Raw genomic sequence first — 133865 nt, forward strand, 5'->3', positions numbered from 1 at the left:
ACTTGCTCCATTGTTTGGCAGGTCTTGATGGAAAGGATTTTTGTTACCCTTGAATGGTATTTTTTAATGTCTGTTTGTAAGTGTGACAGAACTTTATTGTTCCTAATCCAGGGGCACAGCAAACAGTTGTCCTCACGCTGACTTGAGGTAAGGCAGAACCAGGGGGTTTTTACTGGGGTTTGAGAAATGTGATTTGAGAGCAATTTCTCATTTGCTTGTGGATGTTTTAGCTCAGCCCATTGTTTGATCATAACAGTTTTCAATGCAACTAAATTAAAGACAAACATTTCCTGTACTTTAAGCATCTTATTGATATTCATGATACAACTTTAATAGTATTTTTTTAAATTGTCTGCAGTTTAATGTATCTCTCTCTGTGTGGGTACCTGGTTTTCTTTTTGAGCATCTCTTCATTACTGTGTGATGATGTGAACGTGAAAGTGATATCATTTGAGGAATATTGTCTTTTAGTCACAGAAAATACAAATATCACTTGTCAGATTGAATGGTCAGAACCACATTTCTTTTCAGCTGTTGGGTCTAGAAAAGAGTTGGAAAAGCCAGTCATACAGCACCCATGGAAAGGAGCTGTACGCACCGTGAAAGTGTTAGTGCAAAGAACACCCCACAGAGGGCACGATGTTTGCAGGGTTGCTGTGACGCTGGCAGAGCCGAGACTGTCAGCGGCCACTCGAGCCCAGGGACTCGCTTCCAGGCTGATCGCAAAGACTTCAGGGAAGCTGCTCTAGTATTTGTGATCTAAGTTTTACTGCTAGAAAACACAAAAATCAAGACTTGGGATTTCATGTTCTTCATTTTCACTCATTGCATCTCCTCAGTAGGTTGAGTCCCCAGCCAATGTGGTCTCAGATACGTGTTACATTAGGGTTATTGTCCTGAAATGATTTATAGAAGCCAGGGATCTGGTCATCTGTGTCGGGCGATGAAACAACAAACTAAAGAAATCTGCAGGTGGTAGGAGCTCACCAGCCTCCTGGTGGTGCAGTTCAGCTTTTCAGAGTTCATCACAATATTTGCTCTCTACTCAGCACTACCTTGTAATGAATTTAAAAAAAAAACAAAAAAAACCAAAACAAAACCCTCACAACTGGTAAATCAAATAAAAACCAAACAAACTGACCCACAGATGAAGATCTCTGTTCTCATGCGTCTGTTTCATGCAAGCTGTCTGAAGTTACCTGTGACTGTGACTATCCAGTGGTGCTGTTTAGAATTCATTTTACATCTTCCAATTAATAAGGCAATACTTATTTCCTGTAGCCCCGAAATGTGCATGTGAACTGGTCCTGGGCTGCAGAAATCACTTGTGCAGTAGATAAGAACGATAATTGAGCCTTGCTGTATTCAGAATAAAATGGAAAACTTATTTCCACAGCTCAGCTTTCTCTCAGTAGTATCTTCTCCATAGTGAGTCCATAGGGTAAAACAACAATTCTCGATATCCAAACATGCTAATTTTCACATTAAGGACACATTTTGATACCTCATGCTTGGAACAACACAGAACAATGAATTTTACTCTGAATTTTCAGCTGATGGCATTTAAATACAAAATCCTGTAGGAGATCGGATGCAGATTCTTATAAAATAATAAGGTTCTAGATAAAGAACAGTGAGGCAGCTTTTATTAATTCAGATGGTGAAAAAATGCCATACCAATTATTTTATAGATCGAATTTATTTCAGCATCACCTTTCTGGAATGTTGGAGTCATATAATGCCTGCCACCTGTTTTCAAGGTGGGACCATATTTTCCTCTCACTGAACTCCACATGACTCAATTGGAATTAATGAGCAAAGGCTGCAGGTCTTGTTCATGGTTTTTCTCTGAAACAATGCTAACAGGCTTGACCTCTGTTGCAGAGTTTCTAGGTTCTTTGATCATTTTTTTTTATTTAAGGCTTTTTCTTTTACCTGGGCTTTTATTTTTTTCGTATTGCAGTTCAAGTTATCAGGACTTTCATTATTTTGTGCAAGATTGCATTCTTTTGTCATGAAAGTAAGACTATTGAAGTACTGTTCTGAAATGCTGCTTCAGAATATGTCCTGGATTATCCTCTTTGTCTGGTTTTGCTGTTGGAAGTGATAGTGGACAAGGACTGTTTTCCCTGAAGCAACGTCTAAAGTTGTGATGAAGGTCACTGTAGTGGTCTGGATAGGTCCCATCATGTGTTGTGGGTGATGCACCCTGAAGATCTCAACCACTGTCAAGTTTAGTGCAGGGGGGTATATTTTAGCCTGATGCTATAATACCAGTGGAATATCTAGCGAGTGCTGTTGCTGAGAGTAAGACACTGCTGTTCCTCTTGGGAAGCAAGTGCACCTTGTCAAGGCTTTGGAACTATTTTGGTGTTATTAAATATGTGTTGTCTTTGTGGGTTTTTTCTTTTTATGTTCTTTTGAACTCTTGCCATGCAAACCAGTCCTTAAGTAAGTGAAAATTACATAAGTGTCAAGCTGATTCAAGAGAGCATGGAGTTAAAACTTGCAGCTTATTCTGTTCTGTTCCTCTTCCTTCTCGTCTTCAGTGGTGAGTATGCCAACTCTGGCTATGTGCTGCTGTCTCTCAGTGAATTCCTCATTCCTCAGCATCAAACCTCACATCTGTCTTGGGATTTCACAGAATCAGAGTGCTAGGGGTAGGAAGGGACCTCTGGAGGTCATCTAGTCCAACCCTCTGCTAAAGCAGGCTCACCTACAGCAGGTTGCACAGGAGCACATCGAGGCAGGTTTTGAATATCTCCAGAGAAGGAGGCTCTACAGCCTCCCTGGGCAGCTGTTCCAGTGCTCCATCATCCTCACAGGAAAGATTTTCCTCATATTCAGGTGGAATTTCCTGTGTTCCATTTTGTGCCTGTTGCCTCTTATCCTGTTGCTGGGCACCGCTGAGAAGAGTCTGGCCCCATCCGCTTGACCCTTGCCCCTTAGATTAATCAGCATTGATGAAGTCCCCTCTCAGTCTTCTCATCTCCAAGCTAAACAGACCCAGGTCTCTCAGCCTCTCCTCACAAGAGAGATGCTCCAGTTGCCTGGTCATCTTCGTGGCTCTCTGCTGGGTTCTCTCCAGGACTGGACCGAATACCAAGCCCTGGGGAACACCGCTGGCCTCAGGCTTCCAACTAGATTCTCCGTCCACTCTTCCTTCCAGCTGCACAGTGTAGCCTTGGGAGGTACTTGCAAGTAGGAGCTAAGGATAAAATGACAGAGGTTTTCTTGAAGAAAGTACAGGTTTCTGGGCTGGTTCCAGATTTTGTACTCTGTGGAACAGCATTAAGGACTGCATCCTTGCTGCAAATGTTTCAAGTGCTGCTGCACTTCCTCTGGTTGCGTTAGCAGCCCTTGGAGTGCAACCATTCTGTAATATCTCATTTAAACAGCTCTGTCTAATCAGCGTTTTATTGCCGTGATCTTGGGTCACTGTAAATATTCCCTGCTCTAGGCAGGGTTGCCAGGTCCAGGTTCTGTTGGTCAGAAGCATAGGCTGTTAATGAAAGAAGCTTCTAAATCATGCTCCTGGGAGCATCCTCTCAAGAGGACTTTAGTGGCTTCTGCCATAAGAATAGGGATGGGTTTGGGCTGTATTAGAGGAGCTTAGGGGTAAAAGAAGATGAGCATTGTGCTTGTTGGTCCCGTGGTGGATGGCTTTGTGTTGTTCGAAGAAGTGCATCGTTCTTTTGTGCCAAGGGTCTTGCTTTGCAGGCTTGCCCCTCTGTTCTGTGTAACCTGAGCTTGAGCTCAGTGGGGGCGAGCCAGCCAGGTTTGTGGTTGTGGAAGATAAGTGGGTGTGTGTACAGCTTTTCTACGGAAAGCAGTAGGTATTAATTTTAGCCACTTAAGTACGAGTTTCTTGGCATTCAGGCAGCTGAATCAGAAATGCAAAACAAAGAGAATCCTTTGGGTGTGTAATGAAAAAATCATCTGTCTGGAAACCTCTCTCTGGTTTTACTTAGTCAGGATGGAGTTCCTTCTTTGTCACCTGACTTCTTACTGTATTAAACGTGTCTTTTCTGCCATTTAAACTGATATTCTTGAAGCTAGTGTGACAAGGATCGGACATCTCAACACTGAATAACATTCTTTGAGCTCTTCTAAAGGTACTTTTAGGTTGTAGTTTGGTCTCTGTGCATTCTTTAAGTTCTTTTCTGCTATGTGCCCCGAGAAACTGGGGTTACGTTATTTTTATCTCACGCCGATGAAGGAGCCTGTATGCCTGGGCGAAAGGCAAGTCTCCTGTCCCAGAGCTATATGCAAGTCTTTGTGTAGCTGCAGGTAGGGTTCAAGTCTGAATGTAAGCTGAAGCAGAGCAGACAGGGTTAACATTCTGTTATCTGAAAGCAGAACATGAAGAGAGTAGAATATACCAAGAAAGCTGACGTATTGGGTGAGATGCACATTTAAAGGGAATCTTAATTATGAATGAGACAGCTTACATACTATTATTCCTAAGTGCTTAATTTTGCTGTTTTGATAAACAAGATGCCACGTAGTTTCTTTCTTCCCACTTACCTCATTTTCCTGCTCATCTATTTTTATTTTGTGCTCATCATGGCACTGGGACGATCAGGCATTGGGATTTAATTAAAGTTGTGGAAGTTGCATAGGTGCTGTGGAGTACAGCCTATTTTCTAACACTTTTGAAAACCTGGAGTTGAAAGGCTGCCTCCTTTACAACATAGGATGAGGAGCTTTTCATAGGTGGTTAAGCAGCCCAACTACGAGACATTTTGTTTGGGTTTGTGTTTTTGTTGGGTTTCTTTACAACTCCTCCTCATTTCTCCCTTTCTTAATACGTAACTGATCTTCATTTTCTTTTGGATCAGAAGCTGACCATATTTCTTCTAATATCATCTGTTCCCTGTTCAGTAGTGAAGGTTGTCTGCCATCCTAGGAACAAAAATTTCTAACAAAAAGCCAATAAACCTTTGAAAGTACAAAACATGGAATAGAGCTTGTATAGATGTTATTTGTTATTATGATATCTCAAGAAAATGTTATTGTGTCTGTCAATGTGTACAGAAGAGTTCGAGTTTGATTTTGGTTTTACTTCTGGAGCTTCTTGGTATTCCCTTTTTAAGCCCTACTTTGTTTTTAAAGAACTGAGCAAGGAGGGATTAAACACCCCCTTCAGGAATCACCGTGTTATCGTTACACACCCAGCTTCTCCTAGTCCCATTTACAAATGGGAATAGATGTGTACTATCTTGTGAAGTTGCAATAGCGTGTTCTAGATCTGCATACCCATAGTAGTTTTCAAAGCCTGCTTTTAACCTTCCTTTATGACTTATGGTACTTAATTATTTTATGCTTGTCACATCATTCAGTAGTTTTACTAGGAAGTTTTGACAGTAATTGTACTGTTCACTTGAAAAATGACTGCTTTCCTTAGGCACAAGTTAAAGCATAAGTATGTCCTTAGGTGATCTGCCTCTTAAGTTAGCTTTTGATTTATTACTCTCGCTTCTCAAAATTAAGGACTGGATTATTTTGTGCTTTTCTTTAATACAAAGAAATACAAAGTCCTCCAACAATTTGCAAAACAGTACACAGTCTGGTGAAATGCTATTTATTTTTACTTCTAATGTTGCAGGAAAAACTGCGTCTTTGTTTTATAAAATATATCGGTATGTATGTGTGAAACAGAGTTAAGATGTGCATGTTTTTTTAAGAATGTCTTGGTTCTTCAAAAGAAGAAAATATAAGGTGGAATTCGTTTAATCATGTAGACTGGTGTTCCCCAGCTTCTTGGGGGTGGAAGGAGGAAGGTTATAAATGTTCTTCAATGTTTAGGTTGTCAGCAATTGTCTACTTGGAGTTAATTTTTGTCTTCGGGTTAAAAAGTTTCAGGAAAACACTAAGTTGTTTGCTGCCTTATATTGTTTTTCAGTGCCTCCTGTGGGTGCCCTCTAACATGATCCCCTGGGATAAGGAGCCTGTGGGATGCAAAGACATTCAAGTGCATGTGGCACCTAGTGGGAGCAGGAGGAAATGACGTTACTAAAACAACATGTCAAAAAGAAACTACCTAAGTTTTCAGCTATGTGTTCCCAAACCTCTGCTTGGCAATGATTTCTTTGCTTATCGTTAATTTACGTGTGATGATACTTCACAAGTGCAATGCCTTAATTAAATCTCTGCTTTGCTTTTCTTCTAGGCTATACCTTCTGTAAAGCTTTGTGGAAGACAGATGTGTGTGCTGCAATGGTGACATAAATATTTCAGAGGACTGGAACAAATTGTTGAGAATCTGTGTTTATTTTTAATGCTGCTGTCGAGAACAATCTAAGGCAAGTAAACAACATGAGTTTTATCATGAAACTACACAGACATTTTCAAAGAACAGTTATTTTGCTGGCCACTTTTTGTATGGTGAGCATAGTTATTTCTGCATACTACTTGTATAATGGCTACAAACAGGAAAATGAACTCTCCGAAATCTCTTCGGAAGTGGAATGTGGTGATCTTCAACTGTTGCCATACAAGCTGATGGAGATGAAGACAATGAAACCTCTTGATCCGCTGAGGACAGAACTTGTAGTGCTGGTGTTTGTGGAAAGTCAGTATTCAACATTAGGCCAAGATATAATAACCATTCTAGAATCTAGCAGATTCCAGTTTCACATTGAGATCGCACCTGGGAAAGGCGACCTCCCAGTGCTTATAGACAAAAACAAAGGCAAATACGCTCTTATAGTGTATGAAAATATCCTAAAATACGTGAATATGGACTCTTGGAACAGAGGCCTTCTAGATAAGTACTGTATAGAATATGGAGTAGGTGTTATTGGATTTCACAAAGGCAATGAGAACAGCTTGCAGAGCTTTCAGTTGAAGGGCTTTCCTTTCCACGTCCACAGCAATCTGGGTATTAAGGACTGTTGCATTAACCCTCATTCCCCACTGCTCCATGTGACTAAATCTTCTAAGCTTGAGAAAGATCCCTTGCTTGGAAATGACTGGGCGGTTTTCCAGATTAATCACACAGCTTATCAACCAGTGATATTTGCAAAAGTAAAGACACCAGAAAACCTTTCACCACCTGCCGCTAAAAGCGCTCTCTATGCCACGGTAATTCATGACCTGGGGCTCCACGATGGGATTCAACGAGTCCTTTTCGGCAATAACTTGAATTTTTGGCTGCACAAGCTGATTTTTATAGATGCCATCTCTTTCCTGTCTGGAAAGAAGCTCAGATTGTCCTTGGATAGGTACATTCTGGTTGACATAGATGACATCTTCGTTGGGAAGGAGGGAACAAGAATGAACACCAACGATGTACAGGTAAAATACGTGCACAAACTAATGGTCATTACAGCAAAGTGCCTTTTTCTTATCTTGAAATGAATAGTTAGTGATAGTTGGAACTGATGGATGATGCAGATCAGTAAGTACCAGTGCAAACTGTGTGTGCCTTGAGAGAAAAGCCAACCTGTCTGGCTTTGAGGAGTCTCTGATTCCAGGTATAGCAGTTCCTTCAGCCTCCAGGCTGTCACTTGCTTTCTCTCAAGTGGCATGCAAGTCACAAGTCCCTGCTGAGATAAGTTTTGTAAATGGGTTGGTGGGCACCTCTGAATTCCATTCCCCTTACTAAATACAGAAAATAGTCTCCTAAGAGGAAGTAAAAGATAACTAACTACTTAGTAAGTGACACAAAACAAGGAGGTAACAGTCATACTGTTTTCACACACACCACAACCCACCCAACACACACAATTCTACACATAATTGTTGAGTGTTTAACTCTTCAGGCTGATGATAGCATCTGCCTTAGCACATACTTCAGGGCTGGACCCAGGAGCTATTCATATGGAATGTGCATGCTGCTAGTCTAGCAAGCAGGAGGTAAAAGTAAAGGTCAACATAAATTTGGAAGACTAGACTGGAATATTAGCTGCTTGAAATAGGTATCAGATGTCGGGAGCTGGTTGCTGCATTTCACCTTTCTTACCTCTATTTTATGGCTCTTGCTTGAAAGCAAGGTTTATGTTAATATTGATCTTAAAAGCTGTTCTGCTGCCTAATGACTTGACAATGTTCATTTTAACATTTGAAGTTGTACGTTCCTGAAGGGTTTTTTTTCACTCTTTTGTGCTGTTAGGGTGAGGTGGTAGTCCTGGGGCAATAGGAGTAACATCGTATCATTATTCCTTACTTCATCTCTCTTTTGTGCAGAGTGTTGTTACAAAGTGGGTGGTTGGAGGTCCCTTGCACAGCCGCATTGGGTCTAGAGGCTAAAAATCTGTAGGAAGCTGATTGTTGCCCTGTTTGTGGTAAAAACAGAAAGGGAGAATTCTTTGTTAGAACTTCCATAATGGAAAGAGGAACAGAGAAAAGGAAAGGCAATGACAGCGCTCCCTGCAGGCCATGGTCATTTTTGTTTCATTTTTAACTATCTTTTTATTTTTGTGTGAATGTATTTGTCAAGCTCCGGTAACCCTGCGTATATTGCTTTCTTAAACAAAAGGTTTGAACTTGTAATTACGTTTTAGCTTGCTTTAAAATTGCAACATTCACACTTTTCCAAAGCATTCTCTCCACATGCAGTTCTGAATAAGCTATACCTCCTAGATAAGTAGGTGTTTTCCTTATGCAAACAAATTGCTTGGGAGAGAGCTGGAATAAAGGTGAAACTCGATAAATGGAGTTTCTGTGTAGAACATGATGGCAGCATTTGAGTTAGGCAGGTGAGTGTGCTTTGAGGATCTCCTAAGTGCAAACTCAAATTGCAGGACAGAAATCAAGTCTGGCCCACAGCACTGACACAACTCCTGTGGTTCTGCAGAAACAGCAGCTCCTGGTAACGAAAGAAAAATCCTGAATAAGTTTCACTGCGTTGTGCAGTAGCGGTTAGAGACAGTGTGTTTTGTATTGTTTCTCTTTGTAAGTGACACCTCAGGATTGTCATTTCAGAATAAGTTAGGAGGATTAATTGCCAGGATTACTTATCAGAAACAGGTGGATACTGAAACAAATTTGATTAAAGTGGATACAAAAGGATAAACTGTATTGTTTTGGGAGAATAATTTGCAGTGTGTCAGAATGTTATCTTCTTAAAATAAAACTGTCAAATTAAATAGAAGTAATATCAAAGTGGAAGTAACTTTTAAGTATGATAATTTTATTTATATAAAACCGTGTTCTGAAACAGTGGAAGCTGAAAAAGTGTTCCCTTCTGATTCTTCATCTACTTAAAGTTAAAATGCTCTATTAAATGTATTGTTAGGGCTGTCAGTTGCAATGCATCTTCATTACTATTAATATCAAAGAAGTTATCCTCTGTGGCACAATGACATGTGGAAGGAGTGAAATAAAATCAATTTGCAGTAGTTGAAAATCTGTTATTATAAAGGATATTTGCGGATAAATGGCATCCCATTAAACAGGAGTGGTTTACTGAGTTTTGCAGCATTGTCTGTGACAGAATTGTGTGCTGCCAGTGTGAAAATCTGTTGCTAAATGTAGGCTTTGTATAATTTCAGTACTCAAGATTAACTCACTTCTGCTAAACTTAGATTTAAACTACTAGCAAGATAGAATTTGGTGTAATCCTTTTTTGTGTTTTAATTTTTGTTTGTCCCCTATTTAATATTTTCTGGATATACTCATATTTGGTAGGACTGTGGGCTTGCTGAGTGTAAGCTGAATGTTCCTGCATGTGCTCCATTAACGCCAAGTAACCTGAAACGCTTCAGAAAGATCCAGAGAACCTGTAGCATTGGTTCTGCCCATTCCTCTGGTTAGAACTGGAGTTCAGGAACTGGAGAGTTAATGCCGAACTGATAGCGAAAATAATCACTCACTAATGGTTATGGTTGGACTTGATGATCCAGTGGGTCTTTTCCAACCTGGTGATTCTGTGATTGACTACCAAACTCAAGAAGGCAGCATCTGTCTTGGGTCTTCTGAGACAAAGGCTTCATGTGTGTGGAGAACCTGGATTTGCTGTAGAAGCACCAATTTGTTAAATTCCTAGAGTTCAGGCACAATTTAGGTGAGCAAGTTGAAAGAAAGATGCGACCTGTTCTTTCTTTGTAAGAGTTGACATAGAGGGGCATCATAACAGAAGGTATCTAGTGGGGCTGCAGAAGCACGAGGTAGTTGTCACGTTATAATTCACAGAGTCACTGAATGGCTGAGGTTGGAAGGCTCCTCCGGATGCCATCAGGTCCAACCCCCTTCCCAAGCAGCGCCATGTCCAGGTGCCTTTTGGCTGTCTCCAAGGACGGACATTTGATTGCGTGCAAAATCAGGTTTTTTTCAAGGGAATATCTTCTTCAGATACAAAAATGAGATTTGCACAGTGGTCTGAATAGTTAATATTTGGGTGTGAGGCTAGACTGCGCTCATCTTTAAAGTTTGTGAATTGGAATTGAGCACTTCGGAAAATTGCTATCATAAGGTTAAGTGGTATTTTTTTTAGCATTATTATATATTGACCTCAAAAGAGGTGATACTTCAGCTTGAGTGTCTATAGTGTCGAGGGCACAAGTGTTAAGAAGTCTTCTAAAAATTTTCTGACATAATTTATTAACCAAGATCTTATAAAACTAATAAATGGTTTGTTTTATTAAACAATAGATGAAGTTTATTTGAGTTTCACCACAACTTCTTAGTAGGCACGGTGGTGCTGGGCTGATGGTTGCACTTCATTATCTTAGAGATCTTTTCCAACCTTAATGATTCTATGATTCTTCAATTAAAAAAAAGAAACAAAGAGCCCAAACTTGAAACTGTGCTTGCGATTTTGAGACGACCCGATTGTTACAGATTTGCCTGTCACTGTAGAAAATCTGGACTGGTAGAATGTAATTCTTCAGTGTAGCATACTGAGTGGCTGTCACTGTGCATCAACAATAACCACCCATCTTCATATTTATTTACTTTATCTTCTTGTGGTATAATGGAAATAACAGAAGAAAACATTTTCATAGGCTAATTGCCTCCCACTTTGAAAATAAGCTTGGTAATGTCATCTCAACGTTCGTTTTTCAGTAACTTTTTCTCCCTTCTAATGTCTGTCAGGCAGGAGGGACCATTACGCTGTGACAATGTTATATTTTATTTTCCTTCTGTCTTTTATAAGACTAAGAGCCTGTGCGGTGCAAATAAATTCATTTAAATGGACATGCAGAAAAAAATCTATATAGAGATCTACAGAGTAAGTTTATCTTAATAGACCATGATTGTCTTGACTGTTGGTCTACTAATTTAATATCTTTTTTTGTTACAGCTACTCTTTGTGAAATTTTTATGACTATAAAGCATTGGTATTTTGCCAAGGGAAAACCAGCTGTTAATAGGGGGAAAACTAAATATGTTTACTGTTGAGAGTTTGTGCAGTGCTGGTGATCTAGGCAGTAAGGCTTTTTTTGGAATGGTTTGGGTTGGCAGGAACCTTAAAAATCATCCAGTCTCAACCCCCTGCCATGGGCAGGGATGCTTTTTGCTGGATCAGGTTGCTCAAAGCCTCATCCAACCCGACCTTGAACACTTCCAGGGATGGGGCAGCCACCACTGCTCTAGGCAACTTGTGGTCTACCCTTTCCTTCATTTCCCCAGTACGTGCCCTTTCTGTATCTCCTTGAGAGCTGATCACATTTTCAGAATGAAAAATAAGAACACTGTGAAATTATTTTTTTGCGAATAATTAGCGGTGTGATCTCTTGACTGCCTTGTCCTTTGTGAGCTTTATAAGAGACATTTCGAATTGAGGTCAGGATGGGGAGCTCTCTACTATCTTCATGTAAGCATGGTCTTTTCCTGCAACTTGTAATTATTCTTTTGTAATTGCCAATCAAAAAGCCTCATGATAACCATATCCATCTTTGGGAGTGGGATGGTATGATATAGCCTGGGGAGTGAGAGGCTGGAGAGCAGCCCTGTGATAAGGATCTTGGGGTTCTGGTGGACAGCAAGTTTAAGATGAGCCAGCCGTGCCCTGGCAGCCAAGAGGGCAACCTTGTCCTGGGGTGCATCAAGCACAGCTTTGCTAGCCAGGCAAGGGAGGTGATTCTCCTGCTCTACTCCATACTGGTGTGGCCCCACATGGAGTACTGTGTGCAGTTTGGGGCACCACAGTGTAAAAAGGATCTAAAGCTACTGGAGAGTGTCCAGAGGAGCCCACAAAGTTGATTAAGAGTTTAGAGGGGAAGCCGTGTGAAGAACAGCTGAAGTCACTTGGTCTGTTTGCCTGGAGAAGAGGAGACTGAGGAGACATCTCATCGCAGTTTACTGCTTCCTCGTAAGGGGTGGAGGAGGCGCTGAGCTCTTCTGTCTTGTGACCAATGATAGGACCTGATGGAATGGCAGGAAGATGTGCCAGGGGAGGTTTAGTTTGGTTATTAGGAAAAGGTTCTTCCCCCAGAGGGTGTTTGAGCACTGGAACAGCTCCCAGGGAAGCAGGCACGGCGCCAAGCCTGATGATATTCCAGAAGCATTTGAACAACTCCCTCAGGCATGGTGTGAATGTTGGGGTTGCCCTATGCAGAGAAAGGAGTTGGACTTGATGGCCCTTGTGGGTCCCTTCCAACTCAGGACGTTCTATGATGTATCTTTTTTTCTCGCTCTGTTTTGTGAGCATTTAGACAAATGCATCTTAGTATTAGGATATGTGCATCAAAACAGGCAATGCAAGCTTGAATCTGCAGTCTGTTGGCATTAGAGTCGTTGAAGAACTGGACAACAAGAGGTGTTCTCTTTGTGTATTGTCTGTGCCAAACAGAATTCTGATAATGGAGAGGATTTAGCCAGAAAGAATAAATTTCTAGCATTTTAGTCTCCATCACTCGTGCAGTCTCTCATCTTGCCCGCATTTTGAGGTTTATAATGTAGACATCTTAGCGGAGGTAGTCCTCTAACTTTCAGTAGTGGACAACATAGAAAAAAAAGCTTGTATTTAGGCGCTGGTTAAGTGAATTTCACCTTAGAAGTATGTACTCATTTCTGTTTAAAAATGCTCCTAGAGTGACTGGGATCAAATATAACCATTTGGCCAGATCACTCTTTTACGGTGTTCCAAAGCCTGTGCTGTCACTTTTTTTGTTATTTCCTCGGTGCATTGGTGGCCTAAGTTTCTGTTTAATACAATATAGTTTTGTTTAAAAGCGGATTTCTCCCCTAAGACCTAATTGTTTGTTCACCACATTACTAATTCATCCACATTAGGCAGCACAGCTTAAATTACTACAGTTGTTTAAAACCCATTGTCTTTTTGTCCTGTGTAGCATATGTGGAAAGAAATGGAGCTTCCCATTGTACGGCAGACTGCTTGGATATACATTTAAAAGACAGTGACTCATCTTTTCAGTTACTCTTGCATAGGAATGACCTAAATATTTGCTTCAGAAGAGAGGTTTAGATATATTTTGTGTTAAGGAAGAAAGGGTAAAAGGTGCAGAAAGCCTGAACTGTCAAGACACAGGATGGTTCCCATCACAGGAGGAAGTGTGATGCTGTAAGTTAATTGCTTCCTTATCTATAGGATCACCTAGAAGGTTATCAGTAAAAAAATGATAGGTATGTCACCAAACATGTCAACTATAGAACCACCAGAGATACTCATGTTTATGTGGTTACACTGAGCCATAAGTTTTTGCCCTGGGGAGATTCAAGGAATCTTTTTAGTCACTTCTTTAAATGACATAAGGAATTAACCATTAAGAACTTTTGTTCTGCTAAGTCATTTCACATTCCCAATCCATTAGCTGTCATACCTTTATGCCATTGTTCAATGTCCTTACTCTGTGTGTACATATTTTCTTTTTTAATTTGACCTGAAGCTCCTAAAGTATTTTATGTTGACTTGGCTGAAATAATAATTAAATATGCATTCTGTCCTTAAAAAGAGTCAAAGATGATGAACATTATTACCTGTGGTGTTTCTGTAGCTGTCAAGTGCCCTAGGAAGACTGGTTTAACTTCTTGAGCGTATTGTTTTGAATATAGTAGTATGCAGTATTGTGTGCTGTGAGGCAGTAGACAATTAGAATTAGAACTCGAAATTAAAATGTAACTTTAAAGCTTACAAAAATTTGTTTATATATTTTATGAGTGGCTGCCAGCATATATGACATTTTGCCAGTCGGTCGTTTGATAGGAATAGTTGGACTCAATGATCCAAGAGGTCTTTTCCAACCTGGTGATTCTATGATTTTAATAGTTAACTTCTAAAAGCAGTGTGGTTTATGCACCAACTTATGTGAATTTTAATTTAGTGAGGTTGCTACAACTGCTGCTCACTAAAGCCCAGCATTCATTCTTTAAAGGAGCGTGCTGGCATTTGAAACAGAAAGCTGGATAAGTCTTTGACCAGAAGAGGGTGGCTGTGGAGGGGTTATGGGGATGCAGGAGAGCTGGCTCTGCTGGCTCTGCCTCGGACACAACACTTCTGAAGCTGCCACAGTAATGCTGGGAATTCCATGTGTGCTTTCTCCTCCTGTTCTGCACCTGTATAGAGCTGGATAAAATCAAACTCCATGGAATAAGCTTGGCGTCAAGATTTCACTGCTTTTCCATGGTGTACGAAGACAAAATCTTTGCTAGTGACTGTGTGTCTAATAATAAATAGCCACGTACCACTTTGTATTTCTGTGGGCTGCAGGGTAAACAGAGAGGAAGCCACCTTTTTTTGTGTTCAAATGCCCCTGGTCTGTTTTATGTGGGAAGGACTGAGATTTGGAAATGTTTGCACACACAATGCTGCCTGCTTCCCTGTGGCTGTGGGATGTGCACAGCCGTGCACAAGGAATCTGTAGACAGGGACACATGTGTCTGCCAAATAGCGTTGCTGACGCACTCCTCTGTAGCTACACGAGAAGCTGTGCTTGTGCCAAAACTGTGACTACACTTACCCATTCTTACTAGTTGGTTTGACTATCCACATCATTCATCTCTTCAGTACTTGTCAGGCACAGCTACTGTAAAAACATGCTGTATGCTTGTTCTACAGTGAAAATGTGGAAGCAAGTGATTGGCCAGTGGACGTTCTGTCTAGCACAGCATCGTAAGTGTGAGGAGGCTTAATGTGGAATTCATGGCTTGTCTTGTTTGGTTTGTTGGGTGGGTGTTGTAGGGATTTTTCTGAAAAATCAATTTTTGGAAAAATAAGTGGTTGGATATGATAGTCCTCAGCTCCATTGAACCTCAGAGAGTCTTGAGGTCCTAGACATAGAGTTTTACGACTCCAGACTGATGTGCCTTTGAGGCCTTTAGGAAAGCAGTTCAAGTTTTATTCGTAAGGAGGACAATATTCTATGTATCTATTTTCCTACCTGTTTATGCACCGGGCCTAAAACATGCCAAGTATCTACTGTTCCAAAGGAATCCTGTGGAAGTTCTGCACGTTCAGAAGGGTGCACAGTTGGCACTTCAGTGTTGTCGCATGGGAGAGCTGGGTCAGGAGAGCAGTCATGCCCGTGCTCCCTCATTTGTATTTATCAACTGCAGAGAAACTAACTGCTGAGCACAGAGTCCTCTGGAGCATTAAGACAAAAGATATCTCAGAAGGACAAGGCAGATCACTAATCATAAAGTTATTTATAGCGGTGTTTTTTTTCTTCTGCTGCTTACTTTTCCAATGCTGGAGTAACCAAGAATTTTTTTTTAGTTTAAAAGCTGTGACGCTGTACACTTTCATGCAAACCTAAATCTTGAAACAAAAATTTTGAGGGCATATAAAAAGTCAGTGGCTGTGCAGAGTAAGACTTCATGGATTTATCCCAACCCAAGTCAGTAAATGAATGTGTCAAAGGCCCTGCCGTGCTGCAAGGAGGTAACAGGTTAGGTCTGGGAATGCCAGTTGCGTTTTTGTGGAGCCGATAAAGCCACACAGCTCTGTATCGACTCCTGTTCACTTGCCCTCTCAGCACTGGCACTCCTGGGAACAACCCAAATGTGTCTGCTCCCATTTTAAAGCAAACTCAGAGTTGCCTTTGGTAGAACTCTAATGGAACTGAAAAGGAGGCTGAAAAATAATTTTGCATTTATATAAAAAGAGGGGGTTTATGGTGCAAAATGTTCCTCTTATCTCTTGTCCTTTCTTGCTGCCTCCATTTAAGGTGATGGAAATGCTGAAAATGGTAATCCTGAAAATACTCTAAAAACAAGATGAACACTAAAATATACCCAAGTTTGTGACATAACCTGGCTGAAATTTAAGCTGACTATGAAAAACATCATTTTACATCAGGAAAGTGCTTCATCTTACTAGCTGAGGAGGCTTCTAGAATATTGTGCTTGGTTCTGCACCACTTGCTCAGAAATATTTAGAGACACCAGGATAGCCAGGAAACAACTGAGTAACAAATGAAAAAAGAAAGGCTGAAGAATTTGGTAAGTAATGACGACCAAAGAGGAAAGCAATAGGCTGCAGATGACTGCAGGGTACAAAGAGTGAGGTTGGATACAGATATTTAATGTAAAGCACAGAGATATTGAAGCATAGGCTGAATAGCCAATAAGAGAGGCAGAATAGAGGTTAATATCTAAGAGGAAGTGAAAGGATTATGTAAGTCTTTAAAAATTAGATTTGGCGAAAGGGTATGAAATATGCTACTGGAAGAAATAGAATGTTGGCAGTGAATTTCTACTAAGACGTATTCTCAGTCTCTTGTAATGTAATCCAATGCAGAGCTCAGTTTGGATTCTTGTGTGTCAGTTTGAGTCTGGAAGTGTAGAATTTGGCCAGCTGGGATGTTTATCACATAGATCTAGTTTCTGTAATCTTGTCTTTTAGAAATGCAAACACTTGTACAAAACCAGGAAAGAAGTGCATTAACATGTCAAGCAAAATCCTCCCCCCCCCCGGTTTCTCTTAGTAATGCCCCAAGTTTCACTAAAGTCTTGAGATTTTTTTCCTGCTGAATTGTATCCCATAGACTAGGTACCATGGAGGAGTCAATGAAACTGCCCGCATATTTATTAACTTGAAGTTTTTATCATGTCTTCTTTGTATTGACTACATATAATCCTGAAGGTATGGCTTGAGAAAGAGAGTTATATCTGCTATTTTATTGAAGCTTGTCTTGCTTGCCTTCTCTTTTTCTGTCATTTCTTTGATACCAATGCTGATGTAGCAGGGGAATTTTCATGCAGCAACTTCAGAACTACTCATAAAAAGAAGGAAAGAGTATAAATGTTTGTGACCCTTAGCTGGTGAGCCTGAATTCCCAGCTGTTTCTGACATGGAGCTTTCAGGCAGAAAGAGAAAATTAAAATGGTTTTGGTCAAACGTTTCTTTTTTCTGTCAATAAAGGTGCAACACAGAGAAAGTGAGGGTTTGGTGTGCCTCAGGTCACCACAAACCCAGGGACAAAGGCAGAGAGGTATTTTTAATCGGATACAGTTTTAAGAGAATTATAGGAGTCTTTTTGGCTCTATTGGGAATAAAAACAACTAAAACGTTTGTGAATGGTTTGTGTCAGAGGTTGTGTTGCCCAGCCATGGAGCAGTCAGTTTATTTAATGTGCCAGGGATGTGGTAACTCTGTGTTGTGCTTTACTACACGGAGAGAACAGCCGGCTCTGTTGTGGTTGTTATATAAATTAGAGGGTTTGAGTCTTCATTTATTTGCACTTCATTTGTTCTCTAATATATAAAACTAAGCATGAATACAAATATTGTGCTTGTCTAGAAGCTTTAGGCTTACTAGGGTTAAGAGAGTGCGAGTTAAGCAAACAAACCTCAGAGCGTTTCTCTTTGATTGGTACCAACGTTTTAGACATAGCTTGTAGTGTCCAATATTTCTTTCAGGCTCCTTAAACAGCGGCTTGTTATACCTTGGTTTGTGGACTTGAGTTTTCTTTAGCTCATGTAACAGATTTATATTTTAATTGTGATCACTCTGATCACTTTCTAAATGCTGGAAAAATTTTGTTGAGAAATTTAAGTGCTTTGAATTCTGTGTCCTCTGGAAAGATAGAAAAATGCCACCTGCTATGGAGCTGTGATCGTCTATGTAGTAGTGTAGACAAACTTCATCTTGTTTATTTAAAATGCTTCTGAGCAGGAAGCACAGGCTTCAGGGATTGCGGATTCAGGTGAGTCTTAGCGTATCCCAGCTCGGGCACTGAGGTCCGGGGAACACTGGCACTGAAGGAAAGAAATAACACTGAAGGGTTTTTTTGGAAAGCCCTATTCACAGACAGTTGGAGTTTGATACATATGACACTGACGCTCCATTTTTACTTTCATTTCCTAAAGAAATTGGGTGTTCCTGATGTTCCTGTTTGCTTTTGTCAGTCCAGCAATTGAAAGAGGGGAAATTTAGTTTGGACATAGGGAAGCAATTTTGTCACAGTGAGGGTGATGAGGCACTGGAACAGGTTTCCCAGAGGAGTCATGGATGCCCCACTACTGGAGGTGTTCAAGGTCTTGTTGGACTGGGCTTTGAGCAACCAGTGGGAGATGTCCCTCTCCATAGCAGGGGCATTGGACTTGGATGATCTTTAATGTCCAGTCTGTGATGGCTTGAATTAGTGATGCTTGAACCTGCTGGCTACTTTCAGTCCACTCTGACAGGTACGGGCAGTTTTCAAAGACAGCTAAATTCTTGCTGTGTCCTGGAGTTCAGCATGAGTAAGACATGTAGGCAAAGCAATGCCTGCCCTGAAACTGAGGTTTTAGAGTGAGCTCTGCACTCATCCTTCACTTTGACCTGCCCCCGGCTAATCCGTGTGCCATGTCTTGGAGCTAGGGGTACCACATACTGTCCCTTTTCATTTAACAGGAGGTGTGGGGCAGAGCAGGAAGGGTAGGGGGTGCCGTGGAAACCTTATGGGGAGTGTAGGTTCTAGGCAGCAGTGTGAAAGGGGGTGCAGGCTATTGCACTGTGGAAGTAGCAATTTGGGAAGCATATCTATAGGGAACTAGGTTTTAAGGAACAAATTTCTTGCTTTGTATGCAGACTGTGGGTTTAAAAATAAACCTGAAATCTAAAGTGCATCTCTAAAATGCTGGCATTTTGGACAGAGGAGTGCAGCCACTGTCAAACTCCTCAGAGTGGCAGAGATGTAGTGACCCAGCTGGAGCTTCCTGTGCATTCAGCTGAGACCACCACAGTCTCTGCTGCTGAGAGATTAGGCCTAGAAATCTTTCCAGTGCTGAACATCCTAGATAATTCCAGCATTCAGTGTCTGTGCAGAGCCATGCATCGCCAGCAGTGGGGTAAAATGGCCTAGGCAGCAGGGCCAGGCAGCGTGCAGTGGATAACAGAAGCTCATGGAAAGCCCATGCAGCAGCGGAGTGTCTTGTTTGGAGAGCAGCCCTTGTCCTCCAGCCAGACTCTGCTTGCTGGGCGTGTTGCCTGTAGTGAAAGCTAAAGCTGGAGCTAACTTGTGAGGAAACATTTAATACGAAGCAAACATGGTGGCGTTAATGAATATGGTACTAGGAGCTTGGATTTTACTCCTGTTCTTCCTGACTATAACCTGTATGTACGGTTGGACTGAACAGCCATGCTGTTGTTCTAACTTCTGTCACAAAATGCTGTGCATCCTCCCAAACAAGATCTGACACTGTGAAAGTGTTTGTTGCCTAATGAGGGGGTGCAGAGGTATAAATGCTTTGCATCCAAGGTTATTGTGTGAAGCCAAGTTTTTAGGTTTAACATTTACTGCTAGCTAGACGAACATCTACATGAACAACTGAGAACTCATCTGCTGCTGAGGGGATGCAATGAAGATCAAGACTAAGCAGGCACGGCAGAGCGGCCCAGAAGTGAACTGGAACAAGGTCTGAACTCCTCTGGCACGCTGAGAGCTGGCCTGTAATGCCTGGAGCCAAGGTGGCTGTGTCAGGACTGTGACTTTGCAGTACCTGAATGCTTGCATTCTGGCTAACAAACCTCCCTTTCTCCCGTACTGGCTCATCACCTATTGCCAGATCACAACTTGACTGGATAAACATGAAGAGGTGTTAAATGCATTTTAGAGTCACTTAATTTTTACTTTGAATTTGAGAACTCTCTTCTTCATACTTGGTGTTTCATGAGCAGATCAAGTGTTAGTCAAAAATGCAGGAACCAACAAGTTTTCTGTTGAATCCTGTCTGACCAAAATCCAGGGAAAAATATCATATGCAGTAGTGAGGTGTTTATTAGTTCTGTTTCAATTGGTCTCGATTTTTTTTTTTGACCTTTAATTAAAAGAATTGCGGGATTTCATTTCTGTTAACTGCAGAATAATGAGCTCATTTAGCTGTTTAGTACTAGTAACCTCTTTGGTCAAAGTACAGTTTAATTAAGAGCTAATAATGCAGAATTTCATATAGAATTCTGAAAATAGCATGGTGATTACTTTATTAAATAGTATTGGCACCAAGTATTTAAAACCTTGAACTTACTTCGCCATAATTAGCTTATTCTCATTAGCTGCTATCTCAGCCTCCAAGAAGCAAGAAGCTGGTACAGGAAGTTAGAAGCATTTCTTAAATCTCTCAGTTGTACAAATTGTTTACCTAGATGAAAGAGCCTAATTACTTGAAAATGTATAATTGGACCATCATCAAGATCATTATTATATGTGATATAAAAAAAACCCCCAAAGGCAGACTCAGTAACATTAAAACAGTGTGTTCTGATGAAAAAACCACTTTTGGTTCGAGTAATTAAAGACAATGTTTTCCAAACTGGCTACTTATATTTTTAGTATCTGTTAGTGGGCCTCAGATTCAGAAACTTAATTTACAGTATCTGTGCACATAAAGTTGTGGCTCCTTATTTTTTTGCAAGTCAGATCCTATGCATCATATACTGGACACAAAAACCCCAAGATGTGCATAGTTGGGCTCCAGCCTGGTACCTCACCTTGTTGATACTTGAAGAGAAGCTGGGTTACCCAGTTAATGGTGCTTATTGAATTTATTGAAAAGACTCACGTTGACTTCTTCCCCTGGTGAGTATGGGCCTCGGTGTTATAAGAAGTCAGGTGAGATATTTGGGTGAGTGGATCTGGCAAACATTCCAAACTGATCCAGGCATTCGGTGGTAGCTTTGTCTGCCCTGCACATTAATGTGTTGGGCTCCAAGGCACCCCTATTGATAATTTAAAAACACAATTGCTGCAGGTAGAATCTAGCTGTCAGTAAACTACAATTATTTTTAAGTAGCTGAAACAAGGTACTTAGTTTTATCTCCAGTGAATTTTTGCACACGCTTTGTTTTAAATTCTGCCATGGTTCGTGGCCCTTTGTAAACAGGCATCCTACTGGCATGTGGTACTCTTACACCTTTCGGAGAACTTGGTAAACTTATCAAAATCCATGTTATTAATTGAAAGAATAATTTATTTCTTGAAGCTACTTTATCTTAATAAACAGGTCTCCCCACCCCATTTTAATTTTGTTGAACACAGTAGCAGGAATCAGCTCACGTGGAATCTGATGTTTTGTGCACTTGAATGTATCTATTGTCAGCAGTTTAGCTTTCCCATCCCTGTTTTATCAGTCTTTCTGGGTTTGCTGGATTGTGCCCTGTTGGACACCTTGCTTCCACCAAACTGCAGAGCATTGCCCTTGCCTCACTCACACAGTTTAGAGTCAATTTATAATTTATGGTCTCTGTCAGCTAAACGCTTTGCTGAAAAACGTTGTCTTCTCTTGCCCTCTCTGTAGTGTCAGCTTTGTTAAGAGAGTGCACAGTCAAAGAAAATGTAAGCATTCTTCTCCTTTTGTCTGAAGGATATTTTAAATATTTTTTTCAGGTACACCTAGTATACCCAAATCAATTCTTTCTCCTGCATAGATTAAATGTTTATGGTAATGGATGTCAAAATGCTAATCTTAGAAATCTAGAAAGAATAGACATTGAATTTTAATGATGTTCCTAAATGCATAATTTATCATGAGGGAAACATTTTTTTCCTCAGAAGCAAAATAGTCTGTCTAATAAAATAATGATTCCAGCCGCTTGGGATGGACTTTCAGTGAGGTTATGTCCTGTTTCTTCTTACCACTCTGCCTCCGATCACTCCAGATTGTTGCCCACTGCCTTCCCCTCCCCGATGGCTGCCACACCTTGAACACCTGCCACCACCATCTCAGTGCTTCTCACTCTCAGGCCCCTTACAACATTTCTTGTGGGTGCCCACTGCTCTGTACCCCTCATCTTTCCCTTCCCTAGGCAGTGTGTCCCTCCTCCTCCTTTTTCTGCCATCAGCTTCAGCAGTGCCAGTGCAAACCTCTGGCCTCTGTTCTGTACCACACTGTGCCATCTGTTTCCTCTGATGTTGGACACCTTGCTTGCACCTCTAAGCTTAGGGACTCATATATAAAACACAACCAAGCGGCTCTGTACTGAATTTTGAAGAGAAGCACAATGCTCTAAAAATCATAATTTTTATAGGCATCATAAATGCAAACCTCAGTCACACATATGCTGTGTTCCTCTATTCTTTTTTCCATTCACTCCCGAGCCTTTTTTTTTGTTTTCTTAACCCCTATATTAAGAACTCCACTTGGAAGTTAGAATGGCTTTAGTTCTCTTTCGTCCCTCTCTTGCAGGGTTTAAACTAAAGAGGAAAATGGTACAGAAAATAAAAGCTACTTCTGCATAAGAGCTCCCATAAAAAAGGGACTTCATGAGTTTAACTTGTGTGCTTTCACATTACACTTTCTATTAATGTGTTTTGCCTTTTCAGAAGGTCCTTGCATGTATTGAAGAGCCAGTATGGCATTAGACGTTTTCCTCAGAAGCAAAGTCATTCCCAATTTAATGGCTCCTTTGATGGCATTGTTAAGTGAAATAGTAGAGCAAGTGTTGAGAGATGAAATCTGCTTCTGGGGAAAAAAGGAGGCAGAGATAGGCTTTTTGGGAAATTATGAAGCTGACCTTGCTTCTCTTGCTGACATGAAAGCATGTCCTGATTTGAAGTTTAAGGTATTAATGCTGCAGCATTGTGAGGTTATGTCTGTGTGCTTGCCAACTTAGATAAAATCTATGTGATTACAAGCAAAATTAACAATGTTTTGAACTATTTTGCTTTTCAAGTCGCATAGTTCTTTAGCAGCTCTTGGCAGGAAAATAGACATAAATATGTCAGCGTGACAACAGAAAGAAGTTGTAGTTCCTCTTTGGGGAAACAGAGTTCACCAAAGCGTTCTTGATTTATTTGTTGGTCAGCCAAGATGTTTGGGTCTGAATATTTTTGTTGACATTGGTGAAATTACTACTGTCCGTTTACTGAAGACAAGTTGACACTTGTGACTTCTCTGTGACAGGCTATAAAGTGAAGTTTTGTGAGGAGATCTTTTGAGGACAGGAGGCAGGATGTTTTCCTGGCTATGGAAATGGGAAGGGAGTTCGGCGATACGAGTTTTGTCCTCAGCTTTACTGTCAATCTAGTTGAGCAAGAGCTTTTGACAGCCAAAGGCCATCTATGCCTCTGTTTGTCCTGTCTGTAAGATGAGAAGAATGAAACTCTTTCACTGAGTCACAGAATGGTCAGGGTGTGGGGGGACCTCTGTAGCTCACCCGGTCTAGCCTCCCTACTAAAGCAGGTTCACCTCAAGCAGGTTGCACAGGAACGCGTCCAGGCAGATTTTGAACATCTCCAGTGAAGGAGACTCCACAGCCTCCCTGGGCAGCTGTTCCAGTGCTCCATCATCCTCACAGGAAAGAATTTTTTAACTCATGTTCAGGTGGAACTCCCTGTGTTCCAGTTTGTGCCTGTGGCTTCTTGTCCTGTAACTGGGCACCGTCGAGAGGGGTTTGGTGCCATCCTCTTGACATTTGCCTTCTAGGTTTTATAAGCATTGTTAAGTTCCCCTCCCAGTCTTCTCTTCTCTAGGCTACACAGACCAAGCTCACTCAGCCTTTGGTCTTAAGAGAGATGTTTCCTTTTTCGAAGTTGATATTTCTGAATGAAAAGGGATAAAGAGCTAAATGTTATTGTTGTCAAGAAAGAAAGAGGCCATCTATACAAAGGCAGGAATTTTCTTAAGTTTCCATTGGGTGACTGTTTCAGTTAAAGAATAATTCTCATGGTTCCTTCCAGTCCATTTGTGATCCTATAGTCTGTTTTCTCCTAAATTCTCAGTCAGTTGAGATCCCATTGGCAATTACAGCAGCTTACATTTGCTGAGAGCTTTCATCAGAAATTAAATAGGAATAACTTCAATGGGATGAAGGTGATTAATCATCTGAGATGAGAATCTGGCCTTATTTATAGCATATATGATTGCTTATATTCTTTTCATCATCCTGTGACCTTGTTGAATGCGGGGATTGAAAGACCTCTGTTGTTTCGTTGTTGTGGTAGCTTTTGTTGTTCCTTGGACTGTAACAGGTCCTTGTTTTGAGATTGTGTTGGACTGTTGGAGAAGAAGGGTCCTTTCATCATACGCTGAATTCTTACGTTTGATTACTGGAATTTCCTAGACTTGGTGTGTGTGAGCTTAGGAGAAGTTGAAAAGAAGGTGCTCCATTGTAGCTATGTACATGAAAGTGATTATACAGCCAGCAATTTATTTTCCTTCTAGCACCAGTGGAAGTATAACATATGTACTAAATAATTATTCATAAACACATGAAGGTTTTACTAAACAGTTTTAAAAATACAATCTTCAGTACTCATGTATTTATATGGCATCTAGTACAGATTTCAAGAGGGGCTGTTAATAAACCAACCATAAGATATACAGAAAATATCATCACCTTGCCTTCAGCACATAAAACAGCATTTTGAAATGAAATTTCAGGCTTTTCATGCCCCTGCTTTTCTCTCTTTCTGTCTTTCTGATAGAAACTCACAGTAATAGGCCCTGCCATCTGCTACTATATATTTTTCATGAGTTTTAACATTTTGTTTTTAGAACCTGAAAGATGAGTAAAATGTCAAGTCACCCAGAAAATAATCACAGGCATGACAACTAAAATGTTATCTCGGCTTGTCTGTACAAGAAGTGGTTCGCAGCAGGTGTGTGCCCTCCCCCTTTGCAGATGGAGCAGGCGGGCAGGTACTCCATCAGCATTAGCTGATACATTTTCCAATACCACCACAAGAATTCAGCACAAGATCTGTTGATTGTAATGAATGATGTGGGCAAAAAACCAACAGCATTGCTTTGAAAGTTTTTTCTGTAAAAGGCAAACTTCAGATTTCCTTTAGAGTTTTGTGTATTTGAGTGTTATTTGGAGTGTCTTCTCATGACTGCTGGCCTAAATAAAATGCAACCACCAGGCAGTCGTTGAGGTGAGAAGGTGGTATGCGCTAGCAAAATTAATTCCCAGCAAAGAAGTTAACTCTGTGTTGTATGATCATAGAAATGGCTCTTTGATGCCATCCTCCCTCCTCCTGTTTGAAAGGCTTATTTTCCTGCTCTCCTACCAGCTTGGAGCTGCAATGTGCCAGGGAGGTGCAACAAAGGTCTCCTTCCAGGTCCTGTTTCTCTGGCATTTCCAGCTGCTCTTCATTTTTCCCTTTCTTTTTTTGTAGAATCATAGAATTATTGAATGGCTTGGGTTGGAAGGAAACTCAAAGCCCATCCGGTTACCCACCCCTGCCACGAGCAGGGACACCTCTCACTGGATCAGGTCGCTCCAAGCCTCGTCCAACCTGGCCTTGAACACCCTCAAGGATGGGGCAGCCATGACTTCTCTGACAACCTGGGCCAGTGCCTCACTACTCTCACAGAAAAAATTGCTTCCTAATATCTCATCTCAATCTCCCCTCTTTCACCGTGAAACTGTTCCCCCTCATCCTGTCCCTGCACTCCCTGATAAAGAGCCGCTCCTCAGCTTTCCTATAAGTCCCCTTTAAGTACTAGAAGGCTGCTCTAAGGTCTTCCCAGAACCTTCTCTTCTCCAGGCTGAACAACCCCAACTCTCTCAGCCTGTTCTTACAGGGGAGGTGCTCCAGCCCTCAGATCATCTTTTTCCATCACGCTGAGGGTAGACTGGAGCTGACAAGCTGCAAAGGTGTCAGAAAGGTAGGGGATAAGATCTTCAGCTGAAAAAATTCTCACGGTTCTTAATTTGGAGGGAAGGAACAGTGCAGCCCATTCATGCCACCTTGCTGCCAAGCTGCACTCGGGATCTCTTTCATTCCACAATATGTGCTGTTAACATAAGAAGTGTACAGCCACGTCATTTGCCTCCTACATTTTTAACTGTGCAAAGATAGAATTATTTCATTGAATAAGTTCCCAGCAGCTCAGGGGTGGTTTTCATAATAAATCCTCTACAGATTTGCTGTCTTTCATTGGAATAAGAAGTCTTCTCGGTGATCTTTGCACTCTCAGCCTGTGCAAAAGTAAAATTGCAAGATTTTTCTCGTATTATTCCACTTCAGAAGTCTGGAACTTGTTTTCAGTTATCTCCATTCTGTGCTTCATTGTGCTCGTTCCTTTAGAAAAGCCCTTGTTCACAGGGCATTTTTCAGGCTCTCCGATGAAAGATGGTGATCTTTACCTTACTTGTGCTGTTCTTTGAAGCTGCCTGTGCTGTTGTTGCTGGAGCTATGCTACTGAAGAAGACAGTGGGAGAGGCAAGTTACTTCCAGATCTGAGATGACTTTAAGAAATAGGAGGCAGAAAAGCGACGGTTCTCTCACAGATTTAGTTTTGTGATTAATGTCTGTTCAGTGAATGCGCCTAGGCATAATGTTCTGGTCTTCTGAAATGGCGAACAAGGCAAGTGCTCATGATGACTCAGGATTGAAACTACTCATGTTTCATCAGCCATGTCAGCAAACTCAAATTTACAACCCCCCAGCCCCAGGAAAGGGACAAATGACTGTTGTGTTTCTGCAGATCAGCTCCCTCAGGCACCAGCTTCCCTGAGGCAGCCACATCCACAAATGTAGTGAGCTCTCTGAGGCCTCCGAGCAGGATAGCAGAGGGCTGGAGAGGGGCTGTGTCCCTGCTTCGCGCAGTGCTGCAGTCTCGCAGTGGGACCTGGTGAAAATGCTCAACTCTGGAAAGGGAGTATTGGGAAAGACAAGCGCAGAGCAAGGGCAGATGCAGCAGCTGTGGTGAGAGCCAACCTCTTACTGAGCTTTTCTTGAGGTTTGGGTGCAGGGGAGTCCCCAGTGTTGTCACCTGTTTCTGGATTTTGTCACTAGAATGTAGGTATGGCAGCATATGGAAACAGGCTTGACGTACATATACGGAAATATGGAAACAGGAGTTTGCAGGTAGGGATCATACTTTTATTAGAACCACTGTAGATGAGCCCTGGAAGAGACCTGAAGAAGAGCTCATATGCCCAGAAATTCCTTTCCTAAAGTGGACATTGACTATCCTGTGCCTACATCTAAAGCTGGGCTTGACTTCCATGGTAATGTTTTGTGGTCATTGACATTCAGTTAAAAAATAATTGTGGGCAAATTACCCACATAATGAAAACTTCCAAAGAAACTGTAATTAAAATTACTGGCTCATATTTTTCAGGGCACCAAATTGTCATTGATTTTCAAGACTGCAGAGCCTACTAGACCTTTAAACCTTTCAAAATCTCTAGTGACTTTAATCTTTTTGTGCTTTTAAATGTATTCTCCTTTCATAACAAGTTTAGAGTTGCTAATTTCTGACAATAATAATGGTTTTAATCACTTAAAATCATTGTGCCGTAATATATTTTGACTTTGAAAGCTCTTTGATGTATAAATATCTTCCTTTCTTTCAAAGGTTCTGCGTGAGAGCCTGTCTCTGGGGGGAGGGGGTGGGCGCTGTAGCTGGTCACACACTTCTGAGGTGCTGTGTACAGTGTCACACATCTCCGAAGTCTAGTGTGTTCATAAATAACCTGCTCCCAAGTTGAAGGCAGGCTGTTTGGAGGAATGTGCATCAAAGAGTGAAGCTATATCTGGTGAATAATAGCTTTCCTCTGTCTGCCTGCATGCTGGTTTTTTGTTTGTACTAATTTAGTGCGAGTACATGTATGATGACAGCCAGTGTGGTAACTGTCTGAGAAATGAGTCAGGATTTGGGGGACTTAGGATAGAGTTCTTTGGTGTGAAATAGGCATCATCTGTTATAGCTTCTTTTTGTCTTTCTGGATTTTTTTTTTCATTGCAAGTAGTTTTTAAACATGACTAAATTGCTGTGTATGTACTTGAACAGATCTAAAGACGTGTAATTCTAATAGATGCTGTTCACCCTAGTGAATGGACCAGTGGCCAGGGGCACAAAAGATTTGAATTCCCTTCCTGGCTGTATCCCAGTTTTACTGAGTAATCCATGGAAGGTCTTTTCTTATGATTCAGGGAGCAGAACAGGGTTTAATAGCTGGTCAACTTTATGAGGCAAGCAATGGAGTTTGCATGCTGTCTTTAATCTTCAAATGGTAATCAAAATATTTGTTGCTACTTTGTCATATGTAAAGAGCTGGTTGTAAACAGCAAAGCTATGGAAAATACATGGACAAATATTTATGTTGTAATGTTAAATGACTGTGCCGGGTATGTTTTCTACAGACATGTTAATATGGTGGGTTGTTTTTTTTCAGGCCCTGCTCGACACTCAGAATCTTTTGAGAGCTCAGATTACAAATTTTACTTTCAACCTGGGATTTTCAGGGAAATTTTATCACACAGGTAAGAATGATGTACTAAAATAACTTTCATTTGGATGGTGTTTTTTGCAGTACAAGGAAAGCGGCAATGGTAAAGAATAAGGATCTGAGTAGACACAATAGTTTCCTTCATAACAGGAAAAATGGAAAATCAAATTATTCTCTCTTCCAGGTTGCTTTGAGAGGTGCAATTGTGTGATTTACGGAATCAAATTTTTCTCTTGAAGTAAGCTGGGGCATGTAGAAATGGCAGAGTCTTAGGGGCTAAGAGGAGACCTTGCAAGAAGTGAGTTCAAGCTTGGGCTGTCAGCTCTTTGTAGGGTTTGCATGTGTTGGGTATGTGTCATTGGATGATGGTAAAATCAGTCCTGAGGGTGGAATAAACACTTCTCTTACAGTTTCTTTATAATTCTGTTCCATTAGAGCTAGCTCAGACACTGACTACAGAAGCTCCCTCAGGGAATGGGGAGAGGGAGACACACTGAACAGGTGAACTGGCATTTCCTCTGCATCTGTTTCCTGAGCACATAGAAAATTTAGGTGGTAGGTGTAGGTGGACTGGAACATGTTGAGGCACCTGTAATTCTAGTTAGCTGCAATGCCTGCATTAAGTGTTAGTATGGAACAGATTGAATTCCTCCTCCCTTTTTACTAAAATTCAGTTCCTCACAGCTTGTTGTTGAGTGGTAAATTCCACCAATCAAATGAAATTTTATATTGACTTCGCCAAGAGATCTGTTGAGCTACCACAGTTTACCCTTTTGGTTAATCTCTTCTGTAGAGATACAGCAATATTTACTACCCATTAAAATAAATGTTTTTCTACAGTCATTTAAGTATAAAAGATGAGGTATTAAATAGGATGTGATATAGAAGGAAGAAGGTGCTCTCTACTGTCAAACAAAAATAAAGAGACATATGCAAACTAGGACAGTACCGGAGCCTGGAAGAGAGACACAAAAGACAACATAAGATAATGTCATAGTTGCAGGATTTTAATGTGAAAAGAGGGAAGTGAAATGACATGTTAACTGAGACTAGGAACCAAACCCAAATTTATTCAAAACCAAAGAAAGATAGACAGGGCTTGTAACATGCACAGCAGTCGAGCATACTCATCGCAGAGGCATGAGCATAACTCTTGTGCTCAGTTGTGCACCTCATTTGGTATTGCTTGTCATGTTAAGAGGAAAGGCAAGGAACGGAGTCTGTGATTTAGGGCTGAACAGCTGGAGGAGAAAGCAGCTGGGGCTCACAGTCCCACCACAGGTCTCTCTTGCGCTCAACAGATTCAGCTGGACTCAGTGAATGTCCAGGTTTCACCCCTGCCATCCGAGTGTCACCTGCACAGTTCAGAGTCACTAGAGATGTCTTAACTTTTTCACATCCAGGCTATCGCTTGATCCATCCATTCCCATCCCTTCCTTCCCATCATTTGCCAAGAATGGCCCAGCAAAACAATCCTGACTGTCAAATTTGTCACCAGTGTCTCATCAGGCAGAGATACTTCCCAGGTCATTTCTTCCGCCCCAGTTGACAACTTGGATGCTTTAGAGGTACTACGTGCACGGCTTTCCTGGCTTTGGCTGGATAGAATTTGGCAAAGGCATTGCATGTTTGTAGTACAAACTGACCTAGTTCTAGCTGTACACTGAATGAGTTGAGCCTGTCCCCATTATAGCCCATCCGTTGCTGTGGCTTTCTTCCTTTCTTGTTGTGTTTTTCTTCTCCCTGCTCTGGCCGTGGTGTGACCTTCAGGCACTCCTGTCACTTTCTTTGGCATGTAAACATCACGCAGGGCCCTATGGACTCACATGGAGTCCTGCAATCTAGTGACCCTACAAACCATAGAATGGTTTGGGTCAGAAGGGATCGTCCAATTCCATCCCTCTGCCACGGGCAGGGACACCTCCCACTGGATCAGGTTGCTCAAAGCCACATCCAACCTGGCCTTGAACAGCTCCAGGATATTGGCGTGTTGTTACATCTGTCTGCCCACATTCTTCATTCCCTGCTGTATTTCCCTTAGAAATGATGAGAAGTGAGATGGCACCAGTGAGGCTATGTCAGACAAGGTTTACTCAAGGAATGAGGAAGAAGCAACAGGGTTAGTGAGAGTATGGCTGTATGGATGCAGAAAGCATCGGAGCTGAACGTTTGGCTAAAACACTGAAACAGGAGAGTAGATGGTGCAAAATACTGAGAGAGAGAAAGGATTTGTCAAATTGTGCTGATACGCAGGAAGCAGGAACATCAAGAAGATGACTTAAGCTATAGGTTGTCAAAGTTTGCCTCTCGCAGCCTTTACGTGGCAGCCCATTAAGGGGTTATTTAAATTCAGCTGCCTTTGGCAGGACGTGGTCATTGAAAGTGCAGTGGGAGTGAGGGGAGCAGGCCTGATCTGCCAGCGGGTTTGACCCTGCCGCTGCGCTGCAGGTTGTGTGGGGCCAGGATCAGCCTGTCACAGAATGGCCTCGGGAGCTCTCGGGCTCCCAGCCACCCCGGGGGCCTGGCCTGCCGGTGGCTGCGGCGTGGCTGCTTCCCTTGCGGGCTGGGAGGATTCACAGGCCCTCTTAGGGTGGGCAGACAGGCCCCAGAAGCTCATTTCATAGAATCATAGAATGACCAGGTTGGAAGAGACCCACCGGATCATCGAGTCCAACCATTCCTATCAAACACTAACCCATGCCCCTTAGCAGCTCGTCCACCCGTGCCTTAAACCCCTCCAGGGAAGGTGATTCAACCACCTCCCTCCCTGGGCAGCCTCTGCCAGTGCCCAATGACCCTTTCTGTGAAGAATTTTTCCCTAATGTCCAGCCTAAATCTCCCCTGGCGGAGCTTGAGGCCATTCCCTTTTGTCCTGTCCCCTGTCACTTGGGAGGAGAGGCCAGCCCCCTCCTCTCTACAACCTCCTTTCAGGTAGTTGTAGAGAGCAATGAGGTCTCCCCTCAGCCTCCTCTTCTCCAGGCTAAACACCCCCAGCTCTCTCAGCCGCTCCTCATAAGGCCTGTTCTCCAGCCCTTTCACCAGCTTTGTTGCTCTTCTCTGGACTCGCTCCAGAGCCTCAACATCCTCCTTGTGGTGAGGGGCCCAGAACTGAACACAGTATTCGAGGAGCGGTCTCACCAGTGCCGAGTACAGAGGGAGAAGAACCTCCCTGGACCTGCTGGTCACGCCGTTTCTGATACAAGCCAAGATGCCATTGGCCTTCTTGGCCACCTGGGCCCCTGCTGGCTCATGTTCACTCGCTGTCAACCAACACCCCCAGGTCCCTCTCCTCCAGGCAGCTTTCTAGACAGACTTCTCCTAGTCTATAGCACTGCATAGGGTTGTTGTGCCCCAAGTGCAGGACCCGGCATTTGGCCTTGTTAAACCTCATGCCATTGGTCTCAGCCCAGCAGTCCAGCCTGTTCAGATCCCTTTGCAGAGCCTCCTGACCCTCCAGCAGATCGACACTTCCACCCAGCTTAGTGTCGTCCACAAACTTTACTGCTGTAGTGCAGGATGAGAGGTGTGGGAGAGCAGCAGAGTCATACACTGCTGCCCGAGTGGTTCCTCTTCGTCGGTGCCACAGTTAAATATGGCTGTGGGGCCCGTTCCCCATGCCACAACCTTAGGAACAGGCAGGACAGCATCCAAAAGGCCAGGCCCACCCCCAAGAAATAACTCAAGGTGCTCCAGCCGCCCCTGAAATCTCTTCGGAGATGCAGGTTTCTGGGAACTCCTGAACAGGCCGAGGTCAGGAAGGTCAGAATTAGCAGGCAAGAGAAAATAATTGAATCATACATAATATTTTGAAAAGGTTCATGGAAAAAATTATATCCATGTATCATAGGTAACAAAAGGAAAGGAAGTTTGATTGGAGAGTGAATTCAGTTTGGATAAGGAATGCCAGAAAAGCATTCAGTTTTTTTATTTATGTATGTGAGTTCTCAGACTCCATCCCCGAGCTACTGGTGTTACTGATAGAGCACACGCGCATGAGGACAATGTCGTACCATGTGTTCAAGATGCCATGGAAATGGGGCTCTCAGCCTTTCACTTGGCTGTAATTACTTCAGGAAAAGAAATCGATACTGGGAAGCATTTCAAATCCTCAGTACTATAAATGATCACATTTTATTGTGCTAGTTTCTTCCTTATATTTTCAAATATTTTTAAGAATATAATAAAAGTAGAGACTTTCCTTCAGAGAGATTTTTTTTTTTTTAATTCTTTTTGCAGGGACTGAGGAGGAAGATGAAGGTGACGACTTGCTGTTGAGATTTGTGGATGAGTTTTGGTGGTTTCCCCATATGTGGAGTCACATGCAGCCTCACCTTTTCCACAATGAGTCATCTCTGGTGGAGCAGATGATCCTCAACAAAAAATTTGCCTTAGTGAGTTACGTTTTTCATTTTCTATTGAATATAGGTATTAAAAAAGCATTATTCCTGTTTTGTTGGAAAAGTAGTCCAGTATCGATAAAAATTCTTCTATTTCAGTATTTTCATAAAGTAAAATTTTGTCCCAACAACCTGTCATTTAGATTAGAAAAAAAAACCAGTTTCCTGAAAGAAGAAGTATTCCATCACAACATGTAAAATGAGTTCATGGAAACACTGCGTGTCAGGATTAATGAAGTGTGCCATGTTTTCAAAGATGCTTTTCTGTGGTGGTACCTAGTAACACCTTATATATTCCCTTTGGATCATCATTATTAAAACTTGTTTTGAAAAGCATTGCCTTCACTAATTATTTATTCACAGCAAAGCTCTGAAAAAAAATGCTTTGGTGAGAATATAAGAAAATATAAAACCAGATCTTAGAGAAGCAAACAGCTTTTCTTTACAGCTTACTTCGTACAATGAAACCAGCCCAAACTGCCATGTGTAGTACATGGTGTTCATCTGAAGAAGTGGTCCAATATAAAGAAGGGTTATATCAAAATATCTCAGCAAACACAACTTTTTTGCTGGTTTGCTGAGATATGTCTGCTTCCAACAGCCTAATTTTACTTCTCCTTTTTCAAAATACATCGGCTGCTGTTTAGCTGGCAGGTAATGACTTTGTTCCTTGAAAGAGCAAAAGGATTTGAAATGCCAGAACAAAAAAGAGTGCGCTTATGGTCGTGTGTCAGTGAGTGTAGGAGGAAGGTATAGACCCAGAATATCAAACAATTAACATTTGTATTTGAAAAATTTACTTTTGAGTGATTAAGGTATATGCTTTCTTTTGACCAATGATTTTACCAAGTTTACCATAAGCTGTAGTTGTATGGAGTACTAGTCAGCTCAACTTTGCTGTGTCCTTTAAAGAAAACATTTCAGTAGATGTTAGAACCATGAAATCTTCAAAATCCCCTGTCCAAAATTCCCTTTTTCTATCATTCTGTGTACTGTCGCAGGCTCTACTTGAAATTAGATCAGTTCTTGTAGTTCTGCTGTGACCTAAGACCATGCTCTGGGACTAGCCTACAGTATGTAACCATTCAAGTATGTTATTAGAATAATTTATATTCAACCCTGGTTTAGGTAACTTCATCAGTTTCTATTTTCGTCATTATTTGCAATGCTTTTAATACTTACAGGTGCCTTATATTAAATGTTTTTCGTGTGTGAAGCTCTGTATAGGCGTATAGACATGAAGCTACTCATGTTTCGTTTGCTTGAAGCACTTAAATTAATAACAAAGATAAGTATCCTGCTTTTTGAAAGAGGCTAAAATTGCTGATGCCTCGTGCATTATCAAACTGAATGTGTATACTGTGTGTGAAATGCGCAACTTGGGAATTACTGTCAGTAAGAAATAATGGAGACACTAATACATTGAAGATGATAGGCTCGTAATTAGAATGAAAGATTTTAATTACAAATTTATTACTGCGTATTGTAAAACTTGAGAGTAAAACCCTTAAAAATCAAGACACTTACGTATAGCTGAATGAAGAAGATTAAATGGGACATTAGAGAATGCAATTTCTTACGTGTTCCATATAGATTTTTCTTTCTGATGCTTATGCATGCTTAAGGGAAGTGAAACAGATAAAAGGGAGAGGAATTGAAATATCTGTGATGGAATTAAGTAGCAGAAAGCTGTGTAACTGCTGGCGTATCCATTCTTTATCTCCCCATGAAGTAAAACCAATAGGCCAGATCTTACTCATTCCTGCTTTGGCAGATGACACATGGTGCACCCAGCTGTAAACCAGCAGGTGACGCACTCCATGGGTGCAGCTGATGGGGTGTTTGGAGCTTTCCCAGGAGCAGAACAGCCTTACAAGAGTTCCAAAAGCTGCACCAGTGTCAGGGTGGTAAAATCTTACGCCCCGTCATGCGTGCCATAAATTGTTGAAGGGAAATAATCTCACCCATTTTTTTAAATATAGAAAAATTAGGGTTCTCAGCTGTACACCATACTAGTCTGTTACACAGGCCGTTCTGCTGGGTTTAAAATAGCCCTATAATGAGAAAAAAATGGTTAAGCTGTTTTTATAATATGGTCTTACGTTTTGAGTGGACTGTAGGGGAAATGCAGTGACTTTCTGAGAAATTAAGCCAACGATCCAAGTAATTGTGTAGGGACACGTAGTAGAAATCACATTTTTGTTAGTATAAGTGCCAAATGCTACCTGTTACGTTGAATATTTTTCAACGTAACAGGTAGCATTTGGCACTTATACTTACAAAAACGTGATTTCTAAACAAAACAAAAACTAACATATTTATTTTTTCTCTCTGAATTCTTAGTTTGTGAGCAAACTGCTTACAAGAACTAGAAAGAATGCAGCTTTCTGTCTAATGTAGATTGAAGAAATCAGTGTAAAATAGATCTATGTAACTCTTCCTGCACACTCATAAAAATATTTATTAAAGAGGCTTTTGTATTAAAATCCTGCTTTTCATCTTCAGCCTGCTGCCTTCCATCTCCCTTACACATCAGCATATTTTGATATCACCATTATTTGCATTTCAGACCTGTTCTTGCTCTCTCACAAACAAAGGCTTTGAGAAATGCCAAAACATCAAGTTTCTTAAATTTTTGAAAGCAATCCCTGTTCTCTTATGTTTTAGGAACATGGTATTCCAACTGATTTGGGCTATGCAGTTGCTCCACACCATTCTGGAGTCTATCCAGTACATGTTCAACTTTATGATGCCTGGAAGAAGGTCTGGAATATCAGAGTGACCAGCACAGAAGAATACCCACACCTGAAGCCTGCAAGGTATCGACGAGGCTTCATCCACAAAAACATCATGGTGAGTCATATTTATGATATTGCATATTGCAACCACTGTACCGTTTATGAACAATGTATTTTTCAGTGGAAAAGCACAGTAATCCCGAAAGTTCACATTGTGAGAAGCACATATTGCTATGCATAAGTAGCAGGATATATTTGACAGTATCTTGTTAATTAAAATCAGTCTGTTGCTGACGATGTTACTGCTGAGGAAGGTGGCCTCCAGGCACCCCACTGCTAACAGTTAACAGGCTGTTAACTGTTCTACTCCTACTGTTAATACTGGTTCAGAGATCTCAAAGAAAAAGTCAATTTTGCATCTTTTAACAGAATATTATGGGTTAGATTGTTAGCAGGTTTTAAATTTGCATATCACCATTAACCACAAAAGAGTTTTGCCAGTTTATGCCATCTGAGAATCCGGATCTTGGTGCATAAATATTTTTTCTTCCATTTCAGTGATGCACGGTCGCCCTCATTTTGCTCCCTGATGTATAGAAACTTGAGTATATGCTTTGCACTGTGGCTTTGGGTCCAGGCTGCCAGTCTGGATGCAGGGTGAACACTCAGAAATTTAGAGGAGGGGAAGACACATGAACCCACCCCATGCACCCCCTCCAGGCTATGAAACCCCTCTGTTGAGGCACCCACAAGTCAAATCACACCATTTTTGTGTATGACATGATCCACAGTGTTGTTAGCTTTCAGCAGTGTTTGCCAAGAGGGGTTATACGCAACTGACATGGAAGGCGCTATGCCAATACCATCTGGTCACTGGGACGAGGCTCTTTCTGATTCACATATTGCCATTATTATCTCAGAAGTGTTTCAAAACGACTTTCCAAAATACTTGATGGTTTGTTCTGGAGTAACTTTCAAGGATATAGGAGTGTGGTGAACGAGAAAGTGTTTACTGTGTTGTACCTCTGGCTGCAACAGCAGTTTTTGAGGTTCAGGTGCCTTAGCACACAACGGCCACTTACCTTATAACAAGATTCTGGTATTACCCTCAAGTTACCATGGATACCACTTTTCTAAGCAAAATAGTAATATTTTAAAGTTCTGATCTATTTTTGGATGAAGCAAACTAAAATGGTCTCCAGACATCCAGAAAAAAAAAATTGACACCTGACAGATTTGAGCTACAGTTTGTTCTAAAAGCAAAAGCTGCATGTAAAATAATGGGTCTGTGGTTGTGCTCAGGGGGCATGAAGCATTTGAGGAAGACTGATCGACTCTCAGAATACCCCAAAATCTCTCTCATCAATTTTTGTAAAAACATGTCATTTGAAGACACAGAATGAGATTCAACACAAGGACATTGGGGCCAAAGATGTATTTCTAAAAACAGTCATATGAAACCACCTCTTTTGGGAGTTTTGAGCTTTCAGTTCTCCAGGGCAAATGCATTAATATTTTACATCTGCAGGCTTATAGTGATGAATACACTCAGTAATAAAATTATTGTGTAAGATTTGCCAGAGCATTTCCCATCCAGTACAGCTTCATTCCCTGCCTTGGCAAAGAATTGTTCTCATATTTCATCAGTGAAACCCGAAGATTTTAAAAAGCCTATGGAAGTTTATAGCAAACGTATAAATTGCATACGTTTTCTGACAACAGAGAATTTATGATCTGTGGTTGCGCTATCCTGTACATTACAAACAAGATGTTAAGAAATGAAACTATAAGAAATAGAGAGTATCTACAAAACCAGAGGCTGTGTTGAGTAAGGTATTTGTATGCTTTAAAAGTTTAGGCTACCATGCAATAAATATTCAAAATTGGACAGAAATGTTTGAAAACAGTCACAGTTTAATAATTACACGTGAACATCAATACTCAGCTGTTGATCTTTCTTAAAAAAATATACATAATTGAAATGCTTCCAAATAAATTACTTTCTGAAGTTGATAGAAAATATTTTCAAGTTCTTCTGGAAAACCTAACTGCATTTATTAGTTCTTCCTATTCAAGAGACTTGTTCTTTGCATGTTTTTAAAAATACTTTCATTTATGCCACTTGTTATTCCACTTGGTCTTACAAAATTAGCGTAGTTGAATGAAAAGCAAATCTTTCTTATAATGTGAGTACTGTCAGCAAAATTCATCATGTGTCAATGTACAGCTACGGTGCCTAAGCTAAAAACCAATTGACTTTCAAATTCCAGTTTAAATTTACCACAAAGCCATCGTTCAAATAAGAAGCGGAACTGATTAATACAAGATAGACTGATTATATTGCAGATTATGTTTCTAATTATTTTAAAATTTTAGAAATAGTTGATGGCCAGACTTCAAATTCTTGGTTTTAGGGTAGGTGATACAGATAAAATTAGTTTGAGGAGGTTGCTGAGTTGTAACTTACTGATGGAGATCAATGTCCACTTTCGAACAAACCATGATGAATTTTTGGACACCCGGATTTCACTGATGATAAAAATGTTATTTCTTTCAGTAAGCACTATTTATTGACCTGCCAGTGTATTAATTCAACTTGATCGTTATTGGCTTCTGGCAAAGTAGTCATGCCAAATCCACCTAGTGGTTATGACAAAGGAGCATTATCAGTTATGTGTTACCTACTTGCCATTTGTTATCTCATTAAGGAAGATAAACATTTTGGGTTTGTGAATTTCTCTTGAATCCTTTTCTTTTTTTATAATAAATTCAGGTGCTTCCTAGGCAAACTTGTGGCTTATTCACCCACACCATTTTCTATAAAGAGTATCCCGGAGGCCCAAAAGAACTAGACAAAAGTATTCAAGGAGGAGAGTTGTTCTTCACAGTGGTTCTCAATCCAGTAAGTACAGTGTGATTTTGAAATGACTTTAAAAAAAACTGTTATAGGAGAAGTTACTGAATGCTTCAAGGCTCATCGGTTATTAGCAAGCGGTAATGAGTAGCCACAATGAGCTCTTCTGCTTTTTCAGTTACTTTAAGATCTTATATTATTTATGTTCTGTTAGTGGTGCAAAGATAATGTCTGCTTTTTTGACAACTGTTTTGTTAGTAACGCAGAACTAGCAACCTTTCTTGTTCTTCTTTACTTTTTCACAAAATAAGAACTCTGAGATTTAGTTTTTTAAAAGAATTCAACATAAAGAACGGATCTTACTATGAGACGAGTAGCTGAGGTGAAGTCCATTTTCCTACTCTGCCAAATTCATAATCGGCAGTGTGGGGTTTGAGAACGCAGTGGTTTGAGAAAGTTGCAAGCAAGAAGTGCTTGTGCTTAAATCTGTGTTTAGAATTTTCAGTTGCTGATTCGTAATAACTTCAAAAAAAAAGACCTAAGTGAACGAACAATTTAGTTAATACATCAGCTTAACCTTTAATTCATCTTTAATGGAAGAATAAACAACAAACGAGGCTATGAAACTACGGAATACTAACAGAAGAGAACGGTATAGTACTTCAAAGTGGCATGGGATTAGGTCATTGCATCAAAACTGACCCTCTGGACAAGCTTTTAGGTGAGTTTTTCATTTGAAGTCCGAACAAAATGTAAATAAAAGCTGTTTTATACAAATATAATCACTAGGACTCTGTTATTCAGAACACCAAAGGGAACAAACCATATTTTGACTCAAATCCTTTGGAATAAATAATAGGCTAAATATTTTTATGCCCTTTTAAAATCATCCATAATTTAATGCAAGTGCAAAGGAAAAAAGCTTCTGTCAGCTACTTCAGCAATTTATATGCAGGTCTCTTTTTTCAAGCCTCAGATTCTTTCAGGCTGTAGCTTTGGCTCTTTGAGAGCAGTTACTGTCTTTTGTTCCCCTTTTTCACATTCACATAGCAGAATGAAGAAATAAAAACTTCACTTCCTCAGCACACATCTGGTCTCCCTTCTAGAGGATGGCAGTAGTCCCAGTGCTAACTTAGATGATATATATCATGGCAGGCACAGCATGTTAGCAAAGGTGAGACCTGGAAAATTCCTTGAGTGGAGGGTATTGGTACCTTAGCAATGCTTTGGCAATATATGGATTTTAATTTAGAGTTAGAAGACACGTAGTAACATTTTGAGTATATTCCGTATTGAAACACAGCCACAACTTAGCCAAAAACTCTCTCACCACCTTACAACAGCAAAATTTGACATGGTTGCTTGAGGCACAAGCCTTTCAGATTAAAAGAATGAAGAGAGTGGAGGGGAAGACAAGATAAGCAGTCATCATGATTATTGGTGTTAATGCTAAAAGTTTGATCATGCCTGCCTAACATCATTGAATGTGAATACAGTAATGTCTTTATATATATACATATTACAATTAGAACCTTGATTTATGCACTGCACTGTAGACTGCATGATCACCTAGTTCTGGGAAATACAATATCCCCAAAACAGCACAGGCTACAAGAACAGGCGTTAAATGCGCTGTTTTCTAAGTTCAACTGTAAATTAATAGCAGACCAAAGCCTGCCCAAGACAAATTGTTGCAACCCTTTTAAGAAGTGCCTTTGAAAAGATGATGTGCCTGGTTTTAAATATCTGCTTAATAAAGTTAAAAGCATTAGCCTGGCATGTAATCAATTTAGAGATTAGGGTTTGCATCTTTGTGTCTTAAGTATTACATGTATTTATACCATAATTTGCAAATCAGAGTTGGGCCAAGATTAGGCAATAAAATGAAAACGAAGTAGCTGTAGGAATTTGTCAAAGTGGCATTTTGGAGTTTGTAAGTGTTTTCCTGTGTTTTCCTGTGTTTTTGTTAAAATTGCTGAGATTCCTTAAAGCAAAACACCCAGCTTTTAAGAGGATGCAAACATTCTGTTATAAGGTATTTTCTAAATGTTCTTTTTTGCTGATGTAAAACTACAAAGAAACACTATTTAGGAATCATTACAGTATCGGCTAAATAATATTCTCAACAAAGAGTACATAAGTATTTAGTTTCCAAAAATCAAAAATGTGGGTGTAAGTTAAATGTAAATCTTAACAAAGACCTTCATTACATTTCCTGGTTGAATTTGGATAATGGATTTTTAGTGAATATAGTTTCTGCGGTGTGAGTTACTATGCTGAGTCTTTAGAAACTGCGTTACCTTACACTGAAATAATTGTCCCTAAGAATGAAGCCGAAATTTCCTTTGTGGCTTGGCTCTGTAGTGGTAGTTATTCACAAGAGAGGCTCTGCTTCCTTATTGTGTGCTAGATCAACCGCAGTCTGCAGAATAAACCACAAAGAACCACAGGACCATATGTGCATCTGTAAGCTTTTGACATGAGAACCAGCATTATTGCCGTGTTCCCAGGGCATTGTACAGTCAGAAGTCCTGCAGGTAAGAAAAGCATCAGGAAATCCTGCCCTGCAAATGATCTCCGCTGTTTATATTTTATATGGGAACTAAGAATTAGTTCGTTGCAGTGGCTAATCTTGTGGCTGGCAAGCTGTATTTATGTGGTATGCATTTATCTGCCTGCACTGCTGGTTCGATTGCAAGCTGATGGTGGCTGTAAAGTGATCTTGACAGCTATGCCTGTTGTGTTCATAAGGCATCGAGAAAGCTCAAGTGCCACCAAGCTGAAAAAGAGCCCAAGCAATAGTATAACACCCCGTCTACTCTTCCAGTAATATTTTGTATGTCTGTCTTAAGTTAAGGATCTTGCTGAGCTCAGCGGCCCTTAGGCAAGATCCTGCTATATCAAGATCTTGCACAAAACGTTTTATGGGGGGAAGAAAGCAAGCAGCTTCAGCAGCCCTCTCTTATTAGTGTACTGGCATTATTTTCCCCGCATTAGCAGTTGAACAATTGACTTAGAGGGAGGCTGTATAACTAACTCAGCCAGGGATTCTGTAGCAAAGCCACAACGAAAACAAGCATAGTGGAGGTCTTTAGTGATTAGTGTCTTACCGAATCAGAGAGCGCTCTCTCTTTTATTATTCTGCATTGTTACTGTTTTTCCTAGCACTGTACTAACTTTAAACGCTTTAGCAAGTATTCTTCCTGATATACTTGCTAGAATTTTCAGTGCCTTCAGATTTATCCATCTCTATCTGCAATGTTCAGTGATGTTCTCGGATTAAAAAAAAAGCAGATTTCTATTACACGTCTCTTAGAATGCAATTGTACTGGTCTCCTAACTATGTCTTGTAAATGATGAAGGAAGTGAGCGATTGGATTTTCAGCTCTATGTAGTGATGAGGTAGGTACTGTCATCAACTGTGTCACTTCACAGTTGTGCTAATAAATCTCTATCAGTACTGGCAAGAATCTATCAATAATTCTGAACTGCTCTGAAAATAATTAGACCTAAGAACCAAGCCAAACTAAACATCGCTGAACTGAACGTGCCTTTGTAAAAACTACCCGAGTATTTATTTCTGTCTGCCACTGCGTATTTTCCTCATCTGCAACTAGGAACGTGCGTAACTATTGCTTCTCTGTGAAAATACATCTGTACTGCTTACTGGTCTCTGCCATAGCCATTGTTTCTGTAGGCAGTTGATGTGGAACATGTGCAATTAAACAAGCTAATTTAAAAACTGAGACCTGAATGGTTCAAAAAGCACTGATATAATAGAGTTTTCAGAGAGCTAACTTACAAATGAGCTGCTTTTAGCTTGCACGTGTTGCAATGGATTTAAGTACCAAAACTTGATTAACTCAGTAACTAAGGCTACCTACTGCAAATTTATTTGATATACAACAGTTCTGTTCAGTAATTAACAGGTTCACAGCAAATCTGGCTGTCTTGGTGAGTAGGCTGTACATGTAATGATAATACGTGTACATGAAGTCTATGCAACCTTCATCTTTCCAGGAAAACTAAAAATTGTGACTGGAACAGCATTCTGCTGAGGTCAGCGCTGCATATTGCAGCATTTTCTTTAATGATGTACGTGTTCTCCCATGAGAGCAGCTATTAGAGATGAGCTATTAGAGCAGCTATTGTCAGGTGAACACTCGAAATTCACTCACCCGTCCCACGGGGCTGATGGAGGCTGCAGAGTAAGAGGCAAACGTCTTGAACAGCTCTTGTTCTCCTTAAGGCTGCATGAGCGGCAACCTAAGCGGATGCAAATGCTGCATTAGTTTACAAGGTGCTGCACAGACAATAGAAAAATGAGTTCTCTGTTCTGTGAAATAACTTGCTTGTAGTTAAGCCAATTTAAAAAAAGCATTATTGTGAACAGCATGTTATATCCAAGGAACAGAAGAGAAAGGTTTCCTATCTATGAGTTTGTGTATTTGGAATCCTGAATGTACACAAATCAGTAATCTTAACGTGGATCTGCACATTTTGCACAGTGAGGTCAGCGGAATTTTTCCCATTTTCTTCCCATTAGTGGAATAATACATAGGTATAGCCATGTTCCTTATTCTTTAAGGCACTGAAGGAACAGAGCAGAAAATAATGTAGTGTTCTGTAATGAAGTTCTGGAAATCCATGCTGAACGGCAGACTTAGTCTTATGGGCAGAACTGGGAACAGTTGACTGAAGAGGACTACGAGGAACTGAGGGAAAAATTCCAGTTCAGAGAGAAATTAAAAAAAATGATCAAGATTTGATTATATTTGAAGAGAGATGACAAACGGAAGCAAATATGAAATTGCATGAAGAAACTAGACAATGACCTCCTGTTACTTGCCTTGAAACAGAAGGCCAGAGCCAATTGAATAAAGATGAGAATTTAAATGAGAATTGTATCGGGATCTTCCTCCAAGGTAGTGTTTTTGACATCGAGAACTTACCGGTATTTGAAGTACAGAATTAAATTTGATTGGATATTCGTGCCTGGAGTAGTTGGCAAGATGTGGTTTCCATATAAACTTCCATGCTGTGTGTAACCCCTGAAATGAGGGAAGACTTCCATAGAGAATGTTTTTTCACCTATCTCCCAGCTGTAAAGTATCCTGTACTTTCCTCATGTTTATCTGGTACCATCTGCTTCTATAGACAGCAAGCTGCAGTAGATAAACAGGCCAAACACAGGAAAAACCTATTAGTTTTATTCAAACTTACTGCTTTAAATGAAAAGTTTCAATAAGAAAAATAAAATTCAGGATGCAGATCCACATGAAACGGAGAATCTCTCATCTGCTTACTACCTGTTCTTCAGATTTTATTCCAGAAATTTATTCCGATGTATTAATCTGTTTGGCTTAGTTTTCAAATGGTGATGTGGAAGATATATTTTGGTTCTAAAATCTAACTAATGTAGTAAACCCAATTTTTCTCAGTTTAAGACTGACTTCAACATGGTCTAAAATAATATTGTATGATCCTCTTTTCCAGTAGCATCAGTAAAAGCTAAGGTGTCTTTGTTTAACTTTGTTGAATGCACGTATAACTCAGTCCTAAAATATCCTTTGAACAGAATGGAAGATACAGATTGAGAACTTTGCTGTTCTACAAGATGAACGTTTAAGGGAAAATGGCAATTTATGAAAACCTTCTATACCTTTTCTACCCCCAAGAAAAACAAACAGAACAGAATACAGTAATTGCATTACATGCACTTCCTTACAAAGTGCTGTGCGTCTGTAGATCTAAAGAAAAAGGAAAATACCCTGTGGAGAGGAATTTGGTGCAAGCCTTCAATTGGTTGACAACCCAACAATAAGACTAATGTGTAGCCAGCTGCGTGTTCTCCATATGGTTACAGCAGCACTGATCAAGAGGAAAGACTGTTAATGGTTTGGGCCCTGTGTCTGATTGATCTTAGAATAATTGTAATCTTTGTGTGCATTCAGTTCTAAGTATTATTTTCCTGTAATTTTTACCTCTCCCAAGTTACAGTGAGTAGAGCTGTTATTAAGCTAATTGACTTGCAGCAAGGGAGAAATTATCTCCTTCAGCACTGAAAATGAGAGGATTTCTACAAGCATCAGCAGAACCTACTGTATCTTAATGTGACCCTGAACAAGAAGAATACTCAGGCTTTGGGACTACAGAGGAAGATACAGAAACAAAGACATTCAGGCTCAAATCTTCCCTTTCTGTCTGTCCCACTTGGCACAACCTCATACTTGATTGTACTGAGTGAGAGAGGCAGGAAAGGTGACAAATATGCTTGAGAAACGCATTGATGTGCCAGCACCTCCCTGAGCTCTGATGCTTGGGTTCATCGTAGGCATCCCACAGTAGCACCATTGGGAGCACAGCCTGGCCTCTCCAGTGGGTTCAGTTCATGGGCAAGTGAGAAAGTCAATAGTTTCATCTCTTCCCTGGCCTTCTGTGCCTGTTTTAGGGACTCTTGGGAATTCAGACAATAGGGAAGTTGCCATGAATTGGGGTGGCGGGGAGGAGGTAAGTTTTGCCAAGCATTTTGGTTGACTACAAAACAAGTATTCCTTGCCTTCCTATCTGCTTATCAAAACCCTCCATAAAAGCCGGAGTCAAGTATTTTGTGAATGGAATAGCCAAAGTATAAAAAACCCTAAATGAACAGGCAGCCTGCAAAGACTGTGGAACGGACAGGATTAGCTATGTAATTGGAGATGATGCCTTGTAACTGTAAATTGCGGGCAGTAAGAACACTTTGCCCTTGTACAAAATCCTGTAAAGGAAAGCCCTGTGTAAGTGGTTTACAGCTATGAGTAAAGGGCATCTTTTGGACAGTACTGTGAATTGGGAAATTGAGTCACAGGGGTAACAAGCCAAAAAAAAAAAAAAAAGCCATTGCAACAGCTGAAAATAAACTCAGGTTTCCTAACTGTCAGATTAATAATTCAGAAGTACACCAGATATGTAATTTTATCTTATTAATCTTCCCCAAGTCCATTATATTTATAGTGGTGACACTGCTATGTAAGTCAAATTCAACTGGTTGCCTTGCTGTCTTTGCAAGTGGAGAGATCCACGGCAGCCGCCAAAATGAAAAAGGGTGTTGCAAGCTGCAGTCTGTCCATGATGGAATTGAGGACAGCTCTTCTGGTAGCACACGCGTCTAAACCAAATATCTCTCAACTATTAAAAATGCATATTCAAGCATAGCCTGCAATGTAATTCATTATTCTATCACTTTGTTAGTCTAATGGAGCGAGACCAGCTGTTACTGAGTCTCTGAATACCTGAAACAAAACTGTTCTGAGTAACATGGAGATAATATCAGAACTGCAAACAGAGTTCACGGTGCCACATTAATTGGAATATAGGTGTTCCGAGAGTTGAACATACTCTTGTGGCCTGTAAACATTTGTTCAGTAGCTAAAATATCAGCAATATACTAAATTGGTAATGCATCTGCTTGTAGTGTCTAGCAGAGATCACATAATTAATTGTCAATCATTATTTGCCTTCATTTCAAAGTACTGTACTTAACTTCATTGAGTTGGGAGGCCTCGATGCTGCCTTTTAATGTTGTTGTACAGACTGTAGTGTGACACAGTACCCATGACAAAAATACTCTGATGACTGGTTTAATAGTGTGAATTTGGATTGCCTATAATAGATTTAATTATGGTAAAAAAAAATGAAAGATGTGCCCAGTCCATTAGAAATTATTACCAGTTTTTTTCTTATACCCTCTCTTCTAGTTCCAGATTTAAAATATAAATATAATAATTAATCTGTATAACATAATCAGTGTCACTACAAGTCTTGATCCTGCCTCCCCTGCTCCGATGCCTGCCAGAGAGGATGTTGCTAACCCCTGAAAAGGGAGTCTTTTCTCTGCTCCTGGGGTACAGGCCAGTCCCAACAGCTTGGGGCAGCGGTCCCCAAAGTCTGGCACGTGCACCCCCGGGGAGGTACACAAGATGATCCAATTGAACGTGGAAAGAAAATATTGGAACCCCAGTATTAGAAATATTTCATTGATAAATAAATATAAATATAGTGGGGGTGCATGCTCAAAGGGGGTGTGGCAATCAAAAATGTTTGAAGACCACTGGCTTACTATTTGATGGGCTTTTTACTGTTCCAGAGGCTTTTGTGTTTAATTTATTGCACTCTGCTGCAGACATTGCTTTTCTTTCCTGTGTTATCACTGTAACTGAAATCAAATCAAAAAGTCCTCCTGATCTGGTACAGTGTTAAAGAGGTATAAATGGAAAAGAAGCACAGAGAAAATTAGTGAGGTCCAAGTGCAACCTATTCATCTGCAAAAATTTTGCATAAAGTGGAGCTTGAGTGTGAACCAAGATACTTACTGGGATACACAGAAGGGAGTGGGAATATTTGCAGGTTGCCCAGCACAAAGATAGCTGCTTTCCATCACAGCAGCTACTCTGGCTCACCATAAAACATTCCTGTCCCAGCTCAGGGAAGCTTCGTAACTCACCATTCCCAGGGAGCTTGGTAAGGGGAAAAAAGGTCTTTCCTATTGTCTTTGAGTGGTTCTTCTCATCCCTGTTTTTCTAAAAATAGAGGCCACTTGACTCCAGGGGGAAGAAGCCAGGAACATAAACATGGCACATCCAGCAGCTGTGAAGAGGGGCTTTTCGTGCTTGGGGATGAAGAGTAACATCATTCCCTTGGGAGGCAAGCACCTCTTAACACCAGCTGTTCTCAAGACTGTAGAAGCTTAGCTAGTAGTGTCCTTATTGTATAATTTCAATAGGTGCAGCATCCTAATAATGTGGGGTTTTTTTGAATGCCCAGCCTGCTAAAATAATACCCATTGCTGGAAGCTGGGTTACTCACTGCATTTTATTCATTTCGTGTAAGTTGTCTGTCAAGCATCTATTGTTTTTTCTGTTCTTGATACGTGAATTAGATCATGCTGGTTCATCTTTTCCTGATACATGTGACTTAATAGCCGCAACTCAGTCTTGGTCTCAACTCTAATTTGTTGACCTAGAAGCTACTGCCTCTAATTGGGAAATGTTGTTGTAGTAAGGAAATATGCAGCACAGAATGAGCATTCAGAAAGATAAAAGCTATTTCTTCTGAGCACTTGTCCTCATTTCCCTACGTTTCTACAGTACTAGTCAGAATCCTAAATAAAACCAGGGATTTGGAAAGAGAGCAAAACAGAAATAGCCTTCTGCCCTTTCATGCTGAGGAAGAAGGAGTACAGAGAAGCTGAAAGGAGCAGGTCATATGCTGCCTGTATTGCTCTGTGAGAAGGCAGTAAAACACCTTTGCTGCTCTGATCCAGAGATGGGTGGGAGCAAGACTTGGAACTGCTGCCCAGAGGCCAGATTTAGTCTCAAACTATGATTTTAAAAATCGTCTGCATTCCATTTCTGTCCCCTCGTGACAGATATTAAATCCTGTGGAGAGTGTGCATTGAAGTGCAACCAAGATGATAGTTTGTTTATGAGGAACAGCTAAAAGGGGTGATACTTCTTACACTGAGATAAAGAAAATGCTGAGATGCCCTGAAAGAAATTATTTCAGAAGAGGGCTGGAAATAATAAAATCAAATAAGCTCTTTTTTTAACAGAAAGGGAGGCTAAAATGCTTGTTAGAGTAAATTTAAATCCATTCACAGCTGCTTCCCTTTTGGAGAAGGAATAAAGAAATATATGAAGCTCTATTTATTTTTTAAAGCATTTCCCAGAGGTACAAGAATACGGAACAAATAGTGTTATTTACTAGACCCAGTCTTCTGAGATGCCCACAAAGGATTCCTTTTGTATCTCCTGGTCTGTGGTATTAAGAGAATAAATCTCTAATAACATAGCATGCTAACTATGAGTTGGCACAGAAAGAGTAATCATTCTCATTAGTTAGAACTTGTTTGAACGAAACAGAATGTGGTATGGTAGAACAAAAACTGGCATTGTAACTCATTACGGAAAGCAAAAAGTAATAATTAGGTTTTGTCTTGATATGAAACTGCACATCTGCAAGGGGAAGGGTAGCGATACGAGTTTCCATCCTTCTGCACAGCTTGGTGGGAAAGCAGAGCCGTGGGTAGCAGCACGCCAGCCTCTGCAGCCAGGCTGGTGCCAAGGTGGGAGCCCTCAAAATGGTACTTGGATGTCATTTTCTCCTTGTAGCCAGGGAAACCGGAGGATCCGCTCATACGTCTCTCCCAGCGCCGTGGCTGTGTCGCTGTTGTTGGCGAACTCTCAGGAACGCCCCTAGAATAGGAAAGAGCCGCTGGCAGGTTGACTTTGCATACTGTGACCCAGCTCTTGTGGAGATCCCTGGTGCATAAAGTAGCCCAGGATCCTTCTCAGAAACATGGATGTGGCTAGTGCAGCATCATGCTCCTGTTAGTTACACAGGCTGCTAGCTTAGCCTGGAAAGACCTTCTGCAGCTGCAAGCAGGAGTAAGTAGTTCTCAGGTCAGATGGGGTGAGTTAGGCCCTAGATTAGCAATATTTTATTGTTCAATGAAGCACAGGACTGTAGTTTGCCAATTTTACACAGACAGTGGTAGTGATTTTAGTAGGAATTCATAGTGTTTGAACAGGAGGAGAGAAACCTTTGCTCGTATTTTCCTAGAAGACAATCTCAGCTGCTCTGTAATATTTTGGATGCTGCAGGGAAGCAAAGGAAACATTTTCTACGACGTAAAGTTGTGTATGAGATCATAGCCTACAGGAAAGCTGGGGAGGGGCTCTTTATCAGGGAGTGCAGGGAGAGGACCAGTGGGAACAGTTATAAGCTGAAAGAGGGGAGACTGAGATGACATCTTAGGGAGAAATGTTTTCCTGTGAGGATGTTGAGGCCCTGGCCCAGGCTGCCCAGAGAAGCCGTGGCTGCCCCATCCCTGGAGGGGTTCAAGGCCAGGTTGGATGGGGCTTGGAGCCCCTGATCCAGTGGGAGGTGTCCCTGCCCGTGACAGGGGGTGGCACTGGGTGATCTGTGAGGCCTCTTTCAACCCAAACTATTCTATGATTCTGTGATGCTGAGTTTGGTTATAGTAAGTATGGACTTCTTTACAAGATTTAGTCACTTATGTTTTAAACCAGAATTTGGCGCTTTTTGTTCTTGTTATGAATAATTAACGGTAAAGTATTTGATGTAAAAAATAGCTATAAAATGGTAACTAGGGTCTCTGCTATATTTTTTCCCTTCATTGACAGTTTCATGTGCTGGAAATTATTTACGATGCTACGTCCGATCAGTTTTTCCGCCTCCACTCTGACGTTCTTAAAATTACAGTGATACTCCATCCAGCAAAAGAATAATACATATTTTTCCCCAAACCAGCTATCTTTTTCAAGTTCTCCTGCTCTTTCCTCCAGAGCAGTGGTGGAGTTGTTGGCAGGTAAGGAGTTGCCAGGAGGCGAACTGACATTCTAAGTGTCAGAGGTCAGCCCACATGTAGGAAAGAAAGAGGCTGTCAAGAAAGCAAGTTAACCTTTTTTTATGGAAACAGTCTGCTTGTGTCTTTGTTGAGAACAGCGTAGTCCTGTGGCTGGTCTGTTCCTGCTTTGAGAACTGAAATAAAAAAGGAAGCTTGAAAAGGTTATACATTTGGCAAAATGCTCATTATTAGTTGCCTAAAAGGGAGGGTTGGGATTGCTTTTTTTCAATCTCACTCCTGTCTGAAGAGAAAGATTGTGTCCTAATGGTTTATCAGTGTATATCTTCTAATTTTACTTGACTGAGAGAAACGGAAGCTGCCAACTTAAACTTTATAAGCCAAGAGGTGTCACCAGATGGCACTATTAATAAAATACATTTTTTGCTTCCATTCACAGCAAGTACTCTGGAGTGTTACAGTTAAGTGTTCAAAAATCAAAGTTCAGTAGCTTTGAATGTTTTATATCAAAGGAAGCCAGTGTTTCAAATACTTTGAAACAAAAGAATGCAGTTGTAGATTCAGATTTTTCATTCTTTTGTCTTTTTTTAAATTGGTGGGTGGAATTCTTTTACAAAACATTAACTCAGTTTCTGAACTACTTTGAGAATTTTGGCCATGATACACCTTTCTGAAGTGGCTTACATCAAGCTTTACTTTAAATAGAAATTTCCCATTTCTGGTATTAGCAGATTTCTTTATAAAGAGAGTTGCATTTCTAAAGAACAGACCGTTTCCTCAGTGAAAAATTACTTTGAAATGGTTTATTTTGCAAAACAAAGGTTTTGGTCTTCAACCCTTCCTGAGACACCATCCTTGCAGTCTGTGTATCCAGCATAGTTGACCTGCATCCCACACTGTCCTTCCCATGAGAAACCTTCGGGGCAAGTATTGCTTCCATCGGGAGGGTGAGAGTGCATTTGGACCAAGGGATGTAGCAGGAAGGATTTATCCGAGTAGCAATTTCACAGTGTTGGAAGAGCAAAATACAAGCAGGCTTACAACTTGTGGGATATTGAGCTTTCATTATTCTTATTTGGGAGTGTTTTTATGCACAATATTTGGAAAATACTCAATCCAGATTTTTTGTTTGTTTGTTTCTGCATATGATTTGACTGTTTGCCCAGTGCAGAATAGCTTTTTAGAAGAGATGAGCTACTTAGCCTATAAAAGTTAGAGTTATAGCAACAAGAGGTAATTTACAGCAACAGAGGTCAGCTCTCCTCTTGCTGTCTGACTTCTTTGCTCTTCCACAGAACCAGAATTCACACTTTTAATATAGCATTTGTATTCCACTTGAGGCAAAACTGCGGGTATTGATTTTGCTGCATTCTTCATTACATAAATTTACATCAGGAGTATGGAAATACTGTGCAACCCCAAGGCAGGATGGCATATCCCAGTTCACACAGAGGTCAGAGTACCTGTTCCACAATCTCCTTCATTGATTGCATTGAGCTGACTTGAGAAGGATCCAATTCAACCAAGAGCAAGGATAATAAGATCTATGTGATTGTGGTCAATCTGCAGATTGTGGTTCTGCAGAAGAGAAAATGCAAATTATATGTTTAATATCTGTGGTTGCACTGCCATCTAGTGACACAAGGAGTCAACGTCTGCTTTCTTTATTCTGTTCTCTAAAGATCAGCATCTTCATGACCCATTTGTCTAATTACGGAAATGACCGCCTGGGGTTATACACCTTTGTGAATCTGGCCAACTTTGTTCATACCTGGACAAACCTGAAACTGCAAACTCTTCCTCCGGTTCAGCTGGCTCACAAGTATTTTGAACTATTCCCTGAGCAAAAGGACCCTCTGTGGCAGGTAGGCAGGCTTGCTGACAAAGGAGCAGAAAAAAATGGTGGGTTTTGTTAAGTTCTTTGTTTCAGTTTCTTGTAGAGAAAAGCATTACTAGTTGGTCCCACAAAAGAGCTTACTGAAGCTACAGTGTATGTGATTGTTTTCTCTGTCGCTTAAATCTCCATAGAGAAAGGATGTTGAATTAATATGTATTAAGATGGTATTAAAGTTATCTCTAGTTCATTTTATTAATGACCTTACTTGCTTTTAGAAATGTGGGAAGTGCAGGAAAGGCATCTTGTGTTATTTCTCTTCTCCTTTTGGAACTAACAGGAATGAAGCATTTGACAAAGAGATGCACAGGATATTTTAGCGCTTGGCCATTTAAGAAATGAACCTTCCTCCAAGTACGGGAGGAGAGGAGGGCATCCAGAAAGAGAAAAGAGCATTAAGAGCATGGCTACCATAATGCTAAAACTGACTAGTCAAGTAGAAATAGATTAGATAGGTTAGAAAGTTACTCACAAAAGACTGAGAACTGCCCAAGCAAGTTTGCGAGCACTTAATATGTGGAAGGTATCAACTTTGCTGCTCGATTATCCCATTCATGTGTGAGCTAATTGAAACTGTCAGGAATGTGAAGACCTGCTAAGACTGAAGCCTGCGCTGACCTTGCAGTTGACGCATCTTAAGCCCATTGCTATGAGCACAGTCCCTAAAGAGAAACCACTGCACTAAGTGATGAATGGTGTCATCTTGATGGTGCAGCCAATTTGGTAGAATGTCTGAGTGCTATAGGTACATGTGTACTTACCATGAGAATATGTATCCCAAATAGCATCATTTGAGGTGGCTCGGTATAAGTATAGTATTCTAAGGAGCAATCTTTACCAGATCAAGTATAAAAATGTCTTTAAGCTTGCTTAGTCAAATGTTTCCTAATGTCGGGTATTGAACTGCCAATTTAGAATCTGAGTATGAGATTTCAAATTTGGACTTCAATATATGTCTTGAAATTCATGCTGTTATTGAAAAAAACCTTCACCTAGGGGAAAGAAAAGTCAAGAATTCTGCATAATGTTAAGAGAATGAATTTTAAAGATGGAAATTAGCTTGCAGCCAAATGACTTGTAAAATTAAAATTAGTTAGAAAAGGCATCTGTAACAGTGACTAATATATACTGAATGGAATGTCTTTTGTCTATAACGCACGTGAATCTGAATATACTAGAAGACTGGTAATTCCCATCATCTTAGTGCAGTACTGCCAAACAATATCAAAAACTTTGCAAATAGCATTTCTAAAACAAATCTGAACTCCTTCAGTTCTAAAACAGCAAATGAAAAAACAATATTCAATATTATGTACTGATTTGAATTGAAGGATCAGAATATGTATTTGTGAAAGGAAAGCCTTAAGTTATAATTCGTTTACTCTTAGTTTAAAAACTACAGCATGTATAGGGTGGTAGCTGTTTTAACATAAAAGAAAAAAACAGTAATTAGATAACTCATTAGCAATTTCAAGTCTTCCTAACTTGTAATTGATTGATTGATTTTGGACTATTCCCACATCTTCAGTACGTGGGATGGAATTTGTCTTCTGCAAAATTCTGCCAAATACACTGACTTTTCATAGGAGAAATGATCTATCCCAGGGTCTGTTGCATGGCTGGGATGAATATATGTATATACGTAGAATGAAGACCACATTTCTTCAATATACTTGTCTCATCAGAAAAAAAACCAAACCTAGACTACTTAAGAGATACACGTTCTGGCCTGATTACATTGTAAATACCTTTCTGAACCACTGAAGTCGTTCTTCAATACATAACATGGTTTTCTGTCATAAGGGAAAATAATATTTTCTGGTAAGAGTATTTGTACATTAATGAAAAACTGGTAATGTATATAAACATAATTGGAAGGCCTTATCAGGTGTAATTGCCAGGGAAATTCTTAGTTGCTCTTCTCTGTTTCAGAACCCCTGTGATGACAAACGGCACAGAGATATATGGTCTAAAGAAAAAACCTGTGATCGATTACCAAAATTCTTGGTTGTAGGACCCCAGAAAACTGGTAAGATTTTATTGTATTTCAACAAGACGGGCTATGCTTAAGTTCAAATAGTTATACCAGTTAATCACTTTTTTTTCTCAAACTGCTGTGTAGAGGTCACGATCATCTAATGGCATTTTTTTATTTTCAGCTATCATCCAAATATATTTTAATAATGTAAGTTAAAACAGCAGGCAGCACACACACTGAACATGCAGGGTTCGGGTGCGCACTGGATTTTTTTGGCTTTATGTCAGAATGAGTAACACACTGATAAAGAGCTCAACCAGACTGGCAAGATCTTGTCAAAGCGGGAGGAGGAAAGGGCAGCCTTCTTGCAAGTGGTGTAGATTCCTAACTGCATGGTTTTGTCTGTCCTGCGCTGTCTTGTTTATAGAAACTTATTTCATGGCATTTATTTTGTCAATAACTTCCTAATGGGCAGTTTGAATTGCAAGGTTGCAGTAGTTTATAAGTTAACGTAATTGTTTATTTTCTTCTCTGTAGTCAGAAAATTGAATGTGTGCTTCCATTCACCTTCACCAATCCCCAGTAGTTATTGAGTGCAAGACTTAAATTATTTTTATGACAGTCTCATAAAAGCAACAATTATTTTTAAAACACAGTTATTAGAAGTGTGAAAAACAGATTTCAGCATTGGCGCTCCGGTTTCTGTGTTAGCTATTTACAGATCTTTAAAGGTTTTTAATTTAAAAGCACAGAAGGCACAGATTCGTAGGGGACATAAATTGATACCTCCTCGCTGAAACGAAATGGGTTAAAGCTGGTTTAGTCCATCTGCGGGTGTGATCCCTTCAAAAAAATGTGTGTGTATTTTTTTTAATCTCGGGCCTTTTTTCCTATTTGCAGGTACCACAGCCTTGTATTTGTTCCTGATCATGCATCCTTCCATCATTAGTAACTCCCCCAGCCCAAAAACCTTTGAGGAGGTACAGTTCTTTAATAGAAATAACTACCACAGGGGGATTGATTGGTAAGATGGGTTATTAGTATAAATATAAAAGTTTATATATTGTGAACAATACAAAAATGACGTTACTGTTGGTAATGGTAACTGTATATAGAGTGAGATAAAAAAAAATAACCTTCAGTATCCTTCTAAAACAATAAATAAATGTAAGTGAATAACAATCTTACTACAGGATATCGTAAATGCACTAACTTTTGTGAGGCTTTCTTGTAAATATCCATATATTAATATATGCAAAACAGTACCAACGTGTGTGTTTCTTATTACACGTGCCTTTGAAGCTGGCACAGTAACGGTGGTTAGTTGAGTCTATGGAGGCAAAAAATAAGTTCCTCTTGGAAATCTTATTCTGTAAGAGAAAAAATGATCGAGGAAAGGTGTTTTTTTCCTTCTAACAGGATTTAGACTAGTAATTGGGTAAAAGGCGGATAAGGAAACCCTCTCAAAATGTTTTTCAAAGATCAGGCAATTAGGAGAACATTGGTGTCCCAGTAGGGTAAGTGGTGCTAAAAATGCATATGTATCCCTGCTGCCGTGTTCTGTGTGGCTGCTGGGGAGTCACTGGGCATACCTACTCCTAGAAGGTCCTTCTCGATTTCTCTTACTTTCAGAAAGTGCTGCAGTATAAAGCACTAGAAGATGAAAAGTGGTGCCATGCTGTAGTGGTTGGGGAGCACCAGTACTGTTAAAATTTTGTCTTGTTTTTTTCCTAAGGGAAAATAATTGTTTTGCCTTTGACTTTGTATTCGTCGAAAACATCAACAGGGCAAACACTTACATGGTCTGAGCGCAGATACCTCAGATCCAATTTCTTTGTAAGTCACTCAGTTTCTACAGTTATAATTGTTGCAGCAGCTTCTTATTACAAAATGTGGTGAGTCAGCCAGTTGTTGCCAATACAGAGATGCTGGCTCAATGACTGGAAATTAGAAAGCTGACTCCTTGCTGTGGAGGCTTCTGAAGTCAGAGAGGATGCAAGCAGGGTATAGCGAGTCCGTACTGATGGAGACAGCCTGAGTACAGCTAGCCAGCTTTTCCATAAAACCATGTTGTCATGTTGTCAGAAGACCACTTTGCTGCTCCTCTCATTCCTTCTGCCATATCTGCTTCCCTAACACACAGATACCATTTGTCTGCTAGACATGTGTCAGATTACTTTCATCTTAACACAGTGCATCAAAAGGATGTACCTGGTCTGTACAGCTTGGCCACTGGGAGCTTCATGCAACGTTTTGGCAGGTTCTCCCTCTCCAGCACCAATTTGGCTATTTGTACCTCTGTGCTACATACCCCGTGCCTTCATCTGAAGGCCAGCTCACTTCACTTGCATAATTCTGATAACAGGTATCCATTCATGTGCCACAGAGGTACAAAACAATAATTTGGCAGTATTTGTGTATGTATACATAAAAGTCACTCATAATCAACATCTCAGAATCAAGTGTCACAGACTTCAGTTTCTCTAAACCACTGCAGAGTCCTTCCTTTTCTCCAAGTACCTTGTAATTCGTGCCTGTGTGCTACTCATCATCTTGTGAGATCTGCGTCCTAAAGAAAACTGCCTGTGCGTCAGTCAGTTCCATCCTGCCGTGTCTTCTGGCCTTGGGTGCAATGTTCACAATTTCAAAGCCAAAAAGAGCATGTCATTTGTGTTTGATGTAGCTCACTTCTATGAATAGAACAAAATGTAAGCACTGCAAGAAATTTCAGTCCTTAAGCATGATCTTCAGAAGAGTTTGTTTTAAATGGCATTTGTTTTATCGATACGAAGTTTAACTGAAATATCAAGAAGATCAACATTTCCCATTTATGCTTTTCCCCTGCAATAGTGAAAAGTGGTCTGAGGGCCGTGGATAAAGTATGTGACATAAGAGACTGCCGGAAATGATGGGTAACGTTATAACAGATGAGGAAAGCTCACCAAAAAAAAAAAAATCCAAACAAGCAACAAGAGGAAGACAACCTATGTTTCCTCCAAAATTGACTCTTAGAACAATAAGATGCCGTCCCTGCTTAGAAACCTTTTACCTGATGAAGCTGCAGGGGGAGTGGGAGTTCACTGTATCTTCCCCACATAAGCAAGCTCTTTTCTCTTTTGAGAAAAAACAATTCTAATAATGAATATCCTTTTCTTATGATATTGCATTGTAATTGATGTCAGCAAAAGGTCAAATTTGGAAAACTCATTTTCTATGTTTGATAGGAGTTTGTTCTGACTGGAAAGTGAGAATTCACTAATTTTAGGAAGATAGGTGAATTACAACATTTTCATCCAGGTACCAAAAAATAGCTGCAATGTGTACTTGTATGTAGAGAGAAGAAAGCTAGTATCAAGTAAAATATGATCAAGCATATGAAATCTTCTGTTTAGTTTTATTTGGCAATTAGGCTATTATTTTAATTGATTGTTCTAGAAAAACATACTTAACAGCTTTGTCAACCCTTGTGTGACTTTTAGGTAATTCTGAGAATGATCTTGCTTTCCTAGGTACATGGATTTCTTCCCCACTCCTTCTAATGTCACCACTGACTTCCTCTTTGAGAAAAGCGCCAACTATTTCCATTCTGAGGAGGCCCCTAAGCGAGCTGCTTCCCTTATCCCCAAGGCCAAGATCATCACCATCCTCATTGACCCATCTGATCGGGCATATTCCTGGTATCAGGTATGCATTTTGAAGGACACGAGCAGGCATAACTCAAGGTTTCCACCTTGAATCCTCTCTGTGTGTCCTTTCAGTAAATGTTTATATAAAGGGTTTGGATAGTACAATCTTTATTTTGTCGGTCAGTGCACCATGTACGATCACCCATGGGCTCAGGTATCTGTCAATGGTAAACATAAAAATCTTTCAAAGGTTTAAATATCAGAAACCACCTTTTCAAAACTGTGCCTGTAATGTAAGCATATAAAACTGCTTACTTACCTGGTTAATATATGTAATTAGCATGATCGTCATAAATCAGTGTTGAAATTTGCCTTTCTGCAAATTGTGTAAGCTGGAAGAAGAAAACATGAAACTACTAGAAATAGAGCTTCTTATGATTTGTGTTTATTATGCCTGACTCATTTGTACAAAACCTGCCACTCAGTTTATCGAAAATAAACTTTTATACGTTATGTTTCTAGTGTCAGTCTAGCTTCTGATTTCTTTGGATACAATATTTATTAGTACAATGTTTATCCCAGTGTTCTCAACAGATTATTACAGATGAGGACTTCTTAAGTAACTTTTAATGTAATTAATCACTTATGGCAAGGTCAGGAAGGCCAGGTCAGTGAGACCAACCAGTCTTGTTTTATTTTCCCAGCTTTTGTGGTCTGTAAAGTTACAACAATGTAAATTTTTTTACAGCATCAGCGATCACATGAAGATCCTGCAGCTCTAAAATTCAGCTTCTATCAGGTGATCACAGCTGGACCTCGAGCTCCGTCTGAGCTTAGAGCTCTCCAAAAGAGATGTCTAGCGCCTGGATGGTACGCTACACATATCGAACGATGGCTAACTTACTTCCCACCTTATCAGGTGAATAAGACCATAACTTGACATCCTAATCTCATACATATAATATCCTAAAGGTTACCTTTGCAAAAGTTTTGTCTATTGAATACTGATCCTCAGGGGTATCCTAGACATATCAGAGCATGTTTTAATACATTTATTATGATTATTCATAGCTGTGTTCTAAGTAGCTGGTTGACATTTGCTAGGGATGTCATGTCTTAGCACCTTACAGCTGGGACCTGCTTCTGCAAAACAAATAAGAACAATAATCTGGAAGCTCAAGAAACTTCACTGGTGTTCCTTGAGCTCTCTTGGACTCTGAACTGCCTTTAACTTAGAGCTGTTTTTCATTTGCTCATGCTTCGTAGCTGTATTCCTGGCTCTTTCTTCTCTCTTCCACGGTACTTTGTGGTGTCTTTAATATCAGATGCTTCATCAATGTTCACAAAAGAAAAACAGAAGGAAAATAAAGGAAAGCTGTTCAATAATATTTCTATCTACTCTGAGTGGCAGCAAGTATCAGGTAGCGTCAAGGGAAGTATCTGGGATATTGCCCTTCCTGCAAGGGTCATGGAAGAGTTTTGGTGTCTGAACCCTTTAGGGTGTAAAAAATACTTTTTCCATCTGAAGTGGGGATTACCACAAGGAAATAGATGTGATCTAGGGGTTTTATAATGCCTTTAATATTTAAGTCTATAAGCATCTTCACCCACTTCTCGATCCTTCCATGCAGTAATTTCCCACCATGTAAACCTCCTTAGGCTGTGGTTGTCATAGAAAAGAAACCTGTACCTGTGCAGGAGCTCACACTGTCCCACTGCTGTTCATACTGCTTGATTTTTAACACACCTCTGGCACAGTTTGGACCCATAGCAAAAAGCCTCTTGCCAAGCAGCTGCGGAGCACAGGTTCTTCCTTGATAACAGGAACCATTATCCTCAGGGAGTGTGGACACAACCAGTTTGATTTTGCAGGTGAGAGAGTTTAGCAACATGGATCCAGGTCATGCTGTGCTGTTTGGCCTCGTGACCAAAAAGTTGTCTTCATTGGGTTTAGTTAGCAATATAGTTAAAGCCTTTGTGCACATGAGGTTGTTTGCTATCTCAGGTATCACCAGTTTTTCAGGTGAGTACATGTTTTGTCTAACATGACTTTCCTGTAACTGTCAAAGCACTGAGTCTCTTGTACACCTTGGTTTTGGAAATTCCTCATACGTTGCTGCCCATGACAGTGCATCTACATATCAGAGCCCCTACTGGGACTCATTCATGCACTGAAACAATTTGGCGTGTTGGTGTTCTTAATCATCTACATTTGGTATCTATCAGTGATCCTGAATCCTCAATGTATCCTTCATGCAAAGACCAGTTTCTCTTTGTGCTTTGAGACTCAAAGGGTGTGCTTTTATGGACACGTAAGCACATAAACAACCTGAAAACCGGACTCCCCTGCAAGTTTCCATTGGCATGTAACATACAAATCATTAGCCTCCCTCTGGCCCTGTGTAAGATCATCCTAAGCCCAGAACATGTGGTGTACAAGACCAGGCGGACAACATCACATGAGCAGTATCTGCTTGGTAGATTTACTTCTGGAATGGATTTTTCTGGCATTAGTACTGTGTCTGGCAGTAGCCCCCATCCAGCATTTAAAGACTGCTTTAGTTAGGGAGGGTTGGCTGCAGTCTGAACCTTCTGTTTGTCCAGGACTCGCTTAGCTGAGACAAGTTGGCTGAAGTCTGCACCTTCTGTTTTCCCAGAGTGTGCCAAGGAAGCTCTGATGCATCTAGTAGGTGTTATTCTCCACATAGTCTCTTTTGGGCAGCTTTACAGACTTTGAGACACACAATGCTGTAATATCATGGTACTCATATGAAATTATCTGCATTATATTTTCATTAGCTTTTCTCCAGAAGTAACCCGTCAATATTCAATATGCATTGTCATACAACTTTTTTGCCAGGTTTTACATCTCTCAGTGAAGAACCAGCCCTAGTAGCATTATTTTATCACTGTAAAGGTACTAGGGATGAACTTGCATTGCAAAAGCAACATTATACGGTAGGCCATATCCAAACTAGTTTCAAAAAGCAGACCTAAAATCAGCTCAGCTTAAAAGTACAGCCTTATCTAAAAAAAATCAGTCTTCCATCAAAAGAGCTCTCGCTCAGAGGAGCTAAGGCTATCTCTAATTTTTAACGCTGTTTAAATTTGGGCGTCTCTACACATGTGACTGAACTGAGGTCTTAATGTCCATTATGAAGTCAGCAGACATGCAGAAGTGATAAAAGTAGCAACAGGAATAGGTAAAATTCCCCATTTCATTATAAAAGTGGTAACAGCACACCTGTCTTACATGGTAAGAATTTTCAAATCTAAGAGTACTTTGTAAATTTGAGAGTCAAATGTTTGAATTTTTATTTACTTAATTTATTACCTCATAAGTCATACAAAATGTCATCTTCTGTCTGGCCACAAAGACAGATTTCTAGAAGTTGAGAAGGCCAGGTTGGATGGGGCGTTGAGCGACCTGATCCAGTGGGAGGTGTCCCTGCCCATGGCAGAGGGTTGGACCTGGATGTTCTTGAACGTACCTTCCAACCCAAGCCATTCTCTGATTCTGTAAGTTCAGGAAGCTTATGTCTCTGAAGTTCATTTCCCCCCAGCAACTCAGTCCTTCAATGCAGTTATACGGAAGAAAAGAGGACTTACTATGACAAACTCCTTCATGAGCCAAAGATATGCTCATGTGCCAGCTCTGTAGGAAATCTGCCTGACTCTGCAACAGCCGTCATTAAAAGGCCAGTCTGAAGCTGAAGGATTCAGGCTGTTTCTAAGCTGTTCTCTTCTCCAAACTGTCTCTCTTGCTCCTCTACTGCCCTGGCCGCTTTAAGACACGAGGTAACTTACACATAGTGGGAGCAAGGACTTAAACAATGTCAACTGTCAGCAGTATTACTGTAAAGCGATCAATATGCTGTAAAGTTAGTCAAAATACTTCATCTATGGTATTTGCATTATATATGAAGGTATCTGCTTTGTAAAAATTACACTATTCCATTATTCCACCTCACTGCTACATGGAGTGCCTTAGATTTTGAAGAATTTCATGGAATTACATCTTCCTGAGATCAGGACATGAATCAATACCAGTAAGGACAAATTTTGCCTCTGTTCCTTACAACCTCCCTGCAGGTTGAGAAAGGAGCGTTTCTTGCTGCCAGGTCCCTGGGAGTGTCAGGAATTAGAATGAATTTCCACTGGTAATAGGGTTTTTTACATGTGTGGTTGGGGACAGCAGAAGTGGGAATGGCACAGATATGTATCTCTATGTGGTTTTTAAATAGTGAAGGAAGAAATTCACATTCCTTTTCTTTCAGATGGAAGTATCCCCTATTAGGGATGGGTTTTTTGACCTTGGTGCTATGAAGCACCATTTCATAGCTTCAGAAACCACGAAGCCTATTTTTAAAGCTTATGTCTTAGGAAAACAGAGAGTTCAGTGGGTTTGAACTCAGGCAGTCATCATGCATCTGATTGCAAAGACTTCTGGAATAAGCTGCTGCTTTCTGAACAGCCTGATACTTCCACTCATCTGTATCACTAAATCTATCTGCTATACACGGGTAATTCCAAAGACCGATCAAAAGAAAAGATATTTTCTCCCTTTGATTATGCTGTGAAACCACATAGTCTTGCAAGCCTGAAAGTTTCATCCAATCCTGAAAGCATTTCATACAATTTGAGATTGTTGAACCATCTGCAAATCTATTTCCCCTCTCCTTTTCGTCACTAAAGCACGGTGGAAAAAGTAGAGAATTCTCTGTGACAGGAAATGAATGCTTGCCCAGTCCATCTGGGACCTTGCTTCTCTTCCAGCAGTCACAGAGATGGAAACTTGCAGCACCACCAGTGGGTAGGGTCTGTTTTCCTGAAGATCCTGCTCCAGGTGAAAGGGTGGCTCTGTCTGAAGTAGTCGATCCTGAGAGTGTATATGGTCAAGCTCTTGAAAAGAAGAAAAAGAAATAACCTACCAGTACCTGGTTATCTTAGAGATGTGTTGCGCATGCTGAATCTATGTACATCCCTGCATCAGGTCCTTGTAACATCTGCATTTATTCGTGTTCTCAAAGAAGTGTTTTTCATACAAGTATGTGTTGTTGTGTGGGTTTAGAAGGAAGGCATTTTACCTAACGTCTGCCTACTGTATTCTATCTTTCTGATCGTTTCCAGTGACAAGGTTTTCAACATTGCTGTAACATAAATAAGTATATGTTTGTGACTATAAGAATTATAGGTTATTTCTCTAGCCATTAATACCCTTTTTTTCTTGGCTGGACAAATCTCACTCAATCTCCTGCCAATGTTTCTTATCTTTCTAGATCCTTCACTGCTATTTCTCTTTCGTCACAACAGCTTCCAATTAAATATCATTTCACATTTAATTAAATTGCCATTTACCCTGCTGCCAGGTCATGAACGATGATGACAATTAAAACTGAACCAATTACCATTCTTTAGGGCAGTATTCTCTATATAATGAATGAGTCTGACAGACATGGAAGTTCCAGTTTGAAGCTTGAAATAATGAATTTTAAATTAAACTTCCATTTTTTTTTTTGTTGTAGTTGCTGATTATCGATGGACAGCAGCTGAGAACTGACCCATCTACCGTAATGGATGAAGTACAGAAATTTCTGGGAGTCTCTCCTCATTATAATTACTCTGAAGCCCTAACGTGAGTTATTTTAATCATCATTTTCACATGTTCCTACAGTCCTAAAATGCCAGTTAGTCAGAAAGCAAGCTCACTGCAAGATAAAGCCTCTCATACTTCTCCTTCGAGCTGCCAGTAGGATGTGTTTTTCAGTGTCTGCAAAGAACACAGTTCAGGGTTAGATTTTCTGTGAATCATCCAGTGAGCCACTCTGTGTGGAACCTGACTGTTTCAGAAGTAGACCTCTGACAAATAGACAACGCATTGCTTTGTGAGACTTGCACATGAATTTGGGATGAGTTGAAAGGAATTTTATTTCCATAAGTGGAACATGGAATACTGACATGCATAAACAGAAAGGAAAGAGGGAATGGCCTCAAGCTCCGCCAGGGGAGATTTAGGCTGGACATTAGGAAAAAATTCTCCACAGAAAGGGTCACTGGGCACTGGCAGAGGCTGCCCAGGGAGGGGGTTGAGTCACCTTCCCTGGAGGTGTTTAAGGCACGGGTGGACGAGGTGCTGAGGGGCATGGGTTAGTGTTTGATAGGAATGGTTGGACTCGATGATCCGGTGGGTCTCTTCCAACCTGGTTATTCTATGATTCTATAATTCTATGAATTAGTTTCTCTTTATTTTTGATGTTAGCTGCAAGACAGATTCAATGGTATAAGTCTGGAATGTAACATCCACTCTGTACGTCATAAATAGACGTACCCACAGATCCTTTGGATTCTGACATTTAGATTTGGTTGCCCTTAAAATAAGACTGATAACCTTAGGTTTACTCTTCCGAGTCTTCAGTCTAAACTCGGGAGAAGTATCTTCCTTGCAGTATCTCCCAGCCTTTACACTGCAAAATAATTGTTTCAGGTTCGATTCACATAAAGGTTTCTGGTGTCAGCTCCTGGAAGAAGGAAAAACAAAGTGTCTTGGAAAGAGCAAAGGTAGAAAATACCCTCCTATGGATTCTGAGGTAAAACATTATGCTTGTTGGTGTTATTCAGGGATTCAGTTACTGCACACAGGACACCACACAGGCAAAACCATAAGAAGGGAGAGAAGACAAAATTAAGTAGACTGTTAAGTATTTGATTACCTTTCCCTACAAACAAAACATTGAAGATAGCTGTGGAATACATAGACTTTTTCAGATCTTTGCTTTGAATGTGAGGAATTTAAGTCATTTAAAAAAACACCAAGTTTTAAAACTTGGCTCCTCATTCACTTGGAAACATACTTCCTTTACCCAAGTGACTTAAGCAGCCGAGGCTCCACAGTACATGGAGTTTTTTCTCAGTCATGATCAGCTATGTGTATTTGTGTCTGGTCTCTTGTCTTTGAGAGTAGTTAGACTATGACAAGTAATGGAGACCCTCACATACTCCAGTTTTAAAAGAGGTTAAGTTCTGTTTCTATGAATTTTATAGATACCTTCCCCAGACAAATGCTCAAATGATGACATTTCCATCTGATCAAATGCCGTAGTCTGTACCCAAGGGCAGTTCAGCCTTCTATTTTAGCTGTAACTTTTATGTTTATTCTGTCCTGTATTCCTTTTCATCTAAAACACAAATAAAAACTTAAAAGTTTGAACAGTAAGTATTAAAGTGTCAATAAGCCGGGATTTTTTTTCTCACAGTACTTAAATTATAACTGGTAGAACCATACGGATATAAAATCCAAGGGTTGGCCAGAGATAAGACAAGACTGGTTTTGTTTATTGGTGTATTTTCAAACTCTGAAAATGGGGTTGCTAATTGAGACATGCCTACTTATGAAGATGTTTTAGAAGCTTTGCTTTCAATCACACTTCAGTAAATTCAAAGTAATTGCATCAGCTTCAGTGTGATTCTTAATTTACATGACTATATGAGAGCAGAATCAGATCCTTTGCTTTGACTTCAGTGTTCATTTTGGACAACCATTTTTTCTCTTGAAATTATCTTTCTAGTTTAGCCTCTAATTGATGAGCTTAAACTTGAATGCAGTAGATGGCATAAAACAATATATGTTGCATAAGAGAAAGTAAAGCTTTGACACAGGTAAAAGAAACTCTGAAATCTAGAATTCACAGCAACTGCAGTACAGCATTTTATAAAACAAAAATACCTCTTTGTATCCTTCAGTGCAGGGCTTTTCTGTCAAGCTACTACAGAGATCACAATGTGGAACTGTCAAAACTCCTACACAAATTAGGACAACCCCTGCCATCGTGGCTGAGACAGGAGCTACAGAAAGTAAGATAGCATTGAAGAAAGGCTTTTTGAAATCTCTCTTCCACACTTCAGTCATCATACCTAAAGTCTCTTCGGTACTTACCAGAAGGTCTTGTAAGAGATACCTCTTCAAAAAAGAGGAAAAGATAGACATTATTTCCATATGCTGGCATGTGGATTGTGAAAATACATGCATTTCTTAGAACTCTGGAGGGCCAAATCTTTGTCATAAATACTTCTGAGCCTGTGGACTTGTGGACTACTGTGCACATTTGTCGAAGTTATTTGCTACCGGTTTAAGCTTCTGAGATACACGACCTGTCCAATTTCACGGTAAATATTTACAGTTTTATATATCGGTTTAAAAGTATTGTGTCTCATGTAGGTTTTGTAGCCTGTTGTTAGACCGCTGACACTTTTTCTCATTATTTGATTATCGTCTTGCATAAAATAAGGAAACTTAATGTAGCACAAGATGCCAATTGTATTTCTGCCTTTGGAATCAGCTTGCTGATATCCAAAGTATGTACTAACAAGGGTGAAAAGTACACAGCAACAAAATACACAGAGCAAAATCTGGAAGCCACAGGCAAAAGCAACGTGGAACAAACGCACACATGCGTACAAAACATTATTTATCATTATTGCCTTTAACAACAAACCCCTGTAATGTGCTATGGGCCTTTGGCTGTAATTACTGTGTCTGATTTTGTACCAACTGAAATGGCAAAATGCAGAATACAGGCATTATCTGAACAGAAATTTAATTGGACGTGGGAAGCTCAAAAGTTGCAGTGTAATCCTTAACAGCAGTATTATGTTTCAACAATTGTGAACCAAACTGAAGCAGTGCGGTGAGCAGGCTTTCACTTCTGGTTTCTGTGAGCAGCCAGATTTGAATACTGCATTCAGAGCTGACATTGCTGTGAGTCAGGAGTGAATAAAAAACTAGTAAAGAGCAGAAACAGATCCATACTTAGATTGCCTTAATTTGCACCACTATTTTTTTTCCTTAATTTATTTGTCTTCCATCTATGCTTTGTGTATTCTAGGATCCCTCAGCCTGATCTAAACTGTAGCATCTTTTAGTGACCTTCAGTTTACGTCAGCTGCAAAAACCTACTAGATTTCCAGATGAAAATACTGGTTCTAGTTACAGATATTTTAAACATGTTTGGTATTAAATATTAGGAATAAGCTTTAGGGAAAAAAAGAAATTAAAAGAGTGCGTAGTCATGATAGAGAATTACACTGTAATGGAAAACACAAATATCCAGCCTTACATTTATATGACACGTCAACATACATCTCACAACGCATCGGTTGAGATGTAGATAAAATCTAATAAATAGTACTGAAAAGTTGAGAAGGAAGTTCAATGAAAAATTCAGCTGAGTATGGCCTTAATGCTTGTCCACTGAGCTTTGGCTCTGAGCGTTTCTAAAGGCATGAAGAGATGGTGAAAACAAAACCTACAGAACAAAATGCAGTGTTTTTATAGTAGTTCTGTAATATTATCACAATTTGTTTTACGGTAAATCGTTAAAACTATGCATCAAATGGTGGAAAAACTTTTTATGTCTCAGTGCTCTTTTACAACATTCATGTAATTATATAATTTAACTTCCAAGGTAATGGAATGGAAACCAGTCTGTTATTCCCTAAACAGAAAACATGTTGAGATCCTTATTGTACCTCTTAAGTGATAATCTTCATTATTTATTGATTTTGTCTATGTAATACCTGGGTTTGATAGGTCTGTAAAGAAAAAATCTCGACAAATTTGCTGTATGTAACTATTCTTTACGCAGCACATTTTTGCTAAGGGAATATGCATGATTAGTGATGAGGACCTACTAGAGTAGACATTTTTAAAAGATGAACATCTTTATTATTTATTAGACAGAACGGGAATTTTCATTTCACTTTAAATATTCACAGGCATATGGATTCCTCCCAAAAGCTGACTTGTCTTAAAGTACTTCTTATTTGATAAAAGAAACACTCTGAATTCTGAACATCTGTAAAAGCAAATACTCTGCATGCTATGGACAGCTCATGCGTCCCCCAGGTGTCTATGTGGATTTGTTACAACTAAAATGAATAACTGGAGAAAATGCCTGGGGGGTTCATCCTGGCGTGATTGATTTTACCCTGGATATAATCTGATGTAACATCATCCAAACGTTTCTTTAAAAATCTGCAGGGACTGCGTGAAGTTCCTGGTTTGTGCACTGCTGCCTCAGTTATCCCATGTTCTTCAGAACAGCAAAAAGAAAAAAAACAGGAAAAACCTCGGGCACTACCAGGTGCCTGAAGTTTTCATGGTGAGAGGACCCTCTGCACACAAACTGAGTGCCTTCAGCTTTGTCTTTGTCTGGGAAATCGAGGTCCCCACACAGTGAGAATGAGGGATCAGTGAGGGAGGAGTGGTGGGGGAAGACACATATTGGTCGCAATCTCGTCCTCTGGAAAAGAGTGTCAGGGTCACTCGAGTCCCGATGAGGAACATCGAGGCGGAGCTGTTGTATCCTCCCAGTGCCCTTGACTAAGGGTGGAAAGTGGGAACAAAATGGGTAAATTCTTAGGGAAATCTTCAGTGAATTCCTGTGGTAACTACCCACATTGTGAGTAAAGTAGCTGGACCTGGAAATGTGCATCTGAAAGGGCATGATATTGAAGCTCCCTTGAGATGCAGCTGTTCGCACCAGCATCTTTAGAAAAGGCACTGTGGGATTAGCTTTTTGTACCCCGGTGGGAGCAGTCCCAGACACAAAAGCAGTAGAGAAACAAAGGCAAACTGATGGTCCTCCTTGTAGTTCTGAATTTCACAGGTTCACTTATTACTTGCCTATACAAAGATGAAGATGATGCGAAGACACATCTTTTTTTTTCTCCAGAACCATCCTATTTAAATATGTTTTTACATTTAACAGGAGACTTTAATAAACAGAATGACTTTTAATGTGCAGCCAGTTTGGTGAAGAATGAAGAATGTGAGCAAAGCATGCAGACAACAGCTTGATGAGTTATTTCCAAAATCGTAGGATGCACACGAGTACAGCTGAGTAAGCAAGTCATACAACATGAAGTATCTGACTAAGTTTAACCTCCTCTATTGGCAGCTTACCTACGGTCAGTGTTCGATTTCCATAAATAGGCTATCAGTGTTAACGCTCTTAAAAAATACTGATTCATTACAACGAATTTATATTTGCTGGTCAAAGTCACCTGTTTTGTTGTAGTTGGTAACACAGACATGGTTTCTGTTCCCCTGGTAGATAAATACACAAGCAATTTATTTAGCAAATGTTTGATTATGTGAGCTTCACCTTTATGTTAATGTATATGATTCTGAAATTTGCTTTCTGCGGACACCTGTGGTGTTAAAAGTCAGTGATAATAATAATAATGAGCAGAAAGTGACCATTGAGGGAGGGGTGTAAACACAGAGCCTGATATGAAATCACTTAATTATTTGAGCACACATTCCTGAACATACTGTGATATTCTCCCGGTTCTATTTGTGCAGAAAGACTTAGTTTCAATGGTTGGCAGGCTATCTTGTACAGAATATCCTTTTTCATTGCTTAAAAATGTGAAACTTCCTCAGGAAGAAATTATATAGATATTTCAATGTTTATAGATGTAATACTCTTGTCATTCACATTGAATGAAAATTGCTGGAAACATTTTTCTCCAAGTTTTTTTAAATGAAAAATAGATATTATTCTGATAGTGGCATGGTATCTGAAGTGCAACAATAAACTCTGCTAAGAAAATGTACTGCTGCGTGGAAGTGATCTTTCTGTTCACCAGCATTGTCCTTTTCCAGGTTTCTTAGCAGCTCTTGCAGGCTTGACACTGAGTTACAACACAACCCGGGAGCAGGGGAGCAGCATGAAATGTTTTCAGAAATGAAAAACATTGCTTATTCTCTCTGTGAGTGAATATTACAGCTTTATGCAGCTGCTCGTTTCACTGCTTTTGCTTCCTGCTTACTTTTTATTTCTTGTGCCAGAAATTGCTAATGTGGTACAGAAGCATTTCCAGAGCTTGCTATTTTTAAGATAACAAGCAGACTTTATTCAAATTATTTGCTTTGGGAATTCAATAGTTGTACTAATGCATCAGCCTACACAGACATGAGATCGTCTTTCTGAGGGGAAACCTCTGAAGATGGTATGAATGTCCAAAGGAAAATTCAGTTATCGACAAATTCAGAATAGAATAGAAAAGCGTGCTGTTTAACTGACCAAAAGCTACTTACTGTCTTCATAGAGGTGCAGAAAATAGGAAACCTATGTTAACGAATTATTATTTATTACACAGAAATGATGCAACCTATAATTTAGACATTTAAGCTTCTTTTATAATACCTCTCTGTAATCTCTAAGAAGAACAAAAGTGGAAACAGTTAAGTAATAACAGAAAGGTGCTAAGCAGAGGGACCTCACCTATCTCACCTCTGTCTCCAATTTATCTGCTTTCATTTAATGTTTCTTTTCAGTTCTTCCAATCCCAAATTTTTAAGAGCTCAAAGGCAAAAGAAACTCTTTTGTCTCTGTGGACCACATGGATCAAGAAAGCCCAACAGTCAGCATCAAAGGACAAATCACAGGAACAGGAAAGGAATTAACAGTTGAAACGAAGGGCTTGGGAAATCTGAATGGAAGAGGAATTTAGACAAATTAAGGGTGACAGATTTGAAAAGCAGGCAGTGAGCTTGAGTCTTCACCACTGGTTTCTGTCAGGTTAGTTATTTCTTTCTTTTTTGATACAGTATTTTATTTCTTTGGGTCCCTTTTTCTGTTCTGATCCTCTCTCTTGAGAAATGCAGATGGGAAATAAGGGTCATGTACTTTTAACTGCTAGAATGCCTGTCTGCCTAGAGAGTAGCGAGTAGCACAAGGTTGCTTTCAAATAGGTCTCTTCCAAAAGGTATGACAGGAGGCCTTGTTTCACCATGATTGCCAGTTCAAATCCTCAAACCGGTGTTGTTCAGGAGGTCAGAGAAATGGGTTCTTGCCCATAAAGAAATCTTACTGGTGCCTCCTCAATTCTATCATCAGGACTGTTTCCCAGTAAAGCTTTCTTCAGCTAAGTTCTGAACCCATTTACTTCAATGTAAAAAAAACAAACCCAAAGCCAAATCAGAGGAACCTTTTTTGCAGAACTTTTCATACAAATGTAATATGTGTATATTAGCTATAGAACTCTGGAATGAAAAAGGCAGGAGCTAGCTCTTTCATGACAGAGAATAAATAAAATCCCTGCACACAAATGGTGCGAGGCCACCTGGGTGGAAGAGTGGATCTGCTGGTGGGTAGGGAGGCTCTGCAAAGGGATCTGAACAGGCTGGACTGCTGGGCTGAGTCCAGTGGAATGAGGTTTAACAAGGCCAAATGCCGGGTCCTGCACTTGGGGCACAACAACCCTATGCAGTGCTACAGACTGGGAGAAGTCTGTCTAGAAAGCTGCCTGGAGGAAGACAGACCTGGGGGTGTTGGTTGACAGCGACTGAACATGAGCCAGCAGTGGCCCAGGTGGCCAAGAAGGCCAATGGCATCTTGGCTTGGATCAGAAACGGCGTGACCAGCAGGCCCAGGGAGGTTATTCTCGCTCTGTACTCGGCACTGGTGAGACCGCTCCTCGAATACTGTGTTCAGTTCTGGGCCCCTCACCACAAGGAGGATGTTGAGGCTCTGGAGTGAGTCCAGAGAAGAGCAACAAAGCCGGTGAGGGGGCTGGAGAGCAGGCCTTATGAGGAACGGCTGAGAGAGCTGGGGGTGTTTAGCCTGTTTCACAGAAAGGGTCATTGGGCACTGGCAGAGGCTGCCCAGGGAGGTGGTTGAGTCCCCTTCCCTGGAGGTGTTTAAGGCACGGGTGGACGAGGTGCTAAGGGACATGGGTTAGTGTTTGATAGGAATGGTTGGACTCGATGATCCGGTGGGTCTCTTCCAACCTGGTGATTCTACGATTCTGTGATTCAGAACAGGTGGCACAGGTAGGACAGGGATTTGTCTCTGCAGTTCTGTACAATCCTATCACTCTGTCATCATTCTTAGAATCTCGGAATGGTTTGGGGCACAAGGGGACCTTGAAGATGATCCTATTCCATCCAGCCTGGCCTTGACTACCTCCAGCGACGGGGCAGCCACCACTTGTGGGGCCTTACGATGTGACCAAGCACAGATAGAACAGATCTGCGTGCGCGCAGGGTGCTTGCGAGCCGCACCCGGCCTTGCTACAGCTCCCTTCCTCCATTTTCCCTGGGGACGCTAACCAGTAAAGACCCAGAACTGCCCCCAACGCCAAACCAGCGGGGTTCCAGCCTCCCCGCGCAGGCGCTCCCCGCGCCCCTCCCGCCCCTCTGGCCCCGCCCCGTGCCCATAACCCCCGCCCGCCGGCCCCTTCCCGCCCTTTTCGCACCGGCGCGCGGCGGTGGCGGCGTAGGGGCGCGCGGCCGCTGGGCGCGCGGGGGAGGCGGGAAAGCGGAGGGGCGCGCGGGGCGGGGGGGGGGGGGCGCGATCTCTCTCTTCCCCTCAGGCGCGGCGGGACCCGAGCAGCGGAGCCTCCGCGGGCGCGGCGGGAACCGGGGGGGCCGCGGAGCCCCCGCAGGTGAGCCCTGAGGGGTGAGGGGGGGAGACAACATGGCGGCGGGGGGGTGGGGGGGCGCTAAGATGGCGGAAGCCACGTGCTTTGTGGGGAGGATTGGGAATCCATGACTCCATGGGGGCCGCCCGCTGTGGCTGTTCCCCTTCCTAGGCATGGAAGAGCAGCTCCTCGCTAATTGGCAAAGCTTCTACCCGCGCGTGGGTATGGGTTGTTGACTGTGGCGAGGGACAGGCCCGCTGGGCCGCGTGTGTTTCGCTCGGTGGTGTTGCCGAGAGTGCCGGCAGATAAACGCTCTTAAGGGCGCTGCCCTTCTAGAACAAGTCTTAAGAACAAGTCTTGACAGCCCAGCAGGGCTGGGCACGAGGGAGCGATCTCTGGAGCGAGTCCAGAGAACAGCGACGAAGCTGCTGAGGGGGCTGGAGAACAGGCTTTATGAGAGAGCTGGGGATGTTTAGCCTGGAGAAGAGGAGGCTGAGGGGAGACCTCATTGCTCTCTACAACTACCTGAAAGGAGATTGTGGAGAGGAGGGTGCTGGCCTCTTCTCCCAAGTAACAGGGGACAGGACAAGAGGGAATGGCCTCAAGCTCCGCCAGGGGAGGTTTAGGCTGAACATCAGAAAAAAAAATTTAACAGAAAGGGTCATTGGGTACTGGCAGAGGCTGCCCAGGGAGGTGGTTGAGTCACCTTCCCTGGAGGGGTTTAAGGCACGGGTGGACGAGGCGCTGAGGGACGTAGTTTAGTGATTGATGGGAATGGTTGCACTCGGTGATCCGGTGATTCTTTTCCAACCTGGTGATCCTATGATCCCGATCGATCCTGTGCAGCGAGACAAAGGCTGGGCACAGAATCTATCTCCCACTCGCAGGCACATGGATAAATTGCCCCAGAAGTCTTGTGCGTGTTCTGTTACTTTCCAAGGACTCATTTTAATGTTATGAATTTAGCAACAGTGAAACTTCTGCTTATTTGGTGCTTTGGAGACAGCTTTTTGTTTAGCCTTGCATTTGAGACAGGGAGAGGCTGCCCACAGGCGATCATAGAAAAAAACACACCTGTACAGCACAGACCATACTGAACACAATACGTTTCAGTACCTAGAAAAACACTGTTTAAAACAAACTATGCTGTCAGGTGATGCCTAAGACAGCGGCAAATAAGCTCTTTCAGGCTCGCTTTGGAGTTGTAGAAGGCGAGCACCCTTTCTCAGGGCTGGGCAACACGAGGCAGCGATCCCCATCCATCTTGTGCAGCGAGACCAGAGCTGGGTACAAAATATATTTCCAGCTTACATGCAAACAGGTGATTACAGGACACACATCTGTTCAGCACAAGTCGTGCTTCACATAAGGCGTTAACATCTCAAAAAGAACAAACACTGTACCTTGGTTTTCTGTTTTCTCACTTTTTTTTCCTCCTGTTAGGAATGCTGCAAGTATGAAGATGGATCTGTTGCTGTCAAAGATCTCCCCAAAAAAGTATGCGGCTGGGTATGTATTGTGTAATAAGCACTTAGAAGTGAGGGTTTGGGTGGGTGTAATGCCGATTCGATAATTTATGCATAGCGGCTGAACTCCCAGTGTCACCAAAATCAGGAATAGAAAGTCCTCAACACCAATTCTGTTCATTACCAGATAATGGTAGCCAGATAAATCTCCCTATGTATGCCGACAGTTATGAGTAGTAGGTTTTCATACACTGATTTTATATATATTTATATTTCTCTTTAAAATCTTGCATATTAATCACATTTCTCAATAATAATTATGATAAGTGTTTGTGCATTCTCCCTATAGTCCGTTATTGAGTCTGAGGTCTGCTAAGCAGCCCTGTGCCCTATTTCATTGGAATCTGGCCTCCTTTGAAGTTTCCATTTAAGGTTTGAAAAGGGTTATGTTGATCTCCCACCTTTTGGCTCCTGAAGTATTGTCCAGATGCCAGTCTTCTGCAATCTTCATGCTTTCTTATTGTTCCCTTCCTCAGATAGGAAGGAATAAACAAAAGGAGAGGGCTTAACTGTTTATTAACTCTCATGATTAGATTAGATAATGGTATGGATGCTGCATTCCGCATAGCCCATGTTGGTTTGCTCAGTGGTACAACACTGACGCTTCTCTGTTGAAACCAAGCTGTAGGCTTGGCTTGGTGCTTTGTTTTCAAGGCATGCTTCATTTGTGAGCGTTTTTGACAGGAAAATGTAACCAACTCCCTAAGTCAGTGTGGCTCAGAAGAATTGTATGCAAGGTATACTGGATTGTGGTAAAACATACGTTGCCAGTACTTTTGCTTGCCAGACTGGAGGCATCCAAATCCACAAATTGTCAGGCATGGCTGTGCAAGAGGAATGTCTAAGCATGTTTCTGACTCAGTGAAGTGAGTACTAAGAGTGAGCTGCAGCTGCAGGAGCAGAGGGAGATGTCGGGGTGATACTAATAGCTTTGTCTCGGAGCAGTTAACAGCTCCTGGGAGGACACTGGACTGTTCAGTGATGTTTATTGTCTCCTATTCTTATATGTTTTTCCAGTAGCAATATTAAACTGCCTCAAACTTGTTTTTACAGGGGAGAAACACTTGAGTTGTGGTGACAGAAGATGTGGATTCACAGTCCACATGTGAATACTAGCAGTTACTGTGACAAACTTTAAGTTTTCACTTGGAGTAAGGGTGGATCTGTCAAATATTCTGGAATTGCCTTTTGCAAACAATAGTGTTTCTGGTTATAAAGCAGAGCTAGCAGAAGGTAGTTTTAAGCTAGTCTTGATCTCCCTTTAGGCGTAATAGCTTTTTTTTTTTTTTTAATTAACTTAAAACTTGGAGCCTAAGTGAGATGTTCTGCAGTCCACTTCTCATCCTGGCAAAGAGGGGCCGGAATGTAGTTTAACTGTGCTTGAAATGAGCCTTAACTTCTTCTAACTAGAAATATAGTAATGCTGTTTTCAGGCATCTCTTGCTGCTCTTGTCTTCGTCCTGTCATCTAGTCTCAAGCAATTCTAATAGAACTCTCCATAAGTAGTTCAGTGGCCCTGCTGCACTCTGCTGTGTGGCTGACTGTACTGCAGTGTTACTAAATAATAACATGCATCTTCAGTGCTGGCTTCTGTTGTTGTGTGATAGAAAGATTGTTGCAAGGAGTAGGCATGTACTCCGTAAGCTAAAGGTAAGTTTGTGAAGTCTCAAAAATCTACAGTCTGAAATCTACAGCTATCATTTTAGTGTATATGCAAATGTAAACCCTTCAAATGTATTGATAAATCAATAAAGAGACGTTGACTTTCACTGTGTCACTTCTTCCTTACGGGGCTACTGATAACCAAGATTAGACCTGCACATGTTCTTTGGATACAGGTTTTGGTAGCTGGTCCTAAAGTTTGTGTCTCCGCATGGTTTCAGGCCAGAGCGGTGCCTGTGGCTGATGAATTGTCTGGGAGCTGTCCCAGATGTCACACAATTTTAATCAGAGGTTACTGCTGTAGTGGAGAAATGGGAACTTTGAAATGGGGACTCTGTTCCTTAAAGCTCCGTTGCTGAGGGATCCTTTATTTAATCCATATTCAGGAAAGGAGTGTGTGGGGCTACAGTAGGTGATGAATCATTGCAGAACTGGACAAAATTCATGTCTTACTTGGAGGTAAATTTATTGTCTTGGCTGATACGAGCCCTCTAGTTGGGACATCTTCCAGTTATTAAGGACACCTCATGCACTAACTGAAGCTTTGTGGACGAAGGGGATCTTTGAAAGGACTGGGAAACAAAATCTGAGGCTGGAATTGGAGTGGGCAGGCAGTTGCTACTAAGTACTTGGCAGCTGAGGGATGAGTTCCTGTTAGGAGTGGATGGGGCAAATTTGTGGACTTCAATTACAACACAGATTAGATCTGAGGAAATTACTCCCGCTGGCCCTGTTAGTCACACTTTGGAATAGACTGGCAGGGGATTAGGTAGCTGTCATAGGAAACATCTTCCTCAATTTTTTAAGTGTGTGCTTAACCTGCCATTGCCAAAGTATAGCTGAATATATACTCTGCGTGGAGACTACACCTGTTTAATTGGTGGTGTGCAATTACTCTTTCCTTTTAAATGGCTCTGCATACAACCCTATCACATGACATTTTCACTGTTTCAGATTCCAAGTTTGTGACTGCCAAGCCCTGGCAGTCGGCAGTCATGAGCGTGTACTGTGAATTTCCTTCTCTTCAAGAAGAATGGACTTCTCTAGTAACCTTGGTGCTTCTGGGAGAAAAATGTGCACCTGTTATACAAATACAGGCTTTCTGGTATTGTATTTTATCTACTGTGTGGCATTGCATTGAAGGGGTTGTCTGATAACATTACCCAAATCCCCTTGAATTTTAACTTTCATCAGGCAGCAGCTACCTTTTTAATTTAACAATTTCAGTGCCTAGTAACTGTTCTGGCTTTTTTCACAAGTTGCGCTTTGAAAACTGGCTGTCCTGATCTCCTATAATGGGCGATCTTTTTGTGTGGAATTGTAACTGAGTAGGACTGCATAGCAGTCCTGCCATTCCATTGTGTGAACCAAGTGATGAGGTCGCTGGTGCTGGTATTTCCACCTGAATAAATTTGGCTTGGTGGCTTCATCTGGCCAGCAGGTTAGATTTGTGAACGTTCAGTTTTTAGGCCTTTATCAAATATTTAGAACTTGCAACGATAAAAACGTTAGGTTTTAATCAAGAGAGGGAAAACTATGGCCAAATACAAAAGTACAAACTATAGTGTTTGCTGTGGGTATCTCCTAGGAGTTTTGAGGGCTTTGTGAGATCATGTGGCCTTTCCAACGACTGAAGCTTTCCATGAATATCCAGTGATGCGCACAGAGGGTAGTGAAATCATCCCCCATTACTTGAGTGCAATAGAGGTAATCTTACAAGATGTGTCTTGGGATGACTTGGTTTTCATTTCTCTTAAAATTCAATTCCCAAGCAACTTTTTTTCTTATCTTTCCAGTCACTTCCTGTTGCATCTTGCTTTTATAGATGCTCCATATTTCTCTGCACCTTGTTCCATCTGCAGTTGCATCCTGTGTATCGCAGCTCTCCCAAGTTTCCCCCAACCTGGTCTTTTTGTTCCTTTACATTGCTACAGTGGTAAATACTTCTTTCCAAATGCTTAAGTCACCTCTTCCCTGTTTGTAATTGCAAATGCTGTTGCATTTGCAGGAAGTTACATGCTCAGTTTCTGTGTATTGTGCTGAATAAATTGAATGGGAACCATTGCAGGTGAGCAGGTATCCGGTATGGATGAGCTAGATCAGGGCTCTACTTCCTCAGTTAATTGCATTTGCTGTTACCCATGAGCTTGGAGCACAAACACAAACTGTTTTTCTTTACTGATAACAAGAGTTCTTGTTTTCTAGGTGGTTTCTTGTACTGGGATCTGCTACTTGAGCCTAATTGTTTAGGCTTCTTGTATGATCTAATCTGTGATTGCCACTTTGAAGTCATAACAGCATTAAAATGTTGACTATAAATATTCTAGCACTTGAAAGCAGGAAATAATTGCAATATTTTTGAAAAGGAGAGAGAACATTGATTCAGGACTGATTTTTTTGTTAAATATAAGCTATTACAATGCTGTGAATTTTTCTGGAAATAAGACAGCTCTGGTTATAGATATTCTCAATAGAATGATCATAAAATGGGATCTTGGTTTATGTATTTTACAGGTAAGTGCCCCTTTACTCTGAGAAGTTGTTCAGGGTTGAGATAAGTTAAATGTCAAATAGACTTTGTGTGGGCTGCAGTAATGATTCTTTATTTCATCTTTCTGTATATTCTCTGGAAAACGAGTAAAACTTGGGGAGACTCTATGTAACTATAAATCTTCTCAGTGTTAGGTAACCTGGACAGATGATGCATTAGCATTTAAGATGGTCATCTCTTCTGGTAATAGAAGCACTGAGCATTTTCTTAGTTCACACCACTGTTAACACTGTCACCCATCTGCTTAATACAAAAAAAACCAGTGCAGGCTAAAGAGCAGGTTCTTCTACAACCTTGTGTGTATTAAAAGTATTGATCGAAGGGAAGAGGAGCAAGGATCAAAAAAATTCTTACACAGTTTTAGGAGTGTAGGATAAACTTACTTATGATGACGTAACTGCTCTAAGTTAAGTAATTCCATTGTGCAGAACAAACTTCCATTTCTGAGCTAAAAGCTCAAAGCTTACATGATTTGAAGAAAATACTTTCTAGAACATGCTTTTTCACTTTGAACAAAGCTCACATGAAGTTTACCCAGCTCATGCTCCTGCAGCATCTGCTTGTATGTTATCTACAGAATTAATGAATAAGTTACAGTCAGTGTGGCAGTTTTTATTGTATACATTTACATCATCAGGCTCATTGAACAAAAATGAGAATGGCATAAGATGAAAACAACTTCAGTTTATGTTAGGAACTGAGAAGGCATGCTCTCTGCATGAAAACAGTAGTGCAACATTTTAAAATCTAATAAAGCATCCTATTAAAAGAGCAAAACTAATAAATTGCTGTACTAAATCTAAATGTTTACAACATTTAGTATGCAGGCTTCGTTCTCCCCCTCCCCCCCCAGTATTTCTGTGGTGTAACTTCTGAAAGAAAATTACTATTTTCCCTGTACACAACGCATGTATTGCACTATATAGCCTACTTCACCACAAGTCTCAAAGAAATGGGTCGTGTCCAGCAAAGCTTTGATGGTACAAGTAGGTACGTTTTGACAGATGTACTTCCCCTTTCCTTTAATTGAAAGGGCTATGTTTGAATTAAACAAATGGTTTTCAAGTTGGCTAGCCAAGTGTTTCACATAGGCCTGACAGCAGGTGATCACAATACTTTTTTAAACATTTTAAATAAAATATTTCACACAATTTAAAATAGTGTGGAATTACAGAAAACTAAAATACATTAAAGCACCTCATGTACTAGTATAGCACCACTTCCAACAAAATATTTAAACTAGTCGTGACCATTGAAAACGAAGTTTGAGGTTGGAAAGACATTGACAGCCAAGTCTTCAATCACATGGGTTCCTGCAATATCATTGCTGCTATTTTATGCAAATTGAGTTGTCTGGGATATCTGTTACAGCACCAGAGAGGCACAACTACACAAAGATGAGGGATTGCCCACTTACAACATGAATACAAGCATGCCACTTAGTTCACAGAAGGCCATGTAACAGCCAGAGTGTTTGGGGGTAGGAAACAGGAAAAAGGTCACTAGTAGTCACAGTTTGCACAGTCGCTCTGTGGTGACACGCAACTGCCACGCTTGTCTGGCTGGAGTTTATAGTCGCAGAGCTTGCATTTCATCTTTTAAGAAGCATGTTTGTTAATGCAGTGTGTAAAGCACATTGCAGATAGTCAGAATGGCCTTTGACAGGGATTACAGAGGATCACTGACCTTCCCTGTCTTGCTCATGACTGTAGTTAAGTTGCAGGTACCTTCAAAACTGATACCCATGAGTGTTGCACTGAGGTGGTAACAGGGCAAGTTCAATGAGGTGGCTCTTACTAAAAGAATTGTAAGTTTGTATTTGTCTTATACATCAAACTAAGTTTTTATTAGGGTATTTTTATGATAAAACATTGAGGTTTTTATAGTATGGGGAACAGTGTTTGTAAATGGAATTGAGGTGTGTCAGTACTTAGAAGTCACTGAAAACTACCTCTTACCAGAACCAATCTGAACCAATGTTGCAACTAAGCAGGAGACAGTTGTCAGTGTTACTTTGAGAAAATAGTAGTTTAAGACTTCATAGTCCTTTTTAGGCAGGTTTTGGCTCAACATATGCGGTATTTGCATTGTACATACTTAAAACTTGTGGGATTGACAGAGGTTCTTAATGTTCCTTGAGTAAAGACCCTATAAACCAGCTATGAGGATATTGGGATGTTTGTCTGTTAGTCTTATATCCTACTGACAGCTAGTGGTAAATAGGGAAAGTAAATCCTCTCCAAAATACTGTATGTACTAAAAGCCATGAAATTCAGAAAGAAGACATAGTATGTATCTAGAGGAAGGAAAACAAGGGGTCGTTTGTCTTTTGCTCTTCCAGCTGTGCAGGATGTTTGTGGGGAAACTTAACTTCCACTGTACAACCTGCTTTACTTGAGAATGTACGTTACACAAACGAAGCTGTGAGAACAGCAGAATATCAGAATAGCTGGGAATCTGATTATTGAGAATTGTTTTCCTTCTAATGTTTAACACATACTCAGAATTACTTAACAAGAGTCAGCCTGCTAATGGTCTCACTAGCTAATGAAACATGAGTCAAAATTAGGAGGGCTGAGTGTAAGATCACAGGAACAATAGGAAAACAGTCAAAAACTGGTTAAATAAACCAGACTGAAGATTAATTTTGAGATCTGTAATTAATTCTAGAGAAGCCTGGAGCATAAATAGCTTAGAGCTACTCGTCTGCCTGTGGGCAGTGCATCTCGTAGTGAAGTCTCCAGTTGTCCTGCTCTAAGGTTACAGTAAGCTGGCTATCACTTTTCCCCTTATCTTAGATGCATGGTAACTTGTTGGTATGATCTATAAACTTCCTTAACACAGAGGGATTTTCTTTGGATAGTAATCCCTAACTGGAAGGGTGGTGTAGCTTGGATTTAATAAAAAAAACTCCATGTGAATTGGGAAAATGTGACTGTTTGCACCCACCGTGGGCCCCAGCTGAGCACTGCCTGTGCTGTTCAAGTTGTTCTGCCTCAAACTTTGCAAATAAAGTTTGGTTGTCATTATGGACATTCATAGTTTGGTCACACTTTTTATCCAGGGTACAAAAGCTGACACTTTTGTGTAGACACCTGGAGAATCTTTCACTCCACAGCCGTAGCCCCAGGAGGTCACACCATACACAACCCAGCTTTCCCCTGGGCGTTCGCACATCAGCGGTCCACCACTGTCTCCTTGACAGCTATCAACACGTTTCTGTTCCTGGATGTTTCCAGCACAGAGCATTCTCCCTGTGAATCTTCGTTTGTAACGCTCTTCACATGCCCTCTTGGGAAGCAAGGGGATGGCAGCCTGTTGCAATGTTCTTGAATAAGCCCTTCCTGAAAAGAGGACCCAAATTATTGTCTCATGACGATTGGTCTTGGAAACATAATTGTGGCTTAATCCCAGTTTTTGCTGTCAATCCTTTGCACTGTTTTGTCATTAAATAAAATGACTGAAAACAAGACTAAATAGCAAAAAAAAAATGTAATACAATACTAAAATACTGTATAGGTATTGCAAATATGAAATACAGATAATATTTTTTAAATTAAAAAAAAAAAACACAACCAAACTTAAACAATGTATCTTTACTCCTTGTGTTTAGTGGATCTTTCCAAGGCTGGAGTTTGTTCCAAACACACATTGTGTCTTCTGTATAAATATATGCCTTAATACTTACAAGGGGAAGCTGGTTTTGGAAATCTTGAACAGCAGAGACTAAAGCTAAGAAATAACTTCATTTCTAGTTTGAATACAACCTAGCTCAGCATAACAAGTTCCACATCCTGTTGATTTCCAAGCTGAGCCTCCATCCAACAATCACACTTGTGCCCTGTAATTGCACGCAAGCTGGCTTATCTGCACAGCTAAGGAGCTAACGGTACCGACCCCAAGTGCATCCTGGTAGAGATGGGTGGTATCATTAGAATCTCCTACAATCCTGGTAACTGCTGTGTACCAGGGGAGTCACAGCCAAAAGGAATCTTCATTATGTTGGGGTGACCAGAGCCTGTCCTTTGGTTTTCTTTATCTGTAGTGAATCCTGCATTGTTTAAGCAGTACTCTGCTTATAAAAAGTCAAGATGTAATTTGGCTTTCTTCTGTGGCTTGCACCTCTTTTTCAGTTGGAAATGTGGGAAATTAAGGCCAGTGTTGGGTTGTTATTTTTTAAGTAAAATGTCAATACCTTGAAATATTTATGGTTCATATAGTAGGTGTGAAATTTCAGCTGAAGTACTGCAATGATGTAATTTCTTACTGTAATAAAAGCCAATTATTGAAGTGGTTAATGTTTCCTTAAATAGAGGTCCTAAGTAAACAGTATTGCAGCGCTTCCGTTGAGTTGTGCAAAGAGCTAGACAGAGCTAGGCAATGAATTAGCAATTGTTTTTAGCAAAAAAACCCACACTACAGATCTGTCTCCTTTATTGTGGTAGAGTGACCCAGACATCTGTGCACACAGACTAATGCATGTAAAGAGGAAGAGCTGATACTGGGCCTTGCCGCCTTGTCCCCATGCCAGTTTGAGTGAGTCATTGGAACAAAGGCTTGAGTGTGGTTGCTGTCTTGTACTGTATTATGCACCGAAGAAACATGAAAGTAGAACATGATTAATAATTTGTAAAACATGTAAAGGACAAGGGCCTTGACCGAAAACGTGACTAGATAGTTTATTCCAGAAGCCTGGACTTCAGATTGCATCGTGGCTCTCGTAAATTTTATCAAGATGGTCTCATATTTAAATCTAACTGCTGATTGAAAATGTTAGTGGTAACAACAGAGACTAAAAATGGTATCTGAAATTCTATACTGTGTATATTTTCTATCCATTTTTCTGTTTGTGTAGTTTAAAGAACCTTCATGAATTATTCATTGTACTTACCTTAAAAACCTTAAGCATATCAGAGCTGTTAGTTATGTTCTGAGGCAGGGGGTGATAAGCTGCTGCGCAGGATGTGCCTGGCAACAAATAAGCTTTTAATTCATGCTTGTCAGTCTTAACGAAGCCATTTTACTGACTGGTCCTGTGATTCAGAGTGACATAGTTAATCGCCACTGTTCAAACACAAACTAAATGCAGTAAACAGTATTGTCATTCCTGTTTAGGGATCAGGAGAGAAAATATTCCCCTACGTAAAAATGGCAAAACTGTTCCAATTTGAGCATTTTCTTACTTTTAAGTATTTGAGTTTAGGTTGGTTTGGGGTTTTTTTAATTATTTTTTCCATCCACTGATCTCATAACGTGAAGTCATTAAAACATATTTACCTGTGTCACCCCATCCAGTGATATAACAGTTGGGAGCAGTTTTCTGTGGTCTCTCTCTCCTTAACGGCAAACAAGCAGGTAAGACGTGGGTACTAAACCTGGCACACTGCTCCTCTGGCCCCTGTAGCCTCACCAAAGCAATGTCATAGTCGCTGCTGTCAGGCCTGTACTCTCTATGCATCACAATCTGTTGGACTCCAATTTCTTCCTCATACTCTTCTGGTACCAGCGTGTGGTAGTCTCCAACCCGCACAGCATAGTTTCGAGTGTTGTTGCCATACCTAAGATGGAGAAGAAAACAAATGGGGCTCATGCAAAACCAGACCCTAAGCACGCGAACAGACTTGATCAGGGGCTTTACTGCCTATATAAATAACAATTAAAAAAGGGATTTTTTTAGAGAGAAAAAATGCTTCTCAGATGTTTAGATTGCAATTCAAGTGTACCATAAAGAATACCAAAACACTTTTCCTGAAGTTTCTGGTTGGTATATGTTCCTTTTTGTGTATTTTCACAGGCAAGGTTTCTTACGGCTATCTACCATGACTGGCACGTATTTCAAATGTGCATTATAAATACATTTAGTAAGGGTAACACAAACTACCAGCAATTATAGTGAATACCTGAGTAATCTCATCATTGTGATCCTCCAAATAATTACTGAAATGAAAACAGTGTTCAAGCTTGTTTTGTAGATTGGTTGAAGAATTCTAGAGGCTTAGAGAACTTGATAGAAACCTCTTATGTCAACTGAAGTTATAATAAGGGAAAGTAAAGTATATGTGCATCACAAGGACCTATTGTCAAAGTGGCAGAAGGCCTGTAAATCTTGTACTTGTTTTGCATCTAACATGACCCCAATTTCTTTCATATCACAGACTAAATGTTAAATACCTTACTGTGGTTGAAGTAACAATTTTCTGTGCATGTCTGGGGACTTTTGGATTACAGGACACACAGCCCTTCTCAGGAAAATGCAAACAAGGGAATACCGTTAAGTACATTTATTTATATTAAAATCTGGTTAACGCAAATATTTTTCCTTTTAACTTTTCCCTTTCCCTCACAGCCTTCAACAGGAAATTTGTAATACATGTGCAGAAAATACCCTACAGCGTTCTGTCACCTTCTACCCTATACTTGTCTTTTTATACCCTCCAGCAATGTGCTGATCCAATAGCTTACTAAAGCTTGCTTTGGGAGCAGCAGGCAAAGCAGGACTATTACAGGTTTCTTTTGAATAATATATAGCTGTACCACTGAATGCTTACTCTAATTGTGGATCGTGTTCCTGGTTGCCTGCAACGTTTTCTTTGTCAAATTCCATATATCTCCTTCAGGTCTCCTATAAGCAAAATTTCACTTCTAGGCTAAGGAGAGAAGTTTGCAGGCTAGGACCGAACATCTAGTCATCTGAAGATTAAACTGATATATATAGGAAAAATTAATAATTTGTCTACCACAAAATTTTTTCCAGGTCCTCCTCCATAGCAGTCTGTGCAAAATACTCTCCAGATACTGTATTTTCCTCGTAGTTGGGAATGAAAATTCTATAGCAGCTGAAAGTGAAAGGATGCAACTGATACAGACTTTTTGAAGTTTAAATAAGTGTCTAAAAAAGTATTCATACTGATCCTAATCTCGGAGGTAGAGCTGACAAAAATTTGTGTACTCTACCAAATACAATACTTATTTCCTCCCTGAAAAAAATAGCTCAAGAGCTTTTTTTGATTTGTTAATAATCGTGTTTGTTTCAAAAGGCATTTAAGAAAAAAAACTGTCTGTATGTGTCACATTACTAACTGTTCTGTTTTGACCACAAAAGTGCTAGTATCTTATACCTTATCACTGAATAAATTTTCATTAGGAATTTTATATTAAGAAATGAGAACATGAATGAGAAAATAACACCAGAAAAGGCAGAAACACAAATCCTGGCTCTCCAGGCATTCTGACTCCAGTGCCTTGATGTTTCTAGAATACAGGTATTTATTTGTAAGTTTTTTAAAGAAAAAAAAACAATACTTGAATCTATCTTGCACTAGATCTCACATTCCGATTTCTAGATCGTCTTGTGAGGTTTTGCTAGTTTTAAAAGCTCACTAAGACTTCACAGTCGATTCTTTTCCTGATAAAGTAAACTGCAAAATGCCACAGAAGCAAGGTTGGCACCTGATGTATCACTTTTATTCTTATTGCCTTTAAGGAGACTCTTAAACAGTAAGAAAGGCTGTTACATCTTAACTAGTTTCTGGAGTTATATATATCCATCTGTATTTGGCCATCTGAAGTATGACATCAGTGAAATCCTAAATTCCGCATCCTGGTAGATCGTCTGTCAAATCCTTGCTGTCTGCTGCCTGCCAAGAATTTCTGCTCTGACACTCATGAATCCCCTCCTGGCTCACTGTTGCTGCACAACTTGCATCAGAAAAGGCTAAACTTACCGAGACACTTGGTATGCTAATATCAGTGTAAACTTCACTTATTGTTCCTCTGAGCCAGAGTGGGAGCCAGTAAAAGTATAAACTGGCACTGGCTAGAAAACAGTGGGGTTTTTCAGTCCAGTGCTGTGATCTAATCTGTGACCTTGGGTGAGTTTCTTTTTTGTTTTTTTTTTCTTCTGCCATCTATTTGTCTTAATGTAGCAAGGAGTAAGGCTACACACATCTTCAGTGTGCTAAAACACTACACAGTACAAGCATTAGTTAACACAGATTTCTTCTAGTATTATTTCTGTGAAAGCGACGTTTTACACGAATAAGTTGTGCATCTTTACAATAAAATACTTGGTACGTTTCAGTACTAGTTTGTACTGGATAGGTTTTTATATATTTGCTTGCTATGGCTTCTGAGATTTTTTAGAAACTGTAATTCAGAGTTTTATTTAGCACGTTTATGTATAGATAGACTTGAAAGCAAATTTTTGTGCCCACGTGCACAAATTTCCAGTACTGTTTTGGCAAAACCATGGCATTCAAAGTTAGAAATGTATTTGTAGATAAATACACAAATCGAGGGGGGGAATTATTTATATTTATTTTTATTCCTCTACTTATGGAAAATATTAGTAGTGAAACTGACCTGATTCTTCAGTTTCATCTGGTGTTCTACAGAAAGCTGCATCTGCAGTTCAGTATTTATATATATTAAATGGACATTTGTCTGTTCACATAGAGGGTAAATAATCTCATAGGTAGTGTATTTCCTAGAACTAGAGCTTAAACATTTCCAAATTAGTTGCAGCAAGAGAAACTGCCAAATCAAGGGCAAGTGTGTTGAACACTTAGGCCATCTTTTTCGTGGAAGTACCCATAATGTTTCTTGTTTGACAGAAAGCATGCCATTATGCTACATAAAGCAGTTTGAATACACTGTGAAAACCAGACAGACCTTGGTAGCCTATTTTATTGTGTAAGCTAATTGAAGCATTCATCTTCTGTGAAACTTGTAAAACAAGAGGAATAAACCACCCAACTATAGAATGTTTTGCACACTGACAGCCCAATTCCTGTGCTTCTCTCTAAAGCAGACGTCAGTGTAAAGGCAGGTAGCTGCATGATCCTCATGTGCAGTATTAAACGGTCCTTCACTTGCACAAAACCCGTTTACACAACAGATGCTCAGGATGTAAAGAGTGTAGTAAGACTAGGATGGGTTATACAGCCAACTAAGTACTTCTCCGATGTCTTGCCCAGGCTGAGCTTGCAAACAATCTTGGCTGATGCATTAGCCAACTCTGTAGGATCCATTTTCCTCAGAGTAAATTAGAAAGGCAGTTGACAGAGAAAGTACTTCAGTTACTATTGCAGTAAAATGGCTTTATTATTTTCATTTGACTTACTGTAAACTTACATGCAACCCCCTTAAAGTAAATGGAAGAGTTGTTTCTGTTACTGACATCTGTATTTTTCTGCTCAGATTTCATAACAGCATGATGGCGTTCCAGTTAAGAATCTAAATGATACAGTAACTGAGCCTAATAAGTAAAATTATGCTGTCTCCTTTTCCAGTTAAGCATTATTAAATAGTTCAGTAATCGTTGTTACACTGATTGTTTATATGTGTTGATTTCATTGCTGTGAAAAGCTATCAGAAATAGGATTCCGGACACTTGAATGCATTGCTAGATAGAATATTTGAATGCTTGACAGTAATATCTTAACAATTTTTGGTACCCCTCTGAGCATCATATTGGAATACAATGCAAGGTCATTAGCTTTAGATATATATTTGCCTGATATAATCTGCCAAAAACATTTCCAAAAGGTCACTGAAAAGACTCTCTCATAATTTATATTACACTTGGCTCCATGCAGCAAATGGCATATTAGTGCTATGCTGATAGTTTCTGGGTTATGAAAGCTTTTTTATGTTGAATAAATATTTGCCCATCTCAGTTAACCATTATGCACAGTGACATACACATTTTGTATATATAAACAAACACAATCACAGTACATTGCAGATGTGTGTTATCAATGGTGCAATGGAAATCTATCTCTCAAGCAGAGAAAGGTAATTTTACATAGTGTGTGTATATATATATTTTTTTTTTTTAAATTTAATGGGTGCCTCTGCATTTTAGTTTACGGGCTTTATCCACAACATCAGTTACAGATTTCCCATATACTCTTATCTATTATCTTTAATGCAGTTTGAAGGGAGGAAGGGTCTCTGTGGTTTTTTAATATATATATATTTTTTAAGCCTGACGAAATCAGAGCACTAGAGAGTCACTAATCTACTAGGGATTTGTAATTTATATGAGAAATGAACATGCTTCCTTCCTAAACTGATTTAATAATCAAGGGAACTTGATTTGTAAATGTTTATTTTCATTGTAAGTGTAGGTGTGAAAGAAAGTTGTCTATGACTAGTGATAACAAGCGTTCTCCTGTCAGCTATACATCAGCCAGCACAGTAGAAAACTTGCTGCCCCTGTTGAATGTTACATCCTTGATTTTGATGGAAGGGACAGTGTCCCTTTAACATGTTCCTGCTGGTTTTCTGTGTTATGGATGACGGTCATTTACACGAGAATAATGAAGAAAGAGATCCAGGAAAGCTTATCTTAATTAAAAGTACTGTTTTTAAACATTTAATAGAATGAGAAGTGCTGCTTCTCATGCAAATATATAAAACTTTAATAGCTACAAGGATTCTGGTGAGAAGCTTAATGAGCACTCTTTGCAGGATTCACCATATTTCACACACATAAGGCTTTCTTAAACTGATTTTTTCATTTGTGGACTATTGTATTTCTTCCCTTCTAGTAGGTGGTATTTCCCAAATGTGGAAGTATTGTAACAGAGCATCATTATATAAAAACGATTAGTAATCAGCCACCATGCTGGTATTTCCCTGATACCAGTCATGTAAGGTACTGACACCAAAGGTACCCCAAAATTCACCTCGCTGTTGACGCTAAATTTGAGAAAAAGTGAATTCTAATTCTGATGTCTACTTGGGTTTCTTGTGTTTTACTAGATATTTGAGTCTCTAGTTATCAAAACAAAATTACTAGGACTGTGTTGATGTATACGTGGCTATTTGGGAATGCCTAAAGAAGCACTTAAGTAAGAGTTATATAAGTAGAACAGCACAATGTTCAAGTAACACAGTATTTCCTAAAATGACATCACAGTCATTACAATTTCCTTTTTTATTCTGTGCCTTGTATTTCTAATTATCCAAAGTTAATCATTTTTCTGTGTATAGATCTGCAAATTTCCCTATAGCTCAGAACCATTGAGGACAAAACTTGCTAATAAGACAGGTGAGCTATAAAAGGAAAAACGGCTTCAAACAATGTTTGATCTTGAATTATGTGTCTATGAAATTACAGAAACCAGTAATGCTGCTATACTACTGGCGAACAATTCTAATCATCATGCATAAAATTGTATTTTATTTTTATCCAGTGCAGATAAGCCCACTTTTGTTACTTAATCAGTGTTCCAATTTCCAGGATATGAGAAATGGTATACCAGCCTTTCTCTTGTCTGACTCTGGAAAATATGTGAAGAAGGTGCTTGATCTATATATAGCTTTGGAAACCTAGCCCCTTAAACTCACTCTGAGATCATTAAGAAGTTCAGCCCCATTTATCCAATTTCAGCTTAAAGCTAAAGGTGCCCTCTCACTTTTACAGTCAACAGTAGTGCATCCACAGGCTGCTGGATCTAGGTCGCACAGTTTTAAATGCAGCATCTGTGGCAAAAGACTGCTTTGGTCCCTGAGACCACAAGTAAGAGTTTAAGATGGCCTGTAAGATACCCTCAAGCAGCTGCACCAGTCTAGAATATGACAGTGTACGCTGCTCTGGCCACACCACTGCCCTGTCACGTGGGTGTTCTGCAAAGTAACCAAAATGGGCAGCTTTACCAGCACAGGCAGGAGCGACTTGGAGCCCCAGCTACATCAGCAAGCCATTAGGTGCCAGTGTCAGAGAATGATACCAGTATAACCCCTTAGACCATTATTTCTTTAAAGGCAGTGGGATCTTGGTTTAGATGGCTGCAAAAGGCAAGTCTTTCTGTACTGTGAGCTAATAGAGCAAGGCAGTTGCTCCAGCTTATTTGTGAAGATTAAGCAAACCAGCTCATTCTCACAAGCATGCAGGGTTCAGCTTTACTTTCCTATGACGCTCAGCAAAATAACCTAGAAGTGCTTTAGTCTAAAATGGGGTTGGGAGGGACTCATTCATCTAGTCACTGCAGTATCACAGTAAAAATGTCTACCATGGCCAGTATCGATCATTACCAAAAAATAATCTGAAATATTACAGTCCTCACATTTGAAACGTGCTCAGCTGTCATCACTATAACCTGAAGGCCACAAGCTGCAGTTTTGTTGGAATAGAAAGCTATGTTAAAATGTCAGAATTATTGTCTGTGGTTTTTTTCATGGAAATGCCGAAGTTGTGAATATAAATCTTGTGAATGATGACACCCAGAATAATTTCTGTGTGTTAGGGTTGGTTGTTTGCTTTCATCTGAGGAGAAAGGAGGTTGGTTGGGTTTTTCTAAACCAAAGACCAACTCCTTGGAACAGTTTTCAGTGGGGTTCAACTAGAATGCTTTTGCCTGTACCTGGATCAACAAAATAGATTGTTGAAGTGAGTCCTACCTTTTAAAACAGTGTGCAGCAGTGAGGACCCAGCAGCTGCTGATGAGAGTAGCACCACACAAGAGTCTTCCATCACCATGGGACGATTTCAGTCTGAGCGCAACTTGCCATGGCCAGCCACCCCTACGGAGGACAACAGACGTTGTGTTCAGGGTACAGCAATGGTGGAGTACAGTAGCTTATCAGTTGCCTTGAATGCAAATCCTATTTCATTTCTTTGTCTGGCATAGCTTAGAAACTGTGTTATTTATTGAGTCAGAATTAAGAATACCTTTATATTCGTGCAGCATTCAGATTCTATTTAACAATGGTCAGGATTACTTTATGGTTTGTTTGGGCATCCAACACTGAGAGCTTCCTCCCACTGTCAATTATTTTTATTTTCCCTTCTCAGATGGCATTTATTGTGCCAAAAGTACATCATGTGGCTTCCTCACTGAATGCCATTCACGTCAACAAAGCAGAAATCAACTGGAGAGGGAAAAGAGGGGAATTTTTTGGAAAGCTTAACCCAGCATCCTTTCCTGTTAGCATCATTTTAAGCTTGGAGCTGCCTGAAAAGGGAAGCTGGCAAACCAAGATGTCTAAAGCAACTGTAGAAACCACAGGTAATAGAATAGCACCTTTTCTCAGCCTGTGTTCATCTGTTCTGTATAGTAGATCTGGGATACATATTTGCAGGCCTATGAAAACAGGCTGGATTATTTTTTGCCAGTTTAATAGGTTAGCAAGATAGGGAATCAGAAAGAAAGGAGAGGGAGCAAGATGCACCTGTAAACAAGAGCCACACTCAGGAATAAGTAACAAGTAGGCTGAGGTGTCAATTTCAATAGTTGCACTAGAGTACAAGAGCTACCTAGGATAATCTAGTCCAGCATCCTTAAAGTAAGGTGGAGGAATTTAATGACTTCTTGTGACAATAATTCCTTTTCTGATATTGTTCATATATTTCTTTTCTGGATTTTGAAGCATTTCTAAGTGCAACATTTGATTTCTCTCACCTTTTTGCTACATCTAATGTCCCTGTGTTTGTTTATTATGCAGTCAAGTTTCTTGCTCTGACTTAATTGTGCAATCCATTATTTGTCAGTTTAATTTCATCCAGTGGCCTTTGTACACATATTCTGAGACAACCATTCTCATTCTTTTTTTTGTGCAATGCATTATTTACTATTCTCATTTGTCTCTTTACTAAGTTAAGTAATCCTAGTTTGCTCTTTCAGGCTGCATTTAAATGTTTTGCTGGGCTCCCTCTTGTAACTGTTCTTTGAAGCTCCTCCCCTTAGGCAGTCTTCTTTGAAACAGATTGATTGATGCTGTGCATTTACTTCAAAATAGGTTGCACAATGGCATGTAATGATACTTTAAGTGGTTTTTTTTTACAATCCCTATTTTAAGATTCTGTGAATATATATCTATTTTAGGGTAACTCACAGCTGTTAAGGAAATAAAGCCTATATTTCCTATCATGACATTTAGTAGTAATAGTAGTATACAGTTAATCTGTTTATACTAAGTGTAAACGTCATTAAAAGCTAAGAACAAAGTAATAACAAAAAGCCAGGCTTTATAGCTGTGTCATTATCAAGGCTTATTTTGCGGAGGAAAATCAAGTCATAGGCAGTGAATTGTACCCAGGCCTTTTTTGGTGTAGGTAGCATTTAAAACCTTGTACCGTATTCATAGCTCTCTTTGTAGAGCTCACATCCTGATATCAAGATATGATTTGAAAAAAAAAGTAAAATGGCTATTTTGAAAGTAAGAAATTTAACCCAGTAAAGGACTTAAACCCATAAGCATCTACAGATTCTTAGCTTATGCTGCAAGTATTTTTAATTTCCTACCAAATTTGCTTTGAGTATATTTCTGCTTCTACCTCATGACAAGGCAAAATAAAAGCAAAGAACAAACCTACAGTAAAACCATAAATTAGGTAAGCTGCTATGGCAAATACATGTCTTAGAAGCTTTATGTTCAAAATTACTTATCTTTACCAAATATTTACCGTAAAGAATTTTTCCCTCCAATTATTCGCTTTTGTCGACGATGTAGTAACCTCAGACCACAAACCGAAGCAAGTGAATCTAAACCAGAAAGGGAGATGTAGACAGCATTAAACTCAAAATGAAAAGCAGTCAGATCTTCAATGAGAGTTAACAAAAAAAAAAAAAAAAACAAACCACAAAGGCTAAAGTTATTCTGTAGTTATCCTGGTAGTTTTTAACAACCAAATTTTGCTTGGGGAAAATGCACTGACTTCTCTTTCAGACTTAGAAATTCTTTTTAGGTGACAACTTTTGACTATGACTGCAGAGCAATTTACACATCTGTGCTCTAATTCTCAAGTGTTGGATTTTTTTTATAGGATTCTCCCTTCCTTCCTTCATGTAAGTGGTAGCAGAGCTTGACGTACACATAGGTCTCAGTCCTCAGCTATACTTTGAGGAGCTGAAAGTAGCTCTCTAGGTTTTTGCATTTTCATGTCCCTCGTACAACTTAAGAAGCATGGCTGCTGTAAATCACAGTAGACCACTACCCTGTATTATATGAACAGTCTTTATGATTCCTTTGTGCTGGTGGCACAGCAGTAAGATGACACAGCGTAAACTTTTGTTTCTGTAATTTTTCCATATAACTCTTTCCTCTGTGAGGTGGTATTGTTTGCGTACGTCTCTTCCTACCGTGACTGTTCCCCATCCGAACTGGTTGGTCTGCCACTCAGAGCAGGGCTTCACCTTTATTGCTGTTCCCGGGGGCCTTCTTGCTTAGGTGGTCACAGATCACCCCTGCATCCTCGCTGTGCCGGCAGTTGTGCCTCCCAATGTCCTGCTTAATGCAGTCTGCCACGGATCTCTCATTTCCTGTACATTTCACGTTATCCACGTGGATTGGGCCTTTGCCCTCCCCAAAATATGCCATTGTCCTTGCTCTAGCTGGACCTCTGGAAACAGAGCAGATATTTTTTAATTAAACATTTTGAGGTGTTATTCTACATTTTACTGAACTGTGATATTTTTGAGGGAGGTTTTATTCCAAGTCCTGTCGCTGTTGCACTTGATGACAACTTTTCTTCCCATTGCCTTCTTACTCGTGTAAGAAACAAAAAATAAGTGTAACAACATTGCTACACTTCATTACTGTTTAAAAAGTGCTTTTATGTATCTAGTTAGAAGGCACTATATGAACTATTTTACATTGTAACAGCACGACGATTATTAAACAAAATATGTGAAAGCTGTTTTTTCATCATCTCTTTAATCCTCATATAAAATCAGCATCTGTGAATGCTAAAAACAATTTGTTCTGGTCCGATTCCCTCAGAAAGATGGGACAGTTAAATACAGTATGCTTGCAGTATAGTAGTGGCTATGATTTACAGATACGTTGTTCATTAATAGTCATTAACGTATTTTGTTTTCGTGCCATTTTTAAAGTGCACCCCACAGCTGAGCTCTAAAACTGTAATGTGACTGAAGAAAGACTGAACCCAGTTCAGCCTCAGCACCCACCTTTTCCTGGGAAGAACCCAGTGCTTGGTGCTGGTGTAGCATTTTCATACATGGGCCTCAAGGCACTTTACAGTGAAGGTCAGTGTGGTGATCCTATGCTTGTGTAGGTATCAAACCTAAGTATTTAAACGTCGGACATAGGACATTTTGTTAGGGTTTGAAGTGCCGATCCTTACACCTGGTCTGTAGTGCCACACAGCTGCACCAATGAGCAGTGTTAGCTGTGTGAATCGTCTCCTTTGAATGATGAACTCGTTTCCCAAATGAGAGAGTGGATGCACAAACACAATAAAAAACCAACATGAATTGTGCATGTAAACATCTCATTCGGTAACTTTTCTGATAGAGTATTACTTTTAATTACTTAGGATAATGCTGCTTAATATATCAATAGATGTTTTGTTGTATAGGGTTTAAGAGCCAGAAAGAATTATGAGCGGGAGACCACCCAGCCGGCTCTGCAGAGAACTTGGAGAGTGGAGGGGGGAAGCCACAGCTGCCTCTAGGTGCGTCTGAACTACAAGTTTATGTATCAGTTAAGAACAATTTACTGCTATTTTATTGTGATAATAATACAGAGAATTCTAGATAACTAAAATGTTTCACTATATTGTAGGTTTCCATTTTAAAGGATATGCTATATTTGCATATTGTACAGGACAGTACTTCTGTGTATACAAGGCGGTAACTGCAGGTACAATGAAATGCTGGAGTAGAGGAAGAGAGTTTAACAATTAAAATGTATTAGACAAGAAAGTATTTCCCTTTACATCTCTTTTTATCCCTCTTGATACCGGCAGTGTTGAAGATAGGTGAGAATGAATGGCATAAAAAAAGTTTACGTCTCTTCATCATTAGAGATTCTCTGTTGGGAGGAATTTTGATTTGTCATACCATTTTCAAAGCTTCATCATACTATAAGTGCAGCTGTGTCAAACAAAGAATACAGCCCCTCACTTGCTTATATCCATATAATTGAAATGTGAAAGTGATATAAACAAGCTTCCTCCATTTGCAAACTTACACACAAAACCCCTTGCCTGCTCGGATTTTTTTACTATGTACTGAAAGGATGGCTGGCAGGTTTTCCAAGTAGGGAATACTGGTTAGAATGCATGAATTGTAAAAAGCCAGGAAAAAAAAGTATGCAAGACATTTGACAGAGATGAAACCACAAGGTCAACTGTCCTTACATATTTTTAATTTCCATGGCTAGCGTGTATTTACCAGCTAATCCAAAGCCTTGACTGACAATCTTTGCCTAATGAGTTTAGTTAGATTTAATTTGTCAGTCACAAGCAATGTGACTCTTCTTGCTCCAAATATTTTTCTTTTGTGAATGATGCTCTCATTAGAGATAACTAAAAAAAATGTCCAAGCCTCTGATACCTGTAGGCAGCTGACAAGTCCGTGTATGCTATTATGAAATACTGAGATAGCATCGGCACTCGTTGCAAATTCTTACCTTTTGGTATCTCTATGTCAAACCCCAAAGTTTTTGCTTTAGGGCATTGCTCTAAAATTCCTCAGGATATTGAGAAAAGCTTTGTTGTGAATCACCACAGTAGTCTTAGCCTTTCCCAGAGACATATTTATTGCAGTTTAGTATAGAATTATCTCTGCAAACTCTTACTATCTGCTTAATAAGGGTACTGCCTCTGCTGGCTTAATGGATAGATCTCAAAGAATACTGTGACATCTGTGAGGTCACATATGTTAAGTATTCTAGGAGACAAAGATGAGGGAGGGAACTTGGTGCATATGGATTGCAGTCATGAATTGTCATGAACTGAATCATGGGACTTGGACTGCAGAGACTCTTCATAACTTTCCATGAAAGCTATCTTATCTCTCACTGTGCATCGGTAATCTCTCAGTTTCCTGGTAATTGGTATGAAAGGTGTGTCCATACCCACTCTTAAAAAAAAAAAAACCAACCTACCATTTAAATAGAACAGCTACCAGGCAAGAAATACAAAAACCATAATGTTCTAGAGCAAGGAGTGCAGCTCAATAGAGTATTATTTCATATAACTGCGAGATCTCTAAAAGTAGAAGTAATAAGTCTTATGTGTTTTGTTACGTGCTGGAATGTGCTTTTAGGCCACCCTTAACAAAGGTGTATGTGTCTCTTAACTGCTGCTTTGCAAGCCAGGTATTTGTGCACAGATGACCATCAGAGAAACATTTTTGCTTGTTCAGCTCTGTCCGTAGAGATAAGGGCAGCTTTAGGTCCTGTCCCCTAGCTTTTCTCAGACACAGGGCCATACGCCGTCCCATGCTGAGCTCCTCAGATTCAGTATCACCATTAGTCATAATACTGTTCATGAGGAAATCCAGTTAATTAGTTTAGATGGCCAACTATCCTAGCACTTACTTTTTTTTCCCCAGTAGCAGATCATTATTGGAACATGAATGGCAGGCCATTTGTTCATCTGGGGTGGGGGGTGTGGGGATGGTGTATATGTGCATTCTTACAAGCCTGTCTAAATCAAAGGGGGCCAACAGGCCACTTAATTCAATAAAATGCAAGACCTTGTAAAACCATCTTTTACCCATTACTCATTCTATCAAAATACTTCCGTAAGTTAAGCCCTATCACATAGTAGATAGTACTTCAGAAAAGTTGTGTCTTCTCTTAGTGTTTATCGTGCTACAAATATACTTTGACTAGAGTGCTATTAATTATATTTTCATGACTGGTTTTAGCCAATTAGTTCTTTATATCATGTTTTTCTAATACTAATCATGGATTTGATAAACTGGCTTAATGACACATCTTTTAAACTAGTATTGCTTTGAACTTTTGGATTTTGCCAGCTCAGGGATTTTCTTTTTTCATTCTCAGAATAAGCACTAATAAATGGCTGAGAATGTTCCAAAGCAGGATTTCATAAAATAAACGTACAGATAAGCACTGACAGTATGAATATGACATGCAGAGAAAACCCAGTCCATTTTCCTCAGTGTTTACTCTTTGCTTCCACAAGCCTTCCATTTTAAGGCAATCTTTTCTTTCATTTGTGTGATTTATTTTTTTTTCACCAAGGAATACAATTCCCCAGTAAGAAAGACTTGAGAATTAAATGTAGCATTTTAAAGGGAGTTGAATGATCCCGTTTAGTTCTGTGATCGGTCTTAATGAAAACTGATGTCAACTTCAGTATTAGGTGCTTTTCTAATTCTTCCCAGGAAAAGGTCATAATTCGTTTATTTCCAAAGAAACTGCATTCATCAGACTTCAAGCTCAAGTGCACGAGCCCAGAAGCCCCAGCTTTGCTTTGGAAAAGTCAAGGCACCACTGGCTATAATCTCAACTTCAGCAGAAACTCCTGCATGAACTCCTAGGCTCAGAAGCATTTCCATCTCATCAGTGCACGTAACGGCATAGTCAGGTTTGTGGAATGCAACTGTCTAGACACAGGGTCACCACAGGCCAGCAATTCCAGCAAGCTCTACCAATTTCTGGAACCTAATTTTAGATTTCTACAATGTGTCTATTCCTACTCCTTCAGGAAACATGCTCTCTTCTATCCTATAATCTTAAACCCCCATCCTGACATGACGCGAATTGAGAATCCAGCCAATTGTCTGTTCCTGCAGAGATTTAAAAACAGAAGGCGGGGATAAGTGGTTGAGTTTGATCATCTGAAGGAGACATATAAAAGGTCAGAAAGGCTGAGGATGAGGCAGACTAAATGAATGATTCAGTGGGAAATAATGCAAGTCAAGTTTTGTAGTTTTGAAGCCATAGTCTACAACTTTTTGTAAGTATGCTTTACTAAATGAGTACTAAACAATTTTTAAAAGGCTTACAGTGTGTGTTCAGACAGAATTTGATGATATTTCGTGGTACAAACTTTACCGTGTTAGATACAGCAAACAGATAACACAGTTCCTGTTCCTTAGGCTCGGATTTCTTTACAGATGCACTTAGAGAAGACATTTCACTAGTGTTCTGAATATTTTTCAACTCATATTAATTCTGCTATTTGTACATCTGCCCTGTATGTTATACCTTTACTGTTCTCAGGTATCCAGTAAAAAAATTGCATAAGAATGCTCTAAGCCTGATTAAGCCACTTTGTTCAAAAGTGACACACAGACATTGCAGGTTTATCTACATAGTTCACAATTACATATGTAATCATCTGTGCTATTATTCTAGAAGCTAATATTATTTTCCTTCGTTTTTTCCAAAATAAAAATTTCAGTCTAACTTTTAAAAAATGTTCAGAAATCTGAAAGCTGGAGATGAAAGAAGTAAAGTAGGACAGTTTGAGTGGCAAAGAGGACAAAGCAGATACACTACATCAAATTAGTGCAACCAAGCATAAAAAAAATTAAATAAAAGATTGGTGTAATATGTTTCTACCATATAGACATATAGCACCACAAGTGACAAATATAGTGTTTAGTCGATAGCTTAGCAATTTGGAATGTTTAACTTATAAAGAAATAATTAATGACTAGCTTCAACTTGTATTTCAGTTGCTTCTCGGACTGTGATGTGCCTTTGGATATTAAAATTCCTTTTCTCAATTATACTAGTTAATCAAGACTCAGTTTTGAAAACATAGCCTCCTACTTCTCATACGAATAGTATAAATACACTGTTCTAAGGAATGCCAAGCAGACCAGTTTCAAAAGACACGTATTATGTTATCAGACAATGTTGGTGGTAGGCAGTTGCAGAAACTTAACATTTTTAGATACAGCAAACAGATAACTTGAGAAACAGCTTAAGGAGTTTTCTTACTTGTAACCAAGCTGTCGACAGACTACAGCTGCATCCTTATCAGACCATCCATCATCACAAATCGTGCCCCACTGGCCATTGATAAAAATCTCTACACGTCCTTCCTTCTTACTTTCACCATCCATCAGCCTGATGGGAGGGCCTGGGAATAAATTACTGCTGTCAATTCACAACAACGAAGCAAGAATGGGTATTTTAATCATTTTCATCATTAGGATCAACTGATATTTATGTTCAACGAGCCTAATATCAGCTGTTAAGGAAGTCATGTTTTTCCTGGCTGGCAAAAGGAAGCAGTCTGTACAAATTACAAGACAAATATGACATACTACTGTTCATCTGATTCCTTCATGGGTGACATAGCTTTGAATTTGACCTCAGCAGGCACACGACAATTTTCCCTTGCAGACAGAGAAGATCCCCAATATCTTTTATAGGACACCCAGACAAGGTAGACATGTTTTCCTCGCAGAAACTTTATGGCTCAATTTAACTATATCTCAGTTCATGAATCCATTCTCAAACTGGCTGCTATGGCTCCTCTTAACCACTATTTTGGAAAAAAAGTGTACCGTTGTGTTGAACTTAACTATTCCTTATTGTTACACATGCTGTTCTGTAGCGTATTTTGTGTGACAGCACAATGTTCTACAGCATGTTATTCTAGACTAATGCGTGATTCTTTTTTGAGCAATTTAAGTTAGTTGCTTATTCAGATATGTTCATAATACAAAATCTCACTTGTATGGATTAGTCAGACTTAAATAATCATGGTTCATTCAGTGCTTGGCCTGTAGTTAATTCTGAATCATTAGGCAAAGTACAGATTTGATTGTCACTTACGTTAAAACTCTTTTATATCATACAAGCAATGCAAGTAGCCTTCAAACAGTTAAGAATTCCTCTGAGGCCTCTATAATGTTTAAATGAGATCACCTTCTAAATCTTTTAGTATGTCATACTTTACAATCCTTAATACACTAATGAGAGTTTCTATCTAAAATAATGGGAAAGACTGTTCCTCATGCTTCTAACCTGTTTCTAATCTTTTCTTCATCTATAAGGATGAGAAATTACTTAATTATGCTCTTAAATAAAGCAGTATTTAAATAAATAAAGCAGAGACGTTTGCATTTGATATTTAATTCAGACTAGTTTAGGGTATGAATAACTTTTGTATACCAAACCTTACTTTGGATCAGAGCTAGTTAAATCTGGCTTAATTAATTAAGTAGAAGAGGAAATATTTGAAAACAAAATTGACGTCTGTTTGCTTCAAATGTCAGCTAAAGCATATTGTTCATTAGAGTTCATACTACGTGGACAGTTACAGTTCCATGAATTAACTTCACCAATTTTCTGTTTCTCTGCATTGTTACGACCTTACATGCTAAACAAATGTTCTTGTAGTTATCGTAGTGCATGCTATCTCATCTGCAGTGTTTCTTAATAACTATATTTCCTCAAGTCATACCATATACTAATTTCTTGTATTTTTCCACTGCATTCATCTGTACAGGGAGGAAAAAAAGGCTTTTTCAAATGCTGGGAAGTAAATGGTAACAATAGATTCTTTGTCCACTTTCCAATCTGAAATCTTGTAGGAAATGTCAGATATGCTGCCTTCATTTTCTTGTTGAAATAATGTGTTATTCTGAAAGAATATGAATTAGGTGAAAATTACATTAGCCAGCTAGAGGCATGGGATATTAATGGTACGGTTTAACTATTTTATTGTTATCTCATCTTCTCGTGTTTTAGAAAATGTGAACACAAAATTAATATAACATTCTGGTAGTGGGGGATGTGGGAATGTTACCATATGGATGCATTTAGCTGAACCAGACCTCCTAAGATTATATTTTATAGGAATTTGAGCAAAGCAGCACAGATGGTTTGCATTAGTAAAGACAGCAGTCATGATCTGAATTCCTGTTATTTTTGGTCTGAGAAAATTCTTACTACCAAATATGATTTGACATCATCTATGCATAACGGAACTGTACTAAAACATAAAACATTCATTGGATTGTGAAAGGTCAAATGGCTATAAAGAAGACGACTATCAAAAGGGAGAGACTAGAAGTACATGTGGAAGTACTGATTGTTGTTATAACAGGTAGCAATGTCGGGCAGTAAATCCATGTTTTAGTTTGCAAGATAGACCTTCGGTCTATAATTTCCAGAGAACTTCAGGCACCTAGGCATGCACACCCATGACATTTCAGAAGCGGCAGTGAATCTAACTCCACTAGTTATAATTCTAATTTCAAAGTTGACTAGAATATACTTGGGTAAACCAAAGAATATCAGCAACAATTTTGTAAGAGGCTACCTAATGACAAACTACAAACTTTGTATGTAGCACACATTTTTTAAATTAAACTCCTCTTCAGAACTGCTGAACCATCTATTGTTCCCCAGTAATTTTTTCTGTGTATATGTGATAGCCAGAATTCTTGTTTAATTATCTACATGTGGATTTAGGAATCTTTGGAATTTCTTTGTATATATTTTGTTCTACAACTCCACTATGTAATTGATATTTTTCTCTAATTCCTTTTCTTATCTGTCTTTTTATTCTTTTTTTTTTAAAATACCAGTTTGTAGGCCTTTTGATGCTGGAACTGGCTCTTTGATCTGTGTTTGTAGTATCATTCTGTCCTGGCCAGCAAGTGGGTCCCTTTACCCAGGCACAATATAAGTGATGGACAACAGTAATACAGAAATAATTTTATGCTTCTCACTCTTCCTTTTTCCCATCTCTGAACTTCCCCTCTTTCTTCATATCTCTTTTTTCTGACTGTCTGATTGTAAGGCCATAGGAGGATAAACTATTGATTTATATTCCTTAGTGCTCAGGTACATCTCCAACATTTGATAACATGAGACAGGTACTTAGAACTTGGAGAGTGCCGAGTGAAGTTCAGTATACCATTAGGAAGTCCTGAATACGTCTAAAATCTGGTGAGGACTGAGAGAACAAAGATCTCTGGAATCTGACTTTGTTAGTGCCGATCCTTAATGTTCTAGCTGTTTATGTTCCTTTAAATGAAGTTTGATTAATTCCTGTGATTTTCAGGAGAAAAGAGAGCTTTTTCCCTTTCTGTTCCTTCTCTGCACACAACTGCCAAATAGTAAGATGTGGAGCATCATTTGCTTGGATCTGCACCCACTGCAATACTCATATTGTGACTTTACCAAAGAGACACCTTACCAAGGGAGAGTTTATGGCTGTCATTATCTGGATAGCAAATGAGTCTGACATCCTCCTGATGGCTGCAGTCATGTTTTCCCCATTCTCTCCTTGAGCATTGCAGAAGGTTTGTCTCCTTTCCAGAGCAGCGGACATCATCCAACCAGATGGGCCCAGAGCTTCTTTCTGAGTACCTCTCAGGTGCACTTTTTCCATACCTGCATAACACATATATGTACACATCACGTTCTGGTCCACAGAGACGAAAGCACAATGGGATACTTAAGGACAAGAAAGGAAATAAATTATTTCTGAAGAAGTATAGATTTCTCAAGTGAACAGTGTTAACCACGACAGAGCAGGCTCAGTTAGCATTAAATTCAATGAAAGCATCATATGCTTCTGCTTTCTTAATGTTTTTTTAAGGAATTGCTGTTACACTAATACAAACTTGAGAATGTAATAACTTTGATTAAAGCCTCCTTTCAACCAAGCATATGGCTCACTGACTTTGAGACTTAGAGCATGTTCTTAGCATTATAGATACATTTAAATGTCACAATCTGGAGAAATTAAATGAGACAAAATTCTGTTTTGGATGTGAGCTTTTATAATCTGAAGGCAAGGCAAAAATCACCTAGTGAGAGTTTATCTTTGTAGACACAGTCAGTAGGAAAAGTAGTAAAGAGTGAATGCGTGAAACTCTAATGGGATTTTTTTTCTGAAATACACTTTTCAATACATAACAGTGTTCCAGGCCCAGATTGTGGGGTTTTCTGAGCTAGAACCCAGAAGGACTTATACCTTGAAAATGTCTCTGATTTTTAATAACTGTTCAAAAAGCAAAGATTTTTGAAGAATCAAACTTTCATAAGCAAAATAGAACACAGGCAATCAGATTTTCTCTATAGCGTATGCATTGATATCAGTCAGCTAAAAAATGGTTACTGGAAGGAACTCAGTGAATAAAGCTGCTGAATCACAACCCCAGTTGAAGCGTTTTCTTCTACCTAAACTGAGTTCATAAATATCTCTTTGAGACGGAGGGAGGCGGGCTTTAATGAACTTTAACTCAATAGTTTCTGTGAAGCAGTCAGCTGATATTAAAAAAATGGACTCTTGAATAATGTAGGGTTCGTGTAAATGTTTGTCATCATTTTCAAGTCAAAGAGTCAGATATCCAATATCAAGTAATCTTACTTAAATCCCAGCTGCCGGCAAACCACCTGTGTATTCAGCTCTGTCCACCCATCATCGCAGACTGTGCCCCACTGCCCAGTATAATAGACCTCCAGGCGTCCCTCATGACTGCCTTTCCCACTTGTTAGTCTTAATGCACCATCTGTGTCATTAACAAGTAAGGAAAAACAAAAACAAGAATCAGTTTTTCTTAGGTCCAATTATTGGTCTGAAAACAAAATTAATAACATTACACTTACTGCATCTGATCAGAATATTAGGCTACTAAATCTAGTGCTGATCGGTAGGTGTCATTTAATGAGAAGGGGAAAGAAGTGCCATAACGCACCCGGTCAGCTGTGAAGTGTTGCATAATGCAGTTGCTTAAGTGCAAGAGAAACAGCACAAGATAACTGATCCCCCGAGCCTTTACTGCATGCCAAGTCTGCAGGAGCGGGCTCTAATTACATGATTTCACTGTCTATAAACCTTATCTTTTTCTTTGTGTATTCCGTTATCTCCCCATGCTTTTATGCTGACAAGCTTACTGCCATTGATAGACATGATTGATACACAATTAAGGCATGCTCAACATAGTTAGTGGCATTTAGCACATTACTGAGGAACCACGGCTTTGGTTGAACACGATATTCTGTACCTGTAAAATTTCCATAGCCAACAGTTGGTTCATCTTGACACTGCCAGAACACTTTTTTAATGTGGGGGTTTGTGCGTCTACAAACTTTAAAAAGTCTCTTTCCAGAGGTCTGAACTCTGCATTTGTCACTGTTTTCCTGTCTGGTTAATAATAATTGAAGTACCTGAGAGAGGTGTGCAGGAAACACCAGCATCTTCCTTGTGGCCACAGTTGTGCTCCCGCCAGGAGCTTTTTGGACACTGTTCTATCGATAGTTCGTTTCCCGTGCACCGCACTTCATCCAGCAGCACAGGGCCTGAGCCTTCTCCAAAGTAAGCCTGGCCCCATGCCTTGGCAACACCCCTGTGGAAATGAAACACCCTGTGAGTACAAGCACGCTGAGGAGTCTAGGACTCTCTGGGCAGAGCTAAAAAGGTTGCACGTCCAGCTTCTACAACAGCAGCTGGGATTGCCTGCATGACTGCTGCACTGGTAACTGGCACTGCAACCTGCATTCTGTCATGGAATGTTGTGTGGTTCCATAGTCTGCTTCCCTCTCAGCTGAGGCCATGGAGCCACTTAAATGTATGCTGTCACAATTTGAACATATTTAGAATACCTATTTAAATTGCTTTGGATCCATGAAGTTCTCCTTTTCTATCTCTTGATTTTTAAGCATAACTTTCCTAGAAGAGATTGGGTACGAGGATTCTAATTTCAATCTTCATTTCATGTTTATTTGTATTAAAAATAATCTGATATATATTTCTACAGTGACTTTCAGCAGTTGTCCTCAAAGCACATTAATCAAACCTCAAATACCCAGATGAGGCAGATAAAAGTGATTGCTCCCCATCTAGTCGTATAAAAGCCAGGGCAAAGAGATCTTAAGTGACCTAGCAACATCATACCCACAGTCAGTGACAGAAAGAACAGAAAGCAAACCGATGACTAGCCTTGTGTGTGTCATACTCCTTATGTCAGCACAGAGGATTTTCAGCACAAAAAACTAAGTGAATTGAAAACACCTCATTGTTTCAGCTTTACAGAAATTATGCAGTGCTTAACTCAATGATCTATCAGGATTTTTCCAAGTCTATTTAAGATACCATGTCTTTCATATGTAAATGCTTTTCATGGTGTGGTTTCTTCCTACTCAATAGTTTCTCTGTTCATGCTTCCAGTCTAGTTTTCAGAGGAGCGTTCTCAATATCTGTCTTCTTTTTCAACTTGTCTATCTAAATTTTTACTATGGTGAATTGCCTATCTAATGTATTAGTTTAAATTAATTAACAGTTTGGGTGCAGGGCTCTATGCTAATTTGCTTTAAAGAGAGTTTTCCACTACCAGCCATATATTGTCAGATAGCACCTAACAGGAATGGTATGTCCAGCTTAGATGGAAAACATGACAGGTCTTCACCATTTTGTTTCAGGATGTAATCACTCAAACTCTTAACTGGCTTTTGCGACTCTATGTCAGAGTTGTTCATTGCTGTGATTTTTTTTAATACAAGTTGCAGTAGTTCATTTTTTAAGGCACTGACAATAGACAATAAAGGGATATGGGAAAAATAATAACAGTAAAAGTTTATAAAAAATAAATTAACATTAGGAAAACGTTCTACAAAAAGGAAGGATGTGGAAATTCATGGTAGACACTGTGTAGGTGAGAGTGCTTAGTAAATAAAAGCACAGACAAGAAAGGTAAATTTAATACTGTGTTTTGCATTATCATTTTGTCTCAAGTAAATTTGGGTTGAATATTTTCAAGATAATGTACCTCATTAATCTTGAAAATGCACTGCTAATTTTCAGGCTGTTTCTTTGATGACAAGATGCCTTCTTCAAATGGTGGTGAACGTGGAAAATATCAGAAAGCAGGTCTTATTTACTCAGTAGGGAGAAGGCATACTCTGCAATTTCTTCAAAGAAGCAGGTGAGCAAATTAAAAATATCCTCAAACACTCTGCAGGCAACATTTTTGCAGAACACGTAGCTTCAGTCTGAAGATAGTACCTCATTTTTGAGAGACATTTTTAATTAGACATTACCTGTTCTTCTGAATGACCTTCCTAATTCCAAATAACGTATTAACAGATATCTTGCCCTAATTTTTTCCCTTTAGCAATGCCAAGAAGAATTTTAATAGATTGGAAATGGTATTTTCCCCTGAGATTTGCAAACATTTCCTGATTGCCCTTACTATTCTTTCATTTAAGTAACCATGAATTTTTGTATGGCGCATTAATTTACTGAGCACTTATATATTGCAATACTGGTAGTGGGGAGAAAAGCCAAGTCCTCCATCTTTTATATTTCATAGAGAGCTGCTTTATGAACTGGTTGAAATTGTGAATGACTATAGAGTAAACTTAAGAAAATAGAATCCATAAGACAGTGACACTAAGGGTAATACTTATTTCAAATCTAGGTGTCCCATTTATATATAAGCATCTAAATAAATGAACATGTCTTGGGTTTCCAGTGTATCCTTCTGATGTACCAAGACTTTGAGAGTCCTCAGCACTTTTGCTGTTTTTGTAGAACTGAATAAATGTGGACTTTCAGGACATCTATTTTTATTAATATTACCTTAAGTATGTCATAAGCTTAGAGAGTTAGAGAAAGCCTGGTTTACTGGTAGTTTTTAAGATTATTGCACTTTGAAACATATGTGTGTATAAGATAAATTATCTTCATTTAAGTTTACTGAGTAGTATTTGCATATGTACAGACTTTACACAAAAAGCAAATTCTTGAACATAGCTTCCGTTTCTCACATTTTTTTAAATTCTGATAGTATAAAGTTATAGACAGTATTAGAAAAAAAAAATCCTTGTTCATTAGGAAGCTGGCTGAAATCAAAGTGATGATGCTTGACTACTCTGAATGTTGAAAACAAATTATACTGCAATCTACTAAGTATCTCTGGAGTTACAGTAAAGCAGAGACAACATATCCCATTACTACAACAAGGGCAATTTGTACCAACCAAAAAGTATTTATGAAACTAAGCAATAAAATAGATTTTCATTATTTTTTACCTATTAATGGTTGATTAATATTCTGAATTTCTACAGTAGTGCTACTGAAAAGTTGGAAGCTCAGAAGCTTTACTTTTACCATTTGTGGCATGTTTCCAGGTAGATTAACTGTGTGCAAATTTAGATTATTTTTACTTCATAACTGGTCTGCTGCCACTGTTGGTAAAATTTCACTTTACAGTAATGAGCATTTTTGTCAAGACTTCTTGATTACTTGAGAAACTGTAAATCTCTAGACATATTTCAAAAAGACTTATCACCACCTCAATAAATCTATTTACTCAAAAATCAAATCAAATTATTACAGAAGACCCTCAGACCTGCAGTTTCTGAGCATTAAATATAAATAATCAAATGTTTTAGTGGAATCAGTGAAGAGGCAGCTTAAGAGCATGACATTTGCCATTAGTATGCAGAAATGTAAAGCATAGTTTAGTAACTCCCCAAAGTTACTAGTAGTGGTCTAATTCAAATGCAGAAAAAGCCTGTAAGAAGACAAGACTTTCCATTTAGTATTCCCAACTGAAAATGCATAGGAATATAGAAATGGAGCATAAAATAGACTGGGGAAATGTGAAAATCTGATGTCAGAGGACCATATTGATTCACCGGGAGATCTAGAAGCTTTTTAAGTACTGGACAGTTCTCATCCTTTTGAGCTAATTTGGATGGCACCAGCAGTCCAAGGCCTCAATCTCACCTTGCAAAACAAGTATACTCTGTGGGCCACCCATTAATGCTACAAAGCTTACTACCTTCAATTTCACTTCTCTTAATTCATCAATCCCAGCAGAGTAGAACAGGTGGGTGAGTTCTCTTCCACTTTCCTCTGCCTGCTTAGGTCTCACCCAGTCTCTTTCAGACATGATCTCCGTCTCCTGCTTGGGTTTATGTCATAGGATCTTCTCTGCATCTTGCTCCTAGTTCTTTCCCTCTCCAACCCATCTGGCCTTCCCTCCCAGCTTTCCCCATCTCCTTCCTCTCTGATCCGTCAGTTTTCTTTGCTTCCCACTTCTGCAGCATCTTTCCCCAAACACTGAATACTTATCCTCTGTGTGGTATCAAAATCACCTCTGGCTTTTCCGAAGCGGAGCAAGAAAATCCTGTTCTGCTGCTGTGACTACATTATGGATCATGCTTCGTTCAGACAGAACTGCTGACAAGCTTAGCTGTCAAAACTTTAAACAGATCCCTACTCACTACATGCAAACTGACAATCTTCAGAGACTTATGACTTAAACAAATCTTGAGAGATTCTCACAGGCATGTCAAAAAACATATCCTTTCTGACAAAGCAGCATTCTTACTCCAAAGCAAGGAGGCTGTTAGACTCTTCAGTAAAATGGATATAAGGACTTTAACAATCAAAGCAATTTCCTTTTCTCCACCTACCTTTTTTGATTGAAACTTTAAGGAAATTGTATTGAGTTTTCACTAAGAAGACAGCATTTATTCTGAGACACATCCTTTGGCTGTCCTAGAGAAAAAATTCTCCCTGTCATATGATACTGAAAACTCGATCAAAATTCCAGGGAATTGAAAGTAATGGTGCTGTACATGAGCCTTCCAGAAAGAAATTTAGTTCCTGCTTCAAAGTATTACTGTGATTTTGAAGGAGCATCTTTTGACAACTCCAAGCTATGTGACTATTTCTCCTGCTTTGTTGCTCAAGTAGAAGATACATAGAAAACAAACCCAAGACCAAGCTGCCGACAGACAACTTCAGCATCTGCATCATCCCACTGGTCATCGCAGATGGTCCCCCATTGGCCAGCATGGTATACTTCTACTCTTCCTTCGTAAGCGTTGTTCCCACCAGCCAGACGGATCGGAGCAAAGACAGGGACTGTGTTCAAACACAGAATATAGGAAAAGATCATTTCTTTCACAAAATGTTACCCTGATAGTAAAGGAAAAAGATGGCGTAATGGTTTCTCTGACATGACTGAAGAAGGAACTATTTATTCTAGTTACGTGGCAAACCTGAAATTAAGCTTCTTAAAAATTGAGTTTCCTTAAGCTCCATTCTCAGTAGCTGAAGAATATTATACAGATAAGTAACTATACTGATCTTCAAGAGTCAAAGTGATGTATGACATTGCACTCTTCAGCTAGGAAGACCTGGACTTGTTTAAAATGCATGCAGAATAGGGCAAAGACTTTGCAGTTCCTTGTGAGTTGCCATCCATGTTCACAGTAAGGCATGTCACCCCAATATTTCTGTACCAGAGAAGACATAGCCTGTTTGTGAAACTGCTGATCCTCCCTGCTGTTCAAGAAAAGCTAAGCAATAGACGTGTATCATAGGTCGCTACCAAAGACAACCTCTGAGTAGACAAATAAATTAATAAATAAATAATATTTTTTCCAATGTTTTTAAAAAACAGGGGGAAGCAATCCTACACCCACAGCCAGACATTCTTGATGCTTCATCCTTGTTCACAAACTATGTCTCAAAGCAATAATATGCTTGCTGATTCTGGAAAGGTAAAAAGCGGTTCTACTAGTTGCTGCTTGCACAGCAGGATTTGAAACAAGTAATGATGCAATGAGTCAATCTGTTTAATTTCCTATTCCAAGGAGTCTTAATATTTTTTTTTCTAATTTAATACTGAGTAATTATTACTACTTCTGTTTAAACAAGGTAAGGCGTTAACTGAGCATTACGTATTTCATTTACCCAAGGAAGAGCTACATGTGACAGCAGCTGCCATTTTTTGAGGACACGTTCCATCCTGCCAGATGTCTTTTTCACATAACAGTATATTTTCTTCATCACCACGACAGCGTACTTCACTCCAGTAAACAGGAAGAAGGCCCAGACTGGAAAATGGTATGTGTTTTGCTGTACCTTTTTCACTGTAAGAAGAATAATGAGGATAGGACATTAGAGTGGGAGGAGGGGAAGTGGAACATTTTCTCATATACAAGTCTTGAGAGTAGAAAAGAAAGGGCTTTCTTCAGCAGTGTAAATTCATCACATTTTCATACAGTTCAGCTTTGTCTTCTGCACAAAGAAAAGTAACAGATGTGACCCAGTTCTCACCATTTTGTTGTGGGGTATTTTATTACAATGGCCTATGCTGCTGCAGAGCCAGCTACATTCCTGTTCTCTTAGTTCTTAAATATAAAAATCAACGCAGAGGCCACAGTCCATAGGTGAATCTACAGTACCAACCCACTGCAGTTATACTTCCATCAGAGGTAATGCTAACGGGCCTTTCACCCTTATCCTCTCCTTTACTCCATTAAAATGTGCCTGTACGTGTGCCATATAATATGGTTGTGACCACGGGGCAGTGAAACCACCTCCTGCTCCATTAGATGAGACCCATGTCCATTATTCTCTATTCAGCCATTCCCATCCATCCAGAACATTTATTAACAGTTTCCGTTCCTTCCCATACTGAATCTCAAGCGACAATTATTGAGCCATCTTTTCTTCCATATAATGCCCAACAAAATTAAATTAAAAACAAAGCCTGAGTAATGTAAAATCAAAGGATCTGATGGAAGCACCTGAAAAACACCAGTAACCTACTGAGGGGTTCACCTTGTGGTATATAGATGCAAATTTCTGCCAAACGCTCATACTAACAGAAACTTTGAACTACTGCTTGCCTGAGGCTTTTTGGCCTGGATTCAGATTTAAGCTGTTTCTGTGGAAAAGGCCAAACCATTCACCCATATCACTGAACTACTTTTGCTAGTAGTGGCCTTGTTCAACTGAAATGTTCAGGGTATGGAAAGCAAAAGAACTTAGATGCAAATGAGGAAAGGAGACATTGCACGTAGACAGCTGAAGTCATAAGCAAAATCACAGCCTCCAGATGGCTGAACTTTTATCTCATCTAATCCTCATATTTTTATAAGTTGGCATGGTGTGTCCAGATTAGTACGGAACGTTATAAAACAGCTTAGATTTAATTCTGGCTAGCAGTCTTAAAAAGTGGAATAATCATTAGGAATGTCACAGTGCAAGTGTGCTATAAAAGCCCCTTCCTGCCTGTAGCAAACAAAATCATTACATTGGTATGTGGCTGAAAGAAATGTTAGAAAGGCAAGAACGCCAGCCATGTTTTGTGGCTTATTCAGAAAGTGCAAACTGGATGGGGTGCTAAGGGGTGATATTCAAGTAATTTGGTTGCTAACTTGAACAGCACTGATTTTTTTAGAAGCTAAAATTGCATTTTATTTTTAAAACTCCCTTTTGGTATGCAGATTTTCTTCCTTCACTTTCATCTTACTATGGCAATTGCAGTATCACTATAGGCATTATCTAGAGTTTAATGGCCAAATTATGTTAAAGGGTGCTGCTGATTAACTCCATTCTGACACCAGTGGGAAGTGGTCAGTGAGGGCAATGCAGAGACTTTCAACCTGTAACTCTGTTAAATGCTTCCATGAAAATGTAAAGATGGAAAACTTACTTAGTTTGGGGGTTTGTTATCAATGTGCAACTGTGAAAGTAAACCATACAGATTATCTAGCTAGATGAAGACATGCAAGAAAAATACTGAGTCCCAGATGGTTTTTGGCAGGATAGAATGGATGACTACTAGAGTAACCCCGTGCTCCTGAGAACCAGGAATTTCCCTATGATTAGGAGGCCATGTAGAGTCCAATTCTGGCCACATTTACGTTTTTATAGATTCAATAACCTCACTGGAGCTGTTCTTAATTGACACATAAACTGAGATCAGGTTCAAACCTCATATTTCTGCCCCTGTGGACATCTAGATGTCTAATAAAGCAGTATGTCCTAAGCTTTTCTAAGCCGTTCACACTTTTCATTTTGAAAGCAAAGCATCTACCCTGGTCCGCTCCTCTCCAGATCCCATAAGCAGCTTTCGGTTGAAACACTGATTCTCATAGCAACGTCTTTGAAGTACAATGCACTGGAAGGAAGCAAAGGATTCTGGGGAGAACAACTTCAGCATTCAAGAACTTTCAAACAGAAAAAAACCAATCACCAAACATAAAAAGCCCTCAGGATTTACAAAATAGATTCTCCTTTATACTGAAACATCATTAAAGTAAGCTGACAGATTTTTACCCAGACTGAAACTTACCCAAGTGCAAGCTGACGACATACAACCGTTGCATCATTATTGTCCCAATGGCTCCCACAGATTGTTCCCCAGATTCCATTCAAATTAACCTCCACTGTACCTTCAAACTCATTCTTGCCACCCTTGAGTCTCAGTGACCCTAGTTAAAAAAATTAAAAACATTAAGCCTGCAAGATATTCCATTGCTCCATCAATGTATCCCACATAAAAGACTCCAAACTCGATTTTTCTTCTACACAGAGAGTTCCTGTTTCATGTATCATCAACTTTGTGCTCTTTGGGTGAGCTTCTAAGAAGCACTCTCGCACATCTAAGATTCTTAGCCAGTGATATACAAAAGGATATAACCTTATTTTTACGTGAGAAAAACATTTTACTTCTTATACTGAAATTCCATCACATTTCTAATCTTTCTGATGCTACAACTTAATTAAAGATCTAACCAGAAAAAGAGTATGTATAAACAACATGTAACAATTTAAATGTGGTTACCTCTACCCAAATGCGCAGGAGTGTGTATATGTGTGTGTGTGTGTATATATATACACCAATATCTATCTATATATACATATGAGTGCTGTATTTTTATCTTGCACATAATACTGTCCAGCTTAAGGAAGTAAAAAAACCCAAACCCATGGATTGCATAGCTTTTGCTCTGACCCATGTGAAATTATGCATATCACGGATGTCAGCGGTTTATTTTAGCCAAAGAATGCATTTGTTCATACTTGTTCTCAGACAGAAAAACATTGGATGTAGTTCTGTTAATTCATGAGAGATCTTCATAAAATTCTGAGACAGAACAAGCTAAAAACACAAGGAATCATCTACAAGTAGTCTGCTTCTGGAGAGCTACAGAACGCAGAAATCCACAAAAATTAACAGATTTTCCACTTCTTTTATTACAATAGTTTTACTTGAGAAGCCAGATGCATTTGCTGTTGAAGGCAAGTATCACTGGCAAAGATGGGAAAAAAATGATCATAGGTATAACTCTACAGAAGCAGAAGAGAGTCATAACAGAGCAGTAATTCAACAAGAAAGAATACATTTCTGTTAAATTATCAGACATAGCCTAATTGTATGCATTATTATTGCCTGCAATCTCCATTAATCCATCTGCCTCTGTTTGTGATCTATTTAAAATCAGAAGCTACATCATCATCCAGTTTACATGGGGGTTAGCAACAGGAAAAAACAGTCGATGTTTGTGCCTGCATGTAATTGTATATGTGTAAATAATAATAATGATGATGATGATGATGATAATAATATCATCCCTTTTTTATTTTTAACTTTCACTCAGATTGAGTCCTGGTTTTAATTTAGTTCAATATATTTTATAAAACCACAAAGCTAAACCACTGCCAAATAACTCAAGGAATTAATTAACCTTAAACTTGAGTTCGTGTGTTCCTTTTTGCCTCTTATTTACTTTCTCAGCAGTAACTTACTGTGCAGTAAATTACAAACAAAACTTATTCAACTCATGTTACAGAGCAAGCTACCATACCACACAGAGAATTACTGAGTTAATTATAACAGTACCGTGGATACGTTGCACATTGTTTATCTGTCTTTATAATTTTTCTTTGTCTTTTCTGACACGTACAGACAGAGTCTGGAATTTTGTTTATTTCTGCTCCTCACCAGACTTTTGTACAGACTATTATTTTCACTTGAAACATTATAGTACAGTCATAGCAAAGTGATTCCTGACATGCCAGAAAGCAATTCTGAAGATGTCATCTCCAAAAATAAGTTTGCTTTTGTACATGATTGCTTACAGTCCTGCATGACACCTACTGAAATGAATACAGTGTTTCCTAAGTACACATTACACAATATTTCTATTCAAATATTTGAATAAGGGAGTACTTGAAGAATAAAGTTCTCTTCTAAGGTCTCCATGGCAGAATTTGGCACGCTCCTTTTCCTATATCTACTGAAATCCAAATAACAACTGTGGAAGAATTTATTCACATACACAGAGCCAAAGATTGCACAAGAGATAACTTTCGCACATTAGAAACTCTTTTCCTAACAATTAAAAATGAAAGAAATCTGAAATCCTTTGCATCTCTAGTAGAAGCCTCAGGAAAGCAGTTTGAAAAGCATGAAGGTCTCACTGTGGACACATGCCATGAAACAAAGAAAACAGCCTATCCCTTACCACCCACTCCCCTAAAGAGCCCTGCGTGATGTCTGATCCCTGTTGAAGTGGGAAAACACACCATTAGTAAGGAAAGGAAAATGACTAGCAGGGACGGTGCCTTACTTCCACCTGCTTATGGGAAAAGACATAGATGAAAACAATAAATGAGAGATTTTTTAAAATTTCATCTAATATCTCAACAAAATATTTTGGTTTGCCTTTTCTCCTGTAGATTTACAGCTGTGTATAAGAACACCAATGTTTTATGAAGAGTAGTAGCATTCATAAGAGACCTTTGTTCATCTGACAAGAAAATGGGAGAAATAACCAGTTTCTCTCCTGGAGAAAACATACAAGATGATTGTTAATGGTAATTTTGTAACAAATTTAAAATATTCTTAATTTTAACCTAATAAATTAATCTAGAAAGAAATAAAAAGAAAACCTATTTTTACACGTAACTAATATGAAACCTTTATTAAGCCTGCTGTTTAATAGAATTATAGAATCATAGAATCACCAGGTTGGAAAAGACCTCTTAGATCATCAAGGCCAACCATTCCTATCTGCCACTAAACCATGTCCCTGAGCACCTTGTCTACCCATCTTTTAAACACCTCTAGGGACAGTGACTCAACCACCTCCCTGGGCAGCCTGTTCCAGTGCCCGATGGCCCTTTCTGTGAAAAATTTCTTTCTGATATCCAGTCTGAACCTCCCCTGGCGGAGCTTGAGGCCATTGCCCGTTGTCCTGTCCCCTGTCACTTGGGAGAAGAGCCCAGCTCCCTCCTCTCCACAACCTCCCTTCAGGTAGTTATAGAGAGCAATGAGGTCTCCCCTCAGCCTCCTCTTCTCAAGGCTAAACAACCCCAGCTCCCTCAGCCACTCCTTGTAAGACTTGTTCTCCAGCCCCTTCACCAGCTTCGTTGCTCAAAATTTAGAAGTTTACCAAATATATATTTGAGTTTATATAGAGTTTACCAAACATGTAGTATGTATAGAGTTAACCAACCAACTGTATAGTGTAATAACTTGAACATACTAGTTGCATTGACTCACTACTCTTGTCATAGGACAGTATTGATATCTACAGCTGTGATTAACCTAAACCATCCAAGGCAAAATATAGCATTCTCTCCTCAAGCAAAACAGTAAGTAAAACAATTTCTTTAAAGAAAATTCTGAATTGAAAACCCTCTGTAAGGTTACTATCTCTCACATGATTTTCTAAGTCCATTCCAAGTGTTTCTAGCTCAGTATTTCAGCATTGCATCCAATAGGAGTAAAATGAGTATTTTTTGTTTCATATGCACTTTGAAGTATGCATCAATCTATATCATATGGCGAGTCATAATTATGTAGCAGACAAATCAAAGAGCACATTAATGAGAAAATTATTTCTTTGCTGTTTACTCAAAACGTTGTGATATTCATACTGCTGGTAGTTATTTTGCTGGAACAAGTGATACGTTAGTTACAGGGGCGTGAATACCTCATAACACATAACAGAACTTTCAAATATAGACTTTCATTTCAGTAGCTTATTTCTTCCTTCCAACAGATAAAACTCATTACAGATCTGTGTTTCATGTGTAAATTGCTCCTAGGGAACAGCAAGATGACCAACATTATCTGCCATTATGTATGCTCATGCTGCATCACCAAGTATCTATCTATTACTAGTGCTTCCGTCTTTGTAATTAAGAATATATTAATATCTTATGTGCAAGATAATCAGTGTTTGCATCGTTAAAATGACCAAGAATCACTCTTTAACTTCATAGGCAGCAAGAAAACTAATATTTAGCATGATTAGAAGGATATTGGTTAATTTTTAATTTCACTGGTTAAGTCTTTACTGTTACCTTTTAACGCTTCAAATCCCTAGTGCACCTCAACACGTGTGCCCAAGGGGCTTCCTGCTATGCTTCTCCTGGGCACAAGAAGAATATTGGAGTCACTTCTTAGAAAACATTGGAGGCTTTGGGTTCCTGGAGTTGTAGGCACAGTAGCATCTCAAATACTTAACCTATGAGTTTTCAGGTCTTTTAGAGCTGCTGAACAGAACTAACCATGCTGGGAGCAGAGCTGATGCAGTATTGTCTACTTTGGCTTTTATGCAGTGCTCTTGAGGAAACTCACTCTTTCCTCTCTACCAACTGAACACGGCGTCAAGCCTCTGCTTCAAGTGCTTATCAAACCTTCACTGCCTGAACACCAAGCTCAACAACAGAATACAGGGATCCTACTCATGGCTCTCTATGTCCTACTCAGCACTGGTCAGGAAGAGGAAGGATGATGATAACTGAACTGACTCCACAAGAGTTAGGAACAAGGGTACAGGACCACAAAGTGAGCCCACTAAGCAGATCTAGGACATATAAGGTGGTCTTAATGACACACTTATTCATCCCTATATTGAAGAATACAAATCTGCTATCTTTACAGAAACTTCTTCATTTACATACACTCAAAAAAACGTGTATGCATTTCTTCTAATTATGTTCTAGCTGAGGTTACTGGCGGTCAATTCATGTTGCTTACATACAGTCCGGTAATTTTAGTTGCCCTGGTATCTGCCCAAGTCAGAGTCTTTCCTATCTGCTATCACTGTTGAAAAGAGATTAAGTTATACTTGCAGATGCAAGGAAGTAAGGGTATCCAGTGGGTGCTGCTGAGACTTGCTCCACAACACCTGCCATATAGGCTCAAGATGAGACACATGGGAAAAAAAGGGAGAGGAAAACCTCTCAGCCAACTTTTAATTAATTCCAAAAAGCAGAAGAGCTTCAAAGGAATTACGTTGTTGTGCTTGGCCTCTTTCCTATATCATTCTCATGTCCAGAGATGCCGGGTAACTTCAACCCCTGTTTCATTTTCTACATTTCACTGAGAACAAGCTTGTTTCTCTGTGTGGCTGAGTTGTAAATAGAATGGGAATCACTTCTGCCTCTGCTGTACATGTAAGTGCTGCAGCAGTGGGGTTTAAGGTGTTGGCTAAAGGTGTGCCAGTAGCTCCTTCGCAAACACCTATGTCCAAAGGTTTGTAATTTAACTATAAATGTAGGTTTGGAAAAGAAGGATCCATCATTTTTCTGAGCACTGCTCTTAGTCTAAAATTATTATTTTCTCCTATCATTTTAACCCCATGCAAAGGGTGTATCCATCAGAATCACTTATTAAGAAACATCTTGAGAACTTGAGCAGATAGCGGTATTGCATAACATAATCCTCAAGAATCCTTATTTGAGAAGTTTCATAAATATTGTATGCACTGAGTGTGTAACGTGCTGAATTGGTTCCTCTGCAGCAGTGAGATTCACCATGTCAGTGATCAGTGGGTAAAGGCTCTGAGAAAATAGACTGCGGTGTTAGGAACATAACAGGCTCTGAAGGACTGCAGTTGTCTTCTGTGGTACAGAAGCATGAAGTTGAAGCATGAGTACATGACAGGTAAGTTGTTAACAGGAGTAACCAAAACACTGAATCCTGATGGACTTAGGCTGGCTCTGGGAACAGAGTACTCTTGTACTCATTTATTTTCCTCGGATTTCCTTGGTTAATCATCGTAATTCATATATATTTGTATTTGGTTTACTTGCTTTTAAGGCATAAATAAATACTATTACTCAGATGTCTCTCATTTTAGAAGGAAGGAAATGAAACACCAAAATCTATTATTTTAAAGTATAAAACTGAATTTGGACTGGTATGACATAGTATAATTGCAAAAGTATGCTTTTAAAAAAAATTTCAGTGATAATGCTAAAATTTAAAGCAGTTTAATGTATACACATGCACGCAGGTTAGCCAATTAACTTTGCAGATAGGTCTTAATATTTAAGCTAGAAAAGTCAGGAGATTTACAGTTAAGGCTTTGAACATGGTATTGTATTTCGCTATTGCAGGTGCCTAGTATCTGACTGCCGGCTTCCTTAGCACATGGATTAAAGCAACAGACGCAGTGAGTTTCTCTCTGAATAGTCTCTCCTCCTCTAGCCATAAACTTCATCCTAACATTGCCTTACTTGCCTTTCTTTGCTTCTTATAAGAACGGAACATACTTCAGGAAATGTGACAATCATGTTTATTTCTGGGCAAATGGTTTGATTAATTTCTATGTTCCACCTCAAGCCATCTCACACGCTCTCTAATTCTTCCATATCACCCCCACAAAGGCTTCTATACAGCTGTTTACCCTGTTGATGCCACTGAGGGTTTGCCACTGAGTCTGACAGAAGCAGCTGACCTTTCAATTAGCAAGTGTTGGCTATTGTTCAGTAGCCATGGCCTCCCTTTCAGCAGAGGCTAACCTGGATTCCCTTTTTCTGGGGAAGAAAGCAGCCTTCTGAAAAGACTGAAGAAACACAGCTAAACCCAAACCATGCAGTATTTGGGGCATTTCTTTTACTTAAATCCAATTTGTGCTGAACTTACAGAGAATTATGGAATTTACTTTAGTAAGTGCAAGATTGGGTTCTTAGCAATGGAACGCCCCGTTCTTCTTTGCTGTAAATTAGTCCCAAGTCCTCACAAAGTATTTTGGGAACTTAAGAATTCTGAAAAAAAGCTGTAAATGTGATGGGCTGAATCAAAGATGCAACGTGGAACCCTTTCCCAAACTGAGACCAGTTAAATTGAATGGTTGGACTCGATGATCCAGTGGGTCTCTTCCAACCTGGTTATTCTATGATTCTATGAAAGGGTGTGAAAGCTACTGGATTTTTCTTCATCTGTGCCTAGTTCTCTGTTTTTCTCCTCTGTGGCATCAGCTGCCTGGTATTCTTTCCAGGGCAACATCTGGAGCGCGTAACATCATTCTGTCTTCTTGAAGGGGTACGACGCTTGGCTTGAAACACAGCTTTGGAAGCTGCATTTTTTTAAATGATCAATTTATTCGGTGCCTTCATATGCTGTTCATGTGTTATTTTATACTAATATGTATAATTATCACATTGTTCAAATTATCTTTTTTCACACACTTTCTAAGGCTGCTGTTGGAAAAGGAAGAGAACAACCTTCTTCAGAGATCTGAAAGTGAATTAAATAAAAACCCAACCCAAAACCAACCTGCACAAGAACAAAATTATTAATGCCAATATTAATGATCAGCTTCCTTCCCGACCTTGTGATAGTACCAAATATGTGAAATGAAGGGCAACAAAGAAGGGATTTTTTTGTTTTCATTGCAAAAATGACGCTTGATTATTTTTACTATAGCTATAGATAGGGCAGAATTTCTATTTAGGAGGAAGATAATAGCGGAGCGATGCTGGAGAACCGTGAAGTCGCTCACAACCAGCCCGTACGTACTTAAGGCTGTGGAGCGGTGGCGGCACCGGTGAAACACGGAGCCGATCGGGGCTGAGACACTGAAAACTTCCCCTGAGCGCCCGGAGAGTTCGGCTGGGGCGAGGGGCGCGGGGGTGTCTGGGCTGAGCTCACGCTCGTCCCCAAGCACCGGCGCCACCTTGCAACCCCCTTTTCTCTAAACGGGGAGGGGAGCCGCCAGCCAGAGATGCTCGCTCGCCGGCCGCCTTCGGAGCGAGGCATCCTTCGGCTTCTCGCAACCCGGGCGCTCCCCGGGGCCCGGCGAGCGCAGCCCGCGGGCAGCCCCCGAGCCTCCGCTCCGGGCAGCGGGCACCGGCCGCGGGGCCGCCCCCCGAGCCGCCCCCCGCCCCGCCGAGCCGCGTCCCGCTCACCTCGCTCGCAGGCTGCGGGGAGCGCCGCCAGCGCCAGCGCCAGCGCCAAGCCGCCCAGCCTCATGCCGCCGGCGCCGCGGGTCCATCGCCCCCGCTCATCGCCGCCGGGATGCGGAGGGGGAGAGGCGGGGCCGCCCCGATAATCCCCCCGCCGCCCTCCCCCGGCTGGACCGCCCGCCGCCTTCTCCCCCCGAGAGCCTCGGGCAGCCCCGGCCCGGGAAAAGCTCCGGGAGACGGGGGCGAGCCGGGGCAGGGGGATGGAGAGAGCCCCCGGCGTGTCTGCGGGAAACAAAGGCGCGGGGAACGAATGCCGTGCGGGGAAGCGTCTCCGAGGGTTTAGCTTTATCCCGGGCCCGTGTGCTCTGAATAGTAATCTGCTTATTCCCCGCCGCTGCGGAGTGCTGCGTGACCTGAGCATCCCCGGGTGCCCTTCCCTACCAGGATGGCTCTCAGTTAGGCTGCCTCTTTGTCTCATACCGGGCGATTGTTAGTTTGGGTTAGTCTTACTTTTTTTTTTTAATTTACCGGTGGTTTTAATCTTTGCTGGTCATATTTTGTGAAGTCCGACTCTGCCTGACAGAGCGCGCACCCTTTATTTGGCAGTTTGTCTGTAGTGCAAGTCTGGAGATTGACCTCTCCATAGGATTTTTTTCCCTCTCTGATTTTTTTAGCTGAGAAGTGTTAAAAGTCATTTCTGGGTGAGCACATCAGTATTTTGATAGGAATGGTTGGACTTTGATAGGAATGGTTGGACTCGATGATCCGGTGGGTCTTTTCCAACCTGGTGATTCTATGATTTCCACAACCTTGTGTTGAGACTGGAGTCCTTAAAAGAGTGTCCGTTTTGCTTCCCATGCAGCATCCCATAGATCTCTAATAAACGCTGGACTTCCTCCAGCAGCCTTCAAACTCTTCAAAAGGTGCAAAATACAATTTTACCAAGTCAAGCTTTTGTTTGTAAGAACAAAAGAGCTCCATTGTTAACGAAAAGCAGGTCCAACAGTGTTCGGCATTACCCATATTCATTTCAGTTCTGCTAGTCTCTGATTAATTCATTATTGCAACATTACAGTTAGTGTTTTAATCACTCACAAAGTTAAAGAATACTCTTTAACACCTTACGCTGGGGTTTCTACAGCAATATGATAACTATGCTATCGCATGTGCCTGTTGCACTTCTTTTTTCTATGATTCTATGAAATACAGAGACCTATTCTATGATTCTATAAGCGCACAAATTGTTCTTCTTTTGAGGTTTCTTCTGCGGTATGTATATGCCTTAGCTTAGAAACTGTCAGGACTAGCAGGGGTTTAATTTGTTTTCAGAATATTTCCATATATACAAGACGCTGGCCTGAAAGCTACTCATTATGGCCACTTTTAAATTGCCTGAAAATTTGTTGCTGTCATGGCAGGTTGGTTGCTTTCATCCTTTGGAAGGGCCGTTTAAAAGCATGCTCAGCCTAGCTAGTTAAGGCTTTCTTCATTACCTAGTAAACAATTTTTGGCTTGGCAATAACAGCAGTATTTCATTTTCCCTGTCCTAAGCTCTTTTCTTTTTCCCTCTAGCCTGCAAGTGGAAGGGTTCTGCTGATGAGCACAGGGGGAAGAAAACAGATGAGTACAATGAATCTTGTAAAACCCTTCAGGCAAAAGTTTCAAATCTAGTACTTATTCATGTATTCTGATTTCATTTGTCTCCCCTAGGTGTGTGGGCAGGAACCTTACATGCAGTGAAACTGCTTTCCCTGTGCAGGGCAGAGGTGTTTGTGCTTGAGGTTGCAGAAAATGATCATTGGGTACTTAGCAGGAGGAGGGTGGAAAGGGAAGTGACTAGAATTACAAAAGAAGCATCAAGAAGAGAAAAGAAATTGTCGTAATGATTCCTTCCCCAAGAAAGGGTTCACGTTTAGTTGACTGATCCACATGTACAGATTCAGTCTTGAACATTTTAGTTTTTTATAATGATTGTTACTTTCGATGTAATCGGATAAGGAGGACCCTCGATTTGTTTTAATAGCTGTAAATTAGCTTTCACTATGATGTGAGATCTGTTAGTGCTACAGGAAATAATGCTTTTCTTAGGATATACAAATTAGGGACTTGGTCTCCTGTTGAAGACACTGATAAAAGTTTCACTCTAAGGAGGAAGGGTTTTTTCCTAAGAAATACTGGAACTGAAGCAGTGTGTTTCTCTCAGGATGTATGCTTTGCACTTTGGTTGCAGTTTCTGTCTTGACTGGAGCATTTACAGATGTCTCCCCCATATGGTTTCTCTTGTGTTTGAAGCGCATGAGCTCATGTTGGAGTTTTTCCTTTGGCTGTGGCACTTACAGGTGCCGTGTATAAAATATTGCTTTCATTCCACTTGTAGGAAGCTTATTGTGTGTGACTTCTGGCTTTGTCACATTTCTCACAATCGGTCTCTTCCACGAGAGCAGTTGTAGGAAATCATCTGCTGGAATAGATCTTAGTTTCTGTACAACTCCATAGGGTTGGCTCCTTTTCTCCTCCTGATATTTGACAGCCCCAATACCAATTGTTGGTAAACCAAAGAATAATGAATGATTCATGGGTATGGATGGATCTAGCCTCTCCACCACACCTCACCCTCCTGTATTTTTGGGCATAGATTCCCCAGGTTACCTGAGAAACTGAAATATTACAAATACTTACATAATGAAGGAGCAGCATGGGTTATTGATATATGCAAGGCTTAAAAGGAAACTTACACAAGAGCTTCCTTATCCTAATAACTTCCTAGGAACACTTGATTGTTCTTCCCTGCCGCTGACTCTGCTTTTGCATGAATTGTGCAAGGGTACAGGTTATCAGAGGACTAATTGTCAATAAATGGTTCTTGTGAATAGATGAAGGTATCTAGCGTGTGCGTTACACGTGCAAAAATAGTAGTTCTGCATTTCAAAACCATTTAATACTAAGCAGTTAAAATTCAGCTGGAGAATCAGTCTATTTCTGCTCCCATGTAGATCAACAGCAAAATTCACCAATTGACCTCTTTCTGTCTTCAGTAAAGCTGCTTACCTTTATTTTTTAGTAGCTCACACAGAATCCTCTCAGCATAGATTTTAGGAAAGTTGAGCACTTCAGCTGCTGGTGGAATTCCGTTAATATACAGGTGAGTGCCTGAGTCCATCTCATCTTACTGCCCTAAACCAGGGTATTCTCTCCTGCATTCCCTTCTGCCGAGGTTAGAGTCAAACACCGATGTGGATGTGATGGATCAGAGCAAGGGTTGACTTCAGGCAATGAGCTATATGAAAAATTCCCTCAGGAAAGAAGTACAAGTACAGAGTGAAGAGAATGTAGCCAAAAAGCGAGGCACTACACATTATAATGAAAGTATTTTCAGACTATCCATCTAATAATTTCTTACTGTTATTTCTTCACAGAGTCACGCGTGCTGGGGCCTACAGATCAACCGCTAGAATCGGTGGAAGAGTTCATACGCTGACCTTGTGGGCACTGAATGAGATCTGACAGCACCAGAGAAGGGCTGAACTCAGGACCAGAAGGCGAGGAGGCAAGGCTTCACACAAAGGAGACTTCCATATGCAAACGGGTGCCGCAATGAGTCAACATTTTTAGGATGTAAGTCATCACTCTTATAAAATAATTTTATTCATTAATCTCATTCTTTTTAACAAACTCGGGCAGCAGAAAATTGAAATCCTGCCAAGTCTGACTCAAAATTAATTTGGATTTGTGCTTATACGGAAGAGAATGGGCCTTTTGTCTGTAATTATATATAAGCTCCATAGGGTGACCCTGCATTACACAGGATATAACCAAACAGCCTGTAATTGATGAGGTTTCCATTACTACATAACACACTATGCACAGTAATGAGATCATAGAAAAACCTTTTCTAAAGTGTTAAGTACTTTCATGTACAACAAGCTGAGTTCATTTTATAAGGCAATAAGAAACCCGATTTCCTGGAATAAGGCAATAAGAAACTTGATTTCCTGGAACAATTCAATACATAGGTGCACGTGTGCCTGACACTGGGTTATACAGACATGATGGAATAATTGCATTTAAAACTGAATTATGCAAAACTGATGAACCCTTTTTTGCTTAACATAGGAGTGGAAAAAAATGGTATTTCAACTGAGATAGTTTTGACATATCCAAAGTAACTATACATAATTTAAAAACTATCACAGTTTTGCACAGGAAAAAAGGATTTTTGGATAGCAATGACATATGGAGATAGTCCTGCAAATATTTATCCTTATTCTTAGTACATATACAGGGTCATTGGGCACTGGAACAGGCTACCCGGGGTGGTGGTTGATTCACCTTCCCTGGAAGTGTTGAAGGCACGGGTGGACGAGGTGCCGAGGGGCAGGGTTTAGTGTTTGACAGGAATGGTTGGACTCGATGATCCGGTGGGTCTCTTCCAACCTGGTTATTCTATGATTCTATGATCTGTACACTATCATGCCTCCGTGTGCCAAGTAGGTTACATGAGCACCGTGTGTAAAACTTGGGAGGACTGGGGACTGTCGCTACTATTTAAGCAACACCCAGGAACATACGACGAGTGCAACTTGCAGCCTTGGTCATGCAGTTGCTATGTGATGTGTTTGAGGCCGTGTTTTATATTGTTCCCATGGGAAACCTCCTCTATGTTCCTCTCCCAGAAGGACCACTAAGCAGATCCCAAGTGTGCAGTGTGGCCGAGTGAGGAGTGAGACTCAAGCGTGAGAGCAGAAGTACCCAGCGGGACTGCATAAACACAGCAGAGGTGCTGCTTTATTTCCTGATGCTCGAAATAGGAGGTAAGTGTGGCATCACACATGTTGCGGTCTGTTAACTAGGGGAAAGGTGAGTTTGTGTAGCTGTTCTATAAATAAGCTCATTTAAAGAGGCAAGAATATACTAACGAGGAAATTCTGAAGAAATGGAATGGCAAAGGGTATTTGTTGACAAACAATCTTAGCGAAGTTTTGCTGAGAAATGGAAATTCAGTTCAGAACCTGACTGCCTTGGGTATATGTGGGGTTTGGTGCTTGATTCATGGGGTCCGTCCTTTAAAGAAGCTCTGCACGTGATTCATTCTCTGCTCATACCGGAGAAACAACCCACTACAGGGGAAAAAAATCAATGGGCAGCTACAGCTTTGTAAAAATATGTAACATTTGTGGAAATATTTAACATATTTCGTTTAGATCTAAGAGAGAAAATGTGAAAAATATTTTTTAATGTCTTTTTCATCATAAAACACACATTTTGGACTCTTTTTCATGTAGAAAGTGGACTTTACAAATCAGATAAGCCTGCCACAGGGCAGGATGAAGCCTTACTTATTCAAAACAACCACAGTCAGTGAGGACAACTGGTTTATAGAGCTGAGATATATGACCTTCTACAATTGCCTCTGACATTCACGGTGTAAAAGTTTCCCTCGGGTAAACAAACAATGATTTATAAATGCAGTTGTTTAATTAAGTTGTTCTCTCACAAATAGTTCAAGTAGTCCTCTTTCAGTTACTTATGTCTGGAATGGTAGGAGGTATCTTGTCTTTGTTCAGAGTTAATCTTCTGAAAACATTTCTTATTAATATCTGTTTCAGAATTTTGCATTTCATTGTTGTGAAGTGCAAGTGCAATGAAAATCACAAACCACAGAAAGATAAGTCAAGCAGGGCTGGTTTGTGTTTTCGTCTTCCGCTTAACCCAAGTCTCACCTTCCCATTAGAAGCAACGGAACAAGGCACTTCTAATATTTCCTGCAGGAATTTCCGGGTGTCCTGCACAAAATCCAACAGCAATGTACATACTGTATATAAATAAGACCTTTTTTTCACTCTGGAGTTTCAGAGGGTTGCAGGAATTACTGTAGAGCTGAGCTACATATATGCAGTGACCCTTCAAGTATTTGATTTATCTTCATTAACATAAAACTCTGTTACTGGGAATTAGAAATATAAAGTAGGTTCCAGCTGTATTTTTACATACAGTTATTATTACACAATTATTAAAATATAACTGTAGCTTATTAGAACATGTAAAATAAGCATAAAAAGATGAAAGAAGAGATAAATACCTGTTGCAACAGATTAGAATAGATTTTGTGTGTTATGCATACAAGCATTAGTTGGCTTATATTGGTAACATTTTAAAAAATATAAATCTCAGTGTTTCCTAGCTTGCTTTCACGGATATGTACAGGCCTGGAGCAATCATTTCACACTGATTACTGTAAAGTGATGCACAAAAATGTACTTGCTATTTGTGCCTCCTTTCAACATTTTAGTTGACATTATAAAATGTAGCTACGTAGCCTTTGAAATAAGTAAGGTGAGGATGCCGCCTGTTGTTGCGGGGAGATTCTGAACCAGATGGGATCAGAGTTGCCTTTGCGCTACTGAATTGTGACTTGTGGTTAAAACAAGGCTGGCATTGTGCAGACCTGTGACAGACATTTGCACTTTGATGGCCTCCATCACCACAGAATGTGGGAAATGTCTGTCCGGAGATGTGGAAAGCTCAGGGAGGAAGGGCAAGCGATGAAGAACGGAGGCAAAGAAAGCAGGAGCAACGGTGTAACTGTTGGCAAAAAAAAATGCTTTCTTACAATCTTGTTGTTGGCTTAATCATCTGTTATCTCTTTCTTGACTTTTGGCTGATGTGCCTTTCTTATCTCTTCTGATCTCCATTGTCCCATCATTATGATTTCCCCATTTTATTTTTTTGATAATCTAATGGCCGTGTGGAATTACACATTCCAGCTTACTATTTTCATATTTAGTCATCTTGGCCGGGATAATGATTTGTCAACTAAAAAGTCAAAATTAAAATTACACTAATTGAATTATGAAAATCACGGATATATGGACTTCTGCTATGGATATGGTTATACTAAAGATAAATAGTGAGTTGTCCTGTTTCGATATTGATCTGGTTATCAAGCCATTTATTTTTGTAAATAAGCACTACGTTACAGTACATTCTACTTCCCGTACTTTAGACTTGTAAACATAGTTATTTTACCTAATGCATTCTAAAAGTGTATCACTAAATCCTGCTGGACCGAATACCCACTGCTAAGTTTATTAACTGTAAAATTTCAAAACTTTTTTTTTTTTTTATTATGACTGTTATCCTATTTTGGAAACGAGTCTCAGAGTTTTGGTGTTAGTTCCGACACTACCTTCATCTGGCCCTTAGAAATCAAATAAGTAACTTCTGTTTGGCATTGTAATTTGGGTCATAGAATATCAGATAGGAAGGGACCTCAAGGATCATCTGTTCCAGCCTTTCTTGGCAAAAGCACGCTTTAGACAAGATGGCCCAGCACCCTCTCCAGCTGAATCTTATAAGTGTCTGATGTTGGAGAGTCAAAGAATCATAGAATCATTCAGGGTGGAAAAGACTTCTAAGATCATCAGGTCCAACTCTTAACCTAACACTGCCAAGTTCACCACTAAACCATGTCCCCAAGTGCCAAACCTACACATCTTTTAAATACCTCCAGGGATGGTGACTCCACCACTTCCCTGAGCAGCCTCTGCCAGTGCTTGACAACCCTTTCAGTGAAGCATTTTTTCCTAATATCCAGCCTAAACCTCCCCTGGTGCAACTTGAGACTCAATTTCCTATCACTTGTTACTTGGGGAAAAAGACCAACACCCACCTCACTACAACCTCCTTTCAGGGACCTGCAAAGAGCAATAAAGTCTCCCCTCAGCCTCCTTTTATCCAGACTAAACAATCCCAGTTCCCTCAGCTGCTCCTCATAAAATTTTTTTCTCCAAACTCTTCACCAGCTTCACTGCCCTTCTCCGGACACACTCCAGTGCCTCAACGTCCTTCTTGTAGTGATGGCCCAAAACTGAACACGGTGCTCAGGGTGGGGCCTCACCAGTGCCAAGTACAGCAGGATGCTCCCTTCCCTGCTCCTGCTGGCCACACCATGGCTGATCCCAGCCAGGATGCCGTTGGCCTTCTTGGCCACCTGGGCACACTGCTGGCACATGTTCAGCCACCTGTCGACCAACACCCCCAGGTCCTTTTCTGCGTGGCAGCATTCCAGCTGCTCTTCACCAGCCCAGCACTTCCTTGGGGATATTATTCCAATGAGCATGATTAGTCCATATGTCCACTTTTTTTTCGGTATGTAGGTTTTCCTTTATGAAGCTTCTCTCTGTGTTTCCTAGAACCCAGGAAAAGTAGAAAGCAACAGAATACTCTTTTTTTCTCTACGATTTAACTACAAGCTATCTCCTGGAGTAACATTTTTCATATTTCTTTACTGCCTTCTGTCTGTATTTCTGGTGCTTCTGAAGCTATGGTTGCACATTTCCTGCAAAATAATTCAAAGTGGGTTAAAAGATCAGCCGGATCTTTTTCCTGGTCTGGTTTGTTGCACAGCCACAGAGAAAACACAATGGATAGACAACTGGCATGAACATAGAAAGAAATGGTAGATCTAGGAGCTGTCCCTAAGCTATAAACTTAAACCAGAAAGCATTAAGATGTAGATATTGAAAAATGGAGTATTCATAGAAGCCACAGTTAACTGGTAACACTGTAAATGCTCTGGAAGACGTGTAAGTAAATGGGAGACTGGGGAAAGGAGATAAACAATAAATTCAGGGACGTGTGTTAAAATATTCTGTGCCTGTAAGATGCTGATGCAAAATACTCCATCAAATTAGCTATGGAAGTATCCAGGAAGCACTGAATACTATTAAAAACAAATTGTAAAAGGAAAAATAGTGAGTATGTGAGGTAATATATAGGGATGAGTTTTCTGGAATACAAAGACTTTAGATGTATGAGGTTTCCAGTGCACAAAGCTACCGTCTACTGTAATATTCTGTATAGTATTGTCTAGTCACATTTATTGCTATTTAGTGCAAACAAAACAGCTCTGAAACAAAGTAAGGGTACTATAATCACATAAAATAGTCACAAGTACCATATTCAAACATAAAAATGTACAGGATTGTTCTGCAAGCTTGATAGGACACAATTTCTGACTGTAAGATAAACCTGGCAGTATAATTTTAGTAGCTCGTGTCCGAAACAGAGGGAAAGCAGGGAAGTAATATATAATATTTTCTGATCTCAGTGATCATTGAGTTAAGCCTGTAACTCTGTGAACACTGAGGTGTATGGAAATACGTTTCTTTATTATTCAAAGCATAACAAATTCACACTTCTTTAACACTTTCATTTATAATAATTGAGCCAGCACATGTCATGTAATTGCATTTGTACTGCCCTTGAGGGAAGAGGATCAAATTCAGCTAGGCCTCAAAGCAAATAACATCACTGAAGTTCATTACTTACCAGAAATTTGCTCCTGCCTCACTAAGGGGGCAGCAGCAAAATGAGAAAGAGGGCCAGTTCAGGACCAATGGTAAAATGAGGAAGAATGAAAACAGGGCTAGATGCAATACAACATAAAGCTGCACTTGTTTTAACACAATCTCTCCACAAGGCAAGAAGACAGTAATGCTTGATCCTCCAAGTGAAGTGGGACTACGGGGCTCAGGGGCCTGGTTTTGGCTACATTTTTAACTAATTTACAAGGAGGATTGTTAATTAATTGCCACGATTGACTGAATTTGTCAAAAGACAGAAAGTGTTAATCTATTTTTAAAACTTGGCAAGCTATATAGATGACTGCAGTGTGCAAGCGTAGCATCTCTGGAATCACATATGCCTAGCATGTAAATCTTGATAGTGAGAGAGATCAGAACACAAGTCATCATAGCTCCAGAAAAAAATTTACAATAACCTACAGTAGTGAAGGATAATGAATCATAACTTCTGCTAGGGTCATACTGCCCCAACCTTATTCACACTTACTACTATTGCATTTTCTGTTCTGTGTGAACAGTCCCAGTGACTTCATAGGAACTCTTAATGGCAGGTGGGTTCGTGTGAGCTGGGACAGTACAGTACAGCTGTCTGTATCCTAAGGACAGTTAAAATCCCCAGATTGTCTGGGAACTATGGAACCCAATCTCAGTTCTAGGTTCCGTTGATGTATATGGTTTGCCTTACACCATATGGACAAATGGCTAGGAAGTGTCTGCAACAGGTAAAGGAAAAAATGTAAAATTCCCCAAATAAAAAGATTAAATCTTACCTTTGGTATAGAAATGGAAACAGTTAATTTGTAGAATTGAATAGGTCAGACCAGACTAGTTCAGTTGGAAAGAACCTACAAAGATCACGTACTCCAACTGTCCGACCACTTCAGGTTGACCAGAACGTACAACATGTTGTTCAGAGCATTGTCCGAAGTCCAAACACCTCTCAAACTCTGCCAGGCCCACCTCTCTAGGAAGCCTGTTCCAGGGTTTGACAACCCTCTCAGTAAAGAAAGGCATCCTGATGTCCGGTGTAAATAGTTGTAAATTGGATGTCTCGAATTAAGAACATATTCCATATTTTTGGTAGTTTGTGACATTTTTAGAACAGAACATATTGATCACAGGTGTTTCTTAAAATGGAAATCTTTTTCATCCCGAGCAATTTAACATATTCAATGCAAGGTCTTAAAATGCGCTCTTAACCCATCCATGTTTTTCAGCAAAACAAAATTTGGTTCAGAAAGCTTCTCTGTCTCTGCTCCAGTGCTGCTGTTCTTCTGGCAATGTTAGCCACTGCTTGAAGATGCCAGAACAATGTTTTGCTGGGAACATTTAAGAAACTGAATGAGTTTATTCCATGTAGAGGAATTAGAAATATTTTTATATTTTTTAAACATTTGCGTGCATTTTTGTTCTTGCTGACAAAACAGAACAAAACACAATGCTGTGCAAAATTAAATAATCTCTTTCAGAATTTCTTTCAATAGTCACCTTCAGGTTAGGAAGGAGGCTACAATCAACTAGTCCAGAGGCAGCAGCTCTGATGCTGTGAGCAACATGCTGCATCAAGGCTTCATGTCCATTACAAAGGGTACGTACAATACAGTATCGAATGGCAATGAAACTTGACCCAAATGAAGTGTGAAATTGCAGCACGTCTGTCAGATTATCCAGAGCGCATGGTGAGGTGTTTATGAAGGCTCTGTTTTGGCTGTATGTTGGCTTACTAAAGACTCTTCTACTACTAATTCGCTTCTAGGAGATTTTTAAACTAAATTTGAACTGCTACAGTGACTTTGGATGGATGTGTGGTTATAGTGGTTTTGCAATATACTCATGTCAGATTTGATATCTTGTAGAGACACAGCCTAAGGCAATGGTACAAATGTATGCACAGCCACACTCACTGAGTGTTGTGGACGCTATCACTTATTCAACATACCCCAAAGTTGAGGTTACCAACTTTTAAAGGTATTTTTGAAGAGGCAAACCTAGGTACTTGACTAAAAGCATAGGGAAGAGGGATGTGCAGTAAGAAGAGTGTGATGTTAGTCCACGCTAACCACGTTGTATTTGTCTGTTTTTTGAGTTAAGAGATAAAGTTCTCTTTTATTTCATATATTTGGTCCTTTTGGTGCTTTTAATTTATTAATGTATTGAGCATCTGATTGGGCATAATTTGTTTGAGGCTTGTGATGTGAAGAACAATTAAGGTGAGAGAACAGTGATTAATTAGGCAGCTTGGGCCTAATTCTCTGTAACTTTTACAGTCATTGCTACTGACAGAAAATAAGTGAGCAGCTTTTTGCTAAATGGAATGGAACAGACTTGAGTATAACAGAAGTCCCAAAGAGGCATGAAAGTCTACCAGTATTTTTTGTGGTTTTCTATATAATTTATAATGCTATAAATGGTTAAGTGGAGTGGCATAGAACGTTTGCTTATTCTACTAGGAGACAACCACTTGAAACTGGAAGTAGATACAAGTATGCTAGAGTACAAGATTTGGATTCAAAATTATCACAACAATAGAAATGATTAAAAAGATTGAATGCAGTTCAACAAGAAGTGAAAGGTAATGTGCTAAGGAATAATCAGTTAAATAAAAACAGTGTGTTTCACCCAGCGCTGGCAAAAGCTTTATCTGTAGAAGAGTGGGAAGGCCAGGAGCATTCTGCAAAAATACAACCTTTTTATTTTGAAACAGTGCATGTATGTAGCATAACAGCTTTCATAGGTATTAGTGTTTGTAAAGATGAGCTCGTCCTATCTACCAGTTCTAAAAACAGAGTGCAGGCTCACACACATCCAAGAGGAAGTGATTTTGTTACTGTGCAGGGACTCTTACTGTATTCATTACAGCAAAGAACATCAAAGAAGTGTGCAGGAATATGAGATAGCATTGCTTTTTCCATAACATTTCCATAGATAGGACAGCATAACTAGGAATGTATTCCTGAAGGAGGTAAATTTACCTCTGGGTATTTCAGGGTTTTAACATTTAAAAAGTTCCATCTTTTTTTTCTAGGATGTTCTGTCACTGAGCAGTGTGAATAGTTGAAAGTAGTTTCTTCTAAGCGGTGCATTACTCTGCACTGCTCTAATTTGCTTCTCCTCAGCCTTAAGTTTGACCAGGATAATGTCAATGACATGTATGAGGCCTGACACAAAAAACCCCAAGACTAACTCTATAGCTTGGGAACCAAGAGTGGGAAGGGAGAGACAAAAAGATGGTTATAGAACACGTTCTAACCTGTCACAGTGAGACATGACTTAACACAACCGCTTTTCTCTGTACAAGCGTACGTGTGTTCAAACAGAGATGTTTTCTTACCCTTGGTTGGAAGATGTCGGTGTGCCAAAAGTGAGTTAATATCAAGACAACGCACCAGCCCACAACACTGTCAGTGAAGTAGTTTTTAGCTAATAAGCACCTCTTCCCAAATATCAAGTCAGTGCTCAGGGGAACCTATTTTTTGTCAGAAGATGTGAAAGGAAAGAGACTCTCAACGGCCTTTCAGAAAATGAGCTGTGGAATTGCTTTGAATGTCAGCAGCACCATGTGCAGCTGCGTGTCAGCTCTGAAGGGAGCAGTTTTGAAGGTGATTGTAGTTGGTTTTCTTAATTTGTTAAAGAATGAGAGGCACAGTAATTTTGTGTGTGTGGTGGACCTCGTATACCACATATAGCACGTTTTTTTAAAAGAGAGTAACAGCTTTTATCAGGGAGCTGTGGTGTGTCTGGCACTGTAATAACAGCAGAGGAACGCTCTGTGTGACAGAGGGCTGAGTATCCCTGGGAAATCATAGAATCATAGATTCGTGAGGGGGCTGGAGAGCAGGTCTTACGAGGAGCGGCTGAGAGAGCTGGGGGTGTTTAGCCTGGAGAAGAGGAGGCTGAGGGGAGACCTCATTGCTCTCTACAACTACCTGACAGGAGGTTGTGGAGAGGAGGGTGCTGGCCTCTTCTCCCTAGGGACAGGGGACAGGACAAGAGGGAATGGCCTCAAGCTCCGCCAGGGGAGATTTAGGCTGGACGTTAGGAAAAAATTCTTCACAGAAAGGGTCATTGGGCAGTGGCAGAGGCTGCCCAGGGAGGGGGTTGAGTCACCTTCCCTGGAGGGGTTTAAGGCACGGGTGGACGAGGTGCTGAGGGGCATGGGTTAGTGTTTGATAGGAATGGTTGGACTCGATGATCCAGTGGGTCTCTTCCAACCTGGTGATTCTATGAGTCTATGAATCACCAGGTTGGAAAAGACCCTACTGGATCATCGAGTCCAACCATTCCTAGTCCAACCATTCCTATCAAAAGAACGCTTTAAGGATTTTGTGATACTCCCTCAAAGCAGAACTTTTTGATCAATGCGAAGGCTGTGGGCAAAACGTGAAGGTACGAAGGGCCGTGCTGGATGTGGCGAGTGGACACGGAGGCTGTACCGGGGGGCGAGACGGGCGGGAGAGAAGCAGCGCCCCGGCTGCGGAGGGTACGATGAAGGAGAGCGGCTACACACGAGAACGAGGATACAGGCCCCAAACCGCAGGGAGTCAGCGCCGCGGAACCCCCTGGAACAACTCCCGCCGGGAAGGGCGCTCGGGTCGCTCCGCGAGCGGGGGGCCCGGCCCGGCCGCCCTCAGCCGCCATGGCCGCCGCGGCGTCGGCGGCGCCGGAAGCGGCGGGGAGGGCGCGGCGGGGAGAGGGCGCGCGGCCGCGGCCATGAACAGCCGCCTGCAGGAGATCCGCGAGCGGCAGAAGCTCCGGCGGCAGCTCCTGGCGCAGCAGGTACCGGCGGGAGCGGCGGGGAAGGGAGGAGGCGCGGGGTCGGCGGGGCGGGTGCTCGGGAGCCCCGGCCCCGCGGTTAACCCGCCCCCGCCCCTCCAGTTAGGAGCCGAGAGCGCGGACAGCATCGGCGCGGTGCTCAACAGCAAGGAGGAGCAGCGCGAGATCGCCGAGACGCGGGAGACGTGCCGGTCAGTGCCGGGGAGTTCGGGCCCCCGCCTGAGCCGCGGGAAAGCCGGGCGGGAGAGCGCCGCCCGCCCTACACAGCTCGTCTGCAGCAAAACGGCGCCGTAAAAGCGATCCGAAGCCAGAGGAGGCCAGAGAAGCGGAGGGTTTACAGGGGAAGCCGTAGGAGGAGCAGCTGAAGTCGCTCGGTCTGCTCAGCCTGAGAAAAGGAGATTGAGGAGGCGCCTTGGCTCGGTTCGGAGCTTCCTCACGAGGGGAGGAGGAGCGGGCGCCGGGCTCTCTCTCCGGGGACCGCTGGCAGCGCCCGAGGGAACGGCAGCGAGATGTGCCGGGGAGGGGCAGGCTCGG

The 133865-nt window shown here is 40.2% G+C and overlaps 3 protein-coding genes, 2 long non-coding RNA genes and 1 other non-coding gene across 8 annotated transcripts in view; 5 read left to right on the forward strand and 1 right to left on the reverse strand.

Moving 5' to 3' along the window:
• The first annotated feature begins 6172 nt into the window (after window positions 1-6172).
• LOC138719758 (bifunctional heparan sulfate N-deacetylase/N-sulfotransferase 3) lies at window positions 6173-65837 on the forward strand. Of its 3 annotated transcripts, none has more exons than XM_069855153.1 (13): window positions 6173-7299; window positions 28457-28544; window positions 32747-32901; window positions 35575-35760; window positions 38419-38547; window positions 51550-51732; window positions 53694-53790; window positions 54640-54763; window positions 57249-57423; window positions 58114-58284; window positions 62891-63000; window positions 63850-63952; window positions 65106-65837. In XM_069855153.1, exons 1-13 carry the CDS (start codon window positions 6319-6321, stop codon window positions 65223-65225), a joined length of 2622 nt encoding a protein of 873 aa, XP_069711254.1. In that variant the 5' UTR covers window positions 6173-6318; the 3' UTR covers window positions 65226-65837. The 3 variants fall into 3 exon arrangements, with proteins under 3 accessions (XP_069711254.1, XP_069711255.1, XP_069711256.1); XM_069855154.1 differs by lacking the exon at window positions 65106-65837 and adding an exon at window positions 64742-65099 and having other exon boundaries at window positions 63850-63974; XM_069855155.1 differs by lacking the exon at window positions 51550-51732.
• Window positions 65838-71728: 5891 nt separating this feature from the next.
• Window positions 71729-76043, forward strand: LOC138719793 (uncharacterized). Its single transcript, XR_011337302.1, has 3 exons — window positions 71729-71816; window positions 73236-73301; window positions 75935-76043. It is a non-coding gene; the product is annotated as an uncharacterized lncRNA (long non-coding RNA).
• On the forward strand, window positions 71916-72046 carry LOC138720482 (small nucleolar RNA SNORA24). The gene has a single exon (XR_011337412.1). It is a non-coding gene; the product is annotated as a small nucleolar RNA SNORA24 (small nucleolar RNA).
• A 4050-nt stretch (window positions 76044-80093) lies between the features above and the next one.
• PRSS12 (serine protease 12) lies at window positions 80094-119614 on the reverse strand. The gene is made up of 13 exons (XM_069854963.1): window positions 119197-119614; window positions 111338-111476; window positions 108946-109124; window positions 107961-108111; window positions 103404-103582; window positions 102604-102745; window positions 101425-101621; window positions 98208-98349; window positions 92675-92880; window positions 91945-92023; window positions 89940-90062; window positions 82809-83089; window positions 80094-80875 (listed from the first exon to the last, which is right to left on the reverse strand). Exons 1-13 carry the CDS (start codon window positions 119612-119614, stop codon window positions 80568-80570), a joined length of 2544 nt encoding a protein of 847 aa, XP_069711064.1. The 3' UTR covers window positions 80094-80567.
• Window positions 116811-118553, forward strand: LOC138719794 (uncharacterized). Its single transcript, XR_011337303.1, has 3 exons — window positions 116811-116947; window positions 117403-117458; window positions 118485-118553. It is a non-coding gene; the product is annotated as an uncharacterized lncRNA (long non-coding RNA).
• A 13429-nt stretch (window positions 119615-133043) lies between the features above and the next one.
• Window positions 133044-133865, forward strand: part of METTL14 (methyltransferase 14, N6-adenosine-methyltransferase non-catalytic subunit) — a 20519-nt gene continuing 19697 nt past the window's right edge. Inside the window, exons 1-2 of the mRNA XM_069854964.1 lie at window positions 133044-133334; window positions 133434-133522. Of these exons, the coding sequence (XP_069711065.1) occupies window positions 133044-133334; window positions 133434-133522 (380 nt within the window). The remainder of the gene's footprint in view (window positions 133335-133433; window positions 133523-133865) is intronic.

Source organism: Phaenicophaeus curvirostris, chromosome 4, assembly GCF_032191515.1.
Source record: "Phaenicophaeus curvirostris isolate KB17595 chromosome 4, BPBGC_Pcur_1.0, whole genome shotgun sequence".
Classification (NCBI taxonomy): Eukaryota; Metazoa; Chordata; class Aves; order Cuculiformes; family Cuculidae; genus Phaenicophaeus; species Phaenicophaeus curvirostris.

Coding starts and splice junctions, on each gene's coding strand:
- LOC138719758 (XM_069855153.1), top strand. CDS start 6,319: ATGAGTTTTATCATGAAACTACACAGACATTTTCAAAGAACAGTTATT. Junction 53,791..54,639: donor TGTAGGACCCCAGAAAACTG/GTAAGATTTTAT, acceptor TCCTATTTGCAG/GTACCACAGCCTTGTATTTG. Junction 63,001..63,849: donor AATTACTCTGAAGCCCTAAC/GTGAGTTATTTT, acceptor TAATTGTTTCAG/GTTCGATTCACATAAAGGTT.
- PRSS12 (XM_069854963.1), bottom strand. CDS start 119,614: ATGCTCAGGTCACGCAGCACTCCGCAGCGGCGGGGAATAAGCAGATTA. Junction 108,112..108,945: donor CACATGTAGCTCTTCCTTGG/GTAAATGAAATA, acceptor GTTTGAACACAG/TCCCTGTCTTTGCTCCGATC. Junction 92,024..92,674: donor CCCCGGGAACAGCAATAAAG/GTGAAGCCCTGC, acceptor TTTCTGGTTTAG/ATTCACTTGCTTCGGTTTGT.